Here is a 144,179-nt window from a genome sequence, read left to right as displayed (position 1 = left end):
AGTCCAGTGCGGTGCAAATAGAACTCTCTATGATGATAAAAATGTTCTGTATTTGTACTGTCCAGTATGGTAGCCAGCAGGTGCATGCGGCTACTGAGCATGTGAAATGTGGCTCATGCATCTGAGAATGCAGATTTTTAAACTTTCTTTAATTTTAAAATTTAATAAAATTTGATCTAAATTTAGATTCCAGCAGTTAAATGTGGTCTAGTGGTTACCATATTGCCAGTAGAGCTCTATTATAATGTATTGGAGAAGCCCAGAGGTCTTGAAGATAGCAGCTGAAGCCCGGGGCATCAGGCTTTAAAGTTCAAAATTCCTTGAGTCAATAAAAACTCAGTAATCTTCCTTCTGGCCTCCAGTGTTCTGAAGCGGTTAGAAGGAAAAATCTGAGGTGATGGTATGGTAGCCCGTGACTGGGCTCTGGGATCTGTCCTGTAACTACTTGTTGAAGAGTGCTTCGAAAACTATTGGTTTTTTTTTTTTTTTTGTATATATGTTATATTATACAATAAAAAGTACACAAACAAACAAACAAAAAAACTCAGTAATCACAAATCACTGTGCTCCATCTCCATGTTGGTGGAATTTCCAAACACTTCTTGGAGACGTCCAGAAACTCTGAGAAACACAGCTCAGTTCACCTGGGGAGGACCAGGAGGCTCCTGATATTTCCTGTAAAATGTCCGAGGTTAACCCTGTGTCTCGAGTGTCAGCCCTTATGTGTGGGACAGGGATCGGCCATTGGAATGATTATTTGTGACTTGTTTCCAGTGCTTTCCCACTGGTGGCCTGCAAGCCCATGGAGTTTTCACCTGCACAGAAAGGTCTCATTCATTTGGGTTTTCACCAGAAAGTTTTAAAATGGCTTGCGTTGTCTCCCAGTGTTAGAGATTTGGAAAGAGGCACCTTTGTTTCTTGTCTTTAAATCCCCAAGTGCCCAGTGGGACTGTACTGAATAGGGAAAGACAGTATGCCAAGAAGTTATCTGGAGGTGTCAGAAAGAAATGACAAAAAGCAGTAGTTTGTAGAAATGTTTTCCAGCTTGCTTTCTGCATTTCCAATGTAACTGCACTGGAGGAGATAAGATACACATGGCTTGTATAAGAAGGCATGGACTCTCCAGGGGACATGAGGCAGGAGAAAAGAATTGGGCTGAAAACATTCAATCATCATATACAAACCAAGAGAAAGATTACAGTACAGTGAAGGAAGCTCTTCAAGGGGCTCCTATGGGGCTTTTGCGGCAAAGAGTCAGTGGGATCTGGTACAACTTGACTTCAGCTAGATGGTATTTGAATAATCTGTCCAAGAGAAAACAGATATAACACACATTGTCACATTTGGCGTTGAAACTCTCAGTTTGACCATGAGTAACATTCAGCCATGCACAGAGGTCAGGCTACACTCACTTAGAAACAAGTGGGAAATTGAAACAATTATGCAGATAAGCTACAGACATCATAGCTATTGGCCAGTTTTTCATCCCCAATTTAGCTCAGAAACAGTAACCCTATTATAAGCTGTTTGTGACTACTGGAGATATCTTGAATTTATTAAGGAAAGATTACTGAAAAATCCAGAATGGGAATGCATTCGGGTTGAGTCATATTGGCAGAGCAAAGTGGGAAACTACAGCCTTCCACCACCATAAGGAACATCTCACTTTCACCAAGATGGAAAAGAAGATTTGGGTTTAAACTGGGCAGGTTTAAACCAGTCTCTTCATCACTGTTTATATGTGCACAGTTGACAAGTTTCCATGTTGGATTGCACTGGGGCCAAAAATGATACAATGATAAAATAGTCCATTAAGAATTTTGAGGCCCCATTAATAAAATTATGATTTATGGTTAGCCCTTAATTAGTACCTTCCCATGATTTTTAGTGGGTTAGCAATGGTGGTTTAAAGTTTTTGCTTTTTTGTTTCTCAGTTCAACGTTCTAGCTTTGAACAAAAATAATTCACCTGCTTATCACAGAAAATCCAAACAAATAAGTTTGTTTCTTCCCACTCACTGTGAAATCCAGACCTAATTCCCTGCTTGTGTTGGTGCGCTTGGTGGAGGATTTCAAGACCAGACTTTTCAGCCTTTTCCTCATTGCTTGAGTAGTCTTTCAGGTAACAGGAAAAGGGCTTTTGCCCTTTTCCTTTTTAGGCATCACTGGAGCCTCACCCCCACTCCACCCCACTCCGTTCTTTAAGGACCTTTCAGATAAGCCCCACCCAATGGCTTCTGACATCTCATTGGCCAGAGTTGTGTTACCAGGCCCTAGCTGCAAAGGGGTTTGGGAAATGTAGTTTTAAAGCTGAGTAACATGTACCCCCTTCCGCCCCCCCATTAAAACTGATATTCTGTAAGTAAGAAAGAAGAAATTGGTTATGGGGCAGGCTTAGAGTAGACTGTCACTTGGAGGACTCTTCAAACAAAACGAACAAAACCCTAATTTTTTAAAAAACCTAGTTTTGGGTGCTGGACCAGTGCTTCAGTGGCAAAATTCTTGCCTGCTGTGCTGGAGACGGGGGTCCCATTCCCGGAGCCTGCCCACGCCAAAACAAACAAAAACAAAAACAAACAAAAAACTAATTTTGCAAAACAACCCTACTCAATAATGTATATGAGCAACTTTTATTTATAACCAGTCACCACATAATAAAATGATGATCATCATATATCATGATATATCATATATGATTATCTTATATTAAGGAGTGTGCCTGTGTGTGTGTGTGTGTGTGTGTTCCAAAATGGGCAGCATCATTCTTATTGGATCATCTTTAGTACTTTTCTCCTGGGAGTTTTAAATGAATTAGGTGTATCTTTGTCAGCAGCTCAGTCTCTATTAGAATCGGAGCTAAGTAGGAGACTCCTGAGAACTAAACGGAGAGCTTCAGTAGGAGTTTCTTAAATCTGAAATACAGTGTCTAGACCAAGTTCAACTTCATTAGCGATTTGCAGAGAGATTTATTGAGCCAAAGGGAAGACCTCTCTGAACTGAGCGTGTCTACCTTGATTTAAGTAACTCAGCCACTGCGTTTGAGTGGCGGTTGGGTTCAGGTCTGAACCGATTTCTTTGTGAGGAGTCAGCCATTATTAGCTGGAAGAAAGGGTGCAGATGAGGCAAAGGACTGGGAACTGAGGCTGCTGAGGAGAGCTGGGGCAAGACTGGGCAGGGTCTTGGGTGCCGATTAGCACGCTGGGAGTTTTAGGCTGTGGTTCTGGGGCTGCAAACTCAGCTGCCTCCGGGGGCCAGGCAGCAAGATGGGCGCACATCTGAGGTTGGCCGGGCAGAGAGCAAAGCTCCCAGGGAGACAGTCTCTAGAAGCTCCAGTCAACTGATTCCACGGTGTGACTGCAGAGCCAGCTAGTGGGACTTTTTCAGGAGGAGCCTAATGTCTGAATTTCATGTGAGATTCTACAGATTGGGTAACGCTGGGTCTCGTTTCCTGATGCTGGGTCAAGTGCTGTTCTAATGTGGCCACAGTTGGTCATGTGGAGATGAGGTTTGGGAGCAGAGCTCCTCTACCTCCATCCCGCCCCATCCCCTGCGCCCCTACGCTGCCTCCTCCACCCTGAAGACAGCCGTAGAAGCTTCCAGAGGAAGCTCTAGAGTGGAGAGCGGCGAGGGGCAAAGGAGGCAAGTGGTATCAACTGCAGGCTGGAGAGCCAGGGCGTGGGTCGGTGGGAGCTGAATGAAGGCGTGGCGGCGAGGATGGAGGGCTGGGTTGGATCCCGGAACAATTTCGCAGGTGAAATCATAGGATTGGTGACTGATTGCATCCAGAACGAGGTAGAGTCAGAAAAGTACAGGAAGCTAGGATTTCTGAGCGGGCTACCGGATGAGTGGTGAGGCCGATGTTGGAGCAAGGGGCCCAGGGGGTGGGGGGCGGGGGCAGGGTTTGGAGAAGGAAACGGGAATTTGAAGTAGAAGTTACCATCTGACTCTTGGTGGCCAAATCTGCCTCACAGGTGTGTTTTGTTGGCCACATGGGATTAAAATTTCTTTTAAATTAATGTCGGACTCTTAAAAAGATGTAAGAGTTTACATACAAATATAGATTTTCGGTTTCTGTTGAAAGTAAAATAACTCTGACAGTATTAGGCACGGGTAAAATCAATCCACTACTGGCGCTGGGGGTGGGGTTGGGGCTCGGGGGATGGAAAGAGGTGCCTGGATCCCCAGGGTTTATTTTACTCTCCTGGCTCCCATCGGCATTTGAACCTGGGCTCCCGCTGGAACTGCCTGTGCCGCCATGGAGATGGCTCAGGCAGGTGGGCAAGGGAATTGCAAAGGGACTTAGAAATGAACAGGGAGAAAGGAAAAGCAACAGGAGGTGGGGTGCCTCCTGCCCAGTGCTATCAAAGAGCCAAGCAGTGCAAGGGTTAAAAATGGGCTGTTTATATGAATTTGTGCTGCCGATTGGGGGTGTGGAGAGAGGGGAGATGATTTGTCAATGCCTGTTAAAGGAAGCCTGTGCCCACTCAAATGGTCTGCAGGGCTGCTTCTCTGTGTCTGCCCTAGAGAAATGAAATTCCCACACAAGTGCGTAGGAAGATAGGATAACAGGGGCTCTTTGTTGCATCATTGTTTATTATAATGAGGAATTAGGAGCAAAATAAATGTCTATCAATAGGGTTATAGGTAAATAAACCAAGGTATCCCTGAGTTGTGGAGACCCGAGAAACAGTTCGTAAGATAAGGTGCACTGAGGAGCTTGAAAACAAACCAACAACACATACTATGTCTCTCTCTCTTCTCGTGTGTGTGTGTGTGTGTGTGTGTTTGTGTGTGTGTGTACAGATATTCCTGTTAAAGTGGAAGCATCCCAAGACTGGGGATAAGTGGTTGAAAGTCAATTTGCCTTTATCTTAAGTTGGTAGTTTTTACTTTAACAAGGAAAGTACAGTGCTTTATCCCTCGTGCAATGAAAAATTTATTTAAGGCATAGGATAATGGATTGGCATTTAGCAAGGACTGTTTCAGCAGGGTAGTGGGAATGAAAAGCAGATTATAAAATATTGAGGAGTAAATGGGAGACAGAGAGGCAGAAGTTGTAGCCAAAGGAGAGGAACCTGAGGCTGCAGGATGGCCGGTGCGAGAGGAAAGTGATCAAGGGAGAATTTTTCGCTGGCCTGCTCTTCACAGGGGTGACCCAAAAGCTCCATAAAAGGGGTAGGGAATTTTGGCTTCTCCTAAAGTGGCATATTGTTAAGGTAGAGCATGGAAATAGTTTCTGAACCGAGGCCCTCCTATAATTTGTGTTTGGACTCTTCTGATGCAAACATTTCTGGAAGGAAATTGGTGGGACATTAAAATTGTTTGGTTGGTGGCATAGGACTTCAATCCCTGTATAAAGGGCTAAACATTCCTACGGGGGAAATGTTGCTTGAAATAAGATACAAAAAAAAAATGCCTACCAATAGTGAAATCATTAAATCTGTTATAACGATATATGAGATGGATTATTAGGTAGCTAATACAAATTATGTTTTGTTTTGTTTTTAAATTTATTTTAAGACATGGGAAAATGATGATATACAATGTTTCAAAAAACCATGCTGCCAAACTTTTTTATGCCATTTGACTTATTTACAGTTGTAAAATAAAGCATATATGCATAAGAAAAAAGAAGGAAAAACATGAAATTGTTTATAGTGATTCTCCACAGGTGTTGGGAAAATTGATGACTTTATATTCTGTGCATTTTGTTGACACAACAATTTTCTAGTGAAAATATTATTGTTGTATAATTCCCCCAAGGAACTGTTTTTAAAAACGTAGTTTGAAAATCATTTATGAGGAAAGACAGCCAACAAAGGATTCCTGTTTGGCCAGGAGTCAGGCAGGCCCAAGCAGCTCAGGCTTGGACTTTTGGGACTTTTTCCCTTTTTGCCCAAATGTTAAATCCCAAGCTTCTCCAGTTAAAAAGACCTTGAATGATCAACTTCCTCCTCCCTTGGTGACAAATGTCAACTCCTTCCTCTTCCCAACCTAAGTGACTGCTGTGTGTTCTTAATTTGCAATAGAAAACACAGAACTATAGCGAGCTAGTAACAGATTTGGCCCCTGACCCCTCAGGCTGACCCTGAAAAAAGTTATGTAACACGCATGGAGAAAAACTCTGCGCCTTTCTCTCATGCTGAATCCTCTCACTTCCACCAATATGGCAGGAAGTAACGCCGCCTGGTGAGTAAGCCTGTAAACCCTAGACTCAGAGAGGCCTTTTTGGAATCCTTACTTTTCTAATTAACAGCTGTGTGGCTTCTGGCAAATTTCCTAACTTCTCTGTACTGCAATTTCTCATCTGTAAAAAGAGGACAAAGATTTCTCAGCCTCCTTGGGTTGCCCTCGAGACTAAATGGGATAAAATGCAGAGAATGGAACACAGCAGTCACTGAATCAGTGGTTTTAGTCTCAGGTTATCTGATTTTATTTTCTTCTCGTCATACCCTCTGGCCATAGTTCAGGAGGTGAAGTAAGAAAGGATGGTTTGGGGAGAAAGAGACAAAATCTGTAGATTCCACGTGGGAATTTGTTGAGCTATAATACCTTCCAGGCTGTGTGCTTAGGTCCCGTTTCAGGCATATGATCATATTTCACCTGGATTATATTATCCTGACACGTTTTATTCAAATAAGCCCTGAAAACAGCTACTTCCTACCACCCTCTTCAGTAGCCTCACTAATCCAGGCTACCATCCCCTCAAATTAAGTGACAACAATAGCCTTCTCCCTGACCTCCCCACTTTCATTCTTCCCCTTTTAGTGAACTCTGGAATCATCCAAAGTAAGAGAAGAACCAGAGAGCGATGGGTGGTGAAAGGCCTGGTAACTTTGTAGTCAGGGATACCCGGGTCAAGTCCTGCCTTGGTCCTTTACCCACCTGCCAACAGTCACGTCGCAGCAGTGGCAATGGCCCTGGCTCCTGGCTCTGCAGACCACACTGCGGGGCAATGAGCATCTGTGTGCAACGGGCAGCCTCTGCATTCCTAGGTAAGCCCCTCTCACGTGGGTCTTTAAGAGGTACCCGCTATTGAGAATCATCCTTCCTGCCTCCTTTATTCAGCACCATAAGACAGAAATTCCACCAGATAATGAAATCTATCTTATGGATAGATTTGGGGACCACAATTTCAGAAAACATAATATGCAGCTGGAAATATTTTCTTTGCATATGTTATAAAGCCAATCTTAGAGTTAAGTGAAGGTCCGCTCTTCCCTTGCTTATATCTACCAAGGGTGAGTTTTGTTGTTGTTAACGAATGTATCAAAATGCTCATGTTTTATTGATCTGCGTCATGGGGGGAGGAGTTGTGGTTTTAATACCATTTTTTGAGACAGTGAAAAGCTGTGCTTCAAAATGAAACTAGAATCACTGGACTCCTTCATCAGGAATTCATTGTGTTACACTGATTTTATGGAAGGATTACATTTTGGTTTAACCCTTTTGGGGTGCCATTCAGCTAACTTTAAAGTTTTAGTTTGGTTGTTTATTTCCGCATTCTACTAATTTATTAAGGACTTTTACAAAAATGGCAAAGCACTGTATATAAGGCTTCACTGCAGTGTTATCTAAAACAGTGTGATCTGTAGAAATTCCATGTACAGTGAAAAGAAAATGACTTAGCCAAAGATTGTACATCGACACAATGAGATATCCTGCAACCATAAAAAGTAGAATCAGGTAGTATGTGAAAAAAACATAAGGGGACTGTATATGATATAAGTTTACTATGCACACAAAGCGTAGTACAAAATAGTTTGCATTTAATCAGGCAGTCCATGAGCATTTATTGAGTGCTTACTGTTCACGTTAATAACTATGAAATAATTGCTATAAAAAAACTGAAAGGACCGTGTAAATATAAGATTCTGTCAGGGGGATGAGATTATGATGAATTTTTCTTTTTTTTGCCTTTTCCCCCTAAAATTTTTTAAAATATTGTTTCATAGCAAAAAAAGCAAAGTAATATCTGAAACGGCATAATGATAAAAGTTAGAAATGCTCTCTTTGTGCTAACCTTGTTCCAGGCATGGCTCTGAGCTGTCTGTGGGTAGGAACTGATTTACTTCTATGACAACAGATTTATCATTATCATCACTCCTATTTTACAGTGAAAAAATTGAGGCACAGAAATGTTTCACATGAAGCTCAAAGTCTTCGAGCTAGTTCATAGGAGAGCTGAGTTTCCAAAATCCATCTAACTAATCCAAATTTATAGCCCACAGGGTATAAAAACACAATTATGCATGTGGGATCTGCTATAGTATTTTCTTGACATTTAGCCTCTTGAGCAGATGGCTCTTCAACTATACTGGAATTTTCCCTGCTTTTCTTGTTTACCACTTCCCCAGACGTTGATTCAGTTTTTTGATAGAGAAACCGATCAATTCTGCTCTCATAAAAGAGAGCAGGAATTGGATTGTCCATTTCAGTTTTTCAAAGTTGTCTGTCAATTCTCTGGGACTTTCATAGAGCTCTCTGTGTGCCTTCTGTTCCAAATTGGAGTAGCTGGTGCCAACCCAGTTCAGAAGACGAGCAAGCACTTGAGCGGAGAAGGCAGTGATAAAAACAGGAAAGTACTTCACCCTGGAACTATTCTGGGAAACCAAGTTTGAATAATTGCTTCATGTTCAATTGAACACAAGTTCACTCCCAGGTTGACTCATATATGTAAATACTCATGATGGCATCATACACACGCCCACACACACACTCACACACACACGTGTGCATGCACACACACAATCAGTCCCTCTTGGCTTCAGAGACCTGAGTTCATCATCAGCCTTGATGCTTCTCTTTCTCTTATACCCCACACCTAATCAGTAGCAAACCCTGTTTGCCCTATCTGATCACTCCTCCCTCTCTACAGCACCGCCCGGATCAAATTCCAGTCGTCTCTGAGCTGTATCATAGGAATAGCCTCCTACCTGCTCTTCCTGTCTCCTCCACTGGAAAGTTTTGAGTAGGGTTGTGATATGATCTGACTCACGTTCTGAAAGAATCAGCCTGGCTGCTGTATGGAGAACACACTGGAAACCTGCTGCTTTCTCTAGACCCTGTTCTAGCTGATTTTTCCCCTTCACAATGTTTAAAGCAGGTGTTTCCCAAGAATTTAGCTTCTGGCTCAACTCAATGCCCTACAGAGCCCATGAAAAGATCCCTAGTGTGTGGGATCACTAGTTTCAACACATTTAGGGATACGGGCCTCGATTTTCAACAGGCCATTTTATGGCAGGATTTCTCAGAGCTTTTAAAATATTAATGTGCCCAGTGAATCCCCAAGAAGACAACGGGAATTGTTTCCCAAACTCTGCAGTCCCCTCAGATACCCACTGGGCTTGTGCCCTCACTTCATTCAAGCCCATACTCAAATGTGACCTCCTCAGAGAAGCTGCCACTGACCGCTCTACACTTCCAATCTCCCTTCCCTGACTTATTTTGCTTTGTGACATTTAAGTTTATGTTGTGACTCCACATAAATAAATATAAATCTCTTTATCTATTTCCTCAAGTACTTATTATCTGACCACCCCCTAAAATTATAAGTTCCAGGAAAGCCAGAACTTTTTCTGTCTTGCTGTCTGGTGTATTTCCAGTTTCTAGAACAAGGCCTAACATACAGTAGTCACTCAATAAATATATGTTGCACGAGTACGTGTGCGTTCACTTTCCATTGCTGTGTAACAAATTAACCACAGATGCAGCATTTTGAAACAGCCACCACTTATCGCATAGTTTCTATGGGTTGGGTTTTGGGGAGTGAGTTAACTAGGTCTTTTGCTCAGGGCCTCACTAGGCTGAAGTCAAGATGTTGGTCAAGCCTGCAGTCCCACCTGCAGCACAGGGTCCTCCTCCAAGCTCATTGGTTGCTGGCAGAACTCAGTTCCTCATGGTTGTGGAACTGAAGCTCTCAGCTCACATGGCCTCTGTACAATGCAGCAGTTTGCTTCTTCAGGGCATCTGCTGCTACTTCTTGAGTTTAGGGCAAGGGCTCTCCTGATTAGGTCAGGCCCACCCAGGATAATTTCCCTTTTGATGAAGTCAAAGGCAACTGATTAGGGATCTTAATCACAAAGTTCCTTTTCCTTGGTCATAGTAAGTAACCTGATCATGAGGGTGACCTGCCATTATGATCACAGGGGAGGGAATGACACACTGGGGGAAAGAATTTCAATGGTCATTTTAGAATTCAGCCTACCACAACACAAAAATCTTTTCTGTCCCCCAGAAAACCTTGTAGGGATTGGCGTCCTCTAGAAAACACTGAGAAATGTACTTTTCCAACACAAGTCTTCCAACTGCATGTCTTCACCTAGGACGTCCTGGAGCTGTCTCCAGGGGTAGTGCAAACAAGCAGAACTCTGTGAGAATTGTTTTGAAGTGAGAGGAAGCCCCATTTTGGGGGAGACGGGTGGAAGGGAGGCACAGCAGTACTCCATTCCTTACATTTTATCTATGTTTCCCTAACTTCCAATATTTTGAGAACCTGGAAATCTGTATTTGCATATGAATTCTTCTGGTATTTAACTCTTGAAAATGAATTCAAATTCTAACAGAATGTTATAGAGCAATACTGTCCCCTCTTCCCTAAAATGCAAGTCTTCAGGCTACATTTGGGAGGTTGCATTTGAAAAACCCTTGCCGGGACTATCACTCTCCTTTGAAGGCTACTGGATTTGTACTTTCATCTTGGCACTTTTCTCCCAGGTGTAGTTCACACTTCTGCCTCTCGCATGAGAGCCTCATGTTGCTCATCGAAATGTTTCTTGAGTTCAGGACAGAATGTCTAGAACCTGATGTGTCTTATTGTCACCTTTTCTCCAGATAGCTCTTCTTTCCTCGCAAGGTGAAGGGTGCTGGCGTCCATCTGGTCACCCAACTTCAGATTTGAGTGAAGTTTTTCACCCTCCTTCTCCCAGTTACTTTCATAACATCCAATTGGATGGGCTGAAACAATTGTGCTTTGAAAAAGCTGCCTGGACGAGAAAGGGGGAAAATTCAATTTCCCCATTTGGAGAATTCCTAATAGTCTCACAAGCAGTGGGGACAACCGAATCAATAGGTCAAGCCTTCAATCTTGGGGTTTGTTCATATGAAACTTATCCCCGCAGAGGATAGGCTAAGCCTACTTGAAATCAGGCCTAAGAGTCACCCCCAGAAGGCCTCTTTTGTTGCTCGGGTGTGTGGCCTCCCTCTCTCTCGGCCGGCATGGTGGGCAAACTCCCCGCCCTTCCCCTCTCTGCATAGGACATGACTCCCAGGGGTGTAGGTCTCCTGGCGGCATGGGACAGAGATCCTAGAATGAACTGGGACTCGGCATCAAGGGATTGAGGGGATCTTCTTGACCAAAGTGGGGAAGAGAGAAAGGAGACAAGGTAGTGTGTCAGTGGCTGGGGGATTTAGGGCAGAGTCGGGTGCTTGTTCTGGAGGTTGTTCTTGCGCATTTTATGGGTACCCCCTTTTTGATTTGGGGTGTATTGAAGAGGCTGGAGGGAGGTGCTGGAGGCTGTAGAGCTGTGTTCCAGTGGTCATGTTCCTTGAAGGTGCATGTTCATGGTGTGGCTTTCGCAGTTTGACTGTGTGATTGTGGAAGCCTTGTGTCCAATGCTCCTTCTATCTATGGTGTTGACAGATGAGTGACAAATAAAAATAAATTGATAGGACGGGCAACAGTGGCTCAGTGGCAGAGTCCTTGCCTGCCATGCCAGAGACCCAGGTTCGGTTCCTGGTGTCTGCCCATGTTATAAAAAAAGAAAAAGAAAAAGAAAAAGATAGATAATAGGGGGAACAGATGTTGGAATGAAATGAGTAGATTGAAATACCAGTGAACAATGAAAGGGAGTGGTAAAGGGTATAGAAAAAATATAGGGGGAACAAAGGTTGAAGTCTTTGGAGTGATGGAAGTGCTGGTGGTCGGTGGGCGGGAAGGGTGAAGGGTGTGGTACGTATGAGTTTTTTCTTTTTATTATTTCTTTTTCTTGAGTGATGCAGATGTTCTGGGAAATGTGGCGATGAGTGTGCTACTGTGTGGTGACACTGTGAGCCATTGAGTGCACACCATGCACAGAGCGTTTGAATGTTAAGAATGTTCATGTTTGTATGTTGTTTTGGTTTGATAATACAAAATAAATTTTGAAAAAAAGAAAAAAAAAGCTGCCTAGAGCCTTCTCCTAGCAGGGCCATCAGGGTTCATCTTTGGGGAGGTTTTTTTTTTTTTGTTTAAATCTCGTTAATGGAACTTTAATTATAGAATCAGAAGCCTATCCAGGAGTAAAGTGACAAGCTAACCTGCTTTAAGGAGCAGTAGAAAAACCTGTCTTATGATTTGATGCTGTCACTTCTCCACTGAACATGTTCTAGCACCTTCCATTAAATTTAGGCTAACCACTCAGGTCTTGCCAAGACTGCAAGGCCTTTTTAGTTGCTGCCAACCTCTGCATGTTATCCCGCTCCTCTCTCTCTTTTCTTTGCCCTTGGCACTGGCCCTTTTGAATATGTCAGGTGTACATTTACCTCAGAGCTTATTTTTTTTAAAATTGTGAAACATAATATATATACAAAAAGCGATAAATTTCCAAATTCATTTTAAAAAGTAGCTATAGAACAGATTTTAAAGTTTGGTATGGGTTATAGTTCCACGATTTTTCACTGTTTCTTCTAGCTGCTCTAAGACATTGGAGATTAAAAAAAAATCAATGTAATGATTCAGAGTCACACTCATTTGTTAAATCCTGTCTTCTCTCTGTTACACTCCTCTTTTATTTATTTTTTTGTGAAAAATATATACAAAAACAATAAATTTCAAAGTGTACTGCAACAATTAGGTGTAGAACAGATTTAAAATTTTGGTATGGGTTAAAATTTCACAAGTTTAGGTTTTTATTTCTAACTGCTCTAAGGTACTGGAGCCTAAAAGAAATATCAATATAATGATTCAGTACTCATACCCATTTATTAAAGCCTACCTTCTCTATATAACTCCACCATCACCTTTGATCTCTCCTGCTCTTTAGGGGTATTTGAGTTATGCCCATTCTAACTTTTTCATGTTGAAAGGGGCTGTCGATAATATGGAATAAGGGGATGGAACTATCTGATATTCTGGAAAGGCTGGCCCCTCTGTACCTCAGAGCTTTTATGCTGGCTTTTCCTTGTTTGGAATGCTTTTCTCCCAGGTATTAGCATGACTTACTCTTCATATTATTCAGTTCTCTGATCAAATGTACCTTACATTTTATATTTCTTTTTATTGTATATATTTCCTTGATATAACTAGAGTTACTCACACAGCTTCTAAGTGACTGAGATTTGAATCTATACCAGTGGACTCCAGAGTCCAAACTCTCTCTTTTTAAAATATTTTTATTGTAAGCAACAAACCACCATACAAACGTTCTTGACATACAAACATTCTATACATGGTGTACAATCAGTGGCTCACAAAATCATCACATAGTTGTGTATTCATCCCCATGATTATTTTGTTGAACATTTATTTGCATCTCTCCAGCAAAAGAAATAAAAAAGACAAAAGAAAAAACATATACATGCCATACCCCTTACCCCTCCCTCTTACTGACCACTAGTATTTCAATCTACTCAATTTATTTTAACCTTTGTTCCCCCTATTGTTTATTGTTTATCCATATTTTTTACTCATCCAGAGTCCAAACTCTTAACCGTTAAATTCTACTAAACACCAGAGACCTTTGAACTTTTCTAACCTTTAAAAACTTTAATAAGAAATACATCTTGAATCTATATACACACATTTATAATCACTAAGCAATATCATCCATACCCATTCCATCCCATCCCACCCCATTCTGCTCTATTCTATTCCATACGCTGGATCAGAATTGATAGGGGGCTCCCAGTTTGAAATAAAAACCAGAGCTAAAAACCAATGACTTATCTTGAGGATTAATAAAGTACATAGCTCTGATCTGCCTGGGAAAGTTAAGAAAGTGAGTATAAAGGATAAAATGAGCCACTTCTTTTTATCTTTCAGGGATTTTAATAAAACATTGTTAATTCACCTTATTCCCCCAGAGGGTGTATTTCAATGACATCAACACCAAAAAAGCAGACTATTTTGCCTCTTTGGGAGGCTGTTTTATTGCTCTCTGTAGTGTATTGGGGCAGAGTAGACACTCAATGAATGTTTGTTGCATGAGTCAAAGGATCAGACTAGGGCATCTCTCAGTCTTGTCTGCTCTAATGTTCCTTAAGTCATTTAAGGAAGAAGACTGCAAAATATCCCTTTGTTTTTTTTGCAGTATTAATAGCAAAAGAACATCCTAGAATGGCCATTTCTTGGACAATAAGCAGATTTCCAGGCTTGCTCTCTTAGGCCTCTGTGGCACTGAGAGATTAAAGAAAAATGCTCCCCCCAGCGCCTTTTTTTGCCCAATCCCAGTATTTCCTGTCCTGTCTTGTGGTTGACTTAAAACATTCGTGACTCCCGCCTCCCACTTTCTCACCATCTCTTCTTCATGGTTAAAGAGGCTATAAATTTGCAAAGGAAATGATTAAGTAAATCCAAAGATCTTGGCCAGGGGACTTGGTTTTTCAAGGCCTTGGTGTTGGAGAGCTGAAGAAATCTGTACGATGAAGGATTTGCACATGAGTTTTTGCCTTAGTCAGGGCCGGTGCATAGTTTCCTGTTTTTGTATTCTCAAAACTGCTAAGCTACTTGTGAACAACTGGCCAGCAAAGATAGGGAGGGGGTGGGGGTTGTGGAAAGAGGTTTGTGAGCCAAGAGGGGAGGAGAAAGGCTGTTCCTCTCTCGGTTCTGGCAGAATTATTGTGAAAGTGGAGAGATTACAGAAAAGCAATGAAGTGGAGACTTGGACAGAGTCTAGGCAATGAAGTTCGAGTTTTAGGTGGAAAAGGGGAGAAAAAACAAATTCTAGCAGGAATTTTAATGGGCTGACAGACACTCAAAGCCTAGTTGAATCTCAAACTATATTGATAAGTACGTGCACTTATTAGGCACTTATTATGTGCCAGGCACAATGCCAACTGCTTTGCATGGAATATATCATTAAATACTCAGCGTCTCCTGAAAGTGGGTACCACTATCGCCTCCATTTTATGCTTAGGAAAGTGAAACTCAAAGAAGGTAAGTAACTTGCCCAAGTCCAGCCAGCTGGCAAGTAGCAGACCTGGGATTCCAACCAAAGCCATTTGGATCCATAACCTTTTCTTTCTTTTTTTTTTTTCACATGGGCCGGTACCGGGAATCGAACCCGGGTCTCCAGCTTGGCAGGCGAAAACTCTGCCTGCTGAGCCATTGTGGCCCACCCCAGAGCCTGTGTTCTTACTAGTCAGTTTCCAAGATAAATAAGGTGGCAGAGTTGTCACCATGACCATGACATATGTGTTCATTTATTCTGACCCAGGGTATGGGAATAGGGCCTTCACCAAGGTTAGTCCCAGACTTTTTTTTTTAATGCAACTTTATTGCAATATATTCACACAGCATACAATCCATTCAATGACTTACAGTATTATCACATAGTTGTGCATTCATTACCACAAGTCTCAAACATTTTCATTACTCCAGGAATAAAATTAAAAAAAAAAGAAGACCCAAAACAACCTGTATCCCTTATCCCCCCATCACTGATTTACTAGCATTGGTACCGTACATTTGTTACTGTTGATGAAAAAGTATTGCGATACTACTGTTATCTATAGTCCATAGTTTGCAGTAGATGCGTTTTCCACCAGATGCGTTTTCCACCATATACCATTTTATTATTAACTTCTTATACTGTGCTGGGCATTTGCTTATTTGCTCTCATATCCTCCTTCTATACTTGCATGGCAAATTGCACTCCCCAGGTTCCATTGCCAACCGGCTTCTGGTTAGGTTCAGCTAATGGGAGACACTGACACCAAGGTATTTTTCCTGCCCTCTCCCCTCAACAGAAAGGAAGTGTTCCCAGATTACCCCCTCTGGCCCCAGCTACCCTTACGTGGTTCCCACAGGGCACCCAGTTTCCCTGGTTCTGGTAATGTCATCCCTTCCATTTGTCCATCTAGCCCTAATGGTGGTAGCAGCCTTATTCTGTTTATAATCTCTGGGTGACTTCACTGTCCCATGTTTGCCTTTTCACTCTCCCAACACCTTTTCAACTAGGGCCCCATATTAATTTCCCGTATGAAGCTACCTAGCATGTGCTAGCGAGACACAGACCCTGAGACATGAACTTGGAGGCAGGTAGTTTGTTTGGGATGTGATTCCAGGAGAGCTAATAAGAAGTCACCAAAGAGGTTGTTAATAAATATTACTACTGTGGGCAACTAGTACAGACTTGCCAGGGAACCTGTGGGTACACGTTCAAGACACCTCCGAACTGTCCCGTGGAGGGGATGAGGAAGCTGAGAGATTCATCTGCTCTCTCCCACCCCTCATTGGTTAAGGGTTGTCCTTGGAGGCATAATATTTCAGACATTTCCAGAAAGTCTCACATATGGAGTGAGGAAGCTCCCACAGCATTGAGGAGAAAAGCCAAGGAAGAACAGACCTTTCAGTGGGAGGCTGTCCTTCTGCAGGTGAACTCAGAGGTGGCCTGAAGGGGCATGGGTCAGGCCATCACGAACATCTGTGACCTTGGTGACCTTGGTGACCTTGGTGACCTGGCTACTATCTAAGTGGTTTACAACCAAGGAATGCCAAAGGCTCCTCCTCTTCTCCAGAAATTCTGCTCTCCTTTAGAATGTGATGGGGACCAGGGAAAATCATTTCCATTTTTCTTCTCTCCTGTGTCTTTTCTTGGATGAATTATCCAGCCAACTGGTCACCTGGATGGGGCAAAACTAGGGCCCAGTTAAGGATATTTCAAAGATTGGGTGGCCTTCAAATCCATCAAAGAGAAGACACATCTTTCACTTTGGGCAGGTGCCATCTGTATCCTTATAAACAACGTTTGCTAAGCACTTATTACCTGTCCCCTTGTGGACTTAAATGCTATCAGTTCATTGTCTCATCTGCTCTTCTCAGCAACTCTCTGACATAAGCTCCAGTATTATTCTTATTCTACAGAGGAGCAAACTAAGGCTCCAAGAGGTGACGTAACTTGCTCAAGATCTCACAGCTTTGGGGGATAATGAGGCCAAATCTTGAATCTACATGTATGACACTGGAAATAACATTTAAGAATCCTTTAAAAAGTCAGAGCCATTTAGAGGTTTTATCTAAACGAGGATTTCTTATCAATATAATCTTTAAAGAAACTTAAAAGGAAAGGACAAGTCTTTAAAATATCTCACAGACATAGCTCAAATAGAGTCAAGAGGCTACTCTGGAGGTCACTCTTATGCAAGCTTCAGTTAGACATTATACCTACTATAACTCGCCAACCCCCAGCCAAAACCATTCCAGCCAATCCTAAAGAAGACCTACAGCAATATATAAGATTCTACAAACAGTGCGCACACGAGGGTAACTTCCCAGAAACCTATACCCTTCAGATGGATCCCTGGGCCAGATAAGTTCTGAAACCTAGAGGGACCAGCCTCTCCAGGACACCAGCTAGTTCCATCTCTCTACCCCTTATCATTAACAGCCCCTTCCAACATGAAAAGTTAGAATGGGCATAGCTGAAATACCCCTAAAGAGTGGGATAGAAAGATCAAAGGTAATGGAGTTATACAGAGAAGTTAGTGTTTAACAATGAATATGATTGCTGAATCATTAGATTGATATTTCTTTTAGTCTCCAATACCTTAGAGCAGCTAGAAGTAAAAACTTAAAATTGTGAAATTGTAACCCATACCAATCTCTGAAATCTGTTCTGCAACTAATTGTTGTGCTGTGCTCTGAAATTTATTGCTTTTTTGTATATATGTTATTTTTCACAAAAAAGAAAAAAGTTGATTATGATGATAAAAAAATATTTATTCCTTCTAGCCTCCTAGATGGAAAAACTTGAGAAGATGGTATGGTGGTCCATGACAAACTCTGGGATCTGTCCTGTAACTATGTGTTGAAGAGTGCTCTGAAAATTATTGCTTTCTTCTTTCGTTGCTTTATATATATATTATATTATACAATAAAAAAGTTAAAAAAATTCACAGATAGCTCAGGTCACTCAATAAATATTGGTTGAATTGAGTTTGTATTAGAACTTATCAAAATACAAATCTAACTCTGTCACCTCTCCAACTTCAACCTTTTATCTCCCTTCCCCACAGTTGCTTTCTCAGGGTTGCCATTCTCTGTGGCCTCTGTTTTTTTTAATTGCTGTTCCACTGGGAAACCCTTTGGCCAACTATTCATTGTTTGTGAGTTAGTTCAAATGCACCTCCTCAAATGGTCAACCCCCATCCCTGCAGTCTTGGGGCAGTGCCTTCCTCTGAGACCCACAACGACTTGCATTTACTTTTTGTCTGTCTTTCTCTTAGACATGAAAGGATATCTTTAAGAGATTAGGTTAGATTTTGACCTTTTCTCTGCTGTGTGCATCCTTCAGCAGTTGCTTTTCCTTTCCAAGGCTGAGTTATCTCATCTGTAAAATGCACGGTAAACTAGCGAATTCATGTGAAGCATAGCACTTGGCCTACAGTGAGTCTCCAAGTTTGCTGTTATTATCTTTGCATCTTCAGTCCCGATTATTGAGCCAGGTGATCATTGAAGTCATAGCTCTACCTAGACCAGTGACTCTCAAATCTTTTCCTGCATCAGAATCACCTTAGGGACTTGTTATAGCACAGGTTGATGAAGGCTGCCACTAAAGATTTTGAGTCAGTGAGTCTGGAGTGGAGCTTGAGAGTTTGCATTTCTAATAATGGCTAACAAGTTTCCAGGTGGTACTGATGCTCCTGGTCATGGGACTACACTTTGTGAACCCCTGGGCTGGTCAACTGGGAAGGGTAGATATCTGACTAGATTGAAGTGATCAAATGTTTGGAGCTAAAACTAGCTCATACTAGAGTATAAGTCAACCCAATTCCCAATGGATTTGACCATAGACTATTCATCCATCCATTTATCCATTCATCCAATATTTATTGAGTACTTACTCTGTTCAGGTATTGTGCTAGACACTGAGAATAGAGCAGTGAATGGTATGGACAGAAGGTCCCTGATCTTGATGAGCTCACCATCTAATGACGCTGCTGTGAATGGCAGGGTGCCATAATTGCACAAGTAGGTCAATCTGAATCGAAGAAGCAAGATTAGTTTGGGAAATGACTGTCTTAAAAATACTGAATCTAATAATTGCTTTCCTGGTTGTTGCATCATTGTAGTTGCCTTCTCAACATTGATTTCACCAGATGATAAATCTCATAATCCCTTTGCCTGGAATTGCAGCCATTGTTTATCACCCATCTGAGGATGAAGCAAATGAGTGGAATATGGCAGAACAGAGTCTTAAGGGATCAGAGCCAGGGCTGTGACATGAGATATTTTGAAATAATGAATTTGATGATGATAATGAAGATGTTGATGGTGATGATGATTAGCCAGAGCAGAGTTTCAGAGAATCAGAGCTGTGTGATGTGAAAAGATAAATGTCCTTATTGTTTACAACTATTATTAACAGTCAATTTGTGTAGGGGTTTTCTGTTGCTTGGTGCTTAAAGTTCCCTAGGATTCAATAGTTCTCATTTACTGTGTATTCTTTGGCAACCACTGTTCTAAGTGTTGGCATACACCATCTCACTCCACACTCACAACTACTTTAAGAAGTGGTTCTGTTAACATTGTATTGGGAGGAAACTGAGAAGTTAAGTCACTTGCCCTCTCATTGGGTGTGGAAAGGGTAAGAGGAAAACCTGCTTTATGGAGCATGATGGGACCAGTGAGTTTTACTTAAATGCTTTGTAATGACACCAACTTAAATGTTTTGCAATCACACCAGCTTTCTTTGAACTTCTTCCAAGATGAAGCAGATAAGAATGGCAAAATAAACAAACTGACCTTCTCTGTTTGGGAGGGCTGAGAATCATAGAAGGCAATGGGCTTGCCCAGTTTTGCCTTCTTGTTCTAGTTCTCTTCATTAACTTGACCACTTTCTAGAAGTTAATCAACTAACATGCCCCTCCTACAAGTTACTTTGGCCCAACATCCTGTTTAGGCAATCAAGGAAAGGGCCTAGCAAGACACTGTAAAACCCCAGGTCCTGGAGCTCCCCCATGTGGTCAGATTTAAACTAAAATGTGTCTCATTGAGAATAAATCACATCTGGAATGAGCTCATTCAACAGCAAACATTAGCAGAAATGGAGCTGGGGGCCATTTTGTCAAGAAGTGCTCGTCTGGAAAAAAAAAAGGCTATACATGTGTATTCCATTTCCACTTAATGAAATGCAACAAAGGAGGTGATTAAGTTGAGTTATGGGTATGCAGATTTAAATTAGACAGTGTATCCAGAAAGCATTTTATAAACTCGGGCGTGTAATAATGTAAGGCATTATTATTATCATTACTTTTGTGAAATTGGATAGCTTGTTATTTCTGCTATAGTAACCTAAAGGACCTGGGGTGGGAAGGACCAAAATGAGTGATTTTCTTGGGAAAGAAGACAGAGGCAAAAAGGTTAAATTCCCTGGAAAACCAATTTATGCAAAGGGCAGAATCCTGACTGGCATTCAGCCTGGCGCTCAAGATCTGAATTACAAATATACGGAATTTGCTTCTCAGTAAGTAATATTTTTCTTCCTAAGGGAGGCAGTAATTTCCAGTGAGCCAGTGTCACTTTATTTTCACCGATAGAGTGAACAAAATCCTGACCATAGAGGCACCTAATTCTACTCACAATGCAAATTGTCTTTCAGGCATAAGAAGGGACTTTGAGAAGGTGGGTGAAACCAACCCCGATAATCCTACGTTCTATAAGGCACGTTCCCCAGTACCCCCTGCTTCTGCAACTTGGGTGAGTTTAAAAGCTGAAATAAGTTTTCCTTTCTTTCTCTTTAAGGGACGTAGCATAGCTGATTTAATGTTTTAAGGCATAAGATCAATTTGGAACTCTTTGAGGTAGAAAATGGGATTATCAAGTATATACTGTATTAATCTGCTCCCTTCCAGGCACTTTTGAGGAGCCAGCAGGACATAGATTCTGGTTTCTGGAATATAATTTAATGGGACTCCAGTGCATCTGGACTGTTTGCAAACAAGGAAAATCCTGTATGTGTGTGTGTGTGTAAATCTCTGATAATTTGTTTAAATAGCAGGGCAGTAAAACAAAACACCAGCACTTTACTTTCTCTTTTCCTTCCCTTTTTAGCATTTATTTAGGTATGTGTCTCCTCCCCCAAGATGCTGATTTCTTGCAGAAAAGCAAGCTCTGGCCACTGCAGATAGCTACACTTTTGGGTGAATTCTGTTATGGATAGTATTCAAAAAGTCACCATCCGTTGAAAAGCAGAAGACTTTTTTTCTCCTTAGTAGGCCATTTCCGCTCCGTTGTTCAATTCTTGAAAGACCACTTCTTCTTGACATTGGAGAACACATGCTTCCCTGTGTACCTAAAAAGAAATAAATAAAAAAGTAAACAAGTGATTAAAATAAAATGATAAAAAGGCACCTTTAAACCTTCCTGAGGTTCTAATTTTTCTTTTGTTTGAGGGCCTCTTTTCTTTCCTTTTTAAAATGATCTCTTGCAAGTTTTGCTTTGCTTCTTTCCCTCTTTGTTTGTTCTGCCCCAGTGTCCTTTCTGGACTCCACATTTTGAGGAACTTCGTTCTCTCTGTGCATGCCAAAAAAGACTTTGCTGAGCTCACTTGGGGGAGTTTCTACTCCCTTTTTCCACAATAATTCAGCATTAGGGCATTAGGAAATTAGTATTTATTTTAACTGCATCAGGAATGGGCTTTCAGCTCAAAGATGGAGTTTCAGCTTGCTCCTTAGGCTAAAACTGGATTTAGACCAAGGAAGTAATTTCTTTTTTAGTTCCCTCTGGCATAAATGTTCTTGCCTTAAAAAAAAATAAGCAAGCAATTTCATTAAAGGATTGTTCACTATCTTGGCACAGAGGGATGGGAAACTGTTACAGAAACTGTTGGCATTCTTTGAGCAGAAAATCTCGGCACAGAACTTCTTCCCCTTCCCGGCCACCCCCACCTCCGCGGGGTTGTGGGGGAGGGGCTCTATCTACAGTAGTGACTCAACCCAACTACTTATTCACTGGATCTGTTTTTTCCCCTTCCTGCAGAGAGGGCATTTCTCATCGGGGCAAAAAGTCCCCGTGACCAGCAAGATGAAACTTGCAAATGATACTGTCACCTTTCTCCATTTACCAGGAGCTCACCAAAGGTTGCAATAGGCAACCCCCCCTGGTGTTTGGAGACAAAAGAAAGTCAACTGCTGTGGTTTTCTTGAATTGTCCCATGGTCTTATGATGGTGATGGGGGAGGGGATGTCAAACTCTCCCCCCTCCCCACCCCACTGAGGGCTTCTCCAAAGGGTTTTGTCCCAATTTTTGCCAAGTTAAGCATTCTGACAAGAAGTGGCATGAGACAATTAGCTGGGTTGACAACAGATGCATATAACCTCTGGCTGGGTCAGGGGGTCTGAAGAAGAAAAACTCTCTGGTCTTTTCTTTGAAATCTGGAATTCAGCCAGTTCAAGGTGGGCACTAGCAAGCCTCTGCAGCAAATGACCCCCAAATCTAGGTTTCTGAGATTTTTTTTTTTCTGAACACATTTTCCACATGCATTTTTGTAAATTCGCAGCTTTATTTGCCTAAGGTATAGCCTTGTCCCTATACTGTCTGTCCCGGGAGTATATATTCAATGTTAATTTCAGATGAATGCATGATGGATGGCATAGGTGATGGGTTTGTATGAACCTGTGAATATGTGGGGATCAGTGTTTGGTGACATGTATACTTGTATGTATATGATTCTGCGTATGCATATACATATTCTGATTTGTGTATAATGTATATTTATAAGTATGAATGTATGCATATATGGGTATAAATATGTACCTGAATGTACACATGTAGTGGACATGGCTTTGCACCCGTCTCCCAGCTGCTGTGAGTGTTGGCTGCTAAGGGATCCCGGCTGCCGTGGGCTTCTCAGCTCCATGAAGCAGCTGGCCCAGGAGGTTATGCCCCACCCATCTCCCAGGGCTGATGGGACTGATCAACAGCAGACACAAAAGGCCGGCCCTCCTGCTTTAAGGTGGACCAGCTCCGTGGTACAGTTCACACTCCAGAGACACTTGATACTTGACTCCAGCTGAGATGAATCCCCGCTTGGGGCCTTCTACCTTTCCCATCTTCCCCGACTCCCCTGCTCCTGGGAGCGCTCTCTCCACGGCTACATCGCATCCATCCGAATCTCTGCCTCAGTCTCTGCTTTAGGGAACCCAGCCTAGGACACAGCCATGTGAGCATGTACTGTGTGCTTATGTGTATATGCAAATATTCATGTAGATACGTTTGTATGGGGATGTAGTATATATATACAAGGAGATCTAGGAGGATTTGGGAGAGAGAAGGTGGAGGAAGAGCACTGCTTTTACAATGTGGAAGATAAAGGCGTCTCAGATATAAGAGTAGAAGAAACCTGCTTTAAAAGTGGAAAATTAAAGATGCTTTAGAACTAAAGGTACATATTTTTTTATTCAATTAGAAAAAGGTACACTATACATGACTATCATCAGTCAATCATATGCTACTTTGAATTACATTATAATAGACTCATGGTCCTATTTACTCCTTTGTACAAGTATTAAAAAGAAAACTCAGGTATTTGAATAATCTGTAATTTTTTATTAACAGGGGTTATGGGGAGGGTTTTATCAGAGCACATCCTGAAACATTAAGAAATTACAGACAGATTTGAGATAAGTGTCAGACAGAACAGATGAAGCAAGCCCCTAAGCCATCTGAAAAACATTAACGATGTAAGATTGCAGAGTCCTAATCTTTGTTAGTGATACAGGATACAGGGTGCAAATGCAGGATACAAATGGAGACCTTGTCGCCCCCTGGTGTGCCTACATAAACGCACAACTCCATTTATTTATTGTTTGAAGTTGTAAGCCTTGAAAAGCAATTGTTTTCCGAAATAATTTCAAGCCCTCTCCAGTCAATCTTTTCCCTCTCATCAGTAACTTTCAAGGACCCTATCTGAGGAACAACTCGTATTCATTCCTTTTTCACACCCCACACATGGCATTCCAAGAAACTGGCAACCTCCCAACGCATGTCCTCCCTCTTTGAACAGCGGACTTAAACAAATGGATTTCAGTCTCCCTGTTCAGGCTTGGAGGATGAGCTCATTATCTACTACAGAGCTTAATTCCATCTACAGGCATCTTTATGCTGCAATTTACTTGTCACTGCCAGTTTTCATAACTTAGCGAGAATGCTTTCAGCTCTCTCCATTCCTCCCCGATTTAGCAACCATCGACTCTTCTGACCTAACTAATTAACCTGCTAAACCATCTTTACAGTTAATTTACCAAGAAAGACTGGACCAGAGACTTAAAGAGTACACCTCAATATACAACAGCTCAGGCTGAATCGGTAGGCAGAATTTCATTTGATGGCCCTGGGAAGAAAAAATATATATATACACAGGGTGGGGTTTGAGGAGAGGCTGAGTAGGGGAAGACATCTTGATGGCACGAGGACTTGGTAGGAACTGTGGTGATTTGTTTACTTGGATTTGCCAACTGGTCCAATGGATATGGGGTCTGTTTGCACTTGAGCGTCCAACATCCGCTTTGGTCCCTGGAGAAAAATAAAAAGAAGTTGCATCCTATTGAAGATCTGTGATATCACCACCAACAGCCATTTATTAAGCACTTATTCTGTGTCAGGTGCTGTGCTCATCAATCTACCTTATGCACAGGCAGGGGACAAGAGTACGGTCTCCAAGTAGATACCTGCGTTCAGAGCCCACTTCTATGACTTTCCAGCTTTGTGAAGTTCTGGACTTAACTCTCTGTGCTCTAGTGTCTTCGGGGAAGATAAAACTCATCTCAGAGGGTTGTTCCCAAAGTTGGGTAAGTTCATACTCACTTGGATCAGTACCTGGGGTATAGTAACCTCCCACCCCCTCAGTTACAGCTCACTTTAGTCATGACTTCCCCAATCATCTCTAACCACACCACCCTGTTTCATCTTTTTAGAAGACATATTACTACCTGAAATGATCTTCTTGTCTATTTTGTTTGTTTAACATCTGCCTCTTCTACCAGAATTTAAGCTCTGTGGATTCTGTCTGTTGTTTCATTGATGTCTAGCAAGGGCCTGGCACATAGTAGGTTCTCCTTATATATTTACTGAATGTGCTTGAATGAACTCTATGTGTTGGGTACTATTATCACTACTGCTGGTGTCATTATTATTATCATTTTACTTTCTGGTCGAGTGTAGTTTATATATGGTAAAATTCATCCATTGAGCATGCAGATGGATGAGCTTTGCCTACAATAGTCATGTAAACACTGTCAAGATAGAGAACAATTCAGCTGCCCCTAAAATCCCTTTATGGCCCTCTATAGTCAACACCCCACCACACACACACCCTGGCAACCATGAATCTGTTCTCTATCCCTATAGCCGCGTCTGCTCCAGGATGTCACACATCATTGGAACCAGAGCAGATATCACCTTTGTGTCTGGCTTCTTTCATGTAGCATAATGGATTTGAGATTCATCCATGTTGGTGCATGTATCAGGGGTACTATAATTGTTGCCCTATTTTATGGTTGGGGAAATTGTGCCCCATTTAGGAGGCACGATTTGCTGGAGCTCAGGCCACTAGCTCGTGGCCAGGCATGGGTTCCAGGCATAGTCAGTCTGTCTCCTGAGCAAGAGCTTTTAACCTATGGCTTTAGTGTAGACCACAGATTTCCCAGACCATCTCTTTCTTCTGGTTCATTTTTTCTCCCTCTTCTCTTGGTGAACCTGCACCTCACCCTCGTGGATGAGACCCTACAAACCTTGAGGCGGAATGCTGGGGGGTCCCCAGAGCTGCTAGCAGCTCTCCTGGTGGCATTTTCTCCAGCTGCTTCCCTGCAGGACTCCTCTGGGTTGGCTGAGCAGGGTGGGGCCGCTGGGCTGCCTGCAGCAGGGATTTTACAACCCAGGGTCCGTGGGTAGACTGTGGGGAGGCAGGTTCCAGGAACCTTTAGAAACTGTTTGCAAAAATTTGTGTTTGCTTCTATGCTATGATTTTCATGTGATTCTCAAATGATTGTGAATTGCTGGGTTTCAAATATTTTGGTGTCTGAGGCAGGTTTCAGGGGCCCCTCATTTCACTTGTCTAACAAGGAGGTAAGAGTGAAGCAGAGGGGCAGAATAGCATAGTATACAATAGTGTAGTGTAGTATAGTAGAGTTAGCGTAGTATAGTAGAAAGTATATATGATATGATTTACTATAGGATAGCCTTGTATAGGGTAGTGTAATTTATAGTATAGTGAAGGATATATGGTGCAGTACAGAGTCATATAATGTAGTATAGCATAGTATAAGTAGCATAACATAGGAAAGTATATATCGCATGGTATATGGAGATAGTATTGTATAATTAGTATAGTATAGGATAGGATAATATAGTATAACATAATATAGTATAGTACTATATTGCATAATGTATATGCAATATAGTATAGTGAATATAGTGTGTTTTAATATAATATACTCTAGTTTGTATAATATAGCATATTTAGTGTAGTGTAGTATAAGAAAGTATAGATAGTATAATATGGAGTAGCATAGTAGGGTATAATGTAATTTAGTCTATAAAGTACATATAGTACTTTAGTACATATAGATGGTGTAATATAGGATAATATAGTATAGTATGGCATAGTATAAAATAGTGTAATCTATATTGTACAGTATAGATAGTATACAGTACACATATATAGCATGTAGGTAAGTAAGTAACATGTAGCATAGGATAGCATAGAATAGTATGGTAAAGTACAGTATAGTATGTACTATATGGTGTAGTCTCCCATGGGAGTCACACAGCTGAGATTTGATCCAGGTTTGCTGCTTCTTCCCCATGTGACTTTGGGCAAGTTGCCAAACACTTTGTGTCTTAATTTTACCATTGGCCAAATGGGGATTCACAGGGGTGGTGGTTGTAAAGATTGTGAGTATATGTAGGGTGTTTAGAACAGTGTTTGGCACATGGTAAGTGCTATATAAGAGTTATTATTGTTAGTATTTTTAGTGATGGTGGTTGGATTCATTAATTCATTCATTTGTTCATACAGCAACATATATCGAGTACCTACAATACGTAAGCCACTCTGTAGTTTCTGGGGATATAATGATGACCAAGGAACATTTAGCCCTGGGCTTGGGGGTCAGCCATAACTGGGTTAGAGGACTGCTCTGCCCCATTCACATTCTGTGTCCTCTGCTCGATTAGTCACCGCATGAGGCTGTGGCCTCACTGTGTGATCTCATGGCCGGTTGCCCTGGCCCTCACAACCCCTCTGAAGTTGACCTCATGATCGTTCTCATGCTACACAGGAGGAAACTGAAGCCCACGAGCTTATGTCACTTCCATCATGGTTTCTGTTGTAAGCGGTGGAGCCCGGATTCCATCCCTGCTTTGCCTGAACCCCGAGCTAGTCTCCCAAGAGTTAGGTCATCACAGCCCTTCTGTTTGCGTCACATTAAAATGACCTGATGGGGGGATTAGACCAGAGACTCTTCAAGACATGGGCAGTGTCTTATGAACCTCTGCACCTCTACAACCCAGGGGAGGGGCCAATTCAGTAATAACTGCAATAATGGCTCTTCTTTCCCAACAAACTAAAATGGACTAGGCATTGTCCTAAGGACATTATGCATCATCTCATTTCATTTTCATCCTAATCCTGTGACATTAAGACTATTTGCCCCATTGATCTGGTATCTGGAACTCAGAAAGGTGAATTGTCCAAGACACATAGCCACTAAGTGTTGGAGCTGGGTTTGAATCCCCAAACAAGCTTCTTTCAGGCTTCTAGGGCTGGACTCAGGCTGGCCACAGGTAAAACATATCCTTCCTGCCCCTACTTAGCCCTGTGGACCTTCATGCTGTCTTCTGTTCACAGGGCCCCTCCTTCCCTGCCAACTCTCCTCTACCAACGCTGACTCTCCAAGATTTCTTTCCTTTAGGTTCTGTGGCCTTGACCCACTTTATGGTCTGTTAAATGGCCATCATGGAGCTCAATTTGGCTTTCAGGTGGACTTCATTCAACAAGCAGATTTTTTCTTTTAATTTTTAAATTAGATACTGACAAATAAAATGAATTATTTTCACATAAAAATCTGCACTTTTGTTCTTTTTCCTTGAAAAATGGGAAGAACCTGTCTCATTAGGTCCACAATCCTGCAAGGAGGTGGCACCTCATTAGAAGGGATGTTTGTTTTACATTTTGCCACAGACCTCACCCAGCCCACATCACTCACTGCCGTTCCTCTCTGGCCCCAGGAGGCTTGAACTTTGGATATCACCGTCATCAATACCTTGTATACTAGCCCTGCACTTCACAGTTTACAATACCAAATCAAATTCACTCTCACCAGTCCAATGAAGTAGATGGATGGAGACAATTAACCCAATTTTACAGATGTGGAAACTGAGGCTCAGGACTAACCTGTATAGGGATGAACTCCCATGGCTGCCCTGACTTGGGATCGGGACTTCCACAAACCTGTTCTCCCAGACACTACCTGATCACCGTCCACTCTTCCCGGGCCTGGTCCCAAGGAGGGAGCTGATGGTCATAAACCTCAGTTAAGCCCAAGCCCGGTGGAGAGAGTGCAAAGGTGAGGGGGAGAGGATTCTGGGGGTTCAGCCGATTAAAAAACTAGTCTCTCTCCTTTCCAAGTCTCCATTTGTTCATCTATAGACCTGCAGATTGGACTGCCCAGAAACCTAAAACAGAATCCTGGAACTTCCCCAGAGAGCCTCAGGGACCTGGGAAAGGTGAGGGGGTATCAAGTAGGTGGGGGACCCTCGCTTCCCATGCTGTCAGGGTAACTGCATTTTTATCAGATGATATATATGACATTTCTGTGACACAAGTCTCCTGCTCATCAGCAGAATGCTTGAAAACGTCTGGTCCTAGTGAGTTCTGAGTGGGTGGCTCTCTGTTAGAATCAAGCACCATGAAGGGGGAGGAGGACACAAAGAACTGAGTGAAGAGGATGCCATGGAGAGGCAAAGGTCATGCAGGGCTCCACCGGCCTGAGGGCTGAGTGGTGAAGGTCCGGGTGGCCTGCCAGCATTTCTCCCCACCCCGGAAAGGGGGATCGGGCAACGCGGAGGAATATGTCCTGCTTGGAAGCCTTTGTGGCCTGATCTTTAGAAAGTTCTAGAAAGGCTCTCTCCCTTCCTCCCCCCATTTTTTCAGTCTCTTGACAATGGGAAGAAGGTAGGATTTGGAGTCAAGGAGCCCTGGACAAACCCTGCCTCTGTTTCTTACAAAGCTGGGTGACTCTCAGCATTTCTTTGGGGCCTGCTTTCCTCACATGCTAAGTGGGGAATAAGAATATTTACCTTGAAAGGAGGTGACAATAATGGCAAGACATCACGTACAGAAAAGAGGTTGGCTCCATAGGAAGCGCTTGGTCAGTTCTATGAACTGACTTTCTCGATCCCGTCCCCATCTCGTCATTGAACCCTGGCGGAACCACCGTCAGCTCTCCTGGCAAATGCTGGCAGGGTATTAACAGGTTGCTGTCTTTTGCTCTTGCCCTTCTGGAACCATTTCTTCACAGTAACAAAAGAAAGCTTTACAAATTATAAACCGGGTCTGACGCTTCCAGTTTGTGTAAGATTATGTCTAAAGTCTTTGCACACCCGTAAAGTTAGCAACTTCTGGTCCCAGCCCGTGGCTCCAATCTCACCTCCTTCATTTCCCACCTTGCTCACTACCCTCCCACAGCTCGGGCCTCCTCTCACTTCTTCCAACATGCTGAGCTCATTCCCACTGCAGGACCTTTGCACATGCTGCCCATCCTGGAATACAGAGCCTCGTTCTTTTCCTGTCTGGTGCCTTGACTTCCTGCCTTGACTGAAGACTCAGAGAAACGTTTTGGATCCTACCAAATCACAGAAGCACATACTGGCTCCCTTTCCCCACCCTCCAGCCTACACTGCCAGGCAAACTCTATAACGTTACCTGGTTTATTTTCTTCAGTGACTTCACACACGTAAAAAACCCCACAATTATCTACTTTTTAATTCCATGCTTCCCACTACACTGTGAGCCCCTGAAGTCAGGGGCCTGTTCTCAGGTATTCACTGAACATATTCCCAGCATCCAGCTCAGCGGGCATGCTCTATAAAAGGCTGGATAGTATATTTTAGGCTTTTTGGGTCTACTACTGCGAAATTAGCCTTTGGTAATATGTAACTGAGGGGGTGTGGCTGTGTCCCAATAAAATTCATTTACAAAAATCAGGCAGTGGGCTGGATTTGGCCTACAGGCTGTAGCTCGTTAACCCTTGTTGTAGATCAGCACTGGGCATCTACAAGGCCTTCTACAGATATTTTAGTTCAATGAATCAATGTATGATCAAGAATCACCTGAGCTTTCCCACACCATCATTCTTTTCTAGCCTTCTCACCTATTGCAGAGACTGTCTCCTACTAAAATACTTGAAAATCACAATGTAAATCATCCCCTGGGTGTTATTTTAAACAAATTCTCCTCTAAGAGTAAACCACAGATGAGGGGGAAAAAAAAAAACAAAACCCCAAACCCAAAAGAAACCTAAGTATTTTCTCCACCATCTTTTCTGTTCCTTTAGCAACTTGCTACCTGAAGCGTGGCTCATAGACTGATAGCTTCGGGGTCACCTGGGAGCTCGTTAGAAATGCAGAACCCCAGGCCTTACCCCAGACTTGCTGGGTGAGAACAAGGCTGCCCGCCGATTCGTGTGCACAATAAGCTTGAGAAGCCCTGAGCAAACGCTCAGCTGGGAGGGTGAAGGTATTTCCTTTATTGCTGACGTAAACACTTGGACATGACAGCCACTGCAGGGACAAACTGCTCTTCTTGGTTTATAACGACATCTGGACATTCCCCACAATGATGAAATGGTTGCATGCGCTGCATGATTAGTTTGAGGTTAATGCCACATCCAGAGGGAGGAAAACTACTCAAGAACAATAACATCTTGTGGGATAGAAGAGAAAATCATGAGTCACGAGTACGTTTAGCTGAGCACATCAGGTACATATGTGGAGGAAAGATGGAAAAAGAGAGAGGGAGGGAGCTTTGGAGGGAGGGAGAAAGAAATTTCAATTGTTTCGGTATGTAAATCATATAAGGATGAGATTCTCAGAGATCACCTTGTGGATGCCTGGCAGGAAAACATGAGAATCACTAAGAAACAGAGGAACTGGGGGTATGAGCTCAGAACTTTCCCGAAATACCTTGTCCAGTACCATGATGTGGCAGCTGATGTTTCCACTTCAACTTTGGGCAGAAAAAATGCATAGTGGGATTGGAAATGAATGAGAGAAGTGTGAGTAGGGTTTGCACTCCTCAAGCAGCAAGAGCTGAGAGTGGAGACAAAAACCCCAATGAATCCACCCAGAATGGTGTAGATTGGGCAGTGGCGTTTGTTCCAGGAGACCCAGACACGAGTCTCCTTGTACAATGGGCAGCCCCATCTCAGCCCACCCTTCATTACAGCAGTTACATTTTCCAGGCAGAAGCTCATAGTGTCAGCCCAAGCTCGTTCACTTACTGGGCAACTTATTTCACTTCTCTGCTTTGTGATGATCAGAATCATCAAGTTGAGGTGGGGAAAAAAATGAAACAGTGCCATGAAGTTTTAGTGTGGCTGATCATACCCTTTGGGCCCTTCCCGTGCGTTGCGTTTCACAACGCCAGTGGGCACCTGTGACATTGCTGTCCAAGTGAATGGTACCTCCAGGGATTCAGCGCGGTGGCACCCACTCACCCGTGCTCAGCAGAGCCCCGGCCCTGTCTCACTGTGCATGGGGATGTGTGCATGTGTCAGGCATTGTGGGCTCATTTATTCTCTTCCCTCTCTGGCTTCTACTGTCACTCCTCTCCTCTCTCTGGGGAATCACTCATCTGACTTCTTTGCTGCTGTTTCTTTCCCTGTGTGTGTGTGTTATTGCAAAATGTGAACTGTTGTCTGTGCACCTGCATTTTTAACTTACCTAAATAGTACAGGGTTTAGAATGCTTACTTTCTTCTCTTAGCACTATGCTGTAAATATGTTTATTTAATTTACCAATTGTTATTTACAGATCTGTGTGCATGTCAATATATAAAATATTTAAAAAACTGGAACTTCAACCATGCATCAAAGTGTTTTAAAGGGTAGCCTAACAAAAGTATAAATTTTCTTGTAATGGAAGGAATTAATGTCAATAGAGCCTCTTTAACAAGTTTGTTCCAAGATCTAATCCACTTATTTCAAACTACTTCATCAAGCAGCCAGCTAAATGGTGATCAGTCTTTGCACACCTTCTGTACTGATGACCAACCTATTTCCTTCATTGCCACATTAAAACTGGAGAAGCGCCTTTCTGCGAAGGGCTGCAGAGAGGTAGAGGGTCTTTGGACTTGGGTTTCACGTTTCCAATAGTCCTGTATCGCGTCCTTTAACTATCCCAAGTCAAAGTTCTACACAGACTCAAGGACACAGAGACTAGACAGAATTAGGGTGACTTTCATCATGAAACTTTAAACTCGTTTCCCATTTACCTGAGGTAATAATGTTTGCAGTTTGCTCTAAAATGCCACATCACAGACTGCAGGTTACATACGTGCAGCATAGGTTGTTTTAGCCTCTATCCGTTGGATGGTTTGTGGCGAATTCAGAGCTGAGGTAGCTTAGCTGCAGCTTACATTCTAGAGTGGTTAGTTAGCATTTGTAAGCATCTAATCAGAAGGTGTACTCCTATAGTAACTGTCATACTCTATTTTTATCTCTCTTCAACTCCAGTGTGTTCGTTAACTAGCATAATGGATGAGAAATTATTTTTCATTGATGAATGCAATGATACTGAAGAGATGTGGATTGCCTAAATCACTGAACAGGCTCTTCTGTCTTTAGAAGGAGGGTATAGGAATCGGGCTGTGGTAGCCTGATTCTGAACTTTCCAGAATAACCCAGGACTGGTCTGTCTGAGCTAAGTCTCTGAGCCTGAGTCTAAGTTCAGCTGGGTCTTGTCACTAGCATATGGTCACTGTCATGAGTAATTCTGCATGGCAGGTGCTTACTGGAGTACCTAAAGGGACCATGAGCTGGGAATTCACTGAGCAACTGCCTTGGTGTCAGTAGAACATAAGCTCCATGAGGGCAGGGAGTTTCGTCTATTTCATTTTCTCACATACTCTGTGATAGTTTTAAAATATATCTACAATTCTTTGATACACCTCTTTCAAAAAGTGGAGCCTAATTTTACTCCCCATGCGGGTGGACACAACTGAGTGAGTCTATCAAATAGACGGTGGTGTAAGAGGCGGCGTCAGACCTCTGAAACTAAGTCTTGTGATTTCCTCTTTCCTCTCTTGGATCACTCTGGCGGAAGCCGGCAGCCATGTCATGACCTATGGAGAGACTCAGGGAGCAAGAACTGTGGCCTCCTGCCAATAGCCACGTCAGTGTGCCATTTTTTGAAGTGGACCCTTTGACTGCAGTTCAGCCTTTAGATGCCAGCAGCCCCTGATGACATCCTGACTGTACACTCACAAGAAACCCCGAGACAGAGCCACCCAGCCAAGCTGCTCCCAGATTCCTGACCCAACAGGGACTGTGAGAAAAGAGATGGTTTAAGGCACAAGGTTGAGGGTAATTTGTTATGCAGCAATAGGTAACTAATATACATCCCAAATGTCTGGAGCAGTGCCTGGCACAGAGCAAGTGCTCAGTAAATATTTGTTGAATGAATGCTTGATTGCTAATTAAATTTTTAATGGGTGGCAAAATTTGGTCTGGAATTTATTTTCATCATACCATCCCACTGGAGAAGGTCGTGGAGTAGACCAGTGCTTCTCAAATTTTAAGGTGCACAAAGATCACCTGGGATGCTACTATAATGCAGATTTTTACTTAGTAATGTCTACTGTGGAGCCTGAGATTATGCATTTCTAATAAACTCCCCAGAAATGCTGGTCTGGGGACTACACTTGGGGTCAGGGAACTATAGCACTCATCTACTTCTATCTATTGGAGATTACTAATATCTACTAAAAAAAACAGAGTCATTTTGAATGATTGAGTAGGTTTAGATTAGTTTATTTACTTAACCACCCACCTCTACTGCAGCATGTAAGTTAACCCCAATTCATTTGCCCCACTGCTGGTGTCAATGTTATTTCCTGGCCTTGTCTTTTTGTATCAACTCACGTTCCCCTGGGTTCTAGCTATGCCTCACTTATTTCTCCTTTTATTTTATGCTCAATCACCTTGCTTTTAAGCTGAGTATTGACCCTTCAGGCTCTCCTTCTCATTTGCCAGGATTTACATTGTCCAAAATATAATTAAATATTTACTAGTGTCATATTGAACTCCATCCATTCATCCATCCGCCCAATAAATATTTATTGAGTATCTATTAATATGTACCAACCATCATGACAGACATTATCACTACCCTCCCAAAGCTAATGGTCCAGAGATGTAGACAAAGAAGCAACAAAATAAGACATAAATAAAAAGTGCAAAGTTTAACTAATTGTTTAATGTTTGGCCTCCACTTACCTACTGGCCTGTGAACTCCAGGAGGGCAGGAATTATGTTTTAGTCATCTCTGTATGACATCACTTGGAAAAATCTCTCTCGCATAAAACTTTTCCAGGCTCCCATGGTCACAAGAGAATATCCATGCTCCCTACCACAATTTATTCCTTGCCAGCTTCTCTCCAATCCTTGTATTCTATATTCCAGCTAGTCTGAACTCTCTTCAGTTTCATTGCATCTCTCCATCACACCTTAGTACCTTCTTTTCCCACTGCCTGGAACATGCTCTGTCTTCAGCCCTTCCTTTGCTTCTTTCACAGGCTAATCTGAGGTCTCACCTTAGAGGTAGCCTCCTCCAAGAAGCCTTCCCTGACACTCCTCTCATACCCAAGGCCAGGCCAGGCCCTCACCTCTGGGTCCCTTTGCATGCCTTCCTTTCTCCCTGCTACCTCTTACTGCATCCCCGACCCCATCAATTCTGCACCTGATTGTGGGGCTCTAAAAGTACAATGACCGTGTCTACCCTGCTCTCTGTGCCTAGCGCAGTGATGGGCACATAGTAGTTGCTCAATAAAAATTTGTTTGACAAATATCCAGCCAGCACCATATCCAATCTGTCCCTGTTGTAGTGAGAAACACACCCCTTGCTGAGGGCCCAGGAAAAAAGTGAGAAATCTACCTACCAGGCCTTTCAAGAAGCCCCCCAGAGACTGCCGCCTCTTCTCAGGTCTCTTTTGGGACTTGTCCCCGTTCTGCAGCGAGTTCACTTCCACGATGGCCTGCTCTGTGCACTGGGCCTGTTCTTTGGTTTCTTGCTTGTTACTTTTCTGCTTACTCATTTCAGCTGCCGACTTCTTGTCCTTTGAGGAGCCCTCTTTGCCCTTCGGGCCTGCCCCTGCTGGTCCCGGCTCCGGTGGCGTGACAGCTTTCTCTGTTGACTCCGATGTCTACAGCAATTTCAAACAAAGTGCATTTTTAGTGGCTGCAAGAGAGTTCTCAATAGGAGGTGAATATATATATGTTAAAACAGAGATGTTCAAGTGTTAGATGGTTTCCCTGAGTTTTCATGAGTTCTTGGTGAAATGAAAAAAAAAAAGAAAAGAAAAGAAACTTGTGCAATCACATCATGGTACAATTTATAATAGGGGCCATTTATTTATTTATCTGATCATTAATTAAGTCAGTTCATGCTTTCCCAGCAAGAATTCTTCCTACCTTCTTCTGGCACTAGAACCTGACTTTTCTTCAAGGGATAACATTTTTCCTCCTCTACTCCACGTGGAAATCAGGAAAACTAATTCTACTTTCTGCACAAAGGCATGTGACTCAGCCTGGCCAATCAGAGTGCAGCACAACAGGCTGCTCTGATTGACTGAGGGTAGGCAAACATAGATAAAAACTGAGCTCATTTCAGCACTCTGCTGAAACTATCAAGAGTGAGGCTTGTTCCCTTTTGTTGGACTTGAAGCAGTGACGATGTAAGCCTGGAGCTTCCAGAGTCACCACCACTTCCAGGGAAAATCTGCCTGAAAGGGAAGCTATTGCAGAGGACAGCAGAGCTGAGAGATGGAGAGAGAGGGAGAAAGAGATCAGGGATGGAGAGCATTGTGTGCACCCCTGGATCTCACTGCTCCTGAAGCCCTTTGGTGCTTAAGCCTTAGAAAACCTTAGAGAGGATTTGTCCCACTTGCAATCAAATGTGGTTCTTTCTTTGGGGATGCCTATTCTTTGCTTCGTGATTGTATCTACTTTAATTTTTGGTAGATGTGAAACTGTTCTTTCACATCATGAAATGATGGTAAAAGAAGACAATTGCTTTGTTTTTCGTTTTAAGCATATATCCTTCCATTCCAGAAGTAAATATTTGTGACCTACTTGGCTCCTACAATTTGGAAGGATGAGGCTGCAAAATCCCAAATTCTAGAAAACTCTGGATAAATTGCAGATAAAAAAGAATCTGTCAGGAATTTTTTTTTCTCATAATTTACTTAAACTGGGAGGCTTAGGGGGACTGGAGAGCTGATGTAAAAATGTAAAGGAGGCTAAGGGCAAGAGAAATCATAAGGAGTTCTTTATTTCCCTGGTTGTGAAGGCAACATAGGGCCAAAGGAACATTTCTCTAGTATCAGGAAAACACCAGAGCTAACAGTGTTGCCTCTGAGGTGGGTGAGACATGGCTTTGATGTTGTTTTGGAGAAGGGACTCCGGTGAGCTGAATGCCACATGCCCTGTCTGAAGGAGCATCAGCTGCTCAGACCCAGGCAGGAACACAGATCTGCATTTTCAATAGAAACTTGAAATTCAATTTTTATTTATTTATTTATTTATTTTGCATGGGCAGGCACTGGGAATTGAATCCTGGTATCCGGCATGGAAGGCAAGAATTCTGCCACTGAGCCACCGTTGCACTGCCCTCAATTTTATTTTAAATGCAAAATATCTCAATTTGAAAATGTTGTCTCTAAAAGGTTTAAAGCCCTGTTCAGACCAAACAACTGCAAAGAAAGTGCATGTGTGGGTCTTGTTTGACCCACCCAGCCTCTGTTCACAGGTTTGGATTCATAAAGTTGCTATGTCCCCAGCTCAGAGTTTTAAGCTGACGTCTCAGTTTTGATTGAGAGGGTAGCAACCATTTTGCATCAGTGAATCCCACGCACCCCTTAGAAAGCAGAAGACAAACAGATGAGACTCCAAAGTCCCAAAAGGCCTCCACAGGTTGCAAGTCCAGAGAGGGCAGAAGTCCTTAGAAAAATAAGCGTCAGTTGTCCAGTCCTAAGAAGCTGTTCAACAATCGCACATCCTGTCTATCTGTCCTGGCACAGCTGCCAAAGTTGTAGCAAAAGCTGAGATACAGGCAGCCAAGCACAGCAGGCAGCCCAGAGCCTATATTCGTCTTTGAAGGACACAGAAATGATGCCCTTCGTCCCCACCCAATGCTTTTTTGGAAAAGCCAGAAACCACAATCCCTGCCCATTCAAACCTTCTTTATGGATTTTGTTTCATGGGAGGTTTTAAGATATAGTGAGAGTGGCTCAGGACTCGGTGCTGGAGGTGGAGGGACCTGGTTTGAGTCTTGCGCTGGGACCTGGAAGAAATAGTTTGCTCTTGAGGTGGTTTCCTCATCTGTATGCGAGTAATAAAAGAAATCACATCACATGGGTGGTTGTGAGGATTAAGTTACCTAATAATGGAAGCCTGCTGAGTATAATGTCTAGCCCATAAAGTGCCAACACAGGGAGAGTTTAACCTCTTGATGATGTCCAGGACCAAGGGGGGTGGGGGGTCCTGGGACGTGGGACTTTCAGTTTCGAAACCATGAAAATCCCAGGCAAATGGACCAGTGGGTCACCCTAGCCTAACATTTCCAACAATGGTTCTTTTTGAGAAAGAGTGTGTGGATCCAAGTTCCAGTTGTATCTCTGTGTCCTTGGCCTCCATCACAGCGCCTGGCATGGAGGAGGCATGCAGCAATTGGTTGAGGGTTACTCGAGAGGCTCCTGCAGTCCTTCAACCTCATCTACCACCCCATTCCCCTCAGCTTCTTCTGTGGCCACACAGCCTCCCTCCCTTTCTTCAACAAGCTCATTTTTGCACCAGGGTTTCACATTCAGTCTTTCATCTGTTTGGGATATGCTGCCTCCAGGGCTTTAGCTCACTGTTGCTTCTTTTCTATCCAGTCTCAACAGTCACCTCTTCAGACATGCAGTTCTAAAGAAGCCCCTAGTAAAGGGCAACACTGCTTTACTTTCTTTTGATTTGAAATCATCTTAGTGATTTCTTTGCTTACTTGAAAATATCCAGTTTGTCTCCCACTAGTGGAAGGTGAACTCCACAGAATGAGTTTTCTCTGTTGCTTCCAATGCACCATGCCCAGCACCTCTGGTAGCACTGACACACTGTAGGGCTCAGTCAAAGTGTATTGAATAAATGGCCGACCACTTGCCTTCCAAATGTTTCCCAAATAATTTCCTTAGCAAGTCATTGTGGGGTGGGAAGTACCCACAAACCAGCAGTTCTCATTAGACTTGGATTTTTTTTTTTCAAGAGGGGAGCTTTCAGTCACACTGAAATAGGGTCATCCCATCCCTGTTAGGCTTAATTCTTTTTTTAATGGCTTAGTAACTAATTTCTGAAGGCAATCCTTGGCTGGCTCCTTTTCTTTAGAATAGGCTAAGAATGTAAACTGTATAATGATCACTGCGTTGGTCAATGTTGAAGATTTAAAACCTTTGGGGTTGGGCTTTGTCTCAAAATTCTTGGCAAAAATTATTCCCATCAGAACCATCTCAGTGCACTTGGTCTGGGAGGCCAGCAGCACTGGCAGAAAGTTGGAGAACAAGGCCATAGGACCATACCCTTTGATTCAGACTCTGGAAGCCAACCTAGGTAAGGAATGGTTGGGCTTCTTTTCATAGAAACGTCAATGGAGATCTTGGTGTGAAAGGAGCATAACATGTCTACTTCCATACCTCCAAATCAAGCTAAGCATCTGTCATCTCCCAATGAGTGTCTTCTCAAGACTGTATTCAAAGCCCTGGAAAAATTTCTAGACACATTCTCAAATTATATGCAGATGGATGTAAACAGAATGAGGTTTTCAGCTTATTCAGATTTTCTTTGACTTCATTCAGATTTTAGAATTACCAAAATTATTGGCAAAATGAATACTTTTTGTCAAGAAAAATTGGTTTGGTTTTAAATAAAGTAAGATTATTATATTTACTTTTGTTCTAAATCAAGTAAGATGATCATATTTCCAAAGGAAATTTGGGATTTGGGGTTCCAACGTAGTCTGGAGAATGGGTTTTAGGTTAGACATAATGAGGCAAAAAATAAAGAAAAAGTTTAAATACAGTAGAAAGCAATATACTCTCTGTTGAAATATTCAGGACAAACCAATTATTGAGGAAATAGGAGTACCATAATTTATTTACAGTTTTTGCTGTCCATCTTTGAGTATGTAAAACAAGAAACATTACAAAATGCTCATTTCCCATCAGAAGCATATTAATAGTAACGGTAACAAAATAATAGCAACTAGCATCTATTGAGACCTCTGTACCAGGCATGTTTGAAGTGCTTTACATGTATTGATTCATTTAATTGTGACAACCCTAGGAGGCAGAACTTTTACAGTCTTCATTATACAGATAATTTTGTAATTTGCTTTACGTCACATTGCTAAACAATGGCTGATTTAGGATTCAAACCCAGGCATTTTGAGGCTAAAACTCTTACTCTTAACCACTTCACTATACTGCCACAGGTGGTAGAAGAATATTTGATGACATTTTTTTGAAGGTATATTCTTAAATTAAAAGATGTGGGTTATAAACTCAGGTATTGAGCATGAACCTATTTTTTTAAAAAAAGAATACATATAGTTATATACATCTAAGAGCCATGTTTCTTTAGAATACAGAAAATAATAGAAATGAACCACATGGTGTGTGTTTCACTCATTTTTTGAAAGAAATAGCTCTTAGTATGTGCCAGGTACCAGAAAAATACAACAGCCTCCTCCTTTCACAGGAGGGAAGGGCTAGGGGAGACAGACAATCCAGAATCAAATAAAGCATTTCAAACTGTGGTACATGCCGTGGAGTAAAAGAACAAGATGCAGTGATGACAGGTGGACATGGAAGGTCTCTTTGAGGAGGTGGCATTTATACCAAGGCCTGGAAGGTGGTGAGGAATTTTCCATGTGGAGAAGAAAGAAGAGATGTGTGAAAACCTGGTGATAGAACACAGCTGAGGAACTCTAGCTTGTTCATGGCTGCATCTACAGAGCCCAACACAGTGCTGGTTTACAGTAGGTGCTTAAGCTAGATTAGTTAGACAATTCAACTGTGGCTGAGAACAGCATTGAAAGCAAGGCTGGAAAGAAGTGAGAACACACCAGCTAAACCCATCACCAAACCGAATTCACGGGTCACTTACTTGGTAGCTTGAGTCTTTCCCATTTATTTCTTCTGGGTGGGTGATCCCTCCATTCCCTTTCACTGACTAAAATAACAAACAGACAATGGCCTTTCAGCTGCCACAGCACAGCAACGTGGAGAATGCAAGGGAAGTTCTGAAATGGATGACGTCATCATTCATTACTGAGATTGGGGATCAAGATGAGTGAAGACCAAGCAGGAAACATATCGTCATGAGAGTTGTGAATCTCATGCAATCTGTAACCGGAGTCTGATTAAATTCAGGTCTTGACCTCTAAGGAAGTCCTAAACCTTTGGATAAGGTAATTTCAGGATGAATAAATGATGACAAGGATGTTAATACTGGAATCAGTAGATGGAGCATACAGAGAATGGATGAAGAACTGAATGAAAAAATGAATGAAGGAATAAATGAACTATTAGTGGCCTTATGTTGGTAATATTTAGGTGGGTGTTCATTGTTTTGTTTTTGCTTGTTGTGGTTTAAAGTGAGCTTTCCATTTTTCATCCTTTAGCACTCTCTACACCAGTCACAGAAGTGACAAGTCTGGATGGAAAATTTGCAGCTCTGGCTCCATAAACTCCATGCTCTATAAGCCAGTGGTTCTCAAAGTGTGGGCTCTAGCATCAGCATCACCTGGGAACTTGTTAGAAATGCAACATTTCAGGATCCATTCCAAGAAATACTGAGCCAGATCTGGGGGTGGGGTCCAGCAATCTGTGTTTTAACAGATCCTCTAGGAGGTTTTAAAGCATGGTAGAGTTTGAGAATCACTGCTCTAAATTAATGGGTCATGGAAAAATTCAGACCAGTACTGTAGTTTTAATTGTGTATTTTAGTAATGTCCTATGCTTGATGCTTGATGCAATACCTGAGAGATCTGGTAATGAGTTGCCCAGTTATCAGCAATGCTGACTCATGTCTAATCCTTGCAGTTATGAGCACACACTTGTACATTACTCAATGTCTCCTCCTCCCTGCCATGATGGAAGTTTAGGGAGCAGGGTTGAGCAACCAAGGGCTAAGAGAAAGATTTTGAACTTCACTGTTCCTATCTTGGCTGTTCTCTTAGCAGACGATGAGAATCTACCACTAAAAACAGTTACAAACATTAAAGGCATGTGCAAACGTTTTGGCTGATTAATATTATGGACCTATTAATATTAGTAGAGAAAATAAAAATGATTCTGTGCAAAGGCTAACTTTAATGGGATTTCTTATGTCCTTTCCTACCCCAATGGAAACTTTCATAGTGCTTGGCACAGGGTAGAACCAAGGTTTTTAACCCAAAGGCAAGTCAGGTTCAGTCTGTCTTCCACATAAAATTTAGGTCCATTGACATGAAAAGTATTTTGTTTTGTTTTTATCCCTTTTTCTGGGTCTTCTGCATTGTCCTACAAGGACCAGAATTGTTTGAGAAGTTTAAAGAAATAATAAATTTACCTCCTCGGTTGTTACTTTTCTTCCCACAACCAGACTTACTATTATACCCAAAGATTTTGACATCTTGTGATTTCATTCAGCCTCCAGAATTCAGGCTGAGTTGAAAGAGACCCTCATTCTCAAACACATCGCAATGTGTTCTTCAGAATGTGGCTTCATTCGCTGGTCTTTGGAGAATGTTGAAAGAGAGGGAGGAAGGAAGAAACAGAGGGAGGGAGGGTAAAGGAAGGGAGGGAGGGATGGGATTGGAAAGAAAATGGTTTTATAAACAAAAATCAAGTGGACATCAGGCGTCACACATGACCCTGTTGTCACCTTCTAGAAAATAAAGAACTCTCTTTTGCCCCCCTGAGAGGGGCGTTAGATATTTCAATTTGCTATCCCTTAGGTACTCTGCCAGTTTAAGGTTTAAATTTGCTTTCTTTGATAACCCTTGGAGGAGAATTTGGCTTGAATCAGAAAGTGCTCTTGGCAGCAGAGGCACTTGGTTAGCATTACGAAAGACTCCCAGCCTGTCAGGAAGAGAGATCATTGAAAAGCAGATCAACTTCTTAAAAAAAATAAAAATAAAAACGAAAGACTATCTCAAGCTTTTCTAGGGTTTTTCTCTGTCCCTCATTTTGAGGCATTTAAAACTGTGCTTATGCAAAGATGACCATCTGCTTAGTTTAGACTAAGGATCTGAGAGGCCATCTGAGGTTACTCCAGTAATAGCAGTTATTATCATTAATAAGTAAAGGACGAGTGTGTGGGCATGTCTGCAGAGATTAGACATGAGTCAGCATTGTTTGTGAGACATGCTACCAGATTCCTTCCTCTTTTTCTTTCCTCCTTCCCCCCCTTCCATTTAATTTCTTTCTTTCTTTCTCTTTGCAGATGCCCCTTTCAAAGACAAATCAGGATATTTCACACGGGGATTTGTCTTCAAATCATAACCACAGAATCTTATTTTTTTCTAGCTGTCAAGAATAGCAATTACTGTTTAGTCTCTTAAAGAGGCTAAAATTCTTTGAGACCAGTTAATACTTTTTAAAAGTTTGAAGACTATTAAGTAATTTTAGAGATTTTCCAGGGTGATACCAGCAACTTTCTTTAGGAAGTTTATTTTTTTTTTTTTTTATTTTTTTTTTTTAAAGGAAAGACAGAGAGAAGGAAGGAAGGATAGAAGGAAGGAAGGAAGGAAGAAAGGGAAACATTTTCTTGTTTTATTGTATCCTGTTTCTCCGTTTTTGTTACATGGGCTGGGGCCGGGAATCGAACCGAGGTCCTCCGGCATAGCAGGCAAGCACTTTGCCCGCTGAGCCACCGCGGCCCGCCCTAGGAAGTTTATTTTTATTCATGAGAGTCAGAGGCGAAGCATGTCAGTGCAGCCAGCATGCCGTTTTGAGATGGAATCTAGTTGTGGCATCCGAGTCTTGCATATTAATGAAGCCATTTTCCATTTATTTCATTGTGTCATGCATTCCTATAGGCTGAGGAAAGTTTGAACTATCTCTAAGATATACCACTTAGATATTTAAAATTCTAGAAGAAATGTTTGGTGGTAAGTTCACATTTCTTTGAAAGGAATGCAGATGCAGTTTGATGGGCATCCTTCATTTCAACCAAAGTTGAGATGTTAAAGAATTGGGATGAAATTTTAGTTTATGGTAGAGTGTAGCAGCAACATTATTTACTGGATCAACTTCATTACAACAGATAAAAAAAAAAAAAAAAAAAAACCCAGATCTACTGGAAATTTCCAGGATAAACAAAGGCTCTAAGTAGAAGGCTTGTGTTTACCAAGATGCTCACTTGAAAAGGAATTGGACTATTAAGACAAAATAATGCCAAGGTAAATCTTTAGTGAAACATACATTAAAAAAACCTACGTCTCCACTTTATGTAAGCTATGTGTTAATTTTCTCCTCTTTGCCTTGTAATCTTAGAGAAGTGCAACAGCCCAACACATAAAAATGATGTTTCCACTGGAAACATGGCAGAAGGAATCACAAAAATGGAGCTTCTGGTTGTTCCACCTTCATTACTTGCATTTGCAGAGAAAACCAGCTTCCAGAAGCATAGAAAGCACTAAGACATGAGTAAAAAGGTGGACTTTAGTATCAACAAAACAAAAGCCTGCATTAAAATTCTGCCTCTGGGGTGCACGGGTAGTTCAGTGTTAGAATGCTTGCCTTCCGTGTGAGAGCCCTGAGTTCAAGTCTTGGACCATGCACCACAAAAAAAAAAAAAAAAAAAAAAATTCTGCCTCTGCCATTTACCAGCCCTGGGACCTTGGGTAAATGGTATAAATGCTGAGCCTTTGCTCCTTCCCTGTCTATGGAGTGGGGCCATAAGGGCTTTTATAGTGAAACCTGAGAAAATGACTACAGTGCTTGCCGCGTCATCAACATGCATTAAACACAGCTATTTTTGCTATTCATCTTAATAACTGAGGAATGCCAGATGACTGCGGAATTCTCTGACTGACCAGGAAAGCAAGTCATCAGTGAGACAGGGCTTGGCCAAATAAATACTTCTTCCCAAGGCCTTTTCTTAAAAAGAGCAAATCAGTATCAATATTTTAAGATTCAGGGAAGAATTTGAGATCAAGAATTTTGACTAGAAGACTATTTTTTTTTAATAGTTAACATTACAAACCACCCTCTTTTTAGCTCCAGATAGTAAGTTTTGACAGTTGATGACCTGTAAATCCATATATTTCTCTCTAGATTGAAAGCAATCCACAAAAAACTCTGACTTTGTGCTGTCTATTCATTTGGGATTTTGGTTTGCCCAATATTAAAACTCATAGTCTTTCTTTAAGCCAAGAGAAAGTTATTCCAGTAAAGAATTTTTTACTTAACTTTCTCTTTAATGGACCAAAGAAGAAGGAAGACACATGGGGAGGATTAAATGAAATAATATGTACGAAAATAGTTTGGAGGAGGAAAGCACTTTTGAAGTGCAAGGTGTTATTAATATTGATGAATTATATATCTACGTCTATGTATTTCTCTCTACCACCTTCCTGGTTTTATCTGCCTACCTGCCTATGGGTACATGAATACAGTCATCTACCCACTCAGTTCTTAAAAATATACTAGTACTTCAAACATCCAATTTCCTGGCATGGAGTTGAATTAATACATATAAGAATCTTTTTCTATTTAAGGCACGACAGATGTCTTAGATACTCCTTGCAATTATCTTGACACCCCGTAGGAGCCCTTGGGTTTTCTGTGAAGTGGTACATCTATATGTGTCGAATGCAATATTGGGACTAACATGACTCTGCTTCACCCCCACCCCCGAAATTAAAAATGATATTCTTTTGATTTTTATTTTTGTGAGATGTTAATTGCTGGAAAGAAAAGGGTCTCTTTAGAAATGAACTGGGTGATGCATTTAATTAGAAAAACTAAGTGTACTTTGTCGTTGGATAGTAAAACAAATGAAACCTAAGGAGGGCAAGTGCCGGAGGGTAGAAAAATCAATGATCTTTCTACAGATCATTGTAGAATGGAGAAACTGACTACAAAATGAAAGTAAAGTATTTGCAATTCAGTTTCCCCTTCTATTAAATCAATTACTTAAAAAATATTTTGCTAAAAGTATTGAAAATCAGTTTGAAACATTCACTTATTTGGCTCACAAAGAGCATTAGGGATGGGCCAGATGCTGTCTCCATCTTTAAGCCCTTAGTAGTGGAGCATGTGTTTTTTAATGTATAAATCCAAAGAGTTTGAATAAGCTTGGAAGCCATTTAAATGCTACCAAAAAAAGCGTTTCCTGTAAATCATTGCTGGATCCGACTCCTGGGACTCTCTCCTATGGGGAATCTATCCTATGTACATTGTGTGTACAGGATGTGTAAGGCAGATTAGTGAAGCGATTGAGATAATCATGTAAGACACAGTGCCACCTCACTGAACATCAGCCCTACGGTTAAAAGTAAATGTCTTTCCAGAACATCAGATAGTTTCATCTCCCTACCCCCTATTAGTGACAGACCCTTCCAACAGCAAAAACTTAGAACTACCATAGCCCAAACAACCCCAGTGAGAGAGGTATGGTAACATCAAAGGTGATGGTGGAATTATACAGAGAAGATAGGACTTAACAAATGAAAATGAATGCTGAATCATTAAATTGATATTTCTTTTAGTCTCCAGTATTTTATAGCAGCTAGAAGTAAAAACCTAAAATTGTGAAATTGTAACCCATGTCAAAGTCTGAAATATATTCTACAACTAATTGTGGTGCTGTGCTTGGAAGTTTATAGCTTTTTTGTAATTTGTTATTGTTCATAAAAAAAGAAGGGAAAAAAAGTTGATTGTGATGATAAAAAGTATTAAGCCCTCTAGCCTCGTATATTCTGGAACAGCTAGAAGGAAAAATCTGAGAGGATCATATGGTAGCCCGTGACAAACTCTGGGATCTGTCCTGTAACCACTTTTTGGAGTGTACTTTGAAAACTATTGCTTTTTATTTCTTTGCTTTGTATGTATGTTATACTATACAATCAAAAAAGTTAAAAAAAAAAAAAAGTAAATGTCTCGGTATCTTTCTAAAAGAAAGAGCATGAAAGAGTAGTTGAGGTGTGTGCATTTTCCCAAATGACCAGCAATGTATTTGTGAATACTGTGTATCTTACAATGAACAGTGTGGAAGATGTCCATTCTTCAATCTGAAGTAAAATACTTTCAAGAAAAAAAAAAAAAAAAGGAAATGTCTGCTTTCCTCATTAGGCTTTACTCTCCACGAGGACAGGAACCCTAAATGTCTATGCTCATATAACCCTATATTGAAGATAGTGGGTGCTCGAGAATAATTATTTGTTGAATAAATGAATGAATGAATTGTAAAAGGTTAGAAACAAACCGATATTCTTCAATAGAACAATGGTTAATCAGAGTATAATATATCCAGGTGATGTGATCCAAAGACGTTGTTGTAAAGAACGAGGTGATTTTGTATCAAGGGGTCACAAGCTCAAGTACCCACAACACCAGTAACATAAATGAGTGAGGTGGGCTGGGGATGACAATAGGAAGTGGGGGAGGGGAGTTGTGGTAATCTAGAAAAACCACATCTTTTTTTTGGCATGGGCAGGCACAGGGAATCTAACCCGGATCTCTGGCATGGTAGTCAACAACTCTCCCTTCTGAGCCACTGTGGCCCGTCCTAGGAAACCACCTCTTTTGAGTAATTGAATTAATCACAATGGTAATTTAATGTTCTAATGAAAACAAAATAGAATGAAAGACAAGGATAATCCTGGAATCCTTACGGGGTAATTCCAAATATCATGGACACTTTGGTGCAATGTTTAAGCATTAAAAGGAAAGACTACTGTTCAAGATCCCAGGCATAACCCAAACTTCTCATGAGCAACAGGTAATAAGAACAATGAAAATCGTAACACCTGAAAATATGAATCCACTGAAGATTGTGTGGGAAAATGCATCCACGCTGACCTTTAATGCCTATCCTCTGGAGCATCAATTCCAACTTCTATGGCCAGAAAGTTCCCCAACCAATGTGTAACAGAAGGCTTGGGGAGGGGTGTGGGCACGATGAATTTACGTAAATTGGATCTCATTCGAATTTAAGGATTTGTTTTGGATGGGCTCAGTGGGTGGTGTAGAGTGTTTTCATGCTGTATTTGGAGTCTCTCTGTATTTTCTTTTTAAGTAAAGAGAGCTTTGTTTGGTTTATGTGAAAGAGAATGGCATCATGTTTGCTGATTTTTTCAGTATCTCTCAACTCCAGTCAGAAACAGGGAAGTTGGAACACCCTAATAATATGATGAGCTATTTGGGGATCTATTTGTAATTTAGGTGAGTTTTCCAGAAACAGGTCAAATGTTCTTTTCTGTCCTGATATCATATAAAAAATAGTTTTAAAATATCGAATCTGTGATCCCATTTTAAGCTCCAAATTACAGAACAAATGATCAGCAATCTAGACAGTTCCAGCCAAACGGGCATTGATACTTTTTATGCCCTGACAACCTAACAATAAAAGAAAATCATCCCTGCCAACATTGCTAACAGAGTTATTTCTAAAATGCCTCAACCCCTAGTGGCAAGGGTTTGGTTGGGTTGGGTTTTGTGGACTAGAATGAATTCCTTAACAGGGTGAGCCTGTGAAATTTAGAGAGTAGCTTTCTCAAAGGATTAACCCCCCCAATATTCTGGAAATAAAGGCTCAGTGTAATGAAATCCTTGTTTTTCATTAAAAGAGAATTAAACCAATGACCTTTTACATGTTTTTTTTTGTTTTTGTTTTCCAACTGATTTGGGTTTTGTTGTGCTACATTTTTTAGGTTCTTGGATGTTTGGATAATAAATGTACTTGACTTACATGGGCACTGGAAGATGTCTGCTCACATTCTATCCCTTCTATACAAATTAAAAATGAGACAATTTTACCAGCGAAGTTATACATATTCACCAGTAGAAAATTCTTTGGTCATTTTCCTATTTGAATGACCTACAACTCAGCTTCGTTCAAATTTGTGTCACTCACATTTCACCTTCAAACTTTTACTATGTCAGCCTATAAATTGGACTATTACTGAATCCTTTAAAGATACCATATTTTCTAATGTCAATAAATGTATCTTCAAAGGAAACTTCTTATTATTACCAGAATAAAAAGTGCAGTATCATTTATTGTAAATAGAAGGAAACTTTAAAATTAACTATAATTACAAGGAAACAATATTAACCTCTAGGTGGATACTGCTGTTTGCCAAAATCCAGGAGTCAAGGTTGGCTCTCTCTTTGTTAAAAAGGGAAATTAGCAAGGGTTAAAGAATATTAGCACAAACTGAGATGTTCTCTGTGATCGATCGAATCAGAAGGACAAAAGGAAACTTTCTCACTACATTATTCATATGCCATATGTACCACCTACAATTTAGTCTCCTACCACTTGTGACCTGGGCCCTTTACTCTGGGAAGGCCTCGTCCAGGTATTCCACTTTTGCTGGTCTGGAAGCGAGTGGCTTACCATTTGTCTGAAAAACGACATGAGGGAGGGTCTCGGTGGTTTGCTTCCTTCTCTTTTGAGTTTTTCTTCTGTGGGTTCAGGTGTAGCATCTCCTTCTTCATTGAGATCCACTGTTTGTAAGGCTGATTCTACATCCTCGGACTTTGTAATTTCTACTGGTGATTCACACACCACCTGGATTTATTTTGCCAGGTAATAAGACAGTGAAACAAACAAACAAAAACTCCCCATCCCAGGTTTTATAAAGTGGAATTATGGATGTCCCCTGGTCTACTAGAAGCCATGGGTTTGCATCTATGACAATTTCCACACAGGCCCATCCACAGGAAGTAATGCTCACTTTGGATATACTCCCTAACAGCCAACTTCTGAACAACTGCCAAATAGGCTGATTTGGAAGAGGCCAAACTCCTTCCTCATGAAGGTACCAGGCTTAGAGAGGAGGTCCCAGACTTTTGGGGGACCTGCCCTTTGGAACGTGCCCAGTACTTTTTACAAATGCCTAGCTCTTTAGGCTGCCACTAAGGTGAACTGCATCTGACCTGGGTAGCAATCAGAAATAATTATTTCATTATGCGCTCATCCTCAGAGACAGTGATCAAGTTACCTTCCATGCCGCGTTTCTAGCTCCTCTGCAATTATGGATAAACCATCTCATTTGCAAAATGGATAGCATAAAAGCCACTCAATTTTAATAGCCTTGACTTACTCATGAATTAATTTCCTGCCCCAACTCAGTCCAGTCATTTGCCATTGCTCTTTGACCGAGGTTCACGTTTTAAAAAGAAAAATTAGCTTAAATTATGGAAAATTATGGCTAAGTTGTTCACCATCTACATCATGCAACCTGGTGAACCCAACATCCTGGGAAGTGTCTGTGGGGAAAGGGTAGCCAGCAGTGGGGGTTTAGATGGAAGGTCCGATTCAGCCTCAGTCTGATTCCAAGTTTTGTGTCTTTGCATTGCCTCCTTAATTTCTGCATTTGCTTTGGCCCCTGGAACAGGACAGAGTTAAATGGCCTGAAGAGGGACTTATGTTTTTTGTTGTTGTTGCATTCTCAGGTAGGATTTGGCAAAGGACTGCAGTGGGCCAAGTCCAGCCCCCAGGCTAAGCACGGTTTTTATATTTTAAAGGTTATAAAAAAGAAGACAAGAAGGAGGAGAAGCAGGAGGAAAATATGTGAACATATAGCCTGCAAAGCCTAAAATATTTACTCTCTGGCCCTTTACAGAAAGTTGCTGACCCCTGCCTCAGAGAAAAGCACTATGCAGACAAAGGCATCTTGGCATTTCCTTGCTGGTGCCAGACCTCAGAGCCTTGGTCTTCCGGTCAGGGAGAGGGACAGGAACTTAGTTATTTCCAAAACTTTTCATGCTTATGGAAAAATCATCTTCCATGATATTGAATATACCTTTGGTTTGCAAATTACCCAAATGATCTGATTTGGGGGAAACCCTTTATCCCTGCATTGTCACCTGAAGCAGACAGTTGCCCACCAACCCATCAGCATGCAGGACCACCTAAAATAAGGCAACTAATTCACAGCAACCATCCCTACCTTATCATTCTTTAAGATACTAACATGACTTCTAGTATTTTCCCTTTGTAGATAAGGACCTAGGTTGGGGAGTCAAAAACTCCAAGCTCCCCAGGGGACAAGGCACATGATATCAGCTTGGACTGACCAGATACATGACAAAAAGGAGTGGTGGGGACTATGCCTTCAGATGGGACTAATGCCCCATCTATAGACATTAAAAGAGTTAAGTCATTGGGCTGGTCAAACAAAATATGTTTGTGAGTAGACTTCTGCTGCTGGGCTGCCAGTTTTTGACTCGGGCCCTTTTTTAGGAAACCAGGCTGGACTAAAATAAGAGATGGAATTGGGCATCAAAAATGGATATGGCTTTCTACATCCATATCTGATTCAATTCAGTTGTGTTTCTGCAAAATAAGCCTCAAGCCACAAGAACCCTGGGGTAAGTCTGACATGGAGGCTCTGGAGCCAGCTGGCTTGGCTCTAAATCTCAACTCCATCCCTCATAAGTACTCTAATACAAGATCACTTTCTCAGTTTCTGTGCCTTCATTTTCTTATTTCTCAGTGGGGTTAGTACACACTTCAGAAGGTTGTTCTGAGGATTAAATGAGACAATACATGCAAAGTTCTTAGAACAGCACCTGGCACATAATAGGCACACAGTTAATACTAATCGTTGTTATTCACATTATTATTATAGCTATTTATTCCACAGGCATACAGAGGTCCACTGTTTAGATACAATTGCATTAATAACTACTTACTATGCACAGCACTGGGCAAGGTACTTTTTATAAATTACCTAAAAAATTAGTTATAAATACAGCTCAGGTAGATAACTTCTACAGAAGAAGAATCTGAGTGGTTGGATGACTTGGCTAAAGTCATACCACAGGTAAGTAGCCATTTCAATAAGGAAGGAATCGCTTGTCAGTGACTCAATATCTAATAGTGACTTAACTAATAAAGACATGGAACAAAAAGTATGAAAGTAGGAAGTTCTGGGATTGTTATGATGGTCCTCAATATCTCCAAGAACCCTGAAATTTTCTATCCTTTGGCTCTGCCACCCTTGACATGCTGGATTTTCATTCTCTTCTTTGTTACGTCATGGTCATAAAATGGCTGCTACAGTTCCAGGCATCATATGCTCAATCCAATCATTTAAGAGAAGTTGGTAGTAAAACATTTGCTTCAAATGAACTTCTGTATTGTGATTCCCCTATCTCTGGGGGCTTCTGTTTTTTCATTGGCCAGAACTAGGTCACATTCTCACCTTAATCACCAACTAATGGTTGTTGAAGAGAATCGTATTATCGGTTTAGACCAATCAAATCAGATATTTTGGGTCTGTGGTAGTTACTGACCTTGCCTGAGATCAGTGGAAGACAGATGGAGGCGTGGGCAATGGCTGTTAGGTAGGTAACCAACAGAGTCTGACTCAATGACCCTGGATTCAGACCTATCCTGTTTTTAAAGCAGCAGGTTCTTTCTGTGCATGCAAAGGTCTGAGGGGAGAATTGCTCATGCAATAAAATGATCAGAATGCATGACATTAACTTCGTAAGTCGGCATCATTTGAATGCTATGATTTCCTTCCTGGGCCTTTCCACATGTCAAGAGGTGTCAACTTATAAATGCTTGGCCACTAGTCCATTCTCCAAAACACAATTAGTAGGCCAAAGAATGAGATTTAGAGAGGCTCACATTAGCTTTGAAGTGAGGCCAAGAAGTAGACTTTCAGCAGCCAAGGAAAATCTACTGGTGTCCAGTATGGAAACTCAGAATGATTTGGGTTAAGTGATGATCTGATGTGCATATACAGATATAAGACTATGATTTGCATTTGAATCATTTTCTCATTTCCTTTCAGGCCAGAGCTTTGGAAAAAGTCAGTATTTGCTAAGAATATATTATTGCATCCACACATTTTAATTTTGGGTATGATGGACATGATATGAATCAGATTTGTGCTGTATTTTAGAATTAAATCTCTATTTGTTTTCAACAGGGTATGTGGTATACATTGCAGAAAGATGGCTGATACATTTAATGAAGGCAATACAAACTTCAGCAAAGGATTTCAATTTTTGCCTCAAATTTTATATCATACTTCCTTTTGGAATTTGGTTTAAATGATTTCTATTAGAATTGTGAGTTTTGGAAACTTATTCATAGAAAAATAGATGTCTTTCTCTTAAACTTCACCCACAACATAATGATGATGATATTAAAGGTTTTTATTTTAGCATCTCTTTCAGATTCTTTATGATTGGAATTATAACACGTTACTTGGTTACAAAGAATTTGAAGAGATTTTTTTTTCTACCCAGGAACTATTCTCCCTCCTTGTTACAATTTTGCTTTGGGGTTCCATGGTCCCAAGCTTTAAGGTTGTGCAATTTGGATAAAGCCCATTGGACAGGTCTAAGCCAATCAACATGACGTAGTTCCTTGGGTGTATTGGTTCAAGAATGGGGGTATGTGGCAGAATCTATCATTTTCCCAATTACTCACTCTGTCTTTCTGCAGAAGAATTTTTTATCTATGCTCACTACAGAGGGGCTTTCTTTGGTGTATTGAGTGGTAGCAGATGCAGCACAAACCAAGACTGAGTTGAGCCTTAGGAGCCACTGCAGGGTCCCATGACACTCTTTTGCCTCTGACACAAGAACCTCTGTTCTTATCCAAGGGGCTGCTTCTTTAGCTTAGACCTCAGGAGGAAGAGGCCACGTGGAGAAGCCACAGATCACCTACAGCTGCCATGCAGCATGAGCAAGAGCAAAAAAAGAAATTGTTACTGTCTAAACCACTGAGATTTGGGGCTTCATTGATACTGCAACAGAAGCTGGTGAAAGCTGATTTATAGAGCATGTGAACCCACTGAGTTAATGAAAGAGAACAAATTCCAGGACATATAGGGTTGCCACTGGAAGAAGCTCTCCTTTACCATGAACTAGTTTGTGGTGTTTGAAAGTGAAAATGTAACCAGAGCAGGGAGATGGAACCAAGGCAGAGCTTTACTCAAAACCAATTCTACTTTTTCAGGAGGGGAGTGGATATATCCCCCCCACTTTTTTAAATCCAGGTTGAGTTGGGCTTCTTTCACTTGGAACTGAGAAGTTACTAAGAAAAACAAACAACAGAAGTAACTGTCTCCTTGAACTTACAGGTCCTTGGGAAGAGAAGATTTCTTTCTATTAGTTAGAAAATTAACTCAATTAACCAAGGGCCCGGACTTTCTCAGCTCACAAGGGCAGGTGTCAATAATTTCAGGAGTTATAGATTCTATTTTTGATAGGAGGGAAGTCCATTTTAGGAGAAACACTAGGCTTCCACAGGCTTCAAAAGCTTTATTTTGCCTTGCATGGAAAACTATGAGAAATGTTGCCATCTTTCTGTTCTTTGTTTTGAAAAGTACAGGTAGGTCTTGCTTTGGTTGATAGGTGTGTTTTAAAAGTTGCAGGTGGAGAAAATTTTTTAAATAATCATATTTTAGCCAGAAAAACACATAAGTCAAAGGACTCTTATAATATGGTTATTCAACCTAACCATCCTATTTTGAAGGTTTAGAGTACTACACATTGCTTTGATTAAAGCTATATCTGTTATTTAGGAGGAGAAAATTAAATCTGTTTTACATACCTCTCAATCTTTTTGGGCAAGAGTCAGTTGTGAGGTATGTAATTTCATAAGGAAATACAATCATTGATCAGAAGGAAGTACTCATTCATAATGTTACATCTCCTACTCACTAACAATTACCACAGGGGTTGGCAAACTTTTTCTGCAAAAGGTTCTACTGGATGTCTGGTCTCTGTAGCAACTACTTAACTTTGCTGATGGTAAAAGCAGCCACAGCCAACATATAAAGGGATGAGTGTGGCTGTGTTCCAGAAGAACTTTATTATGGACACTGAAATTTGAATTTTATATAATTTTCAGGTGTCATGAAATATTCTTCTATTTTTTTTCAATCATTGAAAATGTAAAAACACAATCTCAGTTCTCAAGTCATACAAAAATATATGGTGGGCCGGATTTGGCCCATGAGTTTGCCGACCCCTGAACTACTTTCTAGGTTTCGGGCATGGAATTAAGCATGTTGCATGCATTATCTCATTTAATTCTCAAAGCCACTCCAAGGGGCAGGTAATATTATTAACACTTTTTATGAGGGAAGTAAACTGAAGCTCAAGGGTGGCACAGCCTGGAGGTGATGGGATAAAAATTACATTTTAGCCTCATTCCATACAAGTGCAAAGCCGTTAGAAGCTGAAATATCAAAACCTAAAAATAGAAACATCATTTGTGGGACTAAGCAATTTAAAGCAATTATTATAATGCTTCTTTGAAAATACTTCACTTTCTCCAATATCTCTGTTAACTTTTGTATTATCTTTTGGTGTCACTAATTTAACTTTTAATTCATGCTTATATTTCTGCTTTAACTTTCACACTGCAAAATGAAAACCCTCTTTTTTTTTTTTTTTGCCTGGTAGAGATCAGCTCTGCATTTAGCATGTGAGCCACAGGAGACATGGGGTTCCTTTGATGGGAAGGAAGTTTCTCTTAAAAAAGGTCTCAGGACCTTAAGTCTAATTAATACTCTAGATTTAACTTTTTAATCAAAAGTTCATAGGCAGAAGACTTATGAGTTCATTCTTGCAGATTGCTGATATAACTAGAGACTTTGACTTTCTAGAAGTTAGCCAATAAATTCCTGAGAACTTTCTGGAATAATGAGAAACCTGTGTTTGCAGAGCTACTAAGTTTGGCTAAAAAAAAAAGAGAGAGAGGGAGGAAGGAAGGAAAGAAGGAAGGAAGGAGGGAAAACAACTGCAGCAACAACAACAACAAAAGATTTCAAAGATCTTTCTCCTAACAAGTATCATAACAAGAGGCAGCCATTCTAATTTTCATTCCATATCACTGATAACATTTCTGGAACATATTTGGATTTCCAACATCTGTTCAGTTTCAGTAATGAAATAAAAATGAAAACGCCAGCCCTATGCATGGCAAGTAAACAAGAAACAAAGAGAAAGAGCCAAAACATGTTTTGCTTTAACAAAATGATAATGAATGGTTTCTATCTTAAGGATCTGTGAATTCACATAGCACCATTTATAACATTTTCCAAAGACCGCACTTTTTTCAGAGCAGAGAGCTGCTGTTTTGGGTCTGAAACTCACAAGGCCAATTTACTAATTTCCCTCGAAAGGTTTTTGGAAGGATATATTTTTGTAGGATTTCACGTGGGACCCGTTCCCTCAGACACAAACAAACTCTCTTGAAAATTTTGATGATTGCTCAGGGTTAAAGGCCAAAAAGAAAGTGAGATTCTGCCTCGTTTATTGCAGCAAGATGCTCTCATGCTTGAGTCAACTGTCTGCACTGGGTACCACCCAAAGTTAGTAGAGAATCAGGATTGCCATGGAAATAAAGGTGAAAGAGGACTCCAAGGAGAATGAAGCAGAGAGTGCAGCACCACTGTCTCTTCAAGATGTGCAAAGCTGTTGTTATGTTTAGCAGACTCTTTCAACCCCTAAATGATAATAAATTAGACAAATCAGTGCTTTGAATTTGCATTTATTTTGCATTGACTCCATGGGATTTGCAAGTATTTGTCCAATGTTATTCCACAGTGTTCCCTTATCATGTGAAAGGATGAAAGAGTCCATAACAGATGAATAAAACTTGGATCATGCAAGGACATAGGACCCCGAACCCAGAAGATGAGAGTGGCCGGACATTCCGAAAATGAGAGTGGAATGATTCTATCGTTTAACTTACATTCTCCTCTGCACCTGTGGGGACTGAATCCTCTTTAATTGACTAAAAGGAAGATAAAAACAAGAGTCAGGATGTTACCAAAAAAGTGAATGTTTAGTTGGGCTACCATGCCCCCTGGTGCAATTCATTGGCATTTTTTTTTTTTTTTTATGTATTCTACGTTCCAAAAAGAGGTTAAGTAAGGCTTTCAAAATTGTAAACAACAGAGCTAGATAATATAAATTAAATTATGTATTTCAAATGCAAGAAGGGAGCAATAAACACACAAATGCCATGGAATCAGGAGAAGAGTCCCAACATAAAGCACAAGCCACAAACTCTTGGTTGAAGGTCAGCCACATGCTTGCTTTTACATTTTCTAGTAGCCGCTGAAAAGAGCCAAATATGATCGCTCACTCGGTACATAGTAACTGTTAGGTGAAAACAAATGAGCTGTTCAGGAAAAATCTCATAATAAGGCCAGAGAAAGTCATCCCATAGTCCTCACAGAGCAAGCAGGACTCTGTAATTTAATAAACAGAGCCCTCGGTCTTATCCTGACCACATGGCACAGTGGCCAGCATAGAGGCAGCGTCTTCTGCCAGCCCTCAAGATGGGCCAAAGTTAAATTTGGTTAAAACTCTTTTATGGAAGGCCAGAGATTTGGGGTCCAGCACATTTGACTTCAAACTCTATTACTCCCAGGTCTAATTCTGGCATATACAGGCCTGCCTCAAATAGGAGATGAGTTAACCCACTTCTTCCAAAGGTCAATGCCAGGATCAGTTAGCCAAGCTCCAATTTGGGAGGTCATCTTTGTATCTCTTCTTCAGTGGTTCTTGATCTTTGGGGGGATGGGAATATTCTGGATCATTCTAACACTCTTTGACTCTCCTCCTCCCAAAATGAACATAAAGTATTTTGCCAGTAATTTCAGAGGGTTCTCAGACCCTCTAACTCAACTCTTCTGTATTCTAAGAACTCTTCCTCATATCCATTTTGCTATCAAGCCCTGCCCTTTATTTTCTTTTTCCTTTACAACATCCAGTGGGAAGAGAGGAAGGGAACTGACATTTATAAGTATATCTTCTGCACTAGGCAGTAAATGGGATATACATTATCCCATTTAAAGTGCCCCAAATGGAAAATATGATCGCCATGTACACAGTAAGAAATAGAATTGCAGAGAGGTTAAGTTAGTTATTCTAGGTGAATAGCCAGAAAGTGGTGAAAATGGTTCCAAGAACCAACTTTTCCCCTCTGCCTTGACTTCAAGCATCAGAAACACATTTTCGGGGACTGTGAGAGCTCCTTTGCCCACTCGATGAGGACTTTATTTATTTTCCTTCTTCCCCATTGAAGCTTCTCTAGGCACACAAATGTCCCTGAAAATGATTGTGGATATCCAGGAAGATTTGATTGCCAGGAAATTCTAGTGCATGCCAAAGGAATTTGCAAGTAATGCAGTTTTCTTGGAGCCACATGCCTTCTCCCTGAGACAAGTTGGATGTTATTTAATACTAGGAACAGGTAAAGAATCCAACAATATTTTAAAACCCAGACCTCCTCCAACTTGAACCACAAAAGTTTTCAGAGTCAATATACTGTCTATATTAGACCGAGAAAATCCTCCCACTCCATATTGGATGTAATGAAACTAGGTGTGTCTTTGGTTTCCTGTGTCTGGAAAGTTTCTGGCCACTGATTGCTCATTATATTTCAGAGGAAAGTAGGAACCTGGTATAGGTGATACTAAGGAACAGAAAGAGCTGCTTCCGAACACTGATGTTTCCTTGGTCTTCATTATGGTTTCAGCCTTCCAGATCTTTCTGATATTTTCAGAAATTGGCATTATGAACATACTCAGTTCCAAAGGAATTGCTGTTTCATATTTTCCAAAATCTTACTACCCAGCAAAACATTACTTTCAGAATTAGTTCAGTTGAGCATTTCTCAAACCTCAGTAATTTAACCTACATACCATCTTCATGATTCTTGCCCTCTCCATGTACTTACTTGATATATATTGTTAAATTGATTATCTTTTTGCTTAACTAAATATATTTAAGAAAATGTTACCATTACAGTGAATGTAAAACCAGCAACCCTGCTGCAAATAACAGTTATGCATTAAACAAACAACACCAAATAAAACAAAAAACACTGTTGTTAAATTCTAATTATTTTTAAGTCTTTGTTAAAAAGGGGGATCAGCACATGTTAGAATAGTGATAAGTGCCTATTAATACCAACAAGAAACTTTTAAATGTAACTGGAGGAATTGGAGTGGAATAGGAAAAGGAGAGAACTCTGCGCTATGGAACTCATTAAATGTTGTTTAGTGCTGTGCCAAGAACCACCCTAAATCATTTTGCACATTTTGGTACATTTTCTTACTGGCCTATGGGTACAGCCTTCATGTTAGCAGTAGCTGGAATGTCTAGGTAGTATAAGGATCCAAAAATGGGCGAGAGGCTAGGATCCTGTTTCTATTTAGTGTTTGGCACGTGTGAGAGAAAACCTGTTCAGAATACAAGACTCGAATATCATGGGCTGGAGCCAGATTCAAATTTACCACTGTAGCTATGGAAACTTGGGCAAGTTAATCACACCTATCTCAGCCTCAGATCATTTAGCATTTTAGTTTCCCAGCTGCTAAAACAGATACCGTACACTGGGTTGGCTCAAACAATGGGAATTTATTGGCTCATGGTTTTGAGGCTATAAGGACAAAACTGAGGTGTTAGCAGGGAGATGCCTTCTCCCTGAAGACAGCAGAGTACTGGGGCTGGCCGCTGGCAAACTTTGGTCCTTGGCTTTTTTTGTCACATGGCAGTGTTATGCTGGTTTGAAAGTGTTGCGTACCCCACAAAAGCCATGTCCTTTAATCTTGATTCAACATTGTACAGTGGAAACCTCTGACTGGATTGTTTTCATGGAGATTGACCCACTCAACTGTGGGTGCAACTTTTTATTTATTTTTATTTTTATTCATTTTTTGGGTGCAACTTTTTGATTAGACCGAGATGTGACTCTGTCCATTCAAGGTGGGTTTTGATCAGTTTACTGGAGTGCTTTAAAAGATAACTTGCTTCAGAGTCCCCAGATAGGTATTTGGAAATGCTTGGAAGGCCAACAGAGAGTGCAAATGCCCAGATACAGAGGTTTGGAGAAGCAGAGCCCAGCAGATGTTGCCAGGTGCCTTCCCATGAGATACTAAAAAGACAGAACCCAGAATTGCGCCATAGAGGAGCTAAGTGAAGCCCACAGATGCTTAGAGAGGAAACCACTGGCATCAGATGCTGGAAGCAACTGAACTGGTAGCAAGGACCAGCAGATGCCAGTCACGTGCCTTCCCACGTGACTGACATTAGCCTTCCCTGAGTTAAGGTATCTTTCTCGGGATGCCGTAGGTTGAACATTTTTACAGCCTAAGAACTGTAATCTTGTAACTTAATAATTTTGCTTTTTAAAAGCCATTCCATTTCTGGTATTTTGCATTCCAGCAGCATTAGCAAACCAATATAAACAACTTCCCTCTTCTGGGTGCCATCAACTTCCAGCTTCTGACCATTCCCTGTAGTTTCTTTTCTGTGTCCAATTTCCTTTGCTTATAAGGACTTCAGCTATGTTGGATTAAGGCCCACCATCATTCAGTTTGGACACATCTTAACATCTTCAAAGGTCCTATTTACAAATGGGTTCACACACAAGGACCAGGGATTGGGATCTGGACATGTTTTTTGTGGAGGAGATGATTCACTTCCCAGGATTTGTGCAAACAATGACTACAAGACCATCTATTAACCCTGGGATTGCTTTAAACAATAAAAATAAAGCATGTGAAGGGAAAGTCCTGGCTGAAGCACAGCTGAGATTACCCCAGGTCTGGTGGCAGGAGTCAGCCACACATTCCTCCTGGTATTTATATGGAGACTGTTTCCTGGGAGTTGAAGATGAGGAAGGTGAGGAAGGAGTAACTTGAACCATGTTTATAATTAGGGTCTGGGCAACTGCAGGCTTTCCCAGAAGTGAGAGTATATAGGGTGGAACAGAAATAACACTTCAAGAAATGGACACCAGAGAAAGATTTCACCAATGGTAATGACTTCAAGGGAACCAGCTACCTCCACGGTCCATGTAGAAGAGTTGTTCTGCATGGGGTGCTGGCGGTGGGTAGAGGAGCTCAGCCTGGCTCAGCTTCCTGTGAATGGGCTCACTCCAGAGACGAGTGTTCTTAAATGATGTCACTCTGGGGTCCAAGGCCTTGCAGTGGAATTCTCCTCCCCAATATAAGCATATCAAAAAGAAGGGAATTTTTCTCCCATTTACTTTGCAAGTAGGCTTGTGAGGACTGAAAGGGCTGATGATGATGTGAATTGGGTCTTCTTGATGGCTCTGGTGGTAGTGGGGCTCAGCGGCGATCATGCAGGAAAGATATATGGCAGCCTGGACTTGTCCATGATTACCTTTCTCCATTAGATTCTTAGAAACTATTTGGGTGGAATGATTGGGGGCATAGAATTTATTTATGTCCATCAGTCTATGAAAATTGCTGGCATTTATTTTATGTATCTAAAACACTTAGCATAGTGCCAGTACATAATACATGTTAATTAACAGTAATGATTTTAATGAATGCTGGGAAGGATTAATGAGTGCTAGGAATATGCCAAGCCTATTTACATCTATTTAAGATTTTTCTTGACTAACTTCAGGTTGCTTTAAAAATTTCTGTAAGTTTATATAGTCAAATATTTGTTCCTGAACCCAGTATGAACAGACATTTTTAACACTGCTGTTATGGTACATTAGGTTCCCAGGATGGAATAAATGACATAGATAGTAGCTACCGTTTGCTGGCCATTTTTGTGCCAGGATCTGTGTAAAGGGGTTTACCAACATTCTCTAATTTAATCCTTACTTCATTTCTATCACATAGGTCTATTATTATTCCCACTTTACTAATGAGGAAAGTGAAACTCAGAGAGTTGGTGGTGTTGGGACTCAAAGTCAAGTTGTTCTGACTCAAAACTTTTAAACTTGCATCAGCGTTCCTCGAGCTTCTGTCATTTACCCCTTGCCTATGTGACTTTTGCCATATTCTCTGCAGGATCTAGATCTTTCATAGATGTGTGCTGCTGAGATCTACACAGGGTGGAGCTGACCCCCAGCCTCCAGCTGTCACGACTTGGGGATCCACTGCAGCAGTAATGACCAGGTCAAGCTCTCCCAGGCTGTTTCCAGCTAACAGCTGAACACAGTGGGGGTACTTGGCCATTCCTGCCCAACGTGGGACTCCTGGAATGGGGAATCTTTACTTCTCACGGCCACCCTCAATCTGAGGCTTTACCTATTTCTTTTCCTCCTGTCCCTCTCTCCCCCTTCACAAGTGTCAGACCAGTATTGTGGTCTGGGGGCTCATCCTCCCGACTCCTGTGCCTCCCCACCCTCACCCCCAGTCCTTTATCCTCCACAGGCATTTCCCCTCAATAAATCTCTCATACTTCAATTCTGTCTTGGTGGCTGCTTCTCAGAGGACCCCAAATTGACCAGTTTTATGTAATATCAGTATCATTATTTACTTAATACTTTCCTTTCAACCAGATTACTTTTCTTTCTTGTTTTTTTTTTTTTTTGCACGAGCAGGCACCGGGAATCAAACCCGGCTCTCCAGCATGGCAGATGAAAAACTCTGCCACTGCGCCACCATTGCCCGCCCATATATTTTTTTCCTTTTTTTATTCCAGGTTACTTTTTAAGCTAAATAAAGATAGTCTCACCTTGAGTAAAAGACATGTAAAACTCGAGTTAATGTACTAGCTACATTTTCTAATATACTTTGAATATATATAATTATTTAAATAAAAATGTTTGAATGTGGATCACCTCAGGAATCTTTTTTGCCACCATTTATGCATACAAGTCACTTGGAAATTCTTCTCGAAAGTATATTGCTGGTAAAAGATTTTAAAAAAATAAATAATTGCTGATGGGAGAGGAAAGAAGGTTAGAACTGAATGCCAACTGACATCACCCAAAGTTTTCATTAAATATCGGAGTCTGTGTTCTGGGCAGAACCTAGAAGGAAGATTTCTGTACAACAGGAAACAAATAGGAGAGAGGCACTAAAATCCAGCTGGATCCTAAACAAGAAAATAAAACTAAAACCATGGTGGAATATTTATTTATCGCCTGCTTTAAATTGCACGCCAAGTGGCATGGATGTTTGATAAAATTACTATTAGATTTTCCTAGGTTGAGAATGCAGCCTGCTCCACCCTGACTTCTTGCTCCTCAAAGTTAAAATAGGCCAGAGGGTTAAACATGTGTGGCAGCTGTGGACTGCATCGATATGATGAAGCAATAGCTCTTGCAATTACTCATCCCCTCCCCACTGCCTTTCATGGAACATACCTCAGGCACCTTAAATCTAGGAGGAAAAAATATTCAGTAGTTTAAACTTTCCTGTCCCAGAGCACATACGAACTTGCCCTAGTGGTACACTGGGGAGAACCCTTGTTTTTCCACAAGGAACGTAAGACCTAATAGCTCATAATGATGAATTACATCTTCCAGGGAAAAAGAAAAGATAAAGACCCAGGAGTGGTTCATCTCATCAGGGTGAGAACACTCAGAAGAAACCAGCAGGCAGCCAGAGTAATAAACCATTTCAGAAAGAAAATGAAATCATGAAATACTACAACTCTGAGTCACGAACAGGAGTAATTCTAAGAATGAAAAATCTACTTGCTCATTCCTTTCCTTTCTCATGAAACAAATGTGTGTGTGTGTGTGTGTTTTAAACATGATAGCATTTCATTCTTCCCAGGGGTAAATTATAAGTCTTTGACAGAATGGTAAGTTGGGTCATTTGCGGGAAAAAAGAAACTTTACACCTTGTTGGCTACACTGATGGACTGAATAGAAATAATTTTTCAAGTCATCCCAGCCCAAGAGTATTCTTCGAATCTCAAAAACTTACCTTTTTCCAAAACAGTTTTCCCAGAGGCAGAGAGGTGGGTCCTGTTTTCTCCTTGGCACCCTCCTTTGGGCTTTCTGTGGGTGCTGCAGTTTGCATATGACCTGGTGGATTGCAACCTTTGGGATTCTTGGCTGCTCCTTGGGTCTCCTGGGGTATCAAGTTGGCTTTGTCTGACTTATAGTCAACTGAAGTGGTGGATGACTTCTCAGCATCCTGTGGAGTTAAAAAAAATTTTTTTTTAATGAAGGGAAAACATCCAAACAGATCTCAAGAATTATAAGCAATGGACTGTGGTTATGGGTGATGTTAATTTTGTTTTATGCGACTTTTGGCATTTTCTGAATATTTTGCTGAGAGCATGGATTTGTGTCAAAATCAAGATAATTTCATTTTGGAAAAAAAATACAGAACCATTATCTATTGTGTTCGCATAAGCTGGTCATTAGGAATCAAGGAGATGGTTGGAAGCACCCATGTGAATGTACAGTTCTTATCTGGGCTGTTTGCCTCCGAATGGTTTCGATCATGTCCCCATCAGTAAAACACATTTTGAACACGCACCCCCAGTGCATGCATGCTTACTTATGTATGTGTTATAAACATGTACTGTCTCACTATTCCAAATTAGAAATTAAAGGAGGCTTAAAATAAATACAATTTAAAATATAAGTTCTGAGATTGTCTTCCCATACTCTGGAGATCACCGATCGAGGCTATAAAGTAAATATAAGGCAGCTAGACAAGTACTCAGTGAAGGGTCTTTAGTTGGAAGGGCAACCACAAACCCCATTTCTTCACTTTTAGCCCCAACTGCCACCCCCTACAATTAACACATCCTCAAATGCTATTTATCCAGTCCCTACTCTCTCTGTCTCTCTCTCTTTATGGCCAGGCTGAGGTCCAATTCTAGGGCATTTGATGTCTTCAGTGACTGGGCTGTTAATTCCTATGCTCAATATTAACTATTTCAGCTATCAAAAAGGTCATTTCTATACTTGGCTCTGCCACCTCCTGAGTCATAGGGTACAGAAAGAGTTGGGAAATAATAGTTTCAATTTATCTCAACATGAGTGGATACTGCATTTGCAATGCTAACACTAGTTCCATCTGATTTAATCTCTTCATCTTAATCATCAGCATTTTACAATTTTTGCTCCAGGGACCTGTGACTCAATGCCTCTTAATTTCCAGGGAAAGCAGAGCTATGGCTACATTTTCTTACTAAAAGAAAAAATTTTGGCAGTAAAAATGGGGTGTGGAGCAAATTCAGGACACTGAATCCTACTTGTGATGTGGAAGGTCCTAGAGACCAACTGCTCCAAAGCCCACATTCTCCCAGGCCATGATCTGTCCAACATTAAAGAGGGGGTGCGTCCTGGACTCCAGTTGGGACTTCTGGCTCCTACCTCGGCACTCTCTCCACTCCAGCACGTTGCTTCTCCAAGGGGTGTTTGCAAATACATGAATTTTCATATTGGTAAGATACAATATCTTGTGTATTGTAGTTTTTTTTTGTACTAAAGGGAGTCATTTATTGAGCAGACCCTAGGTTTGAATGGACAAGGGCCAAGTATAGAAATTACCTTTGTGATAGTTGATATAGTTAATATTGAAGGGATAACCCAGTTCTATTTAAAAGTGGACAAAACTACATAATGCCAGAATTTAAAATAACCTCTTCATTTCACAGCCAGTGAAGTTCAAATGGCCCAGCTCATGAGCTTCTGCATTATCTATGTTCCAAATACTCTCGGTATTTGGTGCTGTTTTTAGCTCTAAACAGTAATTAATTTAAAAGGGATTGGTCAAAAGAAAAGTGTCTCCCATGTAGCTGCCTTTCTTCTTTCAGAAAACAATTCTCTATGCATTTATCTACAAAAAAAAAATGCATTGAGTTCCTTCTATGAGCTGCCACATGTACTGAGCATTGGGGTTTCATGTCTTCATGGAGTTTATTATCTACTAAGCAAGACACACAAAAAAGTAAATCCACAAACGAATGTGAAATGTCCCTCTCCTACCAAGGGAGAGAGAGGAGACTTGATGCTAAGGACAAGAGAAGAAAAAGCTAAAAACATGAGTTAGATCCAGTCATGACAATCAAGGAATCAGGGAAGATTTTATGAGAAAGAGATGATGGTGCTATGGTCTAAAAGATGACTGGAATGAACTAGGCAGGGAGCAGGATTCTATGCATAAGGAGCAGCATACTCCATGGCCCTTAGGCAGGAGGAAGAGTGGCAAGTGTTTAGGACAGGAAGCAGAAAGAGCAAGGAGTGGTCAAACTTCATTGTCTCTCCAACATCAGCCACTCCCTTCTGCTTTCCCGGGAGAATCCCCATTTGTTTAGGGTCTTAGACCACGTACCTGGAGAACTGTGACTGATCCTGTTTCCATCTCTAAGAAACAGCTCTGATTAACTAGAGCTAATCATTAACCCTGCTAAGGTCAGTAGAGCAGAGGCTTAATTATTTAATGCCCCCATACGGGTTTGATTTAAATTCTGTTGCTTGATATTTTATACTTAGATTTGAGGACCTGTCCAGCTCATAGACGCCCCTTCATATGCACTCAGCCAACTCACCGAAAGCCCATGGGAGTTACAAATAAAAAAACTCCCAGGTTCTGAAATTCTAGATTTTCTCCTGAATGGATCCAGTTTACCAAATAAATCCATTACATACCTTCTGGCTTGGTTGGTTTCAGTACTCCATTTTACTTCCCTCAGTCTCCTCTTTCTGCCTAGTCCCATTGGATCATGATTGCTTCTTCAAGACCTAATTTCCAACCTTTAACTTTGATTTAATATTAACAGTAAAAAAGCAATGGTACCAGGCACTGTTCTAAGCACTTGAATGTTGTAACCACAGTCCTATGGGAAAAGCACTAATTACAATGTACATCTGACAGATGGGGGAATTTAGGTCCTTTGGGGTCAGATGACTTTCTCATGGTCACACTAATGTAAGGACAGAGTTGGTACTGGAATCCAAAGAGCCTGGCCTCAAAACCGAAGCTCTTCATAGCCTCCGCATTCACTGCCTCCATTAAATGAACATGTCCTCCCCAGTGTTGACCCGCCTGCCAAGGGATGGACCACCTACACTGTGTACCCCCAACAAAGGCAGTGCCAACCCCAAGTGGGGTTGACTGGGTCTTAGAGGGTGAGGAATATGATTTGTGACCCTCTAAAGGGACGTAGTTCATAAACAGACATGCAGTATATCTGTGGTGTTAAAAGTTCATGGGGCAGGGAGGGGGGCAACTGCAAAAACAATGTTTAAAATGGCTTTATGGTAGGATGTGATAATAGAAAAAAAGGTTGAGGAACAAGTCTACACTGACAAGTTTCACTGAATAGTGGTCCATTCTCTTTTCTTTATACTAGGGTGATCTCGAGACCCTAGAAAAACATTACAAGGGAATATACCTCTATGTTGTTTATAATACTAGCATATAAATTATATGTATGTAATTATTCATTGAATAAGTATCGCCCTTGCTAGACCATGAGTCCATGAGGCTAAGAGTTGTCATGCCTTAGACACCATTCCATCTATAGCTCCCACTGGACTCAGTGTCTGGCACAAAATAAGCATTAAATAAATAATTATCTGAAAGCAATGAGACAGAGAGAGACAGAGAGCACGTGAGCTACACAGGATCTTGTCATGTTATATTTCCATGGACTTTCTTTTTAGTAGGCTACAAAATCATATTCAGACCAACTTTTTTCCCACTGCTTGCCTACGCCTCTCCTAACTTCTCAAGCTGGTGCCCCAAGAGGTGTTCTGCCAATGTCAACTGACTTACTACTACTTGTAGTATGGGGAATACTACAAAAATTCTACCCATATTTTTCAGAGGCAATCCCATAAATAGGATGGCCAGATTTAGCAAATAAAAATGAAAATACAGGTCCTTCAGTTGAATTTGAATTGCAGGTAAACAACAAATAATTTTTTAAGTATAAAGTATGTCCCAAATATTACAAAGGACATACTTACACTAAAAAAAAACAATTCATTGTTTATTTAAAATTTGGATTTAACTGGGTCTTTTCTATTTTTTTCTGGAGACTCTACCTATCAAATCTTAATGAAGTAGATTTGGAGATTGCATAGCATATAGCCTTACCTTCTTTCATAATAAGTTTTCATCTTGTTTTCAAATTTGGGTTATGAGAGAGGGGAGGTGTTAGTAGGATGTAAATTGGTACCAAGAACTGAAAAACAATGAATGCATGGCAGAGCTTCTGAGTCACATGAGCCAGCGGCTAACATTTTCTGCCTTAGAGAGAGGGTGGGCACTGGGGAAACCTGAGTGGGGAGAGGAGTATTTCCGGGCATGGCAGAAACATTCTAAAACAATGCCCTGCTTTGTGTGCATGTTGTTGTCAAACACTGGAGGATGTGTGAAAAAGTTTGATTTTGAGGCACTGCCTTTGATAGGTCAAGAAAGATTCAGATTCAGCAAAGGAAAACCGTCAGTCTTGTTTAAGCAGGAAATTTATTTCGTTGATTAATTCCAGCCCTTCCCCACTTTTTAAAGCTAAATTCTTTTTATAGGAAGGAAAATTGAGATATAGAGAAATGAACCAAGGATTTAGCTAGTATTCACTAGATTTTTTTTAAAAGCAAAAGTAGAAGAGAGCATGCTTAACCTTGAATTTGCTTGGATTTCCCCTTTCCTTTCCTAGGTTACAACCCCCATGATGAAAAAAAACTGAGGGTGAGTATCATACCTCCTATAATTATATTGGTAGAATCTGGCAGGTCAGGTTTAATGCTCCTAACATTATGGATGATAGAATAATCAAAAGAAAAGAAATGAACTATACCAGGCACAGAGGCAAAAAGCCAAGTGTCTTTATCAAACTGCTGCATCAATGTTCTGCACAAATTCAGAACATTTGGGAATCGTCCCCTTTCATTTATGCTCATGTGAAAAACAGACTGAATGTAACTTAAGGCTAAACCTTGAAGTCCTTGTGTCTAAATGAAAGAATCCCAGAAAAGGAATGCTCCCCCTCCATCCACCTAGGATTCCCAGAATCCAATCCTTCCTCCAAATGCACCTCAGCAGCAGGAGGTGAGGTCAATGATTTTGGGAAACTAAAGAAAAAATAATGTTGAACTAGGATGGTCTCTTTATGTACAGGGAGAGCTTTTACAGATGTGAAATTTTGTAGTGCATGAAATGAATGTCTTAATGAAATGAAGATCTCGGGGGGAAATCACAAACATCTTAAACTTTCAAGGCCCCCTACTCACTCAAGCTCCAAGGGGAGTTAAGCTAGATCCCTTTGTTTGAAATCTCAGACACGTTTCACCAGCAGCCACCAAATTGTCTCCCACATACAGTACAGCCACTTTTTGATTTTCCATTCCCCATTGCAATACCTATCACTCCGTCCCTATTCCTCTCTTTACGGAACAAAATCAATCTGTATGGAAATGAAGGGTAGCTTCATAAAATAGTTTGTTTATACAAATTTTAGGTTCTCCTCTATTTCTACTGTGCTTTTATTTGCATACACAGTCCCGGGACTAAAATATCCAGCTGGGGAAGGTTTTAAATAAGTTCATTCAACTTAGTGGAGAATGGTGGCTATTTTAAACCAATTCTCAAGCACGCTGGCCCAATGCAGGGCTCCTTTTAATTGCTTTCAGACAAGTCCTGGAGTCTTCTTAGGGATATTTCCCAAACTGATATGGAGATATAATTTGCTCTGCCTTCAATCATTGATTGTTTTCTGCTTGGGCTTCCAGTTGCATTTGGTACAAGCTTAGTTAATACTGGAAATAGAAGAAACAGGCCACAGAAAGGTAAAGTTGTTATCTTGAGGTTAGACAAGTATTTCCCAAAGTGCGGGAAGCATACCACAGTTGGCATTGAGATGATTTGAGGTGATGCAGAGATCTGGCATTAGGTAACACTCAGAGAGTGAAAATCCTTTTCCTTTTTCAACTCCAATTTAATTCTCCTAATAACATTCAGGGAAAAGCCTCAGTCTGGTGTGGTACATCTTTACCATTTCTCTACCGCTTGCTAATCACCTTTTAATAAAGAAAGAGAGGGCATCGACTCAGAGACTGAGACAACCGAAGCAGCTAGAATATCATATCTGTTTTCAGTTATTCATATTAATTGTTATCTTTCTTTTTATGAGTTTTGCATGATGTAATATAAAGTTTCAATTTAAATAGGAAATATCAAATAAATAATAGAGCCACTGGCAAAAATGTGGAAGGTGGTATGCAAACAACTGACTTTGGGGAAACACTGGGTTAGAAGAATTATTTCAGAACCCTGGTCCACATGAGGCAGAAAGCAGTCTGAGATGTTTGTAATTATGCGGACTTAAAAAACATCCCTGAAATTTGATTCATGTCATCTTTAATTTTTTTTAAATTACAATCTCAGCCACCCCAGGCTCGGTCTTCACTGAAGCAGAGCTGGGTGGATACAGGAAGGGTGAAGACCAGGGTTCTTTGTTTGTCCCCTTGTTTAATAAGATACAGACCTTATGCCTAAAGAACTTTCTAAAGGCGAGTCCTAGCCTGGGGCTATCCAGGTGCTTTTTCTTGGCTCCTTTTGCCTGGAGCTCTGATGTCTTCTGATCAGCTTGTCCATCACAGACACTTTCTGCTTTGGATGCCTTTTGGGCAACAGCAGTCACAGCTCAGAACTTTATTTTTAAACAAAATCCATTTTTTTTTCCTGTTGTTTTTAAGTGCATCAATACACATTGACAATTAACTGATGGTATAGCTCCTCCATCCCCCAACCACAAGCCATCATGTGAATGTTTATCTTTTTTAAACTCTCAAAGACGATTTGCCACAGAGAATACTCAGTCAATTTCAGGTACGCATTGATTTTCAACAGGATGACCTATTTAAATGACCCAGATCAACTCAATTTCTTTTGCTAAAGACAATAATAGGACATTTAAGCTCTGTCTACATGATATAAAAGCATCTAGATGAAAAATAAATGTAAAAGACAATGCAGGCCTGATTTGATAGCTTTAAATACCTAAACGTGATTGTCACCTGGGAAAGAAGAAAATGCTTGAAGAAAATGATTTATTCTTACTTTCTGTGGTCAAGTTAAATACCAAATGGCTTTTAATCCTAACTGATTTCCTTTTACTAAGTATTAGAAACTTCATGGAGCTCATATCACTTGCAAAATTTTCAACTGACTTCTAGGTGGGCAGATTTCCCAGGCAAAGGAAGTTTCTAGTGTGAACCAGTCTACTTAGCCGAAGTAGGCAGAGAATGGAACTGAAATAACCTAGTTACCACTACTCAAAATCGCTGACTCGTTACAAATGCTGGGAGATTTTGTGGGGGGTGCATAGTGTGCTGAAAACCGCCCAGGACCAAATGGAAAGATAAGCAAATGGTGCAGACTTTCAAAAGCATGAACCTAAGAACTTCAGTAGAAAGGATGTTTACAAAGGTAAATTATACAAGAATGAGGTTTATACAAAAGGGCGTGCCAGACAACCTACATCCAAAAAACCCTCTTTGAGACCCATTTCCACCAGCAGGCCCCCACGGGTGTCTCAGCAACACAGATTTTATCAGTTAAGCACATCCAGTTGGGACCACATTCTGGGTCAGAGAAGAGTCTGGGTGCTTGGTCTGCTGAAGGGAGCGAGTGTATCAGGCTGCTTGGGAAGCCACACAACTGCCCACATACCACAATACTGATTGCTTAATATTCTCACTATGTGGCCTCAAGCCACGCAGGACATAGAACCAAAAGAGAAGCATTTTGGCCCAACCATACATTGAACTTGATCTTAGCTGCCTTGTAGCAAATGAATCCTTGTATAGGAAAATGCATTTAGATGTCTCAGATATATTTTTGTGTGTGAAAAAGTAAATCTTATCAAACCAGTCAATGACATATAAACATAATGATGATGTTCAATTTGTCTTGCATATAATTACGGAAATAAAGATCACCTACATCTAAAGACAGCTCTATGGTTTACAGGGCATTGTCACCCCTTCCTTCAATCCTGGGGGTGGAAAGCTATAATTTTTATTGATCCAGTTTTACACATGTGGAAACTTGGTTCAGACAGGTTAGGATTACACACGTATCGAGAAATAGAACTGGAGCTCCAACACAGGTCTGAGATAAAGTCTAGCATTCTTTTCTAGCAACTTAGGTTCTGCAAATAGGAATAGCAGATATATTGGGCTGACCAAGCCATTCATTTTGTCCCAGTGTCTTTCAAGTCACTTTCAGCTATCAAAGAAAGGAGCAGGACATTTCTTTATCACCAACTTAAACTTACTCCACAATTCCCATAAAATTTAAACCACGCATTCTCCTAACAGTCCTGTCAAGTGCAAATGAAAAATATCTCTAGAAATTAGTTGTTCCAAATCAAATTTATTTGGGGGCGGTGGAGAAATTAGTCGAATTCCTAGACTGATGGTGAAAATTCTAAGCTCTCTAGGTATCCTAACACTTTTATGTATTCCTCCATTTGGCAGTGTCCAATGAAGACTATTTTATTTCACCAAATGAACACATCTTCAGTGGAAGCTTTTTTTTTTTTTCAAATGACTTGAAAAACAAACAACATATTTCAAAGATAACAAAAATAAAGCAGCATTTTTCTTCTTTAAATCGAGTCTCACCTCTTTCTCATTCCAATGGCTACAATTCCTGGATATCTCCATATACAACTAAAATGAGTAAGATGATGATGTAATGATCAATATTATATTCCTGTTCTATTTAAGAGATAATTATTGTGATATTATTTAGCCAGAATTGGAATATCTTTCAAGCTTCCCACGAAAAATTTCATTAAGATACCATTAGCATAAATTAAACATTTTAAAACAAGTCTAACAGCAATATTCAACAGCTAAATAAAAATACACACAGGGCGGGCCGCGGTGGCTCAGCGGGCAAGAGTGCTTGCCTGCCATGCCGGAGGACCCCGGTTCGATTCCCGGCCCCAGCCCATGTAAAAAACAAACAAACAAACAAAATATAATAAAATAAGAAAATGTTTAAAGATGTTTCCCTTTCTTCCTCCCTTCCTTCCTTCCATCCTTCCTTCCTTCTCTGTCTTTCTTTCTTTAAAAAAAAAAAAAAAAAAAAAAAAATACACACAAATTCAAGAAATAAATAAGCAGATTCAAATTCAAATGCAATTCTAGGCACCCACCAAAACACACACATTTCAAACTGCCTACCGTGTCTTCCAGATCTTTTTTCGTTTCAGCTTTGTTAGGTGAGACCTTAAAAGTTTGAGAAAACAAAATGTTAAAAATCATAGCTCTTTGGAATGAATTTTAGCTCACAGTTACATAGTTCTTTAGGATGGTCCGTTTTACTATACAGACAAAGAATGAAATGAGAAGTCCTTTCAGATCAGTAGAAACCCAAGGACTTCTGGGTAAACCTAGGTATACGAAAGGTAACATTTATGTTAACAGCAGTCATATTTTACAATGAAATGCATCAGATCTTACACATTCAACGTTTGACCACATTTAAAATGGTCTCCCTGGCAGGCCACAGATTTTTCAAGGATTCTACCATTAGTTGCCTCAGACAAATGGACAACTTTGGTGTTTGTGGCACATTCTGTTGACATTTTTTGTTTTAACTTTTGAGATTAGTCTTGATATTTGGAAATAGCATCTGGAGCTGTCTCCTCAATTATGCAGTCATATATCAGCCCTTTTATGAATATCTGGCATATGTCAGGTTGTGGGCTTTGGTGTGTCAGAAATGAGCAAGCAAAGGATGACATGCTCACTGCCTCCATCTCATTAAAGTGGTAGAGTTAGATGTAACAAGATAGAAAGTGATTTCCACAGAGTGTTTTGCCATATGCGTGCCAAAACTGTGTCTATAGGTCAATAACACGTGAAGACATTTTCCTATAATTGTTATAATGAATGACCATAAAACACCACCCAATTGCAATAGAATTCCATTATGATGCATAGTTTGGGCACCCACTGTTCGTACCTGTTCCCGATGCTAGCAACTTCCTCATCAAAAGCCTGATGCAACACAAATACCTTACGAAACACATCACACATGCTGTCGCTTCTCGAATGTTCCAGCTGCATTGCGGTGATAACCCATGTAGTAGAGTAACATTCAAATAAGCATTCTTCTTAAGATTAATGAAACTTTTCAACAAAGAAACTGAAGGAAAAAAAGGAGGAAACTACTTACCAGAGTTTTAAAGAAACTCATGATGGAACTATTATTCTCTGTTATATTTGTTGTCTGGGGATTCTCTTTTGCAATTGTCAGTTCTTCTGGGTCCTTGGGGACAGAGGGACTCAAAGGTGTGATTTCTTGTCCTTTTTCCTTGCTGGCACCTATGTCCTAAGAGCAAAGCCGAGTTTTCACAATTGCAACTTGTTGAATGTGGACTCTCAAAGTAATTTTTTTTTTTGCTTTGCACCACTTTCTCCCTTATTCTCTCATTCCAGCCATACTTCTTCTGCCCACAGGAGTGTAGAACAATCAGGAGCTTATGGGACTCGCTCTTCCTTCTCCCTCCCTGCTCTTTCTAACATATTCAGCATTTGCAGCTGGTTAGAGGGACACTGTTTGGAGCCAGAGGGTAACAAACACAGCAGTGCATGTAGCATTGCAGACAAAAATCCTTTTCTCCTTATTCTGCAAAGATGTTGTGTAAGAAGCCAATGTTGTCTATTGTTGTGTTCTCCTTGTCTAATGATTTGTATGTTATCCCCAGAGATGCCTTTATTTGACTTCCACAATCCCCACAGTGGTAAGTTATATCAGCTAGAAATATGTATGGGTATTTTGAAATAATAACTCACCTTTTGGGATCTGAGAGTTAATCCGTGGAGGACGGTGATAGGGAAACAGATTCTCTCCTCTAACTCTCCCAGGAGGGTAGGATGCATTCTGAATCTGTCCTCTTTTCTCCATTTCCACCCCCACGACCTTGAGCCAACCCACTGTCATCTCTCTGTTGCAGGACTGTGACAGCCTCCTGCCCTGTCTCCTTGGGCTCTTGCTTCCCTTCAATCCAGCCTTTGCTCCTTAGCACCTCCAGTGGCTTCTTATTGCCCTTAGAGTCAAGTCCAAACCCCAATACAGGGTGTCCAAGGTCTGCTGTGGTCTGGCCCATGCCTACATCTTCAACCTCTCCGTGCCACCCTCTCCTTCACTTCATTCTCTCTGACCACTGTTTTCTTTGAGTTTCTCAAACATACCACAAGCTATTTCCAACCGCAGGGCTTTCTGCCTGGAATGTCCTTTCCCACTTTATGCTTGTGGGTAATTTCCATTCATCTTTCATGTCTTTAGCATCACAACTAAATGTCCAGCTCAAGTCTCTTTCCCCTCAATATCACCTCTACTACAGCACCTTGCCCTTTTTTATCCGGGCTTTCACAACATTTTTATTTATTTGTTTAATATCTGCTCCTTTTCTTGTCCCCCTTTTGGACTGGAAGCTCAATTGGCTGTATCTACTTTGTTCACTGGTGTTTTTCTAATACCTATTTTGCACAGCAGACGTTCAATAAGTAGGCAATATTTGACTACTTAACAGATGAATAGATACAAAAAATGAAGATTTTATATACCTGGGATGGTGCTATCTGTACTAACCTACTTTTTACACTCATCGACATGGTATAGACATCTTTTTATTGTGATACAGCTAGTTCTGCTTCATTCTTTAAGTCTTACATGGTGTCCCACTGTCTGATTGCAATATTATTTATCATCTAATAGCCTTAATGATGGGACTTCATGGCATTCAGTTTTACATCCAGGGTATTTCAAGTGGTGTTAAAATGGACAATCCACATTTATATTTTTATTCATTCATGTGTATCTATATTTCCTTTGGCTAAATTCCCTGAAATGAAATTGTTGGGTCAACAAGTATGCACATTTTAAAACTTGTTAAGTATCCTTGCAAAAAATTGACAGATTTCACAAGAAAGGTCCTTCAGGTACTTCTCTGGATCTGAAAGATTGCTTGGGCTATTGGTAGGGGGAGTAGATGATACATAAAACCAACGTAGAGTGGGCAGATCAGGGCATACAGGTCAGAGATTTACAGTGAGGGGCTGACTCGCCGACTCTCACCTCTGCTCTCTCCATCTTCCCTTCCCTCCTGTGTGGTCCTTTGGGGGTTCTGCCTCCTCCAAGTCATCTCCCCATCCCCACCTTCTGCCAAACTTTGTTTCCTCTTCTTAAAAGAGAATGTAAGGGAACCCTTTGTTTACTCAAGGATTTCTAAGAATGCCAGACATATGGGGTGGGGAAGGGTGGATACCAACATCAGAATTTGCATTACTGTCTATTTGGACTATTTCTGATAGATTTGATAGCCTTACACCTTGACTCCCTAATTTTGTATTTCCTGTTCTGGGATTGATCGTTTCTGAAAGTTCAGTATAAACTGATGTGGTTTGACCACCCCAATCACTGAAATATAATTCAGTTCAACTAAATGACTATTTATTGAGCATTACTTGTATACCTGTAGTCTCTCTCGTATAAGCTAGTATAATTTTGAAGATCATCTAATCTCAATATATCTTTATTTATAATGTCAAACATGCTGTATTTACAACACAAGCTCTGTACAAATCAGTGTCAAATTCTGTATAAATCAGTGATACATACATTTCATCATTTACTCTTTACAATGACTCTCTGTGGTAAATGTTGTAATGGACAGTTTATAAATGATGGAAAAATAGTCAGGCTCAGAGAGGTTAGGTTACTTGCCCATGATCACAAAGCCAGAAAGGGACAGATCTAGGTATTCTAACCCAGGCTTGCTAGAACTGAACATCTTAATTTCTATAGATCGTTTGGCTGTGAGTGTCAGCTTAGCCAAATTTGCATAGTGAGAGCAATAAAATTCGCCATCGGATAAATTAATCCAGGCACTGGGAACCATTTTGGGGATTATATACAAAAAATTTTTCAATCAGTAAATTCCATACCTGAAGATCCTGACCTCACATAGTTCAAGTTTCCCAGGAAGTACTGCCCTTTGCCTCTGTCTATACCACTTCACCTCTATTTCTGGAAAAATACTTCTTTATGCACTATTCCTGGCTCTGTGCAAATGTCAGATACTGTGACTTCCCATCCTTTCTGGTGTTCACCCCCCCCCCCCCCCCCCAGCTTTCACTGCCTTCCTGGCATGCCTATGCTGGGTCATGCACTGCCCAATGCTCCATGGGGAGCCTCTGGCAACTTCTGCAGTTCTCTCTCTGTCTCTGTCTCCGTCTCTCTCGTCTCAGATACTTTGTCCTGTGAACTCTGGTCACATTGGTCTTCCTGGGCTCTCAGTTCCATCTTCTCAACTCAGGGAGCTTGCTGGGCTCTACCTCGCTTCTCCTCCCTGCGCTGTGGTCTAACTGTCTCAAGGCAGTACGCTGGGGCAATTGCTGGGTTTGTTTCTTTAGTTTCCCATCTCTCAGGGATCACCTGTCTTTTGTCGCCTTGTATTCAAAGTCTCGAACACTGTTACTGCAATATTTTGTTCAGGTGTTTGAATGTTTCAGGACGGAGGGTAAATCCACTCTGCTATTCCATCGTGGCCTAAAATTTCTACCCTACCCTGTTTATAGCAGGCTAGTGTCGGTACATGCTGATGACAGGTGGGGCGATTTTAAGTGGTGCATGAAACTTTGAGTTACATCACCCTGTAAAAAGCAATGGCGACAGCACAATAATACCTAATTGTAAAGTAATCATGTTAAAACACTGAATGAAGCTGCATCTGAGTTAAAAAAAAAAAAAAAAAAAAAAAAAAAAGCAATGGCAATGAAATCACATCTGAAAAGAAGATAGCTCCCCAAACTTGAAATTAATAGAAAAGTATTTGAAATACAGATTTGACTTCTAAAATTAACAATAAATCTTGCTCTGAGGATATTTCAAGCCTTGAGATACTATTTAATGATAGAAGTCACAGTATTATTTACAAATGAATGAATGGATAAATGAAGGCTGATGAGCAATGTTGAATTTTTTTGTTAGGGGAAAAACTCTAAAAATTATGGAAAGCTTCACGAATTTGCATGTCATCCTTTCTCAGGAGCCTTCTCTGTATTTGTCCCAATTTTAGTATATGTGCTGCTGAAGCGAGCACTGACAAATTTTTTTAACTGGTAGATATATAGTTAAGTAATTTTGAAAATCAGAGTTTACTATCCATTGTGTTTTACTGCTATGTGTTTTGCATGACCCCTGTCTCCCCTGTATCCCTTATGCTGAATTTCTGAAATTGTCTGTTTAATCGTTGGCACTGCTAACTGTGAGCCCCTAAATATGGCACCATGCCCATCTCGTTCATGGCAGTGTCAGGTAGTTGTTAAAAGTCTACGTTCACTTGCCAGCCCCACTCTTACCAGCTGAGGGATCCCAAGCAGAGTCTCAGCCTCTCTGAGACAGTCTTCATCTAACATTAGATTAATAATACACTCTACCTTATATAATTTATTGTGAGTTTTAATGGGAAATAAGGCATGCAAATTGCTTAGCACAATGCCTGGTGTCAAAATGTTCAAGAAATATTGGTAAAACAGCAACAACAAAACCTGGAAAACTCCATACAATTCTTCAAGTGCCCGGCACAAAGTAAGTGCTCGGCACAAAGTAAGTGCTCAAGAAACATCTTTGGAATGGATGAATGATTGAGGAGTAAATTCTTTTTTTCTACATCTCTGTGTACACCGTGCTCTCTCCCCAGCTTCCCTTCTACTCTTGGGCTGCTAGGTTACCTCATACCTGTCCATTGTAATGGCTTTGGCTTGAGTCTACCTTCTTTCCCTAAAGCCTCCTGGGTCTCTAAATTTTTGCACAATCCTGCTCCTCAGGGTTCTCCTCTGACTTGGCTTATATACATAGGGTGACCTAACAGCAAAGCCTGGGTTGGAATAGCTTGCATTTAAAAAGAAGCCTTTGTGGGGTTGCTACAAAAGCAATGCATATTAAAAAAATAAAGATAGGGCAATGGTGGCTCTGTGGCAGAATTCTCGTCTGTTGTGCCAGAGATCTGGGTTCGATTCCCAGAGCTTGCCCAAACAAACAAAAAATCCACTTTATTAACTTTGGGCTGGCCATGGTGGCTTGCCTACCACGGCGGAGACCCGGGCTTGATACCCGGTGTCTGCCCATGCAAAAATAATAAAAAAAAAAGTTAAGATAATACACAGATTCCTCAATGGTCTGATTCAGCTCAAAGACTATTTTTAAGTGTCTATGAAATGTCTAATAAAAAGACAGAACTTCGTGAAACTAAAAGCAGGTAAAAACCATAGCCTTAACAATTTTGTTAGGTTTTCGAGCTAATTCCAGGCAAAAAGTGTTTTACTTTGGAAGCAATGCACTTAAAAAAAATGAGTTTACTCTGGAAGAGATGCACTTTTAAAAAATGAGTTTACTTTGGAAGAGATGCGCTTTTAAAAAATGAGTTCTAATATGAGTTGAGCCCTTCTTTAGTGCCGAGGTATAATTCAGTTCCAGGTTAAGTTGAAAAGGATGAGGGCTGCAAATTTCACTGCTGGTGTTCCTACAGTTGGTGACAAGTAAGATGATGTTAGGTGGTGCAACTCACACATACACACACATACTCCCGCACATATATGTAATAGGTTATTATCCTAATGTGCATTAGGAAAATATTTCTAGCATCAAATTTTTACTATGATAGATAACTTTGCTTATGTGAAGCTGAGGAAAAAGTAAAGTGAATAATTTTAAATACAAATATTACATACATAATTGAACAGGGGTTTTGAAGATGAGCATATAGGAAAGTGATATGAAAAATAAATGTAGATTGAGAAATGCATCACTAGGCATAAATAAGGCATTGCTTAGGAACAAGTCACTTATTTCCATCCATCCCTTTCTTTGGCTTCCTTTAGTAAATATATGAGGGTCTCGTAACTATGCGCAGGCTGCGGAGAGGCCGTGGTGCGGGCAGGGGCTCTTCCAGACTCAATTTCCTGCTCTTCAGTTCCCGACTCGTGATCCTGGACACATTCCCTAACACCTCTCCTCAATTTACTCATTTGGAAAAGGGGGATAAATTAATAGCACCAGCCTTTCACATTTGTTGGGGGGAATAAATGGGATAAACCACAGCAAGGGTTCAGAGCAATATGTGGCACACCATTAAGCATTTAGTAAATGTTAACTATGATGTATTTTTTTAATGATAGCACTGTGGTGGGTCCTATGAGATACACAAAGATGAACCAGACATGTTCCTCTCTTTCAGGCACTTAGAGTCTAGCGGTGAATAAAGGCAGTTGGAGCGAGATAACTGATAAAAAGATAAGTGAGTTTCACTAGACCAGTGGTTCTCAACCTGGGCTGCATGTTAGAATCACCTGGGCAGTTTTTAAAGCAATGCCAATGCCTAGACCCCACTTAGACCAATTAAATCAGAATCTCCGTAGGTGGGGTCCAGGCATCAATAGTTTTGGAGCTCCTCAGGTGATTCCAATGTGTGCCAAAGTTGAGAATGACTGAACTAGCAGTGCAGGAAGGCTTGATGAGGAAGCACCATTGCTTATTCCTTGGAGACCAAGTTGTATTTAGACATGTGTGGGGATGGGTGGGTGGATGGAGAAATTCCAATCCGGATAAATTGCAGGGAAGGGTGAGGTAGGGAAGTGGGACAGGGAAGGTTTGGAGGATTGGATTTTCAGATTAACTGAGAGAGCAGGAGCCTGAGGGGTCAGATGGTAAGATTGTGGAAGGGTTGAGTGCCAGCTTGAGTAATAGGCACTGGGACCCCCCCACAGGCAAAATGGCAGAGTAATAAATTTTACAAATCACTCCCTCCACTAGAAGATGGAAAGAGCTGGAAAACGAGGCAGGAAGTAACAAGGTGGTAATCCTGGAACCAGAATGGGCCTTTGCAACAACTACAGCAGTGCCAGAGGAAGTGAGAGGTTGCGGAGGGCTCAGCATCCGTAAGGGAAAGCAGGAATCCGGGAGCAGCCGGAGGCCCGCGGCAGAGGCTGCAGGAACAGCCGCCGCAGCGCGGCCTGGAGGCTGACCACAGCCGGCCGGGCCGGCCGGGGCTGGCAGAGGAAACCTCCCCTCTGAAAAGTTGGGGCTGAGGGTTGCGTTGGCCTGGGGGTGCATGAAGGGCCCCCGTGGAAATCGGCTGCACGTTCGGCCCTCGGGGTAGCAGCGCCCCCAGCCTCCCACGAGCAGCCACCTGGACCGCAAGAGCTATGTTTTGTTGTTGACCCCCACCCCCACCCCCTGCCTTTCTTGCCGTCTAGGGGTGTTTCCTGGTTTGGCGGACCCTTGGGGCACTGCGCGGACTACCACCTGGGTTTCTGCCCTTTCTGCAGCGGCGTCCTCAGGCTTCACGTCAGCATCTACCAGGACGTACGCCCCATGCACTTTTTATTGGCTGGGCTTCTTTCTCTTTGCTGCATAATTTGGTCTGGCAGATCCCTGAGGTCCAGCACAAGGCTAGCATCGTTTTCTCTCAGAAGCAGCGTCTCCTGGCTTCACACCGGCTTCTACAAGGACGTAAAGAACCAGTGCACCGCTTTTCTCGTCTTTTCTTTTCTTTCTTCCTCTCTCCCACCCCCCTTCCTTCTTTCCTTCTCTTTTTGTTTTTTTTTCTCTGTTTTAAATTTTTGGGTCTGGTGGAATCCTGAGGGACTAGCAGGGACACTGGCCTAGGTTTTAGCCTTGAAACCTAGGCTTCAAACAGCAGCTTCTGGCTTCCCACTGGGATATAACAAGAGATTTGGAGAGGAACTGCACTTCATTATTTCATTATTTTTTTCTCCTTGTATTTGGGGGTGGGGGGGACGATTCGATAGTTTTATCCGTTTGTTAGTTTTGTTGTGGGGTTTTTTTTTTCACTTTTCTCTCTCTCCCCTTTCTTTCCTTCCATATATATATACAGAAATATATATATATATAATATAATATATATATATATTTAAATTCTTTCTCTTAGTCTGGTGAACTGAAAAGTGGAGAACTAGATTTCCAGGGTGGCCACAACTTAACACTCAGAAAGTCCAGTTCTCAACAAAATTTTCAAAACACACAAGGAAACAGGAAAGTATGGTGCAGTCACAGCAAAAGGAATTCAATGGAAAATATTCCAGAGGAACTCTAGTCTAATCAAAGATCTTAGAACAACTCTCATAAATAGAATCAATGATCTAAAGGAAAAAATGGATGAAGAACTAAAGGAAATCAGGAAAACAGTATATGAACAAGTGAGAGTTTCAATAATGAGATAGAAATTATAATATGAACCAAATGGAAATTCTGGAACCTCAAGTAACAGTAACTGAAATGAAAAAATTCAATAGAGGGGTTTGAGAACTGATTGGAGGAGACAGAAGGAAGGATCAGAGAACTCAAAGACAAAACAATTAACATCATTCTGGCTGAAGAGCAGAAAAAAAAGAATGAAAAAAAATGAACAGAGCCTGAGGAACCCATGGGACACCATCAAGCTTACTAATATATGCATCATAGGAATTCCAGAAGAAGAAAGGGATAAAGAGCCAAAAACATATTTAAAGAAATAATGGTAGAAAACTTCCCAAATCAGATGAAAGATACGAATATACAAATCCTCAACAAATGCCAAGCAGGACGAACCCAAACCAAGCTACACCAAGATACATTATGCTTAATCTCCATTGACAAGGACAACGATAGAATCCTAAAAACAGCAAGTGCCACATATATGGGATCCTAAATAAAATTAACATCGACTTTCTCAGTAGAAACTATGGAGGCCAGAAGGCAGTGGGAGGACTATTTAAAGTGCTGAAAGAAGAACAAAAACAAAACTGTTATCTGAGAATAATGTACATGGCAGAGTTGTCCTTCAAAAATGAAAGAGAAATTAAGACATTTAATTCTCTGGACAAAAAAAAAACGGAGGGAGTTTATTACCACTAGAGCTGCCGTATGTTGAAAGGAAATACTGGGCAGTATCTCGATGCTGGATGAAGAAATAGAGTGTAATTGAGAATATGGATCGATAAGTATGGCAGTTTTATTTCATTTTCCATTTGTAATGCTGTCTTTTACTTTTCACAAAGCCAGAAATTCAAATGCATAAAAAACTGGCACATTAAGATGCAATTTGTGACACAAACAATATAAAAGAAAAGGATGGAGGAGTATAGTTGCTATGTATGTGTAGCTATTGAGTCAAGTTGGAGTTAACACAGAGTAAACTGTCACAGATTTGGTATGTGAAATGTAATCCCTATGATAAAGAGGAAGAAAATATTAAAAAATCTACACAAAAGTGAAGGGCAAGTGATTCAAAATGGCTTATTATAAAATATCATCTAAACAAAAAAGGAAAGTGGCAGTAGAGGAAAAGAGGGACAAAAAAATATAAGACTTACAAAAGAGAATTAGAAAAATCTCAGAAGTAAATCTTGCTTTAACAGTTATCTTTTTTAAACAGAAATACAGTAATTTCCCTAAATGGTAAATGGATTAAACTCTCTTAATCAAAAGGAAAAGATTGCCAGAATGATAAAGAGACATGACTCAATTATACACTATTTACAAGAGACCTTCCTTAGATCATAGATAGAAGTAGATTGAAAGTAAAAGGATGGAAAAAATGTTTCATGCAAAAACTAATCAGAAAAGGGCAGGGGGCTATATTAATATGAGACAAAATAAATTTTAAGTAAAAAAAGTTTACAAGAGACAAAGAAAGACATTATATACTGATAAAAGTGTCAATTCAACAAAAGATGTAACAGTTTTAAACATACGTACCTACAAGCAGAGTGCCAAAATATATGAAACAAGCATTGACCAAACCAAAGGGAGAAATAGAGAGTTCTACAGTAACAGTTGGAGACTTCAGTCTACCACTGTGGTCGTTTGGATGCTGTATGTACACCAGAAAGGATCGTGTTCCTTTAATCCAGCACTGTGGGTACAGACCTATTATATATAGGTAGGACCTGTTAATTAGATTAGTTCAATTGAGACGTGATCCACCTTATTCAAGGTGGGTCTTAATCCTCTGACTAAAGTCTTCATAAGAGGTCAGAACACACACAGAAGCTAAAAGAGAGAAATACCAAGAGAAGCCCCAGACAAGCTAAGAGAGGACCCGCAGAAAACAGAAAGGAAGTCCTGAAGCCAGAAGCTGAAAGCAACTAAACCCAGGAGAGAAGGACCAGCAGATGCCGCTCATGTGCCTTCCCCTGTGACAGAGGTGTCCCAGATGTTGGCAGCCTGTCTTCAGAGTCCAGGTATTGTCCTGCTGATGCCTTGAGTTGGGACATTTTCATGGTTAAGAACTGTAAATTTTAAGTTAATAAATCCCCACTGTAAAACCAACCCATTTCTTGTAAATTGCATTCTGGCAGCTTTAGCAAACCTGAACAACCACTTTCAGCACTGTCCAGAACATCTAAACAGAAGATCAATAAGGAAATAGAGACCTGAACAACATTATAAACCAACTAGATCTAACAGACATATATAGGACATTTCACCCAACAACGGCAAAATACATATTCTTTTCAACTGCACATGAATCAAATGCACACGGGTAGATTATAAATTAGGGCACAAGAGGGGTCTCAATAAGTTTAAAATTATTGAAATATTAAAAGTAACCTCTCTGACTACAATGGAACGAAGTTAGAAATTGATAACAGAAGGAAAACTAGAAATTTTACGAGCATGTGGAAATTAAACAGCACAATCTTAAATAGCCAGTGGGGTAAGGATGAAATGACAAGGGAAATTAGAAAATACTTACAGACAAATGAAAACAAAGAAGCTCTATAGCAAAACTTATAGGATGCAGTTATAGCTATGCATGCTTGTATTAAAAAAGATCCCAAATTAATAACCTAGATTTATATCTTGAGGAACAACACAGATAAGAGCAAAGTCAATGTTAGCAGAAGATAGGAAATAATTAAGATTACACTGTAAATAAATGAATAAAGAAAAGAAAAGTAATAGTGAGAATGACCAAAATAAAAAGTTGGTTCTTTGAAAAAATCAAGAAAATTGACAAACCTTTAGCTATATTAACAAAGAAAAAAGAGAAAAGATGCAAATAACTAAAATCAGAAAAGGAAATGGTCACATCATTATTGGCCTTACAGAAATAAAAATGATTGTAAGAGAATATTATGAAGAATTATAAACTGACAAACTAGATAATCTAGAATAAACAGAAAAAATTCTTAAAAATACATCAATTACCCAAATTAACTCAAGAAGAAATAGAAAACAACAGCAAACCTATAAGAATTTCAGAAATTGAATCAGTAGTTAAAAATCTTCTACTAACAACGAGTCCAATACCAGACTGCTTCACAGATGAATTCTACCAAATGTGTAAAGAAGAATTAATACCAATCTTTTCCAAAATCTTCCAGAAAATTCAAGAGGAGGGAATACTTCCTAACTTAGTCTATGAGGCCAGCATTACTCTGATGCAAAAGCCTGGTAAAGATATCACAAGAAAAGAAAGTTGCAGATCAATTTTCTTTATGAATGTAGATATAAAAATCCTTTAAAAAATACTAGCTAACCAAATCCAATGTCATATTAAAAAATTATACAACATGACCAAGTAGGATGCATCCCAGGAATGCAAGGGTTGTTCAACATATGAAAATCAATCAGTGTGATATACTACATAAATAGAATGAAGGGGAAAAATTTGACATGATTATCTCAATAGATGCAGAAGAGATATTTGGCAAAATACAACATCCTTTCTTGATTAAAAAGCACCCAGAAGAGTAGGAATAGAAGGGAACTTTCTCAACATGATAAAAGCCATTTATGAAAAACCCAGAAAACATCCTACTCAGTGGTAAATGAGACATGCTCAAGAATGAGACAAGGGTCCCCACTGTCACCACTGCCATTCAACACTGTATTAGAAATTCTTGCCAGGGCAGTTAAGCAAGAAAAAGAAATAAAAGGCATCCAAACTGGAAAAGGAAGAAGTAGAATTATCTCTAATTGCAGACAACATGATCTTACATATACAGGAATCCACAAGAAAACTGTTGGAGCTAATAAATGAATTCATCAAAGTGGCAGGGTACAAGATCAACACAGAAAACAATGGTGTTTCTGTTCACTAGCAATGAACAATCTGAAGAGGAAATTCAGGAAACAATTTCATTTACAACAGCATCTAAAAGAACAAAATATCTAGGAATAAATTTAACTAAGGATACTAAAGATTTGTATACTGAAAACTACAAAACACTACCAAAAGAAATTAAAGAAGACCTAAATAAATGGCAAGATATCCATGTTTGTGGATTGACAGAGTTAACATTGTTAATACATCACTATTATCCAAAGCAATATACAATTTCAATGCAATGCCTACTCAAATTCCAGCAGCTTTTTTTGTTCAGAAATGGAAAAACTGATCCTCAAATTTATATGGGATCATGTTTCTTGAAGATGATTGTATAATGATGCAGCTTTCGCAATGTGACTGTGTGATTGTGAAAACTTTGTGTCTGATGCTCCTTTTATCTACAATATGGACAGATCGGTAAAACATATGGATTAAAAATAAACAAATAATAGGGGGAACAAATGTTGAAATAAATTTAGTAGATTGAAATGCTAGTGATCAATGAAAGGGAGTGGCAAGAGGTATAGAAAAAAATAGGGGAAACAAAGGCTAAAATATATTGAGTAGATGAAAATACTAGCAGTCAATGAGAGGGAGGGGTAAGGGGTATGGTACATGTATGAATTTTTTTTTCTGTTTTCTTTTTATTTCTTTTTCTGAATTGATGCAAATGTTCTAAGAAATGATCATGGTGATGAATATACAACTATGTGATGGTATTATGAGTTATTGATTATATACCAACAATGGAATGATCATATGGCAAGAATGTTCGTGTTTGTATGTTGTTACGTTTTAAAAATTAAAAAAAACCTGATAGCTAATAAAAAATGGATTTCAAATAAGAAAAAAAAATTATACAGAACTGCAAGGGATCCCTTATAGCCAAAACAATCTCGAACAAGAAGGACAGGGCTGTAGAACCCAATTTTCCTGATTTCAAATTGTATTACAAAGCAACAGTAGTTAAACCAGTGTGGCAATGGCACAAAATTAGACAAATAGATCAGTGGAACAGAAGTGTAGGTCTAGAAATAGATCCACAACATCTATGCCCAATTAATTTTTGACAAGTGTGCTCAGTACATGTAGTGGAGGAGCAATAGTCTCTTCAACTAATAATATTGAGCAAACTGGATATCTCCATGCAGAAGAATGGTGTTAGTCCCCTACATCACACCATATGCAGAATTCAACTCAAAATGTATCAAGGACCTAAATAAAAAAGCGAAAACTAGAAAACTCTTGGAAGATAACATAGGGGCAAATCTTCATGACCCTGGGATTCGGCAGTGGATTCTTAGATATGACACCAGAAGCATGAGCAACAAAAGAAACAATAGATAAATTTGATTCCATCAAATTTTAAAAGTTTTGTACATCAAAGAGAATTATGAAGAAAGTAAGAAAAAAAAACTACAAAATGAGATAAAATAGTTCTAAACTATAGATCAAATAAGGGTTTAATAGTCAGAATAGTTAAAGAACTGCTAGAACTCAACAAAAAAAGGCCAATTCAATTAAAAATTGGACAAAGGACTTAATTAGCCATTTCTCCAAAGAATATATACAAATGGCCAATAAACATATGAGATGATGCACAACATCATTAACATTAGGGAATTGTAAATTACAACCACAATGAGATACCACTTCCCACCTACAAGGATGACTATCATTAAAAAAAGTGTGAAATAACAAATGTTGGCGAGGAGGCAGAGAAATTGCAACTGTAGTGCAGTGTTGTTGGGAATGTAAAATAGTGCAGCTACTATGGAAGGCAATATGTTGGTTCCTCAAAAAGTTAAATATAGAATTACCATTTGACCTGGCAATCCCATTTCTAGTTATATACCCAAAGAGAGGGGAAGTACAGTACATGGTAGATAGTTGTACACCAGGGTTTATGATAGCATTGCTTAGAATAGTCAAAAGCTGGAAACAAGTGCCCATCAATGAATAATGGGTAAAAACAAAACATGATACATACACACAATGGAATATCATTTGGCCATAAGAAAAAATGAAGTTATGAGATAAGCTACAATATGGAATGACCTTGAAAACATCAGGCTCAGTGATTAAACAAGCAAGACACAAAGACAAAAATCGTATGCTATCAGTCATAAGAGATGATTGGGAATGAAAATTTGCAGAAATAGAAAGCAGATTAGAGATTACCAGGAGAAGGGGGAAAGAGAAGGAGGAAAGGGAGGGTATTTGTAAAAATAAAATACACACATATACACAAACACACACACATATGATAGGGGAGATTGAGTGTGGGGTAGACAAATTTTTTGAGTGCTGTCAGATTCTTTATTATAGAGCTTTTATAAGTTAATAATAAAGTGTCCAAATCAGAATTATAAGTTATATATTATATATAATATATATTATAAATTATAATTTATAATTCTGGATTGAGTAGGTTTTTACAGCTATACTCAAAATCCAGAAGCCAGGAAATAAAAGACTCATAAATAAAAAAATCCAAAAGTGTTCATTTAATTGGAAGGTTGAGGTGAAGCAGACACGCTCCTACATTGCTGATAGGAGTGTAAATTAATCCCATCCTGCTGGAAGGCAATTTGGCATTTCTATCCAAATTCTAAAAAAATAAAAACAAATTGTTTTATCTAGCAGTTTCACTTCTAAGAGTTGATTCTACACCTAAATTCACAAATGTATGAAATAACAAATGTACAAAGTTGTTCACTCAGCGAGGCTTATAATAGCAATACATTGGAAACCACTGATTAATAGAGTCCTGGTTAAATAAATTGTGATATATCCATTCAGTAGAATTCTATGCAAGTGTTGCAAAAAATAGCATATAGAATAAAGCAGAGTGAACATAAATTACTTTTTGTGTAAAGAAAAGAGGGAAATAATTTATTATTGAATTTGCCTATATATGCCCCCCAAACTCTTGAAGAAGACATTAATGAATATGAGCAGCTGTTTTCTATTGGGGGTGGCATCAATGGACAAACATAGCATTTTATATCTTCTTGTTTCAAGCTAGGTGAATGTATTACTATTAAAAATTAAAATTGAAGCAAAATGTGGACAGACTATTTCAAAATTTTTAAAAACCTTCAACAAGCCAAACTAAACACAGCTGGGAGTAGGATCCGCCTACAGGCTGCCAGTTCATGGTCTCTGCCTCACATATGCACAGGATGATCTTTCTCCTTAGCTACAAATATGCCTTGGCTAGTCCCATCAGGCTTCCAGATCATTCTCAACAAGCAGAAATTTTAGATGGAAACAAAATGTTCTCCAGGAAATACCTGGAAACTTCTTTTAAGTAAGCAGGTGTTCATAGTGTCAACTTGTTCCTCATCAGTGTAGGAAAAGCTTATATATTTTCCTTTCTTTTGGCTACAGAGAGAATATGGGCAGGAACACTAGTTAAGTGATCATAATTTGTCAGGTTGAGAAATAGTGTGCCTGATCAGAATTTGATTGTCTAAAATAAAACCCATATGGAGCTTCTGGCACCTTCCTTCAGCTGTAAATTGTAAATGGATTTCGGCCTCCCTTAAGCAGGTCTACGTTGTCAAAGTGAAAATGTAAGGAAAGGCAGGTGATCAAAGCCAAAAAAAGCCGTTGTCTGCAACGATTTGTGACGGCTGTCAACTTCTTCCCTACTTCCTCATCACTGGTTTCATTCTGAATCTTCATCCCAAGAATCAGTGCCTAACATACATTTGAACACAGGAAATTTGTGTGAACCCCACGACTTCCCATCTGTTAGAGATTTGAGACACATGCTCAAATAGAGAAGGCTCTATTTTCCTTCCCCACTTGGATGTCACAGCAGCACAAAAGGTATCATTTGCCCGGTAACAATCTCCTCCAGATGATCAAGTCTTTACTTTTCTTTTTTTCTGAGATCAATGTCACATGCATATTGCCATTATCGGATTTAGGAAGGAAAATGGGGTAAGTCTGATTCTGCAAGATAGAATTTATCCTATGATTGGTAGAAGGAAAAGCAAATTAATTAAACAGGCAGAAACAAACTCTAAGACCAAAGGCTAACAAAAATGTTTTGTGGAACTTAGAAATTTGCTAAACAGACTGGGATCTTTTTGTTTTTCCTTTTTTCTACTATAAAGCTCAAAGCCACCTAAGGAGGGTCAATAAGTGTATACCAATGTAGCTAATTTTGTACTTTTAATTCTTTCACTTATCCCTATCCATTTCATATCAACTCATAAATGCGCAATAGCATCCTTCAAGCCCCTGACATGTCAGGGAGAAAACACAGGTAACACAACCACAGGAAATGCCAGCTGTGAAAAGTCTTCAAAAAACACAGCCCATTCACAACAAAATTTCTTTCTGAACTTCTAGTGGAACTCACTCTACATTCATTATAAGTATAATTAAAAAGTCAATGTTATTTCTGAATAGGGAATTGCCATGCAAGCTCTGGATTAAATACCTCGGGAAATATTGTGAGAAAAAAAGCACTTCCTGCTGAAGACACTATTGTTAACAGGAGCCCACTGCAATTTCCAACTACTACAACTCAGGATGCTTCTTGCCTCATAGCACAGTCTAGTGGAGGAACTGGGAAATTGCCTAATTGTGTTTTTTCTTTCTTTTTTTTTTTTGCACGGGTAGACACTGGGAATTGAACCTGGGTCTCCGGCACAGCAGGTGAGAACTCTGCCACTGAGACACTGCTGCCCGCCCAGTATTTTCTTTCTTTTAATTAGGTAAGCGGCACTTTGTATTTTTCATTTTATAAAAAAGAGAAAATACAAATGAGAAAAGAGTATAAAAATAAAATACACCTGGTATCCCGTTACTGAGAGACAACTATTATTAACAGTTTGCAACTTTTCTTTCCACATCTTTGTTTGGGGAGGCAGGTAGACACAATTTTTATCCAAAAAGGATCATTCTGTTTATACTATTTTGAAACCTGTTCTTCTCATTCAACATTATATTATGATGATCTTCCCATGTAAATAATTGTATATGCTATCCTCATTTATGGGGTCCAATGGAAGGGTGTATGTAGCATAATCAAATTAATAGCCCTCCTATTGGATCTTTTGGATCATTCTAATTTATCCTTTATACATAATGCTAGAATTAAAAAATAAATCCTTACAGATATCCTGAATAAAACCCTAAATGTAGCATTTACTCGTTCAAGGAGCATGTGTGTTTAGACTTTAAAAATTGTATACTGCTGAAGTGTAATACTTTAGTACTGCAAAGTTAGTACTAGCTTGCTTGAAGCAAGCTTTCTGGTGTTCTGGTAGTTTACTGAGAAATTATCAGAGATTTCAGAAGAAAACAAAAATATGAAAACATCAAATCTAGATCTTCTTTGTCTGCTGGCATGTTTTCTAAAAGGAAAATTTTAAGCTGGATAACACAGACCACTCCATGGATCCATTTTCCCTCCTCTTTTTGGGGGACAGGCAATATTAATTGTTTTGGCTACCTATACTAATTGAATCAAGATAGGTTGGACCAATTATCCTGCAGGATGCTCTTTATTGTAAAGCATAAGATCATCACTATTTTAATCCTGTGTAAGGCACAAATTTGGGATATTAAAAACGAATCTTGGGGCAGGCAGCGATGACTCAGTGGCAGAGTTCTCGTCTGTTGTGCTGGAGACCTGGGTTCGATTCCCGGTGCGTGCCCATGCAAAAACAAAACAAAACGAATCTTGATCTTGGCAGCAGAAGTCTAGCACAGGAACTTTACATGGTAGATCTTCATTAATCCGTAGTTAATGACTGATGCAGAGATGTTATATTTGTGAGATTAAATAAACTTGTTGCATATTGTAGTAATAGATGGAGGGTAGAAAGAAATCCATCAAAGAAAGCCGGACACACTTGCTTCCATTTTCTCTCTCAACAATTCCTCCATTCCAGGAGAAGTGAATTTATCAACTTGATTTCCAATGGCTAAGTGAAGTGTGGGTAGTGTGTTAAGTGAGAACATGATCTTATTTTTTTGCTTCTTACTTTGGCAGCTGTCAGTGCTTTTGGGGGATATTCCTAGGGACACATGAGTTGTTTTTTTTTTTAACATGGGCAGGCACCGGGAATCGAACCCGGGTCCTCTGGCATGGCAGGCAAGCACTCTTACCTGCTGAGCCACTGTGGCCCGCCTGACACATGAGTTTTCATGCTATTAAATTAAGTCCATTGATGCATGACCTAAAATGGAAAAATACACTTGTGGAGTGTTAAAGAGTGGGTGGAGAATGATTCTCAGAGAAAGTGACACCGGGCAAGCAAGGGATTTGTGTCAAGCATCTTCTGTTCTGTGTTTTTTTTCCAATATGTATAACCTCCAGCCTGATGTTGGCATTTCACATTTACTAAGAGAAAAATGCTCCACATTTTTGAAAATGATCTACCTCAAAACAAAAAGTTAATAACAAATAGTCTAGAACATGTTTACCATCTGTTTAACAAACACTTCCCATAGCAAGAAAACTGCGAAAGTTAGAATGCAGACTTTCCAAGATTATTTGACTTTGTGTTTAAAAAAATAAAAAAGGGCTCACATCCTTTTTCCTGAATCTTCAGATTAGACCAAACTCATTCCTGACCCTGACTGTTCTCCCCCCACCACAATTTTAAGCATGAGTCTTCTCTGTTTTCTATCTCAAAGCCCTGTTTAATACACTCAGAGCCCTATTTATTCCCTGGAAGTTTGTTTATTTACTTTCTTTTTTATTGTTGGTCTCTCTACTAGAATGGAAGCTCCTATGAGGCACAGGGTTCGGGTTTTTATTTTTTTTTTGCATGGGCAGGCACAGGAATTGAACACAGGTCTCTGGCATGGCAGGCGAAAACGCTGCCACTGAGCCATCATAGCCCCAGGGCTCAGTTTTATTCAGCATTCTATTCCCCGAGAATGCCAACTCCTTGCCTGGCACAAAGAAAGCACTCAAATGTTTGCTGAATTGAATAAATGAAAGTATCCACGCCTCCTGTTCATTGTTTAACATCTGTGGACTGATCAACTCTCAGGCTCTGTTTACATTATAGTGAGCAGGTGACCACCTAAATAGCTTCAAATTGTGATAAATGCTATGGAGGAAATAAAATGGTCTGTGATAGAAATATTTTACTTTACTCTCAAAGCGAAAAATCACACCGCATGCTGTAATGAAGGCCAACTCACATGGCTGCACTGTTGGGAGAGATGAGGAGTGTGGTAAAAATCCCCCATCCCATCTGGGAATGCAGGACTGACCTTCCCATTTGTCCGAAAAGTCAGAATTATGGAATTTTAAAATATTTCCAATTAAAAATATTCTCAATTAATAAAAATATTATTTAAAAAAATTTTTATGCTTAAACAAAACTTATTTATAAATCCATTCTCCAGGTGGCAAGTTTTCAACTTCTGGTCTAAATGTTTAATTTGGCATTTCCTAAAAGAACTGTTTTCTGGAAGATGTGTCCTACCTATTAGACAGTGGATAATTACATGGATAATTAAGCTTGAGAAACCTTTGGTTAAACAAAATTAAACAGGTATGCATACAGCAGGACTTCTCAGATCCTTTAGCAGGCTGATGTCCATTGTGAATCTTCAGGAGAGGATAGAGCAAGTAGCAGTTTACAAAATTATTTGATGATAGAGACCCATTTCTAGGTCTATATCCATGGACTGATGTTTCCCCCAAACACCAGTTTGAGAAGTGCTGGCTTCAGAAATTTTCAAAGATCTGATGTTTTAAAGAGCATAAGGGGTTTCCTCTTTGTGAATTTATAAGCCCTGTGGCTCAGCCTACAATTACTGTTGACAAATCCCAGCTTTGTCTTTTTCTGGCCAGGTGACCTTGTATAAGTTATTTCATCTTTTTGTGCATCAGAGAAAATGGGGATATTAATAATACATCCTTCACAGGGTGGAAATGAGGAATCAGTACTATATACAGGTAAAGTTGTTAGAAACAGTGCTTGGCACATAGTAAACAATCAATAAATGTTAGCCATTATTATAACCTTTGAAGGAGTGACTCAGGCTGAATGTCCCAAGAGGGAAAGATAAGAAATCAAACTTTATCCTATAAATCCATAGCACTGGATAGTTCAGCCATGAACGTGTTGTTAAAGAGTGAATTATAAATAGTGTAAATGTATGATCCTATATAGTTTACCTGAGTGAAAGCATTTGAATCACCCATATATTTTGGTATCATTTTTGTATGTAAAGTTGCGCTAGGCACAGCCAATAAGACATTGCAATAATTTATTCTAAAATGAGTCTTTGATGAATCTTATTCTGCACCATATTATTTTTGTGCAGGTTCATCTTACAGACATCTTACAAATACTACTGTTGGCCAATGCAAACCAGGTATTGAGAATACATGGCATTTGTCATATACCTCAAGAGTAACCTCTTAGCACATGAAAAAGGTGGTTTTGAGTTTTTCATACAGCAGATTGTGACCATTAGTGAACTGGAAAATAATTTAGTTGGTCAAAACCAGCACTGAAAAAATCAAACTGAATAGAAAGGAAAAGGATAGACAATACCAGCATGAGTCGCATATTGTAAGATTAGCATTATATTATAAATCCTTTGTTTCATGTATGTGCATGTATATTGGCTCTTGATGTAAAATACATTTCTTTAGCATGTTTTATAGTAAAAAAAAGTTAGAAAGCTAGTGCAATGAATATATGCAAGTAAATCACTATGGGGGAAACTAGCTCCACTCACTTCATGATTTCCAGATATAAAATTGAGTAGGAAAAAAAAATCTGGTTTTCAATACAGTGGCAAACACTGGAGCACTGCAGCATACCCGCCCCGACCCCAACCACTTTTCTAGCAGAGCCTGCTTTCTACAAAGAAACCGAAAATGCTAGTTATTTCCTTTCCCAGCCTCCCTTGCACCTGAGCTTGGATATGTGAATCGATTTGACCAGTGATATATGGGGAAATCTCAGGAAATCTCTCTTTTATTCGATGGGACATTATGACTATATATGACATGTGGAAAGTCACCTTTAAGCCCTGAGGCACGCCAATGCACGGAGATGTTGGAAAAGAAAGACAGGAACAGCCTGCGGCTGTGAAGATGCTGAGCCAACCTAAACCACCCATCTCCAGAGTTCTTTATGTACAAGAAATGATACGTTCTTCTCATTAATTAAGCCATTATTAATTGGCTGTTGTTACTTTTCACTTGCAGCTAAAGGCATCCTAAATGATATACCATTCTAGCTCCATCCCTCTGGAAGACCATTTGATCTTTTTTATAATTAAAATACTTATTTCTAAGTTTCTGGCAGTTTAGAAAATGTATTCTTTTATTTCATATTACTACCACCAATAACCTATGTCATCTTTCATCCTTCCAATAACTCGTAGGGGAAGCAGCATCTTCCTTTTGTGGATGAAACACAAGGATCTGAAATGACTGGGTGAAAAAGGCTTCGGAGACAAATGGATTTTGATTCTGATTCAGCTATTAATTAGCTGTGTGGTCTTGAGAAAGTAGCTTAATGTCTCTGGTTGCTCATCTGTTAAATGCAATACAAATATCAACCTGTGTTATTATAAGGATCAAAGCAGATGATGCATACAAAATGCTGACTCCGCAGCCTAGAAACATTTTTCACATGTGGAGCTATTAGTGAGAATCAGTTCTCCCACATGGTGGTAGAATTGGACTCACACCTAGGACACTCAGGCTCCTAACACTCCATATCACCTCTACTGCTGTAGATATTTGGTCTCAGGGGTTTCTTGGTGCTAAATTCATAAAAACTATGATGGTTTAGTTGGGGACCTGGTTATGAGACTGTTGCCTGAATCACCCTGAATGTGTATTAGGAAGAACAGTATGGTGGCTAAGCGTGGAAACTCAAGTGTTAGATCGCCAGGGCATGAATCCTTGTCCTGCCACTCATTGGGGATGTGGCCTTGAGTGAGCAAACTTCTTTGAGCCTCATTCTGCCCATCTGTAAAATGGGTACAATGATAGTGACTATCTCCTCAAGTTGTTGTGATGGTTCAATAAGATAATGCAGGGAATATGCTTAGCAAAGTGTCTCAGTTCCATACAGGTTGTTCCGTCTTGCTATGACTACCATAGTCGTCACCACTACACAACTATCACCACCACCAAAACTACTGTATCTACCACCAGCATCACCACGACCACCACCTCTACTACCACTGTCACCCACCTTATGTAGAACTCAAAGCTGATCTCTTGGAATACAAAGAGGACACACATTGACACTGACTCTTCAGTTTTAGAAGAGTAGTGAGGACAGTTAGTCAAAAGCTAAAGACACCATTCCCAAGGTAGCACATGTAAGATCTTGCCTTTTCTAAGAGGGATATCTTCCAGAAGAGTTTGGGTTTCCCCTCAACACTGACAAAGTCTGTTAGGTGTAGAGTTCTCTTTGCCAGTTGAAAAGGCACTGCATTGTGGCCAGAGAGCAAAACACGAAAAGCAAAAACAAGCAAACAAAAACTAAAAGCACCACAGTTTATACTTCATTTGGCCTTCAACTGTCAGAATTAGGCAATTCTTTTTCTTTTTAATTTGCGATTAACTTGATACTTCCAATTTTGCACACGACAACCTTTTAAAATCATACTTCCTCAAATTAACATTATTGAAATTTGCATAATTGCAGCTTCATTGGACCAAGTTTCCACTAACTGGTAAGAACAGCACTATTGAGTGTTTAAGAGTCTGGGATTTGGAAATTAGCTGTGTGAGTTAGAGTAGGTAACTGATTTCTCTGAATCTCTGATTTCCTATCCGTAAAATGGTGAATTATAGGAATTCCTTTCTAAAATTTGATGTTTCAAAGAGATGATTCTTTCAAAGTGACTTTATTCACAGAATTTAATTTAACAAATAGCATACAAAAATTACCAGAGGGAGTAATGACGTCTCTGGTATGAGGATATCATGTCTGCTTTATGGAAAACCTGGCGCTTGAAGCTGAAGCAGATTTTTGGTAAAGAGAGGGAGAAGGCCTGGGCAGAGAAAATACTGGGGAAACAGAAGGCAGCTGCATAGGATGATATGCTAGTCCCAATGACTGGAGATATATAAGGGTACAGCAGAAAATACAGTTGGAAAAATCAGCAGAGAGCAGTTGTGGAGACCCTTGAAAGTCAGGCTAAGGAACTTGGGCTTCTGGGCATGCACCTTTATGTGCTTTTGTTTCTGAATAATTTTACAACTCCTACACCTTCTTTGCCCAAATTAAGATTTGTGCCTTCGGTTATATACCTTTCAAATTGGATTCAATTGTATTATCTTTGTGAGTATTAGTTGAGGATTATGGAAAGGAAAGACATAAAGACTAAAATTTGGAATAGTAGACAAAAATATAAAGTATTTTTTCTTTTTTTAAAAAAGTAAATTCTCTGTGCTAAGTACTTTAGATGGCTTATTTCAATTGTCACAAGTGTGAATAATGTGCTAGACATTATTGTCATATCCATTTAAAAAATGAGGAAATAAAGGTTCAGAGAGTTTACTTTACTGACCCAAGGTCACAGAGCCAGTAGATGGCAGAGCCAGAATTGAATGTGACTGCAATGCCCATGCTTAAATCAGCTACTTTCTACCATGTAGAACAGGGCCCCAAGGATCTTGGTAATTTAATTTCAATTCTACCACAAAAGAGCAGTGGCAGGATGGAATTCCCTTAACTCAGATGAGTAAGCCTGTGGATTAAATAGGTGGGTGTTTTGTGGTTGCTGTTAGGTGATGAATTAAGACTTCATATTTGGACATACTGAGGTTGAGATGTTTATTGCATATTCAAATAGAGATATAAGAATTCAGGAAGAGATGTAGAAGCGGCACTAGATGCTTGCAACTGGAGTTCAGGTGGTGAGTCTTGGCTAGAGATAGAATATTTACATCCTTGAGCCTAGAAGAGATCTCTAAAGGAAGTTAGTGTAGCTTGAGAAGAAGTCCATGAACTGGGTCCTGGGAAACTCCAGCGTTTAGAAGATGGGCTCAAGCAACGGAGGCCAGGGAAGAGTAGCCAGCGTCATGGAGGGGAGAGGAGGACCTAGAAAGCAGGGGAGAACAATGTTCCAAGAAGGAATGGCTGGGTGGTGTGAGGTGGCGCACTGGCAGAGTTCTCTCCTGCCATGCTGGAGACCTGGGTTCGATCCCTGGTACCTGGCCATGCGAAAATAAAAAAGAAGGAAGGGGTGGCCCACTCTGCCAGATGCTGCTGGCAGGTGCTCTAGGACAAGGGCTGAAGTTTAGCAGGTTTGGCAGCTGGGAGGGGTGGGGGAAGGTGCAACATGACGGCGTCCTTGACAAAGCCAGTTTTTCTGTGTGTTCAGAGAGAAAAGGAGAGGACGAAGCCAAAACACAAGTATTGATCTTAATATTTACAGCCTGAGTGCATTTGAGGACCAATACATCTATCGCAGCCTCCCTTCCACAAAATCATGTCTCCCACTAGATTATATGCCCCCTTAAACGACAAGGACTACGTCTTATCTTTTAAATGCCATGTATAGGGTTGGTGTATATGCAGGAATTGTAGAATTTCAGTAAATTTTTAAAGGAGAAGGCACATTCTCACTAAATCTCACCAAACTGTGCTTGGCAAAACTTTAAGCATCCTCCCCACAACACTAAGACACCCTTGAAAGTACCATGTTGATAATATAAATTATTTTGTTTTTTTTTAAATGATAAAGCCAAATTTCCATGATTCACTACTTTTCTTGTAATGAATCTTTTAAATGCATATCATATAGCTCTGATTCAGTTGTTCGGGGGAGAGTTTAAAAAAAAAAAAAGAAGACTACATTCCTGCCAACACGTTGGTTTGTGTGAATCACAGCTCAGTGAAATCTTTCAGGCATATAATTTATCTTTTCTTTGGCCTATGTAGTAAATGCTTCATTTGTCCATGAATTCTTGCCTTGTTTTAATTATGCTATGCTCTGAATGTAGTTTTATAGGGCACAAAAATAAGACTGTCGCTCTGAAAACACAGAAGATTTGTGTGTCTCCTGCAGAATGAAATGGTGGCATCTCTCTCCCAATTCACAGCTCTGTCGGTTTGTGGTTGGAATTCCAATCCATCAAGGAGCACACGGGGAGACTGGGGGAAAGTGCTGTGTGGGTGGGAGTGGAGGGACAGCTGACAGGCTGAGCCCAAAGCATAATTTACCCAAAGAATTCTGAATCAATACATTGACGCCGATCTGGGTATAATGTGGTACTCCCACCAAGAAAACCATTGATTGGGAAATTTTATTCTTGTTACTTTCTGAGGGCTGGATTCTCTCATTGCACTTACAGAACAATCGATTTTCTTTTCCAAATACAGAACTGTGCTACCAGGGACCAGATTTTAAAAAAAAGGCTTAAGAATCAGAAGATTGTTTTTTTGTGTGAAAAATCGTTACAGACCTATGTATTTGAATATCTGGTAGTACACAGAATGAGGCAAAATGGCCATTTCATGACTATTCTGGGTTTTATATGCACACGGTGCAGAGTGGGTACTCAGTATTTCAAATTCCAGTGATGTTACCAACCAAAAAATGAAAATTTGTAGTGTAACAAAAACAGATGCATATTTCATTGGTGAACCTGAGGGAGCTAACTCATTTATTCAGAAGGGAAGATAAGTTACAATTTTTGGTTTTCTGAGAGATGACTATAACTTCAAAATATCACCCACAAGCTTGACATATATTGGTTACCTGCTATGTCCCCACCACAAGTCCTCATTTTCTCACTCGAATCTCATTTTGGAGCTCATTCCACTCAAATTGAAGCACTGTGCCTAAGAGTCTTCAGTGAAGGAAGTTGAGCTGATAAAGCACAACTCTAAAACTTGTTCTCACTTTTCATAGAACAGAAGTGGAATGAGTATATCAGGGATTATGGTTAGATATCTTCAAGATTCAGTCCTCGGATGCCGAGCTGGTTTACTTAATAAAGATGGGGGTTTGGATGAGTCATTAGAGACCTTCCAAAGATGGGTAAAGCACAGAGGTGTTTTCCTGTCCTTCACTCTCTTCCCACAAATAATTCAGTCTTTTCCTAACTCAGGCAATAGATTGGCTTTGAATGTCCTTGAGAAAGAAACATATGACTATTAAAAAAAATTATAACCTCAGAATGGCCAGAGGAGCCCTTCACCAATAATGAGAACTCAACAAGAGAGTCCCCACTCAGGGTGAAGCAGTAAACAACTTCTCAAATATTCATGAATACCAATGACCAGTTTACAGCCCTAAGACATGTACCTTTCAGGCCCCTGGTTTATAAGTTGATTGAGTTTCCCTGGGCCAACTTGTGTCTAGGCATCCTTTCCAACACTCTCTGTCCCACGACCAGAGCACTTGGCACCCAGCATCGCAATTTCTGGTTCCTTTGTCCATTTTCTCTCACTAGACCGCACCCTCCCCGAGGACAGGGGCTCTGTCTCACTTGTTGCTATGGCCCCTGTGCCTCACCTGTGCCTGGCACAGGGTCTCACTCAGAAGTCACTGGATGCCTGGATGCCTTTGAAGGCATCATTTTTGAATTACACAAAAAAAACGTTTAATCAGCTCATTGAACTGGTACGTTTTGGAAAGTGGGCATTTGAGGGGACGTTTTTGAGCTTTTGAAAGAAATGTTGAGAATAAGGGGTTTGAATAGTTATTTGCAGAAACTGCAAGAATACTAAAAGTAAGAACCTAAGCCATGACCCTTATTACCTTTTCACAGTTTTAACTGCCCAGAGTTTTCAGTTGGTGTCTAATATTCAAATCATAATTCTTGATGCTACCTGGGAGCATTAAAATCACAGATTAATACAGTTCTTATTTCCATTAAATAATATATGTATGGGGCTTAGAACAGACGCTGACACATAGCAAATGCTCAATTAATGAGAGCCAGGATTATCATGACCATCTCATCAGGGCATAGTTACTTATCGTTAAGAAAAATACATTGATGGCTGTGATGTTCAATCATGCAATAAAAAACCTAACCCATCCAGTTTTCTCTTGGTTCTAAACTTAACTAGAAGCACCTACCTTTACTTCCACTTTCTGGAAAATGTTATTTAAAAGTCTATTAACCAAGGAAAAGATGCCTTAAAAAGATAGAATGTATCAACTTTTATTTCTTTCTTCACTCAAGGAGTTTTTGCTCAGAATACAAACAAGCTCTCAAGGTTAAAAACAAATGCTCTTTTTTAACTTCAAAAAGAACTTGCCTTTTTTTGCTAAGGAAAGACAGCAATTCATTTGGGATAACTCCTTAAAAATAAATTCTGGCTTTTACAAAGGTACTATTCCAGCGTGGTGGGAAATAAATTGGTACCTAGAAGAGCCTGTCCAGCTCTGTAAGGTCTTTATTCAAACCTGCACCTTAATGCAAAGATAGTTACAGATCGATCCAGGCTATTACAAGTAAGGAATGAAATGGGTTCCAACTAAACCCAATAAACCACACTGTAAGTCAAACAAGCTATGGAGACGGGCTAGGGTGTTGGAACCTTTTAGGATCCTTTTTTTATTCTGCTAATGCCTTTCCCTCCAGACTTCATTGATCATAAATGCAATCTGTCTACCTCTACCTTTGATAAATGCAAGGACGAATTCATCTGCATGTAGCTCACCTCCTCTTTTCTTTTACATAAAACAGATGCCCCCAGCTGTTACTGTTCTTCAAACAGATGTTCTACCCGCAGAAACACCGGGGAGACCCTGTGCTACAATGCGCTATTTGTTCTAGAAGGGTCAACGGCTTGACACCTTGTCAAATGCTCCTCGTGACTTGTAGACCAACATACGTGTTGTTGTTTTACCCCATTAGCCCCCTCCCCTGGGCTTTCATTACAAACGAACAGAATGGTCCCTTTTCAGCACTTGCCTTCTCTGCTGGGACCTCATTGGAGTTCCTCGATAATCCAGGAATTGCATGGGCCTCGTCTGGATGCTCTGCACCCTTGGTTTCCTGGTGGCTGTCAACGGGTGCCTGTTCCCGTGCCTTGTCCAGTTTGAACAGTTTGTCAAAAAAGCTGGAGTCCTTGGGCTTGGTGGGGGCTGCTCCCCCTGACTCAGGTGGGAGAGGTGCTGGTCCCCGAGTGGCAGAGAGGGCTGCGTCTTCGGCGGGGTTCTGCCCCGGGGATTTATCCGGGTTGGGCTCGGGTGCAGCTGCTACCGGAAGTGCCACGCTCTCACTTGGGGCTTTGTTCCCTGGAGCATTAGTGGAGCTGACATCAAGCCTCCCTGATCCAAGGGATGAATCTGTGGCTTGGTCTCTGGTACGTCCTGGTACAGGCCCAGAGAGTGTCAAGAAAAAACGAGATTTAGCAGCTGCTGCCTCGGGTTTGGCCTCTTTCCCAAGATTCTTTCCGTTGGCATCCACGACAGCGCTGATCTCCATTGTCTTGGGGGAAGAAGTGACCACACTGTCCTGCTTGACACTTATTCCCAAATCAACTGTAAACACAAACATAAACAGCAGTTATTCAGCCAAGTGGGGAAATTCAAGGATTAATAATGGACTCCAAATGTTTTATAAACAAAGGCCATAGGGCAAACTGGGACTCTGTTGTTTTCTAGTCACTCCGCAAAGCAGGAGTTTGCTATCTTGAGGTTTTCTGACTCTGGTCTTCTTGGAAGACGGGAATGAAGACTAGCAAGGAAGAAGGCAAGCCAGTTACTAGAAATCCGCTAGCTGCCAGGCATTGTGCTAGTTTCACTCACTTTAATTAGAAGCTATTCCTTCATCTTCACAGGAACTCTATGAGAAACCTACTGTCACCATTTCAACTAGCTCAGCGGTTAAGAATTTCGGCCCTGGAGCCACAACAAGGTTTCTCAAACTTGGCAATGCTGACATTGCAGCCATATCATTCTTTGTTTTGGGGGGAGGGGGGCACTGTCCTGTGCATGATGGCAAGTTTTGCAGCGTCGCTGGCTTCTACCCACTAGATGCTCATAGGATCCCCCAATTATGACAGTACAAAATGTCTCCAGACATTCCAAAATCTCTTGGGAGGCAAAAAATCACCCCCAGCTGAGAACCCCTGAGCTTTCCTGTGGCTTGGTTTTCTGGTAAAATGAGGCAAATAGTAGAACCAACCTTATAATTTTGTTATGAGGATTATACAAGTTAGTATCTGTAAAGCACGTAGAATAGTGCCTGGAATATAGTAAGTGTTTAATAGACGTCATGAACGTCAGCTGTTAGCATTACTCATGAGTCTGAAAACTGAGATCCAAAGAGGTTGACCCAACTTTCCAAGGCCACCCTTGGGTGGTGAGTAGCACGGTCCCATCATGAGCAGAAATTTGACGCCTAAGTTGGTGCTGCCTCTACTATAATACCTCTTTTAGCACAGACTGTAGATAATATAGAATGCTTTTAAAAATTAATGCTCAGGAAGTCTCCATTTTAAAGGCTGGAAGAGTAGGTGCCTACCCATGAAGGTAAATTAGAGCTTAGATCCACTTCGAATAAAAGGCAGAGGATTACTTCTCCAAGATTGTGTATAGGGACTCAGGCTCTCTTTTCTCCAGGAAAGGGCAGTTTCCAACACCCCCCTGTTCCTATTGGATCTCTGCATGGACCACAACGAATGAGCGTCTTCTCTAAGGTCCCTTTTATAAAACAGTACAATGTCGACGAAAAAATAAAATACCAGGAATTTTGGAATTACACTTCAAGATTAAGAATTCTACTGATAAGCTATTTGATCTTTGACAAGTTGCTAAAAGCCTTTGAATTTCCTCATCTAAAAGTGGGTTTAACAGCAGCTCCCTTGCAGGGCTGTTGTGAAGCTTAACTGAGAAAACTCATACAAAGGATCTGGCTTAAGGATTGACAGAGACGGTGACTGTTTTAAAGGTTTCTCCCATGTCTTTGCAGCATGACGTTTGGTTTTATATGTTTGTAACCAGGCACTTCTTCTACCTGTTTGCAGGAAGACACAGAAAGAGAGGGCGGGGTGGGGGGACTGAGACCCCTGTGGTCTGCCCCTATTATAGCTCCTTAGCATGTAGTGGGAAATAACCATCTGCAATTGTTCTGCCACACTCTAGTATGGAAGAATTAGACACAAAAGAGAGAGCCCAAGCACTACATTCCTGTGCAGATCATAATCTCCTCATTAAGCCCTGAGGAGCAGAGAAGAAACAGCAGGAGAAACCCAGAGACAAATATCAGAGGTCCTTCCAGACCCAGACCCAGGCCCAAGGAAATCACCTTGCCACACACTGACTATGACTGCTAGGTCTTCTCAACCTTTGTTCTGTGGTCTAGGGATTCATAATAGCAGAAGAAACTATACGCTGGGAGGGAGGGAGAGAAAGAGGGGAGGAAGGTAGGCATGGGAGGGAGAGGGAAGGAGAGAGGAGAGCAAGGAAGTGATTGATGGATATGTCAGGGCACCAAGTAAGCAAGTAAGACAGTGGAAGTGTCAGGCTGAATATAAATGAATCGTGGGGATGGCCCATGCCAGGAGAAGAGGAAACAGTTGACAAAAAAGGAGAGGCTAAGATTCAACACAAGAAGGGCTTTTCAAAATGCCAAGAGTATCAGCTAATTGCTTTCAGTCTTTTTCCTCTATTCCTTCCCCTCTGGCTGGAAACCAAAGGAGTTAGTGGTAAGTAAAAGTGTCACAGTCAGAGCAAAAGTCTTTGAAAAAAATTCTTCCCATGGTCAGACTTTTAAAAAGTACCAATAGATTGCTTTGATAAAGTATAAAGTCCTTACATCCAGGTTTTTGAACTAGACTTCAAAGCATATAGAGTTTTCAGCAGATGCCAAAAAAAAGCTCTTTATATCAGAGAACTGGTTAAAGTATTTGTGATAATGTTAGAACTAGGACTTCTTAGATGGCAAATTCCATGATGACTGAAGTTCTATTCCTCAAAGTTGAGTAGGTGCAAGTGTCTATTTCCCTAGCTAAGACACTCACCTCCCAGGTGAGCATATGACCTCAGTTGGGCTAATAAAAACAAGTCTGGTGGCTTTTGCTGGACCTATTAGAAAACAGTTACACTCCATGCTTGTGTTGCCAAATCAGTAGGGAGTATATCTGAAGCCAGCGGGGGCCGTGGCCTCAACATTGGGCGGTGCTTATTGGAGGATGAAACCAGCCCAGATGAAAGCAGAACCAGGAGATCCACAGAACAGATGCTGGATGAGATCATGTGGACACTTGGATTCATCTGTGCCTAGGGCCATTTTTGTTACTGGACTTCATAGTTCCATGAGCCAATAAACCTTCCTTTTTCGTTATGCCAGAGTAATCTGAGTATATACTCAATTCCAGGGAACTGGTCAGTATCTGCTTCACCTGTCCATTAGGAACAATCAATCTTCTCCTAGGGAAGCCGTCTCTTGACTCTTCAAGTCTGTTTAGTAGGCATTTAGGATGAGAGAAAAGCAGGCAAAGAAAATGATATGGGAGGAAGTGAGTTCTGAGGAGCTGGATAGAAATGGAACACATACACCAACACTTTGCCCTCTTGGAAAAAGTGAAGGAGAAATATCCACTTGGGAAAAAGAGGTGACAGTCATTTAAGACCTTAGATAAACACTAAAACTGAGAAAATGTTCTAAAACATTAGCTTAAATGCACGTGTAAAGCCAATCTGTGTGAATATGCAGGAAGAAAAGAAAACCCATTGGAGTTACAGGTTTTACACTCTTGCAAAGATGGGGACGGCTTTATATGTATATTTAAGATGGTTTTCTAACTGCTAAAACAAAGACCATACAATGGAATGGTTTAATCAATGTCAATTTATTGGCTTATGGTAGCTTTGAGCCTTGAGGAGGTCCAAAACTGAGGGGGCAGCAAGGCAATGCTTTCTCCCTGAAGTTTGCAGATTCTGGTGCTGGCTCCTGGTAATCTGTGGCCTTTGGTTTTTAGCACATGGCAGTGTTTTCTCTGTTCTCTTTTGGGCTGCATCGACTTCCAGCAGCTTCTCTCCCTGGCCTTCTCTATAAACCCTCTGGGAATAGGATTAAGACCCATCCTGATTTAGTTGACCACTCCTTAACTAAAATTAACATCTTCAACAGGCCCTATTTCCCGGGATTCCACACCGATAGGAATAGGATTAAGATTAAGAACATATTTTTCTGGCCTCCATACATGCCTTTCTCATGGAAGGAATAAAAATTTTCTTATAGGCGACTGGAACTAAGTTTTAAGTTCATATGAAAAATCTTGGGAGAAGCCCATCTTGAATTGGTTTCAATAAAAAGTGTTCTCATAAAGCAGATGAATATTGAAGAGATTCTACTTTTCATGAAAAAAATGTACAAAAGTTTAAGATTGAGGAAGACAAAAAGAAATCGAGAGTGAAAATGGCATCTCCTAAATATTCAGGAAATAGAGTTGAAAAACATGGTCTCCTTAGTGCAGAAAAGATATTTTGCATTGTTTGTGTTTTAAGAAAGTCATTTTAAATAGGCATGATCATTTATTTCTAATCGCCAGTGAGCGTAATTGATAGGAACTTAAATTGTGGATTACAGGGGCCTAGGTTTCACTCGTGACACCTTATTAAATACGCAACCTGGGCAAGTTACTTCTTATATCTGCACTTCCATTTTCTAATAAGATGGGTATACAGTAATAGTAATATTATTTTTATTTTATTTTTAATAATAATACTTTCAAAGGGTAATTGTAAGAAATTACATGAATTATTTTCTATAAAGTGCTTAATGCCAGCTCGTGTATGGTGTTTGTTCAGTAAACATTAGTTGTCTTTGTCATAGTTACATATGACTATTTTATATTCCTAAATATAAGCAATAAGGAGAGAAAGTATTCCAAAGGTTTAACCTACCAATTTGAGTGATTTGGAAAAATTTTTAAAAAGAAGAACGTATGAATCAATTTATCCTCAGAAATCCAAGACCCTGGACCTGAGAACTTTTATAATGTTTATCACTTTGCAAAAACTGGCTATGCTTAGTTAAAACAATGCTACTTCATTAGATTTTAATTACATATTAGAAAACAAAATCTCCAAAGTTTGTATTGCTACATGCACAAGTCTTCAGAAAGGTTGGCGGTTGTGTCTTTTTTTTAGTGCCACTGCTAAAATCCCTCCTTGGTAGAACTGTGAAAACAACAGCTGACATTCATTGAACGTTCCAGCCATCACAATAAGTGCTGTAACACAATCCATTTCATTTAGGTCTTACAGCTAATCTGCAAGGTAGATGTTGTCATCACTCCCATTTTACCAACTGGGAAACTGAAGCTCTGAAAAGTAAAGTTGCTTTTCTAATGTCATCCAGCCTGTAAATGGTGGAGGCAGGATTTGAACCCATTCATGCCTGATTCCAAAGCTCCAACTCCTAACAACTATGTTGCAGCACAAGGAAGACAGAAGAGAGGGAAGGAGGAAACAGACTGCTGAACAAAGCAAAGTTTAGTTAACAGAAGTGGTATATTTTCAAGAAAAAGCTATGCACAAGCAAAAAAAAAAAAAACCTAAGGTCTTCTCACATCTAGGAAACACTGTTTTATGTCTGTTTTTTTGTAGTTGTTGTTTTAAACAAAAATTAGGTCATGCTCTTCATCTGCATAAAACGATCCAATGACAGGCCCACCACAATTAACGTCAAGTCCAAACTCTTTCCCACGGAGCACTCCCACCTCAACTTCAGCTCATGCTGCACTCCTACTCGGGTTTCTCAACCCACTGCTTTGCATGACCTGTTCTAGTCTGCCTGGGAATGCTGTTCCCCAAGATCTTCCCACAGCTACCTCCTTATCACCCAGGTCTCAGGTCAGCTCAGGCCCTTCCTGACCACTCCATCTGAAGCAACCCCTCCCACCCCCATTCACGCGCAAATCCTCAATCCACAAAGCATTTCTCAGTCTCTAAAATTTTCTCATGAATACATTGCCTACTCATTCTTGTCCGTTCTCCTCTAGAATGTCAGCCCTAGGCAGACAGGGGCTTGGTCTGTTTCAATCACAGTGCATCCCAGCACCTCCAGCAGTGCTTGGCATTCGGTAGAACTGAATAATGCCACATGGCCAAAGCAGGGAGCACAGAGTGGGGGGACACGACAACACTCAGCAAACAGCTGTGATTCTAATAGCGACGCCTTGTTGTTGGCTGGGGTGTTCTTTTTTTCCAAGAATTCATTATCTAAGTCCTCTTAGTTAAGAGGTTAAAGAGGGAAGAAGAAAGTGTCATAATAATTTCATTCACAGACGAAGCAACCACTTATGAAAATTATTCCCCACTCAAACATCCTTTCCTATGTAACACCACCCTATGCATCACATCCTTTTCTATCAAGATAAAGGATGAACAAAATGGAAACACAATGCAAAATAAGTGCAAAGGGAAATGGCAAATTTTGCAAAAGATGCAGGATTTTGGAGAGTCATGTACATAATGCAGGCGTGCTGCTAGAATCACTACACGGCTACTTTGGGGAGAGGATGGGGCAGAGATAAAACGGTTCACGGAAGAAGAAGGGGAAGTAGCCATGGATGATGACATCGTAAGTCTTCAAAAGAGAATTATATTTGAACATCAAAGGATTACAAAAGGCCCTTGGGAGAACCAATGAAGACCTCCAGAAGTTCTGCAAAAGCGACCCTTTTATGTGCATGGGGTAGGAGTCAAATGACACTTCAAACAACTGTGGCTTCCGGTGGTGGGCAAATGCATTTGTTGTTTTAAAAGTCTTGACATAAGAATTTATGTGGCAGATACTTCAGCCTGGAGGAAGATGCTAGATTTGAAAATTTCACTGAATGATTACAGCTCATGCTTTTCATCTTAATGTTCAAAAGCAAAGATGTCCTCTCCAAGAAATTCTCATGTAACAAAAAGGAAAGGAATAGGTTTTCTCAGCATGGGGCTAGATGTCTCAATCGCCAGCTTGATATATCATGTCTGAACATTCAGTGGTGAAATGCCGGATTCAAATGGAATGTGGGCCCATGTAACTGCTAACCCCACAATCTCACTAAAGCATCCTCTGAATGCAGAAATGATGACACTCGGCACGATTTCCACCCTCCTCTTTACTCACATATTTCCCATTATTCATATGCCCACGAAAGTCTGGCACATACAAAATTAATTCAGGTGCACAGTCTTCGTTCCAATGTGATTAAACATTGTTGCTCTAAGACACATTAGATATTTGATTTGGTCTTTTTTTTTCTTAAGCTAAATTTGGTAATTATTCAGCTGTTTAAAAAGGATTAATCTCTCTTAACTCTTTCCTTCCCTGTCTCTACCCTCCATGCTCATTCCAAGGTGATTTAACATCTGCAACCTGCTGTGACGTCCTACTTTGTCCATGCTCAAACACATATAAGCATTCCAGATAAACATATCCAGTGCTGGTATTTGTCATTGTTGGTTTTTACAAAATTGGGCCACATTAGACATACTTTAAAAAAATTACTTTTATACATCATAGTTATCCCTCCTGGACAGTATACCTAAATCTATTGCATCTTTTAAAATAGGTACATGAAATTCCTTAGTGTGGGTACTCCAAAAGATATTTAAACCACTGCTTAATTGATACATATTCTGGCAGCTTCCTAGTCTCTTTCATTCTCTCTCACTCTCTTTTTTTCCCATTTCCATTATGAATAATGCTGGAATACACTTTCATGCTCAAAAATCCTAAACTGGTGCTTAATTTATATAAAATAGAAGCACAGCTGTACTTGTTGCACCTAAATCAATGTGCATTTAATTTTTTAAATAGATGCTACCAGAATACTTACAAAAAAAAAAAAAAAGGCTGTAGAGATTCACATTTCCAGTAGCAATGTATTCCTTTCACTCCCTTCCTAACTAGCTTTGGATGCTAATTTAAAAGGTGAAAAATATATTGTAATTCATGTTCTTAATTAGGAATGGAGTTAAACATTTTTGCAGGTGTTTTTGGTCACCTGCGTTGCTTCTTCTGTGAGTTGTCTGCTCATTTATTTTACCCATTATCCTACTGCCTCGTTTGGATTTTCTTCTTCTTTGTTAAAATCTACTTGCATTTCTTTTATTATAGGTATGCTAACACTTTATTCATCTTCAGTGTTGCAAATATTTTTCCTAGTGTAGCATTTGTCTTTTTTATTTTTCCACATTTTTGCTTCTTGGCCTGAGTTGACCTACTGGACAGTTCCCCAAGGCTCCATTGAGAGGTCCAGCATTCCTCAATTCTCTCTCTTGTTCTGCTACTAGGCCACCACTGGGTTCTTTTGTTTAACCTTCTAATGGGCAAGTAATGACATTCTGGAGTTATAGAGACCTATGCTGGCTCCCGATGCTCTCACTCACCAGCTGGGTCCTTGGGCAAGACTCTTAATGTCGGAAAGAGCTTGTTCTGACATTGATAAAATGTCAGTATAAAGAGCACTTCTCTCAAATGTTCACTGTGAACACTAAATGTGCTAGTGTGAGCGGAGCGAGTAATTCACCAAGGGGAAGCTAGTACATGATTTATAAATACCAGGAAATGTAATGACTGGTATTTCCTCACTTGGGCCCACTGAGCCCTTTCATTTGGTTTCAACTGCAAGAGTGCCCAACCAGCAGTCCAACCCACACCTGGAAATCTCATCCTCATCTTTTACTCATCTCCCATTCTTCCTCCTTCTTGTCCTATCTCTTAAGATTTTCTAACGGAAAGCTTACTCCAGACTATTCTCTGCGCCAATCCTTTTCGCACATTCCCTTCCTTTCCGTGGTTCTAACTTAAAAAAGCTGGTTCTTCCCTTACTCCTTAACTTCCTAGCTCCAAATGTTTGCCCGAGTATTGACCTTCATGGGGTTCTGTGAGCCCCATTTCTCCCCAAGAAATTGTCATTTCTGTCCTCAAAAATTCTTTAACGAATGAAGATATTCAACTTAGAAACCTGACCAGCTGATTCTACAGTCTGTATGGAAGCACAAACCCTAACTCCAACCCTAAATAAGACTAGCAAAGACATTTCTCTACAACCACTAAGTCATCCTCATAATAAGACTTAGTACAGAAGCATAGGAAATAAGTTGATTTGATATTTGTACAGGAAAACCGAGTATAGAAGTACACTCTCACATCCATGGAAAATTGAGATTCTACAGAGTTGGCTGGCATATCATTGGGGAAAGGAGGGACTATTCAACAAATGATTCTGGGTACATTTTCTGTTCCATAAAGAATTGAATCCTACTGACATACCCAAATATCAATTCCAGGTGAATTAAGGCTTCAATATGAAAGTCAAAACTTTAAATATAGGAGCTTATCGTTAAGATCTCAGGGTAGGGAAAGAGTTCCTTTTTTTTCAACACAGCATTTATCAATCAAGTTTGCTATCTTATATGGGACTGGTCTGTAGCAAGCAATCACAATAGTAACATCAAAGATCACCGATCACAGATCACGACAGATATCACAATAATGAAAAAGACAGAAATATTGTGAGAATCAACAGAGTATCACAGACACGAGGTGAGCACATGCTACTGGAAATATGGCACTGACAGAATTGCTCAGCGAAGGTTTGCTACCATCCTCTAATTCGGAAAAAGCAACAATTATGAATTGCAATAAAAGAAGCACTTAAATAAAATGAAGTATGCCTGCACATCTTAAGTTAAAATGAAACTAGGAATCAATAACAGATGGAAAACTGAAAAATTCACAAATATCCAAGAAGTAAATAAAACGCTCTTAAAATGACAACAAGAAGAATTAGAAATAGATGAGGTTTGTGGGAAGATAGTAGAGAAGGGAGCTCCAAGCCTCACTCCATCCACCAGAATAAATACTAAATGGTCCGGAAGTGCTTAAAACAACTATTTTGAAACACTGGAGACCAAAAGATAACTTCACAGCACTCAGGAGGAAGAGGCTGTAAACTATGATAAAGAGCAGTAAATCGCTCACTCTGCAAGGCTTTTACTACCAGTGCCCCTGCCCCCCACTCTTCCACCGCAGGCTGCTGTGGGGTCGAGCCCCCAGCTGGATTGCTAGTGATAGAAAGGGACACATAAACCCTCTATTCCAAGGCTAGGATTCAGCAGGGCCAATCACTTATGTCTTCTGGTTAGCAACTTCACATTGCTGCCATCCTGGCTCTGAGGCGGGTTATTGCTTCACTCTTAGAGAAGGAGTTCTTAACAAGCCCAAAAATTGCCAACATAAAGGAAAAGACTAAACAGTTCAATATTATTTAAATTAAGAACCAATGTACATCAAAAGAAAGTAAAAAGACAAAGAATAATGGTGGCAAGATAGCTGACACAAATAAAACCAACTATGGTTAGTTTGTGGAACACACAAAGAACTTCCAGAGATCAATAGGAAAAAGGCAGCTTAATTTTTTACCGAAGAGAAATGAAAACATGGTTACATAAAAACTTGTACATAAATGTTCATAGTAGCATTGTACCCATAACAGCCCGAAGTGGAAACTACCAAATGTCCATCAACAGATGAATGAATAAGCAAAATGGGGTATATCCATACAATGGAATATTATTCAGCCATTAAAAGGAATGAAGTATTGATTCATGCTATAACATGGATGAACCATGAAAATATGCTAAATGACATAAACCAAACACAAATGTTACATGCTATATGATCCCATTTATATGAAATATTCTGAACAGGTGAAACCACAGAAATGGAAGGGAGATTGGTGGTTCCCAATGGGTGGGGGATAGGGAATGACTACTAATGGGTGTGGGATTTCTTTTTGGAATGAAGAAAAAGTTCTGGAATTAGACAGAGGTGATGGTTGTATAACCTTGTGAATATATTAAGATGAACTTTAAATGTGACAGCAAGTAAATTACATCTCAATAAAAAAAGACAGAAGAAAACATAGTGGGAACAATGAACCACAAACCTGAGCAAACAATTCACAGAAAAGGAAATATGCCGACTTGTAAGCACATGAAAAGATGCTCAACCTCACTAGTAGTAAAATGAAAGCAAAATGAATTTATGAGACTTCACTTACCACCTTTCAAATTGGAATAGAGACATTTGATGGCCTGTGGTAGGGAAAGAGTACGGAAAAGATCAGCTACATACATTGTTCTTGGAAGTGTAACTTGGCACAGTCTCTTTGGAGGATGCTTTAGTAATAGCTATCAATGTTTAAAAATGCAAAAGCTCTTTGAGCTCTCATTTCCACTTCTAGAGTGTAATCCTATAAATATAATTGCATAGTGCCTAGAGATGTCTTTATTGCACAATTTCTAGATTACCGCTACAGTGACAAAAGACTGGAAATGACCTAAACTCTTTTTTGTGGAAGCCTGGTAAAAGATACTATCATACACCCATACAATGAAATAGCATGCAGGCATAAAAATTTTCCACCAAATACAGCTAACTGAAAAGAGTTCTAACAGTGTATGTAGTACGTTCCCATTTGTTTAAAAAAAAAATGGTGGTGGGAGGTAGAGGGGGAGGATTTATACATAAACACAGTTGGAATGCCTCTGGATCAAGAAATTATAAAGAGTGTGTGTTTCTGAGGAAGTACATTTGGGAACTGGAGGAGTCAGAGTTAAGGTGATTTTTTCCCCTGTCTTACTTTATTAGATATACTGTGTAGAATGTTTACCAGGTCTGTACTAAGCCCCACTCCACCCCATGCCATTTTAAAAAGTACAAATAATGAGAAATTTTAAAAAAGGAAATGAAGGGCCTGGAAAGGAGAGGTAGAATTCAGGCAGACTGCAGCAGGTTTGACCTATTTCCAGCCTGGGGCTGGCCCGGCAGAGGTGGCAGGCTTGGTGACAAAGGAGGGGGTTCCCCAGGCCAGGTGAGCCACATCCTGGAGTGAGTGAATGGGTTTGGCCTTGGCATCTCTCCAGATTCTAGAGTCTGGTTCTCCTGTCTGCAAACTCAGAAACTGATATGTGACTCCTTGAGTCTCCGGAAATCCATGTAGCTCTCAGAGGTCATCTTAGAACAAAGAATTAATCACAGACCCAGCTCATTGGTTTAAGACAAGACAGAGCTGCAAAGGGGACTGGTGACTGTCATTCTCCACCCACACAGCCCCTCCTGTGGGAAACCATTCATGAGGAATGTGCTATAATCCGCAGGAGGCCTGGTGAGCCCAGAGGCCAAGCAAGCACACTTGGAGTTGGTTATAGGATTAAAATGTCAAATTGCTTCAAGCTACGATGATCTGATGATGATGATGACAATTTTTTTTTAAAAAAGCTATCTTTGCTGAGAGAGGTGAAGTAGGGAGAAAACATAATGATTTCAGCATTTGCAAATGATGAGATTTGCTGATGTTGGCCAGCGCAGGGTTTAGATGTTTTTATTGGGTCATTTCATATGCAAATCCCCAAATTAGGCTCTCCTTGAAACACTAATATTTGGTGAGGGATTTCCACTTGGCAATCGGGCCTGAAGCTGAATTAAGCCCTCCCGACAGGCAGGATTTCTAGTTCCCCACAAGTTCCTCTCCTCCGCCTCCGTTCTCATGTTGCAGCCTTTCTCACACAGGCGAGGGCATCAGAATCCCCCGGGGCCTGTGAGAACAGATGGCTGGATGGACCCCAACCCCCAGAGTTTCTGCTTCAGTAGGTCTGGGCTGCAGCCCTGGAATCTGCAGGTCTAACAATTCCCAGGTGATGTGATTCAGCTGGTCCAGGGACACCGAGAACCGCGGTGACTGATCACTGCTTGATATACGCATGCGCCAGACTCCGCTTCTTCTTCCCAGAAATATTTGGTCTTTGAGGTGCGTTTGGCACATATCAGGTAAGACCCACTGATGTGTTGACTTCATTATTAAACTTCCAGGAATTTGGAGGGCACCTTAGCATTTCTTTTTTCTCACTGGTATATTTATTATCTTTATTTTTGTTAAATGAAAAGTGGTAGCAAGCTTTTTCCAGTGTGGCGAAAGGATATGAAGAGAGGGCATGAAGGAAAAATGTCCGCTCTAGGACTAGAATTCTGGGCAAGAGTGATCCATTTTAAGAAGAAACTGGTTAAAATGGACTCTGGGGGAGAGACATGAGATAAGGTGATTGTCACCTAACAATCGCTGCTTCTCGTGGCTTCCCTGGCTGTCTTCCTGGCTCTCTTGGTCTACCCCCACTAAGGGAGAGGCAGTCTGATATCACTCACGATGGAAAAGCCATGTCCACATTTCTATCTTTAGAGCCAGAGTGTGCCATGTGGGTTCCACCTTAGGTTGTGCATTGCCCATAAGCAGGTGTGTGGAAGATAATGGAATGAGACTGAACAAACGGTGGAATAAAAAGTTGTATCCAGAGTGTCAGCCTTGGTAGGGACAAAAATACCCTCAAAACATTTAAAACAAATGTCAATGTTTTGTTTTTTTTAAAAAATGTAGATGAGACTTTTGAGTGTATCCCAAAGCTTCGGCTTTCTATGTTGGCTGCACCTTAGGAGCTTTCAAAAATGCATGTCTGGGTCCTACTCTCCTGAGATTCTAATTTAATTATTTCAGGCTGGGGCCCAGGCATCGGGATTTGGGATTTTTAGAACTCCCCAGATGTCTTTAATGTGTATTCAGGGCTGGGAATCAGTATTCTTTGGAATCTACACCACTCTAACAGTCATCATTTACTGTTTCAGGCACTGAAAAGGGATTTACAAGGATTATCTCATTTTCCTCTTCATACACACATCTGTTTTTCTCCTTCTTCTTTACATACATTGTAGAATACCATATCTGTACATCCCTTTGTTTCCCACTTAATAGCAATGCCCAGCCTGTATACAGCACTTGCTATGCATTTTACATATGGAAACTTGTTCAATTCTCACAATAACTTTTTGAGGTCAAGTGACCCATTTTACATTTGAGGAAACAGAGGCTGAGATCTGAACCTAGCCACCCTGGCTCCAGATGACACTGAATCACTACGCTAATCGTGTATAATATTAATAGCATAGGACTTCCTCATTCTTTATATCAGCTGTATAGAATTCTTCTATCTGGATGCACCATAATTTAGCTAAAAGATAGGTTCTTTAGTACCCCTCTGAGACCAGGTCACATGTGGGTATTAGACCTATTTGCATTTTCTTCTTATTCACAACTGTATATATTTTTTATTTATGAATGAAACATTAATTCAGATCTAATTATATATGCCCATGAGTAAACTTCTTACAGAAAAGGGCATTTAATTTAATGGAAGGTTAAGATGAATGTAAGATGGACATTGACTAATGGGATCCAAGCCATGGCAGAAGAGAAGCCTGGAACTGGAAGAGTGGATTTTGAAAAGTCCACGGTATTAGTTTCCTATTTGCTAAAGCAAAGACCATGCAATGGGCTGGCTTAAACAATGGGGATTTATTGGATCATGGTTTTGAGGCTAGGAGAAATTCACAATTGAGGCATCAATGAGGTGATGCTTTTCCCTTAAGACTGTAGCCTTCTGGTCCTGGCCACTGGCAGTCTTTGGACCTTGGCTTTTGTGTCACATGGTACTGCATATGGCAGCATCTTCTCCTTGATCTCCTGGGTTCCACTGACTTTCGGTTTCTAGATTGTCCCATGGCTTCTCTTTCCTTGTCCAATTTCCTTTGCTTTTACAGACTTCAGCCATATAAGGATTAAGGCCTATCCTCATTTAGTTTGGACACATCTTAACTAACAACATCTCCAAAGGACCTATTTACAAATGGGTTCACGACCACAGGACCAGGAGTTGGTTCTTGAGCATGCCTTTTGTGGGGGGTATGATTCAATCCCCAACAGCCACCTTGAAGTGAAAGCTGCAGAGAGCTCACCGGGAGAGAACTGTAGCTAGTTCAAGATGAAAAATGTGGAAAGTGCTGGGACCTGATTTTGTTTGAACAATAGATTCAATGCTTAGAACACAGGAAGCAAAAAGCAACCTAGTCTAGTCAAGTTATAAAGGAGACTTTGGAACAGGAATTGAGATTGAATAGAAAACTGAAAAGTCAGGATGTGAAAGGTGATGAATTTAAGAAGACAATATAGACAATATGTTTAGCTGGATTTTGTGACCATGGTGTGTACCTGGAATTTGCTGGCATGAGGAGTCATTGCACTATAAATACTGTAATCAAACTCTCTGTAATCTATAATGCATACTCTCTATAATCTATACCCTCAACACACTCTATATATTTATAAGCTAAAAATAAACTCAAATGCTGGAGTTTAAGATGATAATGGTAATTAAAATGTTTTGAGTGCTTGTTCTATAGCAGGCAATTTCATTATTACACTCAGTGTCAACACCAGACCTATTCTATTCCGTAGGCGCTGTTCTTATCCTCATTGCATGGAAGAATTTGGGCATAGAGAGGAGAAATCCTGGCCAAGGTCACACAACTAGCAGATATCAGAGCCCTCACTGCTGTTTGTACTTTTACAGTTTTCCATCATACTCCACGCAGAGGTCAGTTGGTTCCTTAAAGCAACAACAACTTTTATTGACTGTCACCTCAGCAGAACCCTAGAGCAAACCACCCCTTTTTTCACATGGAGATAACCCCAACAGCTAACTCAACACCCTGAAGCAAAAAGACAGAAGGAGCCTGTGGCCTAGATGACCTTGAGGCGTGGCACCATCAAACTTGGCACCATTTATTTCCAGACTTCTTGACACAATTAAAAGTGATTCTTACTAAATCTATTACTGGCAGCCGAGAGCATCAGGGCATAGGACGCTTCCCTTACGCCTCCTTTTCTAGCTGCTCTGCTGCCACTGACCTCAGGTGCCACCGGCCATTTATTCATCAAGTGTTTTCAAGCTCTCGGTGTATCTCAGGTCCTACACTAAGCTCTGAGACTGTTGTAACAACAAGGAAAGGCAAGAACCTTGCTCTCAGGGCTTTTTATTCAGGTGGGGGAAACAGAAAAAAGCAAGCCATTCAGGGGGGAATAGTAGATGCTAAGAGAACATATTTGCTCTCTTCTAAACCACTGATGTTGCCCCCATAAGGGGCATAAGGAAGCCAGGACTTTTGGCACTGGATGTCCCATTACACTTCACCCAAGCATCAACATTTGCAAATGCTTCTTTTCTCATATTATAGCAACAGTATGAGCTCTAGTAGGACATTTCAATCCAATAAAATGTTTCCACTTATTTCTTAAAAAAAACGAAAAAGCGAAAAATCACACAACTCCGTTTTTGGAATGGTTGACTATGAACAAAAAAATGATATTAATTTTAGAAACTTCTTATCCAGGTAAAACAGAGACATTCTTTTGTTTCTGAAAAATGATGTGTTCTGGCAGATAAATCATGCCTTAGTGTCTGCTGTCATTAGCAGGAAGGACAAAGCAATTTTTTAAAAGAGGACACTAATATGATAGATTCGATGGAAAGGAATCAAAGAAAGAGAAAAGTAAAAGACTTTTCTTTTTTTTTTTTTTGCATGGGTAGGCACCGGGAATCAAACCTGGGTCTCCAGCATGGCAAGTGAGAACTCTGCCACTGAGCCACTGTCGCACTACCCAAAAGATTTCTATTGTTCCAAAGATCTGTGAGGTTTTAGGCACAAATATTGGGCAGGGGAAATCTGGCCAGGTGACACAGGTAGAGCCTGTGATAAAGGCATGACGTGCACGTAGTTCTGCCCTGGCTCCTGTCCCCTTCATTTCACCACGTTCACCCAGTGCTGCCTGTTCTTAGAGCCCCCTAAAAGGTACACACGATTATTCTCTCTTACAGATGAAGAAACCGAGTCTCTGAGAGAGCTGGAACCCAAGCCCAGGTCTATAAGCTTCCAAATCTGGGCAGGGCTCTCAACTATTACACTCCGGGTACGGCTAAATAAATAACCAGTGGGATTGCCTAGTGCCTGCATTCTCAACAGGGGGCCATTTCTTCCATAAAGGGGTAAAAATTGGTAGGAAAGGGAGGGAAATGATAATCCTTTTTTTTAAATGTCTAAAACACAGGTATATATAGAGATACAGATATCGCTATTTATATTACATAAACCGATATACACTGTATCTATGGTATTAATATTCCCTGGGTGCAATTAAGAAAAACATTTCTGAAAAGGCTACTCCGGAGAGGAGGAGGTAAAAACAAAAACAAAACCAACAACAATAAAACAGTTAGAGAAACACTACTACCCTGTGGCACTTAAAAGCTTTTTTAGACTTTTCTTTTCTGGGATCTGAAGAGTCAGCTTTTACCCTCACCTTCCAATTTTGGATTAAGGTGGAGAGCTATCATGACCTGCATTACTGACAGGAAGCACACAGAAAGTAGGGGGATTTCCACTGAAGACAGAAAACCAAGGGGTGAGAGGGAAATGCTGGGCTCTCTGGCTCCCTGAGAGGTGAATTCAAGATGAAGAGGTTATAGTGCCTGCTCTTTATTTTTAAAAAGAAGCTTCTTTACCACCTTGCATAGAGCTGAGCACTGAGTCATTCTCTGGGGACTAGTTTTCCTTTTCTGGAAACATAGTAGATACATTTTCTGGTGTGCTTGCTGTGTACCTTGAATTGGGTTTAGCTCTTCATATATCATCTCCCTTAAGTCTCTGTGCTGGTTTGAAAGGATGTATGTACCCTAGAAAAGCCATGTTTTAATCAAAGTCCCATTTTGTAGAGGCAGAATAACCCCTATTCAATACTGTATGTAATTAGATCATCTCCTTGGAGATGTAACCTAATCAAGAGTGGTTTAAACTGGATTAGGGGAGATGTGTCTCCACCCATTCGGGCGGGTCTTGATTAGTTTCTGAAGTCCTATAAAAGGGGAAACATTTTGGAGAATGGGAGATTCAGAGAGAGCAGAGCAGAATGACATAGCCACGAGAAGCAGAGTCCACCAGCCAGCGACCTTTGGAGATGAAGATCCCACTTGAGAAAGAAACCCTGAACTTCACTGGCTGTCTTGAACCAAGGTACCCTGGATGCCTTAGATTGGACATTTCTATAGACTTGTTTTAATTGGGACATTTTCTTGGCCTTAGAACTGTAAACTAGCAATTTATTAAATTCCCCTTTTGAAAAGCCTTTCTGTTTCTGGTATATTGCATTCCAGCAGTTAGCAAACTAGAACAGTCTCGAAGCCACCCCTCCTCTTCTTTGTTCCAGCTGTCTACACGCTGGCCTTCCTTTCTGGACCTTCCCCAATGCTTCAGCCCTTTGTTAGGGAGAAGGTGACTCCAGAATCTTCTTTAACAGCAGATGTGCCTTTTAAGCCATGCTTTTGTTATTGAAGAACAAAATGTTAATGAAATTGTAGAGATTATCTATGTTCTCACAGAGATTGGTTTTATGCTAGCAATTGCCACCTATCTCCTTAGGGGAGATGTGCAGGAGTCTTCAGTAAAAAAAATAAACTAGAAGACTATTACATTGCAAAAGGGTTAAAAGTCTTTTTGGGTACTTCCTTCCCAGAATCTCGAGGCTTAGCCTTTACCCTCTCCTTTCAGCTTTTGGGTGAAAAAGGTAAGTGGCCACTGTCAACATGTGCATTTACAAATTGGAAAGTGATTGTGGATTAATAATAGGAGTTGTGGTGCTCTGTTGCTACCATCTTACTAAATGGAATAGCATGTTCTCTTTCTAGCATGATTAGTTTGGTCTGGCCTGGAGGTGGGCCTTTGGGTCTAAATGTTATGTCCCTTCTAAACCGCATGGTCTCTGAGCCATCGGAGATTTAGTTTCTCCTTTACAATGAGCCAGGGTCTGCGCATGAGTCAGAGACTCAGGGACCTCTGCCCCAGGCAGGAGGGGTGATAGGACCAGGGTGAGATTATCTGAGTCAATGAGACGCAGTCAACTCACACATCACACCTGTCAGTGGGAGGTCACAGTGCCAGCGGCCTGTCTCCTAAGCTCCCCCTCTTCCTGGCTGTGCACAGGAACCATGGAATAGTCTGGTACCTTCCCCATCCATTTTCCTCCATGCAGATCCCAGAATTCAGGTGAAGAAACAGAATGGTACACAGAGAATACGCCTCTCTAAAACAGCAAGTGATCCTTTTTTTTCTTTTTAAGGAGAAGAGATCCTTTACTGAGCTTAAATTTTTTCCGTCTCTAGTTGATCTGAGTTGCTTTTGACAGTGTTAACTTTTTAAAACTTCATTAACAGCCTGATAAGTTTATTTAAATCAGATATATTGGAGTATAATTTATACACAGTGAAATTCACCAACTTTAATAGCACAATTTGATGAGTTTTGACAAATGTATACAGTTGTGCAAGCACCACCATAATCAAGATGTAAAAATTCTTCATTATCTCTCAAATTTCCTTGTGCTGGTTTGGCGTGAATCCCCTCCATTCAACCACAGTCCCTGGCAACCATTGATCTGCTTTCTGTCACGATGTTTCTGGAATTTCATATAAATATATTAACTGAATCATATTGTGTGTAGTCGCCTGTGTCTGGCTTCTTTTTCTTAGCACGGTAATTCTGAGGTGAATCCCTGTTGCTGTATTTATCAGTAGTTCCTTCCTCTTTATTGCAAAGCCCATGCCTTGGCCATACCTTGCCAAGATCCTTGGTATGGATCTGTCCTAAAGGTTTAACCATTCTCCTATGATGGACATTTTATCCTATTAGACATAGCCCACAACTATTTTGGAATTTGAATCAAACATCTATCAGAAAAATAGGGGGGAGAAATTGAAGATATTATTTAAACCCACATATTCTGGCAGAGCACACACATTAACCTCTATCCTCAAATTGCAAGAAAGTGTACTGGCCTTGGAGGCACTGCAGATAAATCACATTGTATGAGACTTTAACATCTATTAACAGTTAACTCCGAATTAAGACTTTCAGAAAGCATCTGAAAGTGGTGAATTGAGTTTAAATATAATTCTGGCAAGTGAAAAATGAGGCACTTTGAATTTTCAGTATATTCTCATTTCAGATAAATTATAATGTCAAATGTGTGAGAGCAACCCTAAATCCAAATGAGCTTGCAGTACTTGATATTTGTTTGATATCAAAATCATCTGGTCCCTTGTTCTAAGAGAAAACATGGTATGAGATATATTTATTTCTAAGAGAAAACTGATTGTAATTTCATGTGTCAGTTTAAAAGAGGTATTTGTGCCTTGTTGATCTCTCCTACGTGGAATCAGGAAGATAAATAAATAATAGACTAAAAAATTCTAAGGGGGTTAGGAAAAAAAAAGTTCTAACATAATTTTAAAGTTGCAAAAGCTATGCTAGGCAAAAATAATACATTTATTTCAAACTGTAATAGTAGCCTTAAGGACAATCAATATTAAATCTGAGACAGAAAAATTAACTGTGTTTTCCATGAGGCACTATGGTATTTTAGAAGTATCAACTCATTTAAGCTTCACAACAGTCTTAAGTTTGGACTCTCTATTATTATTAGTCCCATTTGAGAGATGAGGTGACAGAGAGGCTCAGAAACTTGCCCAAGCTCACTCAGCAGAGGCAGGATCTGAATTTGGCATCTTGGCTTCCTGGGCTGTGCACTTATCAATCCCTAAGCTTTCACAGGAAGTGTTCCCAGATGGAAATCAGAAACTGCTTTAATTACTATCAGGAAAGCAAAACAAACAAACAAACAAAAAATAGGGGAAAAAACCACAGATAAGCAAAAAGGACTGTTTAGCCATCCAGAATCTGCTTACATATTTTCCAGTGGTTTTCTATGAGCGTGTGTGCATATACATGCTCAATAAGTATGCCTGTGCATCAAAAGAAATTGTCAAGAGGCTGTGTCCAAAAGACAAAAAAATTAAAGTCACCCAGAATCATATATATGCTTTTTATCATATTGGAATATCCATGTTGCAGGTACTGTTATTATTCCCACTTTATAGATGAGGAGCCTGGGGTTCAGGGAGGCTCCTTATAAGCTGCACTGAAAATTATAACATACAGAACAGTTATTAACCTGGGGAAAAACAGCTTTAAAAATCATGAGGATAATAATGGTGCTGCGTTCCTCACTGTGAGGATTCAGTGAGAAAATCCCTCTAAGTATGCTGCTCAGGGCTAAAGTGGTCAATGAATAATGGGCAGAATTCTAACCTCGGAAGACCAACCTAAACCCCTCACACATTCTCCAGCCGGACCTTCATTAGCGGAAACTAGGCTTCCGGGTATTACAGCAAGATACCGCGATCCCACAACTTACTGAAATGCATTTCTCTACTTCCTTGTTGTGTGTAGGACTCACACAGCAGCAAGATCCTACTCCAGAGAGCTTTATGTTGCTCTACCTGTTTTCTTTCTTCCAAGAAGACCTTCATGAGAGAGGGAGAAAGGGAGGGGGAGAAGGGGGACGGGAAGGGGAGAGAAGGAGGGGAGGGGGGGGGGAAGGAGGAGGGGAGGGGGAGAGGGAGAGAAAAAGGAAGGAGAAAGGATGGAAGGGAGGGAAGAAGGCGAGAGGGAGGGAAGGTCTTTCTCAATTCCCAACAGTTTGTTTCTGCACACACTTTGTAAGATTCTTTTTGCCCTTGTCTCTAATATTACAAATAAGAGGATAATAATAATAACAACAGAATAACGATGATAAAAATGTAGGCATTTCTTCAGAGCATATTATATTCTTAATGCCTCCTTGAAGATCTGTGATATTAAACAGAAACGCAATTAAAATTGATGTCCATCTTACCAAACTGGTGGTGGGAGTCATTTGAAACTTTTTGAGAACAAACATCTACAGTTTCCAAATTATACGAATAGCATACTCTCATTTTAAGCCCATATGCCCCCAGGATCAGCTGTTAAACACGTCTCCAGAGCTGCTGCTATAAATACAACCTGTTTTATGCACCTCAAAGCATCAGTTTGACTCGTAGGACTCCAGGGCAGGAAAGGGCTTAAGAAACCATCTGATTCAGTGGCAGCCAGTCCCGGCTGGGCATCAGGACCCCCTCGAGAGATTTACCAGTTCAGGTTCCCTGGCCCCAGCCTTGCGTGTCCTGAAGAGTGGCAGTGGGATGGCACCCAGGTATCCAACGTTTAATAAGTTCCCCCCATGAAATTCTAAAACTTCTGGAACCCTTATTGTTCAGGAGAGGAAACTGAGGCACAGAAAGTTGCATGTAAATGACAGTAACAATTACCATTATATCAAACAACGGCTAATACCTCAGGACACTTATTACGTGCCCAGCACTATTAAATGCACTTTTAATATATCTTATACCTACACTACAGGGACTGTTATAATTCCCACCTTACCGAAGAGGTTCAGGGATGTTAACTCGCTCTAACTTGCTCAAGGTCACGTAGCTAGTAAGTGGCAAAGCCAACAGTCTTTCTTCAGAGTTCTTACTCTCAACCTCTGTGCCATACTGCCTCTTCTTATATCTTTTCTATGTATTCTTCATATTGCAGAACCTGGCCACTTTTGTGGCATTCAATTTATTGTCTTTTATTCCAAAATAAAGTCAAATAGATATCCATTATCTCGTTCAGTTTTAAAAACTATCCCCATGTAGGGAAACTTCTGTCGTCTTGGGCACTTTACCAGATTCTGAGGAACTCCCAAGTGCTGGGTACTACACAAAGTGGTTTTCTGAATGGTCTCCTCTAATCCGCTCTGCAATTCCCTAAAGTAGGTATGCCTATTCCCACTCTACCAATAAGGAAACTGAGGCTTAGAAAGGCCAAGGACTTGCTCCACGGCATGTAGCTAGTAAATTGCAGAGCAGGGGTTTGAACGAAGGTCTGTCTGATCCCAAATCCCAAGTTTTTAGCAATTTTACTCTACAGTTTTTATCTTATCTTCTTAAAATCCCCAGCCTCTCCCAGCTGTCCCACCCAATCAAAGGAGAGTGTTTTCAAAGTGAGCCTATGTCTTTGACAATTTCATTTCATTTCTCCATAAACAGGATCAGCAGACGCTTTTCTACCCTGAGTGCCATTTCCCAGGCCTGGACCTTCACTGTGTGCACTGACCTTCGTCGTAGTGTTGAACGTTGTACGTGGATATGACAACCGGCATCCCGTTTTGACCTTGCGCATGCTCAGATGCCACCTGAAACACAGCGTGTGGCCTTATCAGTTGTGTCTTGTGGGAAAACTGGAAGAACTGATCACCTGAAGGCCATAGGGTGCCTCACAAAATTTAAACTTCACTTAAATCATGCATTTCTAGAAAATACCCAGCTTTTGGTCATGGCTCAGGAAAACAAAAATAACCCCTCTGAGCACTAGATTCCTCTGATGGTAAGAGCCCTCCATTGCTTATGTTTGAGCTCATTTTTGGCCCTCAGGGTTGCAGGCAGGTGCTAATCCCAGTGGGCTGATGGGACACCAGGCTCAAAGGGGACACTTGTCCTATAAGGGAAGGAGGAAACTTTACACTTGGATTCTGAATTCTGGGCGGTCAACCTTATGCCGCTGACATGCATGCACAAACAGAGGCATCAGTCAGGACTTTAGTCAACAAACTTGTCAAACACAGGAAGTTCACTGGTTTCTTTTTCCTGTTTCACAATTCAGCACCCCATCTTCATCACTGAAACTGCTTTCCAATTTCAGGCCAGCTGCCTTGACATTTTTTCCCTTCTGTTATTTATTGCAGATATTTAAAAAGAATGAGGATATTTTATACACACCTGCAATAAATATATCTGTTTTACATCTGAAATAAATAATATCTACAATAAATGCATAATAAATAAATCCACTCAGATGGAAAGAAAAAATTTGCAAGAGATGTATGTCATTTTAGTAATTAAAATATCTAAATTATATCACCAACAGCTGACACTGATTGACTATTATATGCTAAATGCTCTGCATATAGACTCTTATTTAGCTATACGTATTATATAGTAATACAAAGATATATTATGTTATTCTTTATAATAATAATATATGTTAATATTTTAATAATATAAGTTAAGTGCACAATTTTTTTTTAAAACTAGAGGACTAAATACCAACTCAAAAAAGTGGAAATTTCCTGTGGGTGTACAGAAGCCTTTTCCTTGCTTTATATTTTTGAACATTTTTAATTGCTCAATATAAGTTTGTGTTTTTGAATTTATCATTAGCGCTACAAAGAAATCATGAACTCAAATGCATGGGACCATTTGGCCCAAAGTTCACAGCCAGCATATCCAAGGCAATATTTGTAGGCAAATTGGATTCATCTGGCCCACAGAGTGTTTTAAGTATTATAGGGTCAGTTGCCAATATTGAAAAATAGGGAGATATCTTTGACAGTTTTCCAACTGCTGATGGAAAATAAGTCTCAGGAAACATTAGTTTTCCTGACACATCTGTCGGCCAGAGCTAGCAGCCAATGCCTTCAGACGGACCTTCCTCCCAGTTCTCCGAGGCTCATCCTGCTGCTGCACTCATTTTTATTACTTCCTGGGCCCTGGAGGCCCATGGATCTCAAACTTAGCTGGACCTGGAATCCTCTGGGGAGCTTGAGAACATCCCGACACATATGTCCCCCCTGCAGCAACTGTAACTTACTTGGTGTCAGGTGCAGCGATCTTCAGGTTCCCATGTGATTTTAACATGCTTCAAGTTTGGGACCCACTTTGTAGGCACTTGAATTTTACAGCCCATTTCTTCAATCCCAACTTTCTACTCTGAACAGAAATTCCTTTTACGATATGATTGACATTCATTCATAGGCATTATCTTCCTTTTATAGGGGTTCCCATGTTTTAACAGGGCTCCAACTCATAAACTGAACTGTTTAAAGAGCACTGATGGTGGAAATTTAGGCTTTCTTCTGCCTGGACATAGAAGAGCCAAGAAGACACATTTGGGTATCCCTGGTGTCAGCCCTTGTGAGCCTCTTCTATAAGGGAGATTCCACGTTGGCCTCACAAGGCAACAACAGAAGAGTTCTGAAAACACGGTACCTGCCCACATTCCTGCAGTTTTTTTATTTAATTGGTTTGGGAACTGCTGGGCATCAAAATTTTAAAAGCTTCCCAGGTGATTCTAATGTGCAGCTAAGACTTAGAACTACTAACCTGAGCCAGGGATACTCATCCACAGCGCTACGGACATTTGGGGCTGGATAATTTTCTGTTGTAGGGGCCTCTCCCGTGCATTGTAAGATATTCAGCAGCACCCCTAGCCTCTACGCACTAGCTGTTAGTAGCATCACCCCATCCCCCAGTTGTAACAGCCAAAAATGTCTCCAGACACCAACTGTCCCCTGAGGGGCAAAATCCTCCCCCCCGCCCCCGCCCCGTGAAAACCACTGGTCTAAACCCACCTGAGAGCAGGTACTAACTTGGCTTTATTGGACTCCCCTGTGGAGGTCTTTAAAGCCATGTGCCAAAGGCTCCACTCGAGCAATTTTTGATTTAGTAAGTCTGAGGTGTGGCCTTGGAACCTGCAGTTTTAACAAGCTCCTTGGAGGATTTGGGGGGTTTGAGTGCACCTGAACAAACTAAAGAAAGAGCAGCCCATCATCGGTTATCTCTGTGTGATGCGAACAAACTAAAGAAAGAGCAGCAGCATCGGTTATCTCTGCGAGATGCGCATAAGCCAGCAGAGTGAGCAGCGTAGCCACCTAAGTGTAACTAATGGGTCTGTGACTGTAACTATGTTACCTTGTAAGTATTGGTTTCCAGTTCATTCTCTTGGTCTTCAACTCTTTGTGGAACACTCATCTGGTTACCCATCCTTGCTGCAGTAGAGAAGAGAGAAATCAAAAAAGCCCATATAAACCAAAGCCTGCATTTGAAGCTTAAATGCAGAGACCTGACAGGTTCCTTCCTGGGTGTAGTATCTACAAACCCAGGTTAGAACAAATTGCTTTTATCTGTTTGGGGGAATGAAAGGAGGTTCTGGTCTCACACATTTGACAGAATTAAAGTCAAATGCATCCCCAGTCTTCGATTGCATTTCATTGCTGGAGAAAATATTTATCATTACGAAAAGTGCATTCAGTACAGATAACATTTCTTCCCTCCTAGTTTTAGTCACAATTATGTCAAAGAGACGCGAATAAGGGTAATTAAAATGAAACTGATAAATTTTAGCTTTCTTTGGTTCTTAAACTAAAATTGGGACTCCCTGTTAAAACCTCTAATAGCACCGGCTTTTTTTTTTGTTCACAGCACTTAGCCTGCTTGCAATAATATATTTCTTTGGGTATTTTTCATTCGTTCAATGAATATATATTGAGCATCAACTCTGCACTTAAAGCTGTGCAGAATACTGGAATTGCGGCTGTGCATTGACAAGTCCCCATAATTTCATGGAGCTGCAATCTGGTAGGTAGATAGACAATAAACAAATAGACAATAAATTCAGAAATGAAGAAATTCCAAGAGTTTAAAGCAGTGCGGTGCAGTGGCTACAAACACAGCCTGGGTCAAGACTTCCTAGCCTTGGATCCTCTCTCTACCCCTCATAGCTGTGTGTCCTTGGGAGAGTTAATCAGCCTCTCTGTGCCTCAGAAGACTACTACAAAAATGCAATGAGTGAATTCTTACAAAGTGGTTAGAAGAACTTCTGGCTCATAATAGGCAATATGTATATATTTATTAAGCAAAAAAACCCAGTGTTCTATGCTATGAATACAAGTAAATAGGTAGCATAATATGGGGGGGGGGGGGTGCAGTGGATGGTAGAGAGAAGGGACTAGAAGCTCTAGGTAGGATGGTTCTCCCTTCCCCAATAAATTGTAGGCACCGTGAGGTCAGAGGTGAGGTCAGGGGCTGGGTCTGCCTTAAACCACCACTGACTCTCCTATTCTTGATGCTCTGTTTGCATTGATTAGGAGCCCAGTTGTTAATCATTGTTGAAGAGAGGGAATAGTCATTGACAACTCCATCTCCCATGTCAGGCACTGAGCTAGGCTCCTGGCCCATGCCATTGCTAACCCTCCAGGAGGTCTCCCAACAATGATACCAGTAAATAATTATTTTGCATGCTCAGCTCCATGATATCCAAGTGCTTCCCAGCATCGTCTCACTCTGTCCTCACTGCAGCCCTGTGAAATGGGTATCATCATGCTCTCATTCTGGATATGAGAAAACTTAGGCACAGGAAGGTTAAATTACTTTCCAAAGGCATGTACTTAATGAGGATAGAGGCAGGATTCAGACACGGGCTGCCTGTGCTCTTTTTTTTTTTTTTATTAATTAAAAAAAATTAACAAAACATTTAGAAATCATTCCATTCTACATGTACAATCAGTAATTCTTAATATCATCATATAGTTGCATATTCATCATTTCTTAGTACATTTGCATCGATTTAGAAAAAGAAATAAAAAGACAACAGAATAAGAATTAAAACGATAATAGAGAGAAAAAAAACCTATACCTCACATGCAGCTTCATTCAATGTTTTAACATAATTGCATTACAATTAGGTAGTATTGTGCTGTCCATTTCTGAGTTTTTATATCCAGTCCCTGCCTGTGCTCTTAACCACCAGAAAGTTCCACATATTAGTTCTACCTGCAAAGAAAGGAGCTGAGCCTTTAAAACTCACACAAGGACACATATCCAAAAAGTGGCCAAGTGAGGATTTGACCTTGGGTGTATCTGATTCCGGAACTAGGGCTCGTTCAGCCACTCCAGATACCTGCTGCCTTGTTACCTAACATTTCTTTTTCACACATCCAGAGGTTCCAGGATAGACCATCTCCCAAGACCTGACTGCAGAACAGACCTATGTGTTCTGGTGGCTTTCAGAACAAGAACTAGGACTTTTGATTTTCAACTAAAAGCAGTACCAGTGTATCTCCTCCAGGGACTCTTGTGGGCCTCCTGCCCTTGCTTTGAGTTTGTATTCCCTGCTAATAGACATGTGGAGTAAGTGGAAATTAGGAAGATCAAAGAAAAGGGCACAGGTCCCACCGCCAGCTCTCCGGGGAATTTGATAGGGAGGTGATGTCTCCTTCTAAATTCAGTTTTTAATAAATCTAAAATAATCTAAAAATGATTGTTTAACATTGAATTTACAAACTCTTTAAGTTCCCATAATTCAATTAAAAAATCAAAGTTGGAGGCTACTGTCAACAGCAATGTTTGAGGTTATGATGTATCTAGGGGCTGGAAGATGTGTGCTCAGTGCAGGCAGGAGAGACACTTTTCCACTCCACTGGAGAGTTGGGGTTACAATATCCATTGGAACTTACTGGACTGATCATAGCCTCTTAGCAACTTCAGGGCCATGTGGACTGAAAGAGGGAAAATCCAGCCACACGTCTTTCATACATTTCATATATTACTTTTCCCATCAGCAGTTATAACATATTTTTGTGAAGCCGTGTGTGCCCTCCCACCAAACTTTTTAAAGAGCAACCTTCACTGGGACAAAAGCAAAGGGTCACTGCCACCTATTGGCCGACATCATATCAGCAGAAATTAATATATTCGACCCACCGGGACTAGGTGAAAATTTGGCTGGGCAGGTCACAGGGAGAGCGTATACATTTAGCAGTTAAGCCCTGCGACAAAACTTGGTAAGTTGGTGCAAGTCTGCAATGCCCACGAGATACCACAACTAACAAAGCAATGGCGATAATCCTATCAGAGGGGTGAGGAGAGCTGAATGCTGTAGGCAAAGGAAAAAAATGGGGACTCTGCAGAAAAACCACTGAGTCTAGAACCCCTGATTGGGCACATAGTGAGCGGGTGGTGAGTGGGTGATACTGGGCAAGTTACTGAGCCTCGCTGAGCCTCAGTTTCCTCATTTGTAAAATGGGATAATAATAGCATGCACATCTAAGGGTGGTTGTAAGGATTACACAAGTTGATAAACTTAGGGTGCCCCAAACAGGTCTGGCTCACAGTGGGCAACATGCATATGTAGCACAATTAGCATTATTGTCCTTATGATGTCATCATTTTCAGCCAGTTTCCCTTAAAGTAGATAGAATCCACTGAGGGAGTTGGCAGCTTTTCTGATTTCCATGATCCCTTCACTTAAATGTCAGGTCAGGACCCTGGAATTGGACATTTAGCAAATACCCACATGACGGTCAAGTTCAGGTGTATTTGGAAAACACCATTTGCCTAGGTTTTCTTGGGAACAAAGGGGTTCAGAGATGTGGAAATTACAGCACTAACACCTGGAAAATCCTGAGCAAACTGGGACAAGCTGGTCATCTTGTCAGCTTCCCAAGGACTCTGTGAGGCAGTTACTCCTGCTCTGCCCACTTTACAGATGGCAAAACTGAGGCTCAAGGAAGTTCAGATAATAATCTCTGCCTGTCATGACGTTTTCTACAGTCTTCAGCAAATGAGAAAAATAAAGACAGAGCTTTTCATCAAGAGTGACACATTCAATTGAAAGAGCTACCTTTTATTTAGGAAAAAAAGTTTGCTATCCATGATTGTTCTGTAAACCCACAACTTCTCTAATAAAGAAAAAACATTTTTTAAAAGTTTCTGCATGATGATAAAATGCTCTTTCTTTCATGAACCAATACTGTCAATTGTATTGCTTTTTTGACTTTATTTGACATTAAATACAGGCCACCATATGGCAGGACTTACGTTTGGGGCCTCAGTGAGTTGGAACTGTGGGTGAAGTCATTTGTGGAGGATCTAACTGATAAGGCAGCCCCTTTTCTTCTCCCCCTCCTGCCAAGGTTCTTGAGCATCTGTCCTTAAACTTGGCTGCGCTTTAGAATCCCCTGTGGAAGCTTTGAAATCCTCATGCCCAGGCTGCAGTCCAGCTCAAGCACTTCTGATTCTCTGGGGTGGGGCCCAGGCACCTGTATATGTATGTTTCTAGGGTGGGAGGGCGGGGAGGGGTGAGGAGGCGGGGCGGGGCGCAATTAAATGAGGACCGCAAGACAGGCGCACTTAAGCACGAGCGCCTGGGACTAGCTTTACAGATCGGCAGATGTTTGCGGATTGGTCCCAATTATCCAGGACTATCTAGGTATATTCTTTATTTTAGATCTTAGATTCCTCGGTGAGAAATTTAAAAATATGCTGCTTTTTATTTCTTCCTTACAACACTCGAGGGCAGTGTTTCTAGGAACTAGGATGTATTCTGCGCACGAGGGACATTTGGTAATGCCTGGAGACACTTCTGACATCAGCACTCATTGCGGGGTGGGGGTGGGGCACCGGCATCCCGTGGGTGGAACCGGGAGCGATGCTAACCCTGCCCCCCACCCCCCCACCCCCTACCCCCGCACGAATGCACAGTTTCCCGCAAGAGAATTATCCCGCCTCAAGTAGGGCGGAGATGAAGAGACCCTGTTTTAGGGGCTGGACCGTGTGATGTTGTCCTCAAGTTTAAGGCCCAGTGTCCCCTAATAACCTACACCTTGGAAGAGCTAGTTGGAGAACTAGTCCAGGGCAGTGAGAGGGAGCAATCACTTCTGCCTGGTTCCATCCAGGCTGGCTAGCTGTGTGCATCAATCTCCATTTTCTGGTTTGTAAAGAGGTGGGGCAGGGGGTTGGTAACAGATCCATTGTCTTTGAGCTCCTGTGAAGGTTAAGAGGGAGCAATCTGTGTTGTGTTTGGCCCCATGGCTGGTGCACAGATGTTGAGGAATAGAGATTAGCTATTGTTCTAAGTGGTTAAAAAACGATTTAATACTTAAGTAAGAATAATACCTAATATTTATAGAGTGCCTACTCTATGCCAGAAATTGTTCTAAATGCTTTCCTGGATTAATGCATCTCTGCTTTACAAGATTCCTGTGACAGGTATTTTCGCTGTCCCCGTTTACAGATTTGGAAACTGAGTCCAGAGAGGTTATGTTACTTGCTTAAGATCACCAGCTAATAAGTGGGGGAAATCAAGATTTAAGCTTTAGCAACCTGGTTCTGGAGTTCACACTCTTAAGCATTGATTGCTTTCTACTACCTCCTTGGCTGTATTAACAATGTTATATTTCAGATGAATATTTTCTTAAATATTTATATGTAATATAGTAGAAGGCAGAATGTAAAACTTTTATTGCATATCATTCTTTGTAATAAGAAATTAAAATCATAAGTAGCCAAAGAATATGGTTTGATGTAAAGTGAAGAATACAAAATTTAATAATCACAGAGAATCATTTTAAGGGTTTAAACAAGGGTTTGGCAGTAGTCAGGATGATAAATGTTGGGTATTATTAATACTCCAATCCATGGAGTGAATCACTTGTCCTGGAAGTGGCTGTTGATGGGAGTCCCTGTCACTTCGTTTTAGTTATAGTTTAACAATAAGCGTGCCTCTTAGGGACAGGCTTAACATCAACAAACCAAGCTTCAGCTTCCTTGCCAACCGACAGCGAAATGGCTGTCGCCTGGAAGGGGGAGGTCCTTGAAGGGTGGAATGGTGACGGAATTAGTCACTGAGTAAATAAGGAACACCTTCCGTCATTGTGATGGAATGAAGGCAAACTGTGGGCCTCCTCATGGCCCTGCTGGGGGCAGTGGCAACATGGCCAGGCTGGCACAGCAGCAGCCCTCTGCCCTCCCAAAGGCAAGACCAACGTGGGGATGAGTAGAGAGAACGGATCGCTCTGTCAGCTCCCACAGTCTTTCTTCTCCCTGTATACCCAACACAGTGGCACCAGGGACAGTGAGTGGTTACAGGCGGTGTCTGCACAAGGAGGGACTTGAGGGGACTGAAATCCAGCCCTCACTGTACTCTTCAAGCCCAGCACACTGGCACAGGACTGGGTAGGCTCAGCAAAGGGGGCATCCTTCTCAAAATTGCATGGGTGATTAGGAAAGCTTGGTAATTGATGTTTCTCTATTGTGATCCATCAATCGTGTTTGCATAGATGGTTGACATTCCTACAAGCTCAGCACCCACCATCTTCTTCTTAGTGTTGCATTAATATCATAAGACCAGTAGTGATTGCAGGTAATACTACTGAAGTTTCTGTCCCAGGCGAGGTCTGGACTAGGGTGAAGCTAGAAAGTTACCCTGGGTGCAAAACATCAGGAGGCACACAGATTCAAGGTCTGTGCTGGTTTGAAGCTGTTTTGTACCCCAGAAAAGCTATGTCCTTCTTCCTGATCCAGTCTTGTGCAGGCAGCCATGTTTCTTTTAATCCTGATCAATATTGTGGGGTGGGAACCTTTTGATTGGATTGTTTCTATGGTGATGTGACACACCCAATTGTGGGTGTGACCTTTTGATTACATGGAGATGTGACTCTGCCAGTTCAGAGTTGGTCTTGATTAGTTTCCTGGAGTCCTTTACAAGAGGAAACAATTTGGCAAAAGCTCAGAGCCGAGAGAGATGCTTGGAGAACAGTTGCTTCAGAGCTGACAGAGACACAGACACATGGAGATGCTTGGAGTGCCAACACAGGGAGCAGATGCCTAGACACGGATATTTGGAGATGCAGGGCCCAGCAGACATCAACATGTACCTTCCCATGAGATGCTAAGCAAGTCAGAACCCAGAGCTGTATCCCAGTGGAACTAAGTGAAGGCCCACAGATGCTTAGAGAGGAAACCACTAGCATCAGAAGCTAAAAGCAATAGAAGCGAGAACAAGAACCCAGCAGATGCTAACCACATGCCTTCCCATGTGACAGACATCAGCCTTTCTTAAGTCAAGGTATCATACTTTTTTGGATGCCTTAATTTGGACATTTTTATGGCCTTAGAACTGTAAATTTGTAATGAAAAAGCCTTTCCTTTTCTCGTATATAGCATTCCGGCAGCTTTAACAAACTAAACCAGCGCTGAAAAGATGCAAGCACAATCAATGCCCAAGCATGAGTGAATGAATGCCTCCCTAAATTTTGCCCCCTCAGCACCACACTTGCTTCAGTCTAGTCCTGGCTCTGGTGCCAGGCACTTTAGATACGTTGTCTCCTTTTTTTCCTTACAAAAACACTTTATTCCCCCATTATCCAGGTAAAGAAACTGAGGCTTTGAGATGCAATTCTCTCCCCGCTAGAATGTAAACTTCACAGGGCAGGTACTTGCAGGTACTTGCTTGTACAGTGGTGAGTTCTCAGTTCACATTTGTTGATTAAATGGAGAAAGAAAAAATAATCATCCCCAGGTCAGAAAGCTAGTAAGAGACACAGCTGGGGCTGGAACCCAGGACCTTGTGTCCCCAGCACCCAGATCTTTAACCATTTCATTTCACAGCTCTTGGCTGAGGCAAGGGGAGCTACTGACAATGAGACAAGCAATACATATTAACATCCGAAACCAGCCAGCACTGGCTTTTTCAGGCCCACTGGTCTTCCAAAGCACGTGCCTTTTTCTTAAAAAGCCAATCCCTCCTGGGTTTCAGAACTCTTTGAAAGAAAGAATCTGCTGTGTTTTGGGACATTTGTTTGCCTATTTTAGAACACTTCCTCTCTTGACTATTATTTAGGCCTAGAAGCTGGCGAGAACACATCAGGATTGGAATTAGGGTGAGCCATGTGAGGCAGTAGCCTCAGGTGCACAATTTAAGGGGGCATGAAACAATTCAAGGTAAATAATTTTTTAACGCAATATTATAAAAATTATAACAATATTGTTACTGATCCTGTCTTTTCTTTAAATGGTATTTTGTCCTTTGTGAATATTTTGTCATGAATTTTTTTTTTAACTTTTTTTGTTGTATAGTATAACATGTATACAAGGCAAAGAAATAAAAAAGCAATAGTTTTCAAAGTACTTTTCAACAAGATGTTACAGGACAGATCCCAGAGTTTGTCATGGGCTACCATAAGATCCTTTCATATTTTTCCTTCTAGCTGCTCCAGAATATAGGAGGCTAGAGGGCTTAAATACTTTTTTTATCATCATAATCGACTTTTTTCCTTCTTTTTTTGTGAACAATAACATATATACAAAAAAACTATAAATTTCAAAGCGCAGCACCACAATTAGTTGTAGAACATATTTCAGAGTTGGACATGGGTTACAATTCCACAATTTTAGGTTTTTACTTCTAACTGCTCTAAGATACTGGAGACTAAAAGAGATATCAATTTAATGATTCAGCATCCACATTCATTTGTTAAATTCTATCTTCTCTGTATAGCTCCACCATCACCTTTGGTCTTTACATCCCTCTCTTTAGGGGTGTTCGTGCTATTGCAATTCTTAATTTTTCATAGTGGAAGGTCTGTCACTAATATGGGATAGGGAGGTGGAACTATCTGATGTTCTGGAGAGGCTGGGCTAGGTTTCAGGACTTATCTGGACCAGGGACCCATCTGGAGGTGTAGGTTTCTGGAAAGTTATTCTAGTGCCTGGAACCCTTGTGGAATCTTATATATTGCCCGTGGTGTTCTTTAGGATTGGCTGGAATGGTCCTGGTTGGGGGTTGGCAGGTTATGATAAATAGCAAGGTCTAACTGAATTTGAACTCTGCCACTGATACTTAATTACACTTCTTTTCCCTCTTTTGGTCAGGATGGAATTATTGATCCCATGGTGCCCGGTCTGGATTCACCCCTGGGTGTCTTCTCCCACATCGCCAGGGAAACTTTCACCCCTGGATGTCATGTCCCACGTAGGGAGGAGGGCAATGATTTCACTTGCAGAATTGGGCTTAGAGAGACTGAGGCCATGTCTGAACAACGAAAGAGGTCCTCCAGAAGTAACTCTTAGACATGCCTGTAGGTAGTCTGAGCTTCTCTGCTACCTACATAAGCTTCTTAAGAGTAAGCCTCATGATCGAGGGCATGGCCTATTGATTTGGGTGTGCCTAAAGTTTGACGCAGTATGGGGATTCCCTGATAAGATTTAATAGTTCCATAGTCTTTCTCCCATCCCTCAGGGGACATTGCCAATACTTTTTGATTATCTGCTTATTATACTCTAGGATGTTTCCAGGCATTACAATAATCTATATAGGATTAAAGGACCTCTTTTTTATTCTGTGCTTCCTGTGTTTCAGTTGTTCAAATGAGCTATACAGATAGGTTGAATTAGATTATGCAGTACAGAAAATTTCAGTTCAAGACCAAATACACTTTTCTTCCATTGGTCTCAAAAATTATATGTGGTTCTAAAATAATAGACACTGTCTTCCTTACCTGTATATTTTGAATTACTTTAACCCCAACCTATTCGGGTTTGTTCCTATCTCTAAATATCAGGTTATATATATATATAACAGCCTCTCAAAATCCAGAAATAATCACCACTCTGGACTTAATGTGTCTGCTCTAAAAGCTTATAATCTAGGCCCCTGTTTTCTTATAAGCATTTTCTAAAGGTGACCATACCATTCTTGTTCTTTTGTTTCTGGCTTATTTTGTCTCACCAAATGTCCCCACATGTTCATTCACATCTTGCATGCCTCACGACATTGTTCCTTTTTGTAGCAGCACAACCTTCTTTCATAAGTACACGCCATTGTTCACCAATCTACTTCCCCTTCAGTGCATCCTTGACCAACCTGCATTCATCGGGCATCATATATAGGGCCCAAAGTCCACAGTCCATCAACATTCTCAACTTTACATAATTTCTTTGTTTCCAAGAGGAAGAAAACCAATAAACACACCCTCACCAAATAGGAAATCTAAACCTCCTCTTAACTCTTGTCCCTCCCCCCATTATTTACCTCTGCTGTTGTTGTGGTAGTGCTGATGGTTTCCTTTTGAATATAGCTCATAGCATGGCATGAAATTTTATTTTTTAAAATATTGCCTTAAAACACAGGTTATCTAGGCTACTGAGTGTTTGGGCATCCCTTAAATTTTGCGTCCTAGGTGAGTGCTTCTCTTTCTCCAAGGTGAGTGCCTCTCTAGCCTCACTCTTGTCCTGGTTCTGATTGAATCCAGTTCCACAACTTACTTTCCTTGAGACCTTGGAGGGAGTTCCTCATGTCCCCCCTCACACCCCCACACTGCCACCGAGAATCTTATTTTCCGAAATGATGATGAGGACAAGTACAGCAGCTAATATTTATGAAATGCATGGGCATTCACGTGCATTATGCCTTTCTGTCCTTGTGATTTGAATCCAATACCTACCCCAAAGAGTAGTTTGAATTTTAAATAGGATAAATTAGTAAAGAGCCAGATTCACTGAAGGCACTCAGTAAATCCTCTCCCTGTTGCCTCCACTTCCTTGGACAATGCCTCTAGGCCACAGACTCAAAGTAGTCTTGAAATGGTCTTCAAATGACACAGCATTCCATCACATCACTCCATCAGCTGACTTCTCCCCAAGTCCTCCACTTGAAATGACCCTCCATGGTTCCATGCAGATAGGAACCATTTATGTTGCCATGCACCCACTCTGCATACTTCATCAGTTAATCCTTGCAAAGTCCTTTTAGGTAAATGCTATCTTTCGGCTCCATTTTACAGATGGTGAAGCTGAGGCTCACATGTCCCCAAGATCACACAGTAAATAAATGGCAGCGCTAGATCAGACTCAACACTCCCCGACCCCTAGCCTCTACATTTCTCTGGCTACCCCAAGCAACAAACCCTTGAACCATGCTTAACGAATCTGGGAGCCGGTTACCTATTGACCCTTCCCCTGGTCAGAGTACCTTCAGTCTCCTGCGTCTCCTAGAGCTGCTCCTCAGGGCTCTGTGTCTCCAGCTGGTGCTTCCCAGTACCAGGCAGTCAGCTGAGCCAGCTCCCTGCCCTTTGCTTCCTCGTCTGGGGTCTGTTGGCTGAATATACAAAGCAAGGCAAACACAAGCGTGGGTGGAGCCCTCTCCTTCTCACTGACTGTCCTATAGAAACAGGTTCTCTTCCTGGGCTCAGGGGCTGTCCTCACCTCTCCAATAAAAACCGAGCACCTATTTATTTATCTCGTGCTAATGCCTCCCTGGAACTCCAAGCATCCTGTTGAATGTCCCTTGCCCACCACCGCTGCCAGTGTCAGCCTGATGGCTAACTCCCCTCCCCAGCAATGGGGGTGGGGGTCATGGGCTGAGCCAGGAAAACAAGTTCTGTAAGATTTTGCAGTTCTGTCTGCCTTTTCACCTTCATTTACCCCAGAACACTGCCTCCACCACCACCTAACCACCCAATTGGAAGGAAATAGCATCTCACCCTCTGTGCCACCTGTGATCATGTAAATATTCCTCCCGAAGGCCTGTGGACACCGGATGACAGGTGACAGGGTAACTTATATATTTGGAGACAGAGCATGACATTGGAAAGGATATTCTTTTCCTCTGTAGGCAATTTGATTTATTTAATTCCAGCAAAGTATTTGTTAAAAAGGCTTTCAAGACCATATGTGATATGGAATAAGAACGTAAATTAGAACATAGAAAAAGGAGATTAAAAAAACAAGAACAAAGGTGAATACATGAAACGTGACCAAGGTAAAAAATAATTGTGCATGTTGATTTATGTACTTGCTGTGACGGGGTCACGGATTTGGTGTGAAGCTTCCTGACAGCCAATGCGAAAAGGGAAACATGATAAATATGGTATGCAGTGTCCTTGAGAAAACATTCAGTAGACACACAATTTACAAACCAGTAATAATTGTGGCTTTATTCATTCACATGCTCAGCCTGTCATCCACCATGAATACTTGTTGAGTACCAGGCTCTATATAGGTCAGTACTTAGAAAGGTGAGTAAAAGAAGCCACGTCCCCACCACCTCTGCCATTATTGTCATTGAACTCAGAGTCCACAAATAGACACAGAATTACAAAGCATACTCCTTGTCACAAGATAAGAGCCGAGCAGCTACGAGAGAGAAACAGGAGGAGTGAGCAATGGTCCCTTTCACAAAGTAACACTTAAGGGACAAAATCATATTTCAATAAGTGCTGAGTTTGCAATCAGATCCACCATAATTAGGGCTGTAAATCAGCATTATACATTTAAATCTGGAACATAATAAACCCAAATCATTAAGTGGTTCCATGTACACAACTCTATGCCAACACAAGCTGCTGTCTGGCCTGCAAGTTCAAGAGTGGGCACTCTAGCCCATGGTTCAAACAGACGAGTGTTCAAAGCTTGACTTGTATTTACCAGCTGGGTGACTGCATGCTCCTTTGTCTTTATTTTTGTATTCCTGACTCCTAGAACACAGTAAAATGAGGATGGCTGCCTTGCCACCCTACAGCAGGTGCTCAGCAAGTACTTGATTGGGCTTGTTCACTCTTAAGTTATTCATGACATAACTGCCATTTGTGTGACTTGCTACTTTTTGCAAAGCCTTTTGCACCCATGTACCCCATTCGTGCCCACTGCATGGCTAGGATGCTTGCATCCATTTAACAGAAGAAGGATCTGAAGTTGAGGGTTGTGAGTGACATAGGCAGATTAAGGAACTTTATTCGGGTAGGGCTCTTAGCAGTCTGTCTGGCAAATTGTAGACACCATCAAGTGCTAGCTTTTACAACTAGGAGTAGTGCTGGAGGCAGGGCCAGCTGCATAATCTGCTGGGCCCAGTGCAAAATATAAATGTGGGGCCCTTTATTCAAAAAATAGGGAAAAAAGTGCCACTTAAAGTATCAAAATACAAAACTTTTCCTTTCTTCCACAGTTTCTTTCTCCACTTGCATGTATTTTATTTGCGATTCAAAGTCATCCTAAGTAAAGAAAAACTAAAATTCTGGATTTTTAGCATGAATTTTACGTTTCATCTCTATATTGTGCAACGCTGATTTAAAATGCAAATATAAGAGCATTGAACTCATGTATGAGATCACTGAAATTAGACAATTTGTGTTTTGTAGCTCATACATACATGCATTTTGTTCTTTTCAGGAGAGTGGAAATGCCAAACAAAACTAATTTGGCTGTTTTTATATCACTTCGCAATACTCGCACAGTCCATCAACACTCTCCCCTTTGGCTCACTGGTGAACATAGAAAAACTGAAAGGAAAGCAATCCTGGCTTGTCCTGTCTTTCCCCCTCCTTCTGTGTCATCATTTTCAGCACAAGTGGTTACTAATGCAGGAAGAGACAGGAGTAAGCAAGATGTGATAAGGCTCCTTGGTCATTCATTTCTTAGAACGCTTTGCTTTCTTTCTGCATTTGAAACAAGTGCAGCCTTTCTGGGCTGTCAGTGCCCCATATACTCAGTCCTAGATGGAACATGCCTACCCGTGCTGCTTTGATTTTCTCCAAATTCAAATTCTGTGCTCACGAGCATAATGAACGCTCCATACGAATGGGACGGCAAGGAACAGCGGCACACTTGTTGTGTGTATCTCCTCTGCTCGTATGCGAGGTCCATTGACCCATCAGATTTTGCTTACACAACACAGGTTCAACAATAAAGTTATAAAGCACTTAAGGTGGTGATCACAGAGTGATTGAACCACGCAGGGGACCTGCACTGAGAACAGGGCCAGTGTGACTGCATGGGCCTCGTGCCCATGAAGCCCGAGTGCGGTGGGGGCAGCAGCGACTACTGAAAAGTCCATACTTGGTGGAAGATTGCATTTCCTGGTGTGGACACAGCAGGGAATTGACTCCCTGTGGGTGTTCTGTTTGCCATACGTACTTTAGTTAGGGCTCGTCGCACGTCTCCTCACCTTCTCACTTTATGATCTCTACCCATCTACAAATATTGACAGACTCATGAAGTTGTCCCTTCCTGTTATCAAATTGCTTTCCTGGGAGTGACAAGTGGAGCTGGAGGCTGAGCTGAAGACAGCTGCTGGGAATCTGGAATCTCCTATCTCCCCTCCCCAGGCCTCCCCCAACTCGGCTCTCCTAGGCATGCCTGTGTCTCCTTCCCCTTGGAGCCTACCTCAGCTGTGGTTTTGTTACCTGAGCCTGGACTAGGGGTTGGTCACACACAGGTGACCCCTCAGTGATAGTGTCCTGCTGCTCAGGGTTCTGGCTGTGGCTGAGATGGGGAATCTTCCCACTGAGCTGTACTAATCTTTTTTTGGTCCACCCACCCACTGAAATTTTTCAGAGCACTTGCTGGTACAATAGCACACATGCTCCTTATTACAATCCTATAGCATGAGAAGTGTCCATTTTGGAAAAGAGGAAATGGAGATTCAGGGGAGTCAAATGCCTTGCCCCAAATCAAGCAACTTTTTTCTTTTTCTTTTTGAACATCAGATCTGCAGCTAAACCCAGGGCTCAACCTGGGTGAGGAACCCAGGCTGTGGAGTCACACAGTCTGTAAATCAATCCTGACTTCAGCAGCTGTTGAGCTGGGTGACCCTGGGCAGTTTGCTTGCTCTCTCTGTGCTTCAGTTTTGTCACTTGTAAAATGAGGATAATGACAGCACCTAAATTCTTGTAGGAATTAAACGAAATAACTCATAGAAAATAGTTAGCACAGTGCCTGGCACATAGGGACTGCCCAATAAAATGGCTCAGCTACTAAGGAGTAAGGGCTTTAAACACGGGCAATCTGACTTCAGAATCTGCACTCTCAACAAGCAAATTTTCAATATACTTTCATAAATGCATATATATAATATATGCAAAAATAAGAAACAAATACACATAATTAAAGAAGGAAAGATAGGAACAAAATCCACAAATAATTTCAAACCCACAGGCAGACAGCACTGAATTTTGCTCACTCAATGATATATGTTGGTCTGCAATCTCTGATTCTTTGAGTCAGGCTTTTAATTAAAGCAGTACTTTGGCAACCACGTTGGTTGGGTTCTTATGCCTCAGGGTCTGAGAAGGTTGCACAAGGGACAGGCCAGGAATCACTATTTCAGTCTCATTCATGTCACCCCTGCCCCAGCAGTAAAGCTGGGATGCAGCGCTGTCACCTGTGCCCACCACCCCCTTCCGTCATCCCAAACCAAGGTCTCCCACATTCGAGGCCACAAATTGGCCTCTATGAGATGCCAGACAATTTCCAGACAGGTAAAGAGCAGGGGGCCCGAATCACACCCCAGGGGGAATTCTGTCTTGTATCAACACGCGGTACAAAATTGAGCAGGTAGCATCTATGCACTCTACATTGGGACCAGTGGTTTCTTCTTTGAGGTTGTTTTGGAAACCAAACGGGATGAAGACGAAAACACCACATGAAGATGCTGACACACGAAGGGCTCAGGGCTCCGTGAGAGCTACCTGAGTCATTGTTTTCATTCTAGGCATTGGGGCTATAGCAATAAATAAAACTAAGACGTAGCCATACAGTCAGAGAGACTAAATATTCTCTTTCCCACGATGGCACACATTTGTTTTCTTTTTTGGCAAAAATCAATACCTTATTTGCATTTATAATCCAAATACTCAGTACCAGCCCGAAAGTGACATTTGCCTCATTTGTTAAATAACTCACTGAATGCTGAATACAACGTGGGACGAACCCTATAAAACTTTGACTTGGATCACGTGCCTCTGATTTGCCATGTGAATGTGGCAAATATTCCCTGGGATTAAGTTTCTTCACTATAAAAGGAGGATGGAATCCTTTATTTGCAGGAGATTTGTGCAGATTCAATGAGATAATGTATATGAAATTTTTAGCACGCTGCCTGGCACACAACTTTGGATGCAATCCAATACAGGCGTGGCTCCTGTTTATTGTTATTAGTGGTTTTATTGAGGAATGAGAAAAGTAATTTTTTTTTTCTTTTTTTTTACATGGGCAGGCACCGGGAATCAAACCCAGGTCCTCTGGCATGGCAGACAAGCATCCTTGCCTGCTGAGCCACCATGGCCCACCCGAGAAAAGTAATTTGGTAAAGGAGAATTTAAATGTATTGGTTGGGATAGAGCAATGTTTTTTTAACCTAGGCACTACTGACATTTTAGGCTGGATAATTACCTGTTGTAGGAGGCTGTCCTGTCTATTTAAGGAGGTTTAGCTGTTTCCCTGGCCTCTGTCCACTAGATGCCAATAGTACCCCCTGTTTCTGAAAATGAAGATCATTAAATCCCCTGGGGGACAAATCTGTCCCGAGTTGAGAGCCCCTGGGGAATAAGGACGGGTGAGAGCTTAGTGAACTCTTCTTAGCTGAAAATTGGCCTGTGAGAGGATAAGAGATTTGAAGAATGGAGGACAGAAATTCCAGAAAGGGGAAAGAGGTAGGGAAGTACTTATGGGCTTTGGTGTTATCAGGCCACCCAGTGGCTGGAGCGTAGAATATTTTTATTATAATTATTATCACAGAGCTGTTAACAACAAGGCACCAACAACTGGATGGCTTAAAACAACAGAGATTTTTTGTTTCACTATTCTGGAGGCCAGAAGTCTGAAATCTGTAAGGAAAAATCCTTCTTTACCTTTTCTAGCTTCTGATGGTTTGCCAGCAATTCCTGAGCTTCAGTCTCTGCCTCAGTCACTGCTTAGCTTCCCACCCACCCTGGGTCACCTCCCCTCTTCTTATAAAAACACCACGGGATTAGATTTCGGCCCACTCCTCCTCCAGTAAAACCTCACTTTAACTTGTCTAATTCCATCTGTAATGACCTTATTTCCAAATAAGGTCACCTTGTGAGGTGCTGGGGAACAGGTCTTCAACAAATATTTTTTGGAGGGGTGGGGCACAATTCAACTCATTACACGCACTTTGATGGGATCCTACACTTTTGAGAAATTGAATTCCTGGCACTTTTCATGCTGGGTTTGGAAAGCTTCCAAGTGACTGTGTCAGTGAGAAAGGAGGTCTTGATCTCCTGGTCCTGTTCAAGATTGGGGGACACACCAACTTTTCATACTGCAGACTGGGCAAGACAGCTCACTCCATCTAACCCACTTGATTCCGTAAGACCCAGCTCAACGCCAGCTTTAAGGTAAAGCTCCCCACTCCCAGGCAGGAGGGTCGGGGTGACAGTTGGGGTGGCAGCGGTATAATATAACATATGTACAAAGCAAAGAAATAAAAAAGCTGTAGTTTTCA

The 144,179-nt window shown here is 40.8% G+C and overlaps 1 protein-coding gene, 1 long non-coding RNA gene and 1 pseudogene across 7 annotated transcripts; 1 reads left to right on the top strand and 2 right to left on the bottom strand.

The window, feature by feature from the left end:
- Positions 1-3,490: 3,490 nt before the first annotated feature.
- On the top strand, positions 3,491-22,841 carry LOC143644532 (uncharacterized). 2 transcript variants are annotated; one of them, XR_013156749.1, is made up of 4 exons: positions 3,491-3,750; positions 6,768-6,994; positions 20,798-20,895; positions 21,250-22,841. It is a non-coding gene; the product is annotated as an uncharacterized LOC143644532 (long non-coding RNA). The 2 variants fall into 2 exon arrangements; XR_013156746.1 differs by lacking the exon at positions 3,491-3,750 and adding an exon at positions 5,728-6,188.
- An 883-nt stretch (positions 22,842-23,724) lies between these two features.
- On the bottom strand, positions 23,725-138,031 carry BCAS1 (brain enriched myelin associated protein 1). 5 transcript variants are annotated; one of them, XM_077113597.1, is made up of 13 exons: positions 137,882-138,031; positions 127,073-127,149; positions 124,440-124,518; positions 101,436-102,007; positions 73,588-73,743; positions 72,591-72,635; positions 69,881-70,015; positions 63,355-63,567; positions 56,391-56,432; positions 49,056-49,229; positions 40,611-40,676; positions 35,354-35,617; positions 23,725-24,711 (listed from the first exon to the last, which is right to left on the bottom strand). In XM_077113597.1, the coding sequence occupies exons 2-13, from the start codon at positions 127,142-127,144 to the stop codon at positions 24,637-24,639; spliced, it is 1,893 nt and encodes a 630-aa protein (XP_076969712.1). In that variant the 5' UTR covers positions 127,145-127,149; positions 137,882-138,031; the 3' UTR covers positions 23,725-24,636. The 5 variants fall into 5 exon arrangements, with proteins under 5 accessions (XP_076969712.1, XP_076969721.1, XP_076969729.1 ...); XM_077113606.1 differs by lacking the exon at positions 69,881-70,015 and adding an exon at positions 72,024-72,071 and having other exon boundaries at positions 137,910-138,031; XM_077113614.1 differs by lacking the exon at positions 69,881-70,015 and having other exon boundaries at positions 137,910-138,031.
- Positions 77,420-77,518, bottom strand: LOC143653564 (U6 spliceosomal RNA; annotated as a pseudogene).
- Positions 138,032-144,179: the final 6,148 nt, after the last annotated feature.

Source organism: Tamandua tetradactyla, chromosome 1 (genome assembly GCF_023851605.1).
Source record: "Tamandua tetradactyla isolate mTamTet1 chromosome 1, mTamTet1.pri, whole genome shotgun sequence".
NCBI lineage: Eukaryota > Metazoa > Chordata > Mammalia > Pilosa > Myrmecophagidae > Tamandua > Tamandua tetradactyla.
The sequence above is the reverse complement of the archived record's forward strand: the minus strand, read 5'-3'. Positions and strand labels throughout refer to the sequence as shown.

Bases quoted from the DNA above. Each gene is read 5' to 3' on its own strand.
- BCAS1 (XM_077113597.1), bottom strand. From the start codon at position 127,144: ATGGGTAACCAGATGAGTGTTCCACAAAGAGTTGAAGACCAAGAGAAT. The intron at 124,519-127,072 runs GTAACATAGTTA...GCTGTGTTTCAG, and splicing joins TGGAAACCAATACTTACAAG to GTGGCATCTGAGCATGCGCA. The intron at 35,618-40,610 runs GTAAGTGACCCG...AAATTGCTGTAG, and splicing joins GGAAAGACTCAAGCTACCAA to ACATCGGAGTCAACAGAGAA.